The 129,982-nt window shown below is 42.6% G+C and overlaps 2 protein-coding genes and 2 long non-coding RNA genes across 27 annotated transcripts in view; 1 reads left to right on the plus strand and 3 right to left on the minus strand.

Moving 5' to 3' along the window:
- Window positions 1–29,900, minus strand: part of CAMK2D (calcium/calmodulin dependent protein kinase II delta) — a 115,978-nt gene extending 86,078 nt beyond the window's left edge. For 19 of the 22 annotated variants that reach the window (XM_064653876.1, XM_064653871.1, XM_064653858.1 and 16 more), the window contains exons 1-2: window positions 29,310–29,547; window positions 28,598–28,692 (exon numbers count right to left, since the gene is read on the minus strand). In XM_064653876.1, the coding sequence (XP_064509946.1) occupies window positions 28,598–28,692; window positions 29,310–29,374 (160 nt within the window). In that variant the 5' untranslated portion in view covers window positions 29,375–29,547. Of the gene's footprint in view, window positions 1–28,597; window positions 28,693–29,309; window positions 29,548–29,799 lie in introns of those variants that run through there. The other 3 variants (XM_064653862.1, XM_064653854.1, XM_064653864.1) reach the window with 3 other exon arrangements.
- Window positions 29,901–46,460: 16,560 nt separating this feature from the next.
- On the minus strand, window positions 46,461–57,347 carry LOC135413762 (uncharacterized). The gene is made up of 6 exons (XR_010430381.1): window positions 56,952–57,347; window positions 53,670–56,209; window positions 52,769–52,983; window positions 49,399–49,491; window positions 48,114–48,316; window positions 46,461–47,882 (listed from the first exon to the last, which is right to left on the minus strand). It is a non-coding gene; the product is annotated as an uncharacterized LOC135413762 (long non-coding RNA).
- A 1,291-nt stretch (window positions 57,348–58,638) lies between these two features.
- ARSJ (arylsulfatase family member J) lies at window positions 58,639–99,395 on the minus strand. 3 transcript variants are annotated; one of them, XM_064653847.1, is made up of 6 exons: window positions 98,752–99,395; window positions 63,732–69,436; window positions 61,381–62,791; window positions 60,598–60,797; window positions 60,300–60,393; window positions 58,639–58,815 (listed from the first exon to the last, which is right to left on the minus strand). In XM_064653847.1, the coding sequence occupies exons 1-2, from the start codon at window positions 99,108–99,110 to the stop codon at window positions 68,035–68,037; spliced, it is 1,761 nt and encodes a 586-aa protein (XP_064509917.1). In that variant the 5' UTR covers window positions 99,111–99,395; the 3' UTR covers window positions 58,639–58,815; window positions 60,300–60,393; window positions 60,598–60,797; window positions 61,381–62,791; window positions 63,732–68,034. The 3 variants fall into 3 exon arrangements, with proteins under 3 accessions (XP_064509917.1, XP_064509916.1, XP_064509920.1); XM_064653846.1 differs by having other exon boundaries at window positions 60,598–62,791; XM_064653850.1 differs by having other exon boundaries at window positions 60,300–60,396; window positions 60,598–62,791.
- A 7,490-nt stretch (window positions 99,396–106,885) lies between these two features.
- On the plus strand, window positions 106,886–109,805 carry LOC135412641 (uncharacterized). The gene is made up of 3 exons (XR_010429818.1): window positions 106,886–108,361; window positions 108,474–108,549; window positions 109,535–109,805. It is a non-coding gene; the product is annotated as an uncharacterized LOC135412641 (long non-coding RNA).
- Window positions 109,806–129,982: the final 20,177 nt, after the last annotated feature.

The following is a 129,982-nucleotide window of genomic DNA, read 5'->3' on the forward strand; positions in this document are numbered from 1 at the left end:
AAAATCAACTGAAATTATAACTTCTCTACAAAACAAAGTTCAGGAAAACAGCCCTCTCAAAAGGAGAAAGGTATTTCTTATGTGGATCCCAGCTTCTCAAGATAAACGTGAAAATATTTTATAATCAGCAACCAATGAGCTGAATAGCAAAAATGAGAGCTAGACAGATTTCAGCTGCAAGATTTGCATTTTCCTCTTAATTCTCAAGCTGAAACAGATTTACAAAAAGCAGAGCAAAATTATGGATCTCATTCCTAGGACTTCCCTTTCCCAGGTACAGGCTCTGGGCCTCTACGTTCACTTTTGAGCATTTAGAAATCCCCGTTTGACATTCACAAACAATCCTACACACAAGTTTAAATAAATATATAAATAAAAGTCAACCTTGAAAGTACTCTCCTGTTTAAGTGTGCTTTAGCACACCCCATTGATAGAGGTATAAAGCAGCTGGAGATGTGGAATTTGCAAATCTGCGATGACTGAGCGGGGCTGAAGTGCCAACTCGAGCATCAGAGGCCAAGAAGGCAAAAGCAAACCCCAGACGTGTTAAGAGCCCAGGGAATATGAACAAATCTAGAAAGTGCTTGACTGCAGTGCTTCCTCTTCACCTGTGCACCTCAGGCTACAGCTGCAGCAGCCCTGAAGAGCCAGGATTTGCAGGCACTGCCTGTGGGAGCTGAAACCCCCCAAGGCCTGTGGGGAAAGAGCCTCTCCAGCCACCCAGCACCGCTCTGACAACCTGCTGCTAAACCCATCCCACAACTTAAGAGCTCACTGATAGCAAATTCCACAAATCCACTTAGTTGGACTAAAGAACAACCTAAGTCTGTTGTGACCATCTGGTACAGCAAGTTTTCCAGTTCAGTAAAATGGGGTTTCCTCTTGTCCCAGCCAATTGTGCTGAACAACCCTTCAGTGCTAACGTGATACACGTGTAAGTACAACCAGGGAATGAGTCTCCTCCCCACATACTGCAGAGATTGGACCAGAATTAATTATTGATAATAAAATCCAGACTATTTCTTTAAACTTTAAAATGGCTTTAGACAAGCAGCTTTTGAGAAGCATTAAAAGGGAGCTGCAGGAAGCTACAAACACAGGCAATTACCACTCTCCTTAGAGGTACATTATACACTGAAATACCACAACATTTTTCAATTTTGCAAAGATCTGCGACAGCTTTTAACTCCATTCACTGCCAAATGTAAAAAGAATATCTAGATCATAATTTTTTTTTTTTTGGGGGGGGGAACCTGGGATTATACAGGTGTATAAAAAACAAAAAGGAGGGACACACCGACTAACACACCAACATTCTCCCCACCCTCACACCAGGGTTTTCACAGTGCAGTAGAGGCACATGGTAACACACAGTGAAAGGTCAGGCCATCGGGGATTTAAACAAGTCAGACCTGTCTCTCAGGGAAATTAATCCATAAAAACTCAGGGAAAAATTAAAACAGAAAGAACAATCCCAAAGTAAATTATTTCAGTGGCAAAAATCACTAAGACTGCACTAAGTGGTCCTTTAAAAAATACATGAATTCCTGGGCATTTTCAGCAGCTCTGGTATAAACATGATTTTGGTAGTACTGTGTCATCTCTTTCCTACTGTTTTAATTGTTTTACAATCAAATAAATGCCTTTGCTTAAGGAGTAACTTGGCATTTATTTGAAATAAGGCTGCACCATTCAACACTGGAGTTTCCATACTTAAAGCATCTGAGTGCAGTACTCAGGAACATGTAGATTCTGCAACAAAATACAAAATTTCCCAACTCCAGTGACTTATAAACCTGAATTCAGAAACAGTGCTCCTGAAAGGAGCTATTTTACACCCTCAGGTGTAAGCAAAAAACGTTTTAAGGAGCTGCCACCCACCACGTGCAGTTTTGGCAACCCATCTTTTAGGACTAAAGACACGTTTATTTTTATCAACTTGGTATTTTGGACAGATTAGGATAATTAGCAGCTTGGTGTGAGTAGCAAATTCCTTCAGTGTGCAATCGCTTTGTCAAAAAGCAAAACAAAAAGGTGCTAATGAGGTTGTGTTTTCGGGAGGGGCCCAGAGGGGCATTTTAATACATTAAAAGCCTGAAACAGAAGCACTGAAATACTTCAGGAGGACTCGTAAGGACTCACAGCTTGAAGAGTCAAGCAAATGAAACCAAAAGAGGACTCAGGGAGCCCCTCGCTGAGCCACAAACACGCCTGCTTTGGAGGGGCCAGGGCAGTGGCACTGACAGCAAGGAAGGCAAAGCATCCCTGGCAATGGAATCTCCTTCCAAAAACAAGTGAACCTTCACCCATTCGGGGGCTGATCATTTTTCCCTAGAACACTGTTATTTAGGCCATTGAGGTATTCTGCAAGCCATCTTTGAAACACAGCACCCACTGTTTTTGAAAAAAAATCAAGATTTCATGCCAGAAATAAGGCATTTAAACCACTAATTATCTGTGGTGAGTATAACCAGCGTAGCATTTCACTTGGTAGCAAAACAACACAGATCTTATGGTGCATTTTATTTTGTTGTTTTGATCCTACTTCTAGGAGAGCTTTATAAAAATAATGGAACAAAACAACTCGCATTCCCTTGGCTCTTATATCCACACAGACTCTGCAGCAGAATTAACATTTTTCTGAAAAGCCATCTCATCCTAGAACTCAAAAATCAAGTTCTATTATTACCAACTATCAAACTTCAGCAAGCAAAAATGTGCCTCCATTTATATTTCTGTCAGCAAAGAACATTCTTTGTGCAACTGCCTCCTTACAGTGCAAGGAATCAGGCCAGTGCTGATGCACAGAAGAAATCACAGAGAAGAAATTCGGGATGTAATTCCCTGCAGTAAAAAGCAGGAGCAAAAAGCAGCAGAGAGGCATTACTGCCCCTTGAAATAGCATTCTTGATTAACATGCCACATTCCAATCTGACTAATATTAATCACATTACCCTCGACTTCCAACGTGCTCAGAGTGAGTTATGAACCCCAAACTTCTTCTTTTTTAAATACTGAAAGGTGGGATTGGCTCCACAAAGATGTCATTTTAAACGCAACCTCCTTCAAACCCCCGCTTCGAGTCCTCCAGCTGGAAAAGAACCACTCAGAGCTGTCTACAACTACAAAATAACCCTTCTCACCCAGCTGCCCACGTTCAGTGACCCGAGTGTGACCTGCAGCACTTCCCAGACACGGTTGGTTGACTCATTGTACCAGCTGGGTCACGAGCGCTGAGCAAATATTACCAGGAAACCAAGCGCACCGCGTGTCTCCGCCCCATCCCACTTGTGCACCTTGCAGCTGCTCTTCCCTTCCCGAGAATTCCCGCTCCCCACACGTGCAGGGTAAACTTCCTGGTAAACCAACGACACCAGGACTTACCCAGCCCTAGTGACACGGACAAAGGGGAGGAGGATGCGAGGTCCTTCTCCTGAAGGTGGTTTATTCTACAAACACACGTGCAACCAGACACATTTTAGGAATTTCCGAAGCCAGGCTAAAGCAAAACATTTTTTTCCAATAAAACAAAAAGCTAATGACTAACTGCTAAGTTTGGTATGACTGGTGAGCTCAGGAAATAGTTGGCAAAAGGAAAAATTCATAGTGTTCCTCGGAGATTAATGATCAGCTCTGAGCAATCAAATCCAACAATTATTTATAGACTAATCCAAATGCCCGACAGCATTCCTCCAGCAGGATGTTGAATTACTTCAATGTCATGTGTCTGATTCCTTTCAGTAAATGTACAAGAAATAAAGTTTGTAATGCTGTGGTATCAAAACCAGTTACATTCTCAAGTACGTTCATTCCTCAAACATCCCCCTCTCCAAGGGTGCTGTCACACCTCTGAGTTATCACAGTGTGTAAAACAGGGTTTCTCAAGGATTTTTATTCCTGTTACAAGCTTCTAGGCATCAGTGTCTTTGTACAGTTCTTCTTCCTCTCTTCTCTTCCTTAAGATGAGAAATGGGAACAGGGAGGGAAAGGTAGTTTGCAGCACTTACAACTGGTTTGTCTCACAACCAAGAGGAACGTGGCTTTTTGCCAGCAGGCAAGAGGAAAGGATCCAATCTCCCTCAAATCCAACCTTCAAATCCCCCTGATACCATCACCCCTGGTGTCAGAACCCTGACCCTGACAGAGCCCACTGTGATGCCTCTGAGATGCACCCAACACCTCGGCTGTCAGCTGCCTCGCAAAGGAAAACACTATTACAAACCACAAACTTCCTGGGGCGTGTTTTCAACTGACAAGCGTTTTCTCGGAAGAAAATTAACACCCCCAGCAAATTTCTGACCAGGTGTGCCCTGAAGGTCTCCAGCTGAAAGATGAAACAAGCTTATTTAGGGTGTAAATCGCTGAGCACACCTCACATGCTGCCACTGCACTGAAGTGACACCATCTCTGTCAGTAATTATTAGGTTTAACTTGTGTCAAACTGCATCTTTTAAAAGGGCTTCTTAAGAGAAGCTATGAACCTCCAATATTTAGTAGTTGAATTACTGAAGTTTCAAGATACATCATCCCCGAGACAACCCAGAAGGGCTCTTTTCCCCCTCTCTTTCTTAACTGAAGTTATCTATCTATTGTGATGACCTTTCTAAGCATATTCTGCACATTTGAACTGATTTCCAGATTTCAGAGGTGTGAGAGAGAGATTAAACAGAAAACTGGCACAGCCATCAGCTATAAATTATGAACAGCAACTGTGCTATTTATACCTGGAAGAACTGGTATAGAAGATGAGCCTGTTTAATTTGATGCCATACAATATGTTATCACTAGAAAACAAACCTTAACTGCCACAAACTAATTTTAAACCATCATGGTGAAAAAATCATGTACAGCTGACCTCTGATAAGTACTTGAATCCAAATTTGGTTACCCCACATAAAATCATAAAGTTACTTGAACACTGATGTCCGTTTTCATTTTAAAAGTAACAAGACCAAAGCTGAACTGGAACAAAACATAATTCTTATTCATCTGTTTGTGGTACAATAATAGAAAAGCCACAAGGCCAGGCACTTCTAGCTCACAGTCAGGATGTCACTTGAGGTGTGCAGCACTAACACCAAAGTGAAAGACAAACCCTACCAGAGAGGCACAATCAGCTGATGTGACCAATTTAATAACAGATTTATTTTATACATCTGAGCAAGCAAACAAATGAATGAAATCACTTGACTGTGGCGGGAGATGAAAACGGGCTCCTGAACAGGGATGAGGAAGAACCACTTGTAGGAGCTGAAAAGACAAACAACCACAGATTCAGAAGCAGCTGACAGACCAAAATGCTGTGCAATGTTGGCAACAAACCCCTCTGCAGACAAGAGCCATGGAAGCAATACATGCAAAGGGGCAATTTTGACCAGAGCTGGGCCAAGAAGCCTTCAACGCTGACATTTCCCACACAAAAGCCACACAGTCATAAAAAGCTCTCATTTCTCACTGCATAAAAGAGATGTTGTTCTGCCTGCACGGCTCAATCCCTGCCCTGAAGCAGCCACTCTCCCACTGCTCTGCATTCATTTTATCCCTTAGGAAAAAGTCCAGGAAGTTTTGTTTGACATCTGGCAGAGAGGCTGAACAGAAGAGAAGTGTGTGGTTGCTACCTGGATTCACTGCAAAGGGCCCAAGGTCTGCCTTTCCTTTGGGAAGCCCTCTTAAATTCACACAGGAAAAAAGAACACTGCTGATCTGTTTTTATTACCTGAGCATGCTTTCAGGCTATTTGATAAATTAATCATTGCAATCACTAAGATAAACTAAAGGGAGAATTAAAAAAAATTGATTTACTTGGATGAAAATGCAGCAGTTTGTACAGGTTTAACCGATCAAGTCTGCTACAAAGGAACTTTGATAATTAGTTTGTTCAACACTTCTAATTTTAGAATAGATGTGGATAAATGCCATGATCAGTCCTACCATTCTATTGCTTTATAGACTTAACAGAGAGTAAAAAAGCATGCAAGTATAAGATCCAGAATTCCCAGCTGACGACCCACAGTAGAAAAATAACATAAAAAAACAGAAAGAAAAAAATCCAAAAAACACCCTGTCTGAAATGCAAACCAATTAACAACTGTTCACAAATTATACACCTCAACTGCAGGTAAACTGCTCCGGCTTTGAATCTCAGCCAACCTTCTTTTCTTGGACTATTTATTTTTGTAACTGTACTTTGGTATTAGCAGAATGAATAATATTCCCATCTGCTTTCAGGTAAGGAACCCTTGATTCAGAAGGAAAGAAACACCACATAACTTGGTAATTAAGCAATTTCCCATTTTTTTCTCCCTCCAGGCTGATGAATCCAAGAACAATCTGGTCCCAAGGTGAAGTTCTCCTGCTGTACAAGGCTGCTCAGCTCACCTGAACAATCCTACACAGTTCTGAATTTTCATTTTCACATGCAGCTTCTCCAAGTGACACACAACTAACCAGTCTTTGCTCACGTGCCTATTACCTTAAATACTCTTGTATGCACATAGAAACAAGATCTTAAATACTCTTGGTCAATATTTGATTCTCTGGGCTCATTTATTCCATCTAAACAAGAGAGTTTAAAAGCTGACGCCTTCCAAGGCCACAAAATTATTTTGCTTCGCTATTTTACGGTGTGATAAACATCAACATTTCTGGAAGTGCAAACAACAACTGGACCCTCCAGAGCTGCCTGCATGCCAAAACATGCCTGGAGCTCCTTCTGATGCACAACTGGGTGCAAGTTCCTGCCTGAAGGGCATCCAGCTGAAGGATAGGAACTGCACCACTTTTGCATGCAGCAGTTCAGAGATAAGGCAGAGAATCAACTACTGCACAGGAATTTCAATTCCTGTATAACCTTTCAGCCACACAGGTGCTAAACTTGTTTCTAAGATTAGAGTTTTTCCTTTATTTAAATAACAATGTCAAGGTTTTCCAGTGAGTTTGGCAAACCTCATGTAAAAATGTCTGTAATCCACTAATGCCACTGCATCCATCGGTGCCTTATTTACAGAATTAATACTCCTAATTCACGAAGCCAAATGATCTGTGGTTTGATTATACAATGTCAATTGACTCTAAAGTATTCACATAACTAAACATTTATTTTCATCATTCTCAACCTATCAGGAGACTGCCAAAAGCACAGAAGTTTGGGCACCTTTGGCACTGCACCAGTGCTTTAACTTCTGATCTGCTTTTTGCTGCACATAAACAGGAGCCCACCACAAAGAAACACAAGCTGACCTTTAGGTCCCAGTGTGAGTGAAACAGCTGCAAAAACTCCTGAGTAATAGGTTTACACAATGCAACATCATCCAATGAAACAAGCAGGTACTTAAAACTTAATTTAATTTAATTACACAAGTCATTTCTGCGGACAGCATTTTATTCATGTCCCCACTTGACATGTTCACGGCTATTTTAAATACAAACAACAGAGAAAACACATGGCAGCATTGTTTGCTTTGACGTTGTCAAGCAACTGGAAGTTTGTCAGGTTTCTACTGCCAATTAATTGCTCATTCTAACTTAGAAAGCGAGATCAATGGGTCAAATCCTCAAATAGCTTTAAGCTCTGCACATAAGGCTTTGCTTGCTACTACCAAAGAGAGCCTCGGTAACTCCCACAGGGAAAATGAAACAGAAAACCCCACAGTTTGAAGAGATTTCCCTCTGCATTTGCACTCCAGCTTTTTCAGTGGAGAAGATACACGGTCCACCGGGACAATCTAAGCTCTTGTGATGCAGGAATCCATCATCTCTCACAGGGGACTTAAAGTTCAGCCTTTCCCTTCTAAATTACGTCAGAAAAACCCCGTGTGTAACAAACATGCTTACCTTTTTCAAACCCATCTTCCACCCTCCTAATCCCCACCTCTATTTTCTTCACTACCTCAAGAACTTTAAGCACCAATTTCTCTCAGCAAGGAGAGGCTCCAGTGTGACAGTTTGCTTAATGGGCTGGATACTGTATAGACTGCACTTCTATTTAAAGATACATGTTTAATTGCCCACTCCTATCTCAATTTAACATATCTGCAGTCAAGGGTCATGTGTCAATATTTCTGCTTAGAGATCAAATTAGACAGTTCAAAAGGTTTAATGGGATGCAGAAGTGATTCCAGACTGAACAAAATTGTCCATTCATCAATAACAATGGAATTTTGCCCCTTTATCTCTCTTCTAACGATTCTAAAAATACAAATCAAAAATCCGATTTTTTTCAGGTAAAAATAAAATCTGTATTCTGTTGGCAATTAAACACTGCACATCCATGTATTTTAAAAATTCCTATGTACTCTCTAGTTGTTTGTGAACTCAGGCTTGAGCATTAGAGTGCTCCAAAGATGCTCACAAAAAGGCTACATTTGGCTTTCAGTGCCTAAGAAATATATTTTTTCAAATTAAGAAACAAGATCTCTGGTAGACAACCCGTAAAAAAAAGAAGCAAAGCCTACAAAGCTACATCAGTCATTCAGCTATAATGAATATAGTGGTAACTTTCTAGCCCTGGGTATGAGAATCACACAGTTCAATACTTGCCCTGAAAATTTAGAAGTATTTATGGTACTTTCAATATAAATACTGAAAAATGCATTACCCCTCTGCTCTGCTTAATGAGCCTGTTTTATATTTGGCTGGTGCTTCTTTATGACCTATAAACATCACCTGTCCAAGGGGAAGCAGGGGAAGGTAATCACCAGCTTGGAGTGAAGGACAGCCTAGGCAGAAATGTTATTCACTTCCTTCAGGCTGAGCAGAATTTCTTCTTTAATATTCACCAGAATGTTAATCCCAAAAATACAGCAGCTTCTCCTCCAAGCTTAAAAGGAGTCAAGAACTTCTGCCTGGACAGAGAAGGCTGTTCTTCCTCAGAAGCACCTTCAGTTCCTCCCTGGGATGTGAGAACCACAGCGTGTCCCGTTCACTTTCCCCCACCAGCGGTTCACAAAGGGCTCCTTTCACAGTTTGGGCAAAAGACATCGAAGTGTCCTGAGGAAGTTCCTCAATCGCCCATTTTTCTCTCTTTTTTTTTTTTGGTTACATTTTTGGTTTTGGTTTTTCCCCTCTCCACCGAAGGGGAACCCCCTCGTTCCCCTTTCGTAGCAGAAGAGCTTGTTCAGCATGTTTCATTGCACTTTCCAAATTTTTTACAACTTTTCAAACCTCTTGACCGGTTGACTTGCTCAGAAAGACGTTCTGCTTAATCTAATTATCCCCAAATAAGCTCTTCTCTCCGAACCATGTCAAAATTTATCAAGATAACAGAGTACTCATCCAGAGATCTCTATCTTCATTTACAAGTACAAACCACACAGAATTGTTTTATCCATTCTTTGAAATTATGCTGTTGCTCAGTGATGTCCTGCCACTCTAAGAGAAATAACTGAGCCCAAGGCTGCTTCTTGAACAGTCAAAAGCTCATGAACACTCTGCATACTGTGAAGTCTAAAATTATTTACCATGATTTACCTGCTTTTAAACCAATTTCAACAGCAGTGATGCTTTTGCTTCTGGCAAAAAGACAAGATGTATTGCCTAGTTTTGCCAGGAAGGTGAGAGCAGTTAGGATCCACTCCTTTGACACAGCCTAATATTAATAGCTTAGCAATTCCTTTAAGAACAGTTTATGCACAGAACTACCAGCTGAGGAACATCCTCCACAGATTAGTACAAGTATGCAGTAACTAATGATAGCTTACAGGCACACTTAAGTGTGGAAAGAAAAGTAGCCTGAATATTTAATGTGGAAATGACTGTAAGCTACACTTCTCAATGAAAAGTGATAATTTCTGCTTTGCAGTTAAGTAGCCTTTTCAGAAACTGTTGTTAAATTTTCCATGTGCTTTTCACTGACCATTCAAGAAGCATAATTTGATTTGAAGGCAAACAGTCATCTCTCCAAAGAGTTTCTTGTGAAGAGCTGGTATATATAAACATATACCAAGTAATTATAGCAGAACAACATCTTTTCCACATTACAATCTGCCTCCTGGAACGAACGGGTTCTTGTGAGTAATTCCGTGCAGCACAAGGACATTTTCTATCCATTGAAGGTTGATTCCATAGTGTCATGGCAAAGCATCACAAGGAAAGAGAAACAGCTATTATGCCTTCGCAGCTTTCCAATATTTAAGTGAAAAAACCACCCTCTCTTTCCACCCTCGCCTCCTCTATTTGCTCTTTTCTCCTCCTGCATGTTCACAAGCCACCTCTGTCTGATGTAGACCGTCGAAATGTAGGAAGAAGGGTGAAAAACACTAGTGGGGCCATTGCTCACAAGAAACAAATATTCCTCAGGAATGGAATTCTACACGAACACCTTGAAAAATTTAAAGAGCCAATAGTTGAGTTTCCTCAGCTGCTAAGCCCGAAAAAGCCTATATAAAAATCCATTTCAGGCCTGTAAGAAGGTATATGTTGTTAATGCTTTACCTATAAATATCCTGAGGGAAGAGTTGGGAAGAAAAAGGCCTGTGCAGAGCAGCCTAAGGAGCTTATCAGACAGAGATAATCCCTTTCAGGAACACGCACAGACACTGGGAAAGGTGAACGGGCATTACAAGATCTGTGTTTCACAGAGGACATGCAGATCTGAACACCAGGAACCATGACAAGCATCCTGGGTCAGACTTCCACGAGGAGGAGCTCAGTTGGGTAATCTCTGCTTGACACCTCCTTCACCAACAGCGACGGCGTCACGTCCAAATCTCCCTGCAGACAGGAACTCGTCATCCCAGGCAAAAGCACATCTTGTTTCTCCAACGAGGATTTTGCAGCAGTTGAGCTGCACGTTATTCCCCGACTCTTATGAAAAATTCTGTCAGAAATTGTATTGTTTAAAAGAACACTTCGTGTTCTTACAATCCAACAGTCGTTTTAGACACACTGTGCCAAACCCAGACCAAATGAGGACAAAAAGCTGAACAGCCTTTCACCTTTCATCACCATTACCCTTACCCTCACTTAGAAAAACCAGAATACTTAGTATTTTCAACATCAATTCTAGTTTTTCCACAGTTTTTAATATTCATCAAAGCATTTCGCCCTCTGAGTCTTAAGAAGTCAAACATTGCTCTAGGCTATTTTCAGTCAACTAATAGCATAAAAATTATTCCATTTAAATAATATTTTCTGGTGAAAATAAAGACCAATAAGTAATGCAGGTTAAACAGTACTGGACACCAGCAGTAGCTCATTTCTGAGGATAAAAATACTTTTTAATCTCTCAGTTTTGAAACGTCTCAGAGGAAAACAGAAGCCCACATTTCCCTCCAGATGCTAATCCAAAACAAGACATTGTGACCTCGGCCCTTTCAAATTTTTTGATGGCTTTTACATAACAGTGTTTCGAAGTGAAGTTTACAGGGACTGTCGTGTTCGTGCCATATCAGTACTGAGAGCAAACACCCCTCGGTGCATGGCTGTGCAAGAGCCTTAACGTGGTTCAACCTCAGGCTGCAGGAGCTGCAATGGGAACAAATCCCACCCTTCCCAAATTCCACGCTGGCTTTCCTTGCCTCTGGATTTCTACAGTAACATAAATAATACCCACTGGCTCTGAATTCCCCTGGTAGTTGTTATACAGTGCTATAGAGATATAAATATATAAAAGGTCACGTTTCAAATTAGCCCAACTACTAAGTGGCTTTATTTGCCAAATCTCTCATACACTAATCACCCTTGCCACTGGCACAGTGAGTTCATTAGGACCAGGCAATCACTGAGCAAAGCAAGATGATCCCTATCCCAGGTTTGAAATGCAATATCAAAAAAGTGCCATCACCAAAGACAGGGGTAAAATGACAGTGTCTATTTTTTTGTTGAAGTAACCCTTCTTTCCAAGCTACTACCAACTATCCCATGTAATTCAGATGTCTCTTCTGGAGACAAGAATACATTAGCTCTGGTTCTTCACTTCAAAATTAAAATTCCTCATTGGAACACTCTGTGCAGATCAATAATCAAATAGCCTGGCAGCAAATATTTCAAAAATCTAAACCTCAGCACAGTTCAAGAAGTAGCAAGTGGATTCTGTGGTCTGAGAATGACTGAATGGATACAGATCAGGTTTTTGTGGAGAACTGTCACTCAGGACAACTATTTTAAATTTCATTAAGTCATAAAATAAATCAGATGTTTCATTTCAAATCTGCCAACATGATCTCAGAAATTAAAAAACCTCAAAACATTAGCCCTCCACCTAACAGGGCAGCCTGATTTACACTAAAAAAGCAGACATCTGATATTTAATCAAAGAATACCCCTCACAAAAAGCGAGCTTACACTGGCAAAAACTTCTCTCCAAAGAAAAATCAACTGACTCATAAATAAATAAATAAATAAATAAACAAATAAATCTTTGTATTTAAGTGTCAACAAGATCTAAGCAAAACCTTCATTGCAACTACCGAGTCCCAGAAGCCTATTGCAGCCTCAGGTGCTATTTTAAATCTATCACTACAGTGGTTATGCACTAATCAAACAATTTTCTGACAGACCACTTGTTCTGCTAGCCCACGTCAGACACACACAACACCCTGTTCACAGGGGAGCAGTCAGACAAGCAGTGCTGGGGCATGAAGGAGAAGGAAAAGGGAGTTTTGGCCAGGCTGTTTGAGGATTCTCTCCACAGTCCATTTCCTGGAATCAGCACACGCTCCACTAAGCAGGACAGCTGAAGTTGCCTTGATTAGGCTCGACACTGCCTGGCTGAGTGGCAGCAGAGCTGTACGTACATCAAACGTTCATGACACGCTCTGCAATTTTCCTCTCAGCTCCAGTGCTCCCGGGATAACCCCTGACAGATCACTTCCAGGGTCACTTGCTGGGGAGCATCGCTCCACGTCGGAAAACGCGCGGCCAACTGGCAGAGTTACACGCACGGCTCCAGGAAGGAAGGGAAATGGCAATTTTACACGCTGTCACCTGTCAAAACTACAGTACAGATTTCACCCACACCTTCTGACCATTTTAATCCCTCCTAGGGTTCAGCTGAAGCTGGTGAAGGATCACCCTGAGGATGCTGTGCGTGCTCTGACACAGGAAGCAGTGTCACAAACACACAGCCACCATCTCAATCTTTTGGTTGCTTTTTAACACCCAAAAGACAACTCTGCAAACAGCCCTCTACACCATCAGTTTTTATCATCTTCCCAAGGGCAATTCCCTGGTTCCCAATTTACCTCCTGTTGTTCAACAGGAATCATTGGACAAGCATACAAATGAAAAATACAACATGCTATTTCCTAAAGGAAATATCAGAACCCAAAAGTTAAAGGAAACTCTTGGTCTTTTATTGCAATTTCTTTGGCAGAGGGTACAGGAGAGCCATCTGCCATTTTAATATCGTTGCCTCCCCATCTGTCCTTGGCACTGTGCAATTGTACAAATCCAACAGTTTCACAAGTTATTCTTTGAATTTAATTCTGTTGAGGTGACAAATCAGAAAAACTCCGTTCAGAGGAGGAGTTACACACCACGATCACATTATGATCACAGCAGAGTACAACAGCAGGGCAGTGCCCAGTGTTGGGCAGGGCACTGGTGACAAAGAGCTGTCACCACAGGACACAGCGACACTGCCCTACCTTTGGCTCCCACAGACACAGGGGATTAGGCTGAAGCTTAAAACAAAGATCAGATAAAGGAGGGTTCATCATGGATTCTTCTCAGATCCCCATTTGCTGTGCTCCCAGAGCTTCCCAGGGTTATGCTATGGATGATTATGAGGACATTAAAAGAAGCTCTTGCTAAGCTGTGCACGCTCCAGCTTTCTAACTGCCACCTCTGCAGCAGAGGAAAAAGAAATTGCAGTTCAATAAAACTACAGTTTCTGAATTCTTTTTAATTTTCAACCTGTTGTCTCCCAACTGCTAGCATGATTACTGTTTGTCATTTCTCAAAACACTAAAAGTTTCCATTTCAGACCTCCATAGCAGTGGGGTAGGGTTTTTTTTTTCCTTTAGCTGACAAAAAAAAAGCCAGTGACATTCAGGTGACGACAACAGACTCACACCCAACAAATGAAAAGATGATTTTTCACATTTTTTGTAGTTCAACCTCCAAATCCTCTCAGAGGGCTGTAGATTCTTCAGTAAGTTTTCATCCTGCTCCAAAAAAAAAGATAAAAACCCCCAAGCTGACGAAAGCAGGCAACTGAACTGCAGCTAATTATTTAGGCCTTCGCACAGTTAACTATAAAGCTAAATTTTCCCACCACCTTTAAAAGTTGCTTTTCCCCTTTTATAACCAACCTTTGGCAATTTCCAAGTCAATTAAAGGAGGAACATTACAAGTACTCAAAGCAGCTCGGAGGACTTGATGACAGGTTTGACAACATTGCTCACTCCGGCACAGCCGTTCATTTTTATATTAGGCAAGAAAGCTTAGTCATTAAGGGAAACTTCAGGCACATTTGCAATGCTTGTCACTCAACAATCCACCACAGAATATCAATGTGTTTAATGAGATCAGGCTCAAGTAGTGGCTGAGCATTTTATTCAGCTGTTCCACACAAAGTCCCATGAAAATATGAAGAATCTTCCCACACTAATAAGGTAAATGTTTCCTTGTAAATAGGCAATTAAAAGTTAACTACACTGCAAAGTCTTGTTCTAATTTATATTTTGATGCAAGATCAAGCTACACCTTTATAGTTTACTACTGATACTCAGCAGCAGACATTTCTTTCTTCATGCATTTTCTTTAGCTCTTGTGCTACAAGGACAGGACAATGGGACGCCAGGATAATACTTTCACTTCTTGGTCAGGCAAAATTATTAATAAAAAAACCAGGTTAAAAAACCATTACACTTCTCCCACAAGATAACCAGCTTTTTTCTTTCTTATTCACCAGTACCTGCCACAACTTCCTCACAAAACACCACAAACACAAACCAGCCCAGAAGAAAAAGCATAATTCACATAAGGAGAAGCTCATACATTTTCCCTCTTCAGGAAGTTTCTGCTGTCCTCTGTCAGAGCTTTATGAAACCCCAGTTGTCTATAAACTACAGTTTGAAAAACACTAAGGGAAGGGACCTCTAAGGAAAAAATTAAAAAAAGAAAAAAAATGGTCATGCAATTAGGGGAAAACCCTCAAAATCCCTGTTGAGCTAGTTGGGCTTTTTTACACAAGATTTAACATTCTAACTACGGGAATTCTTTTTACATTGAATATTCACATAACACAGCAAAGAAAAACAAGCACGTTTCAAGCAAAACAAACAATAGTAAAGAGGCAGCATTTCAAATAGATCACCTTGCAGTGAGGGTTTTAAGGACACTACCTCAGAGATGGGCCGGAACAATTTGAAAGGAAAACAAACACAAACCCCACCAAAACAAAGGCGAAAAACCATCACCAAACCTACACAGCCAAACTGGGCTGTCGATTGGATAAACATTCTCAAGCATCAGAGTGAGAAAAACAGTTCTCAAAGCAGGAATTATTTAATAAATTAACCAAACCGGTGGGGTAGGTGGGGTAAGTGGGCACGAGAAGGGGACGTGAACAGCACAGACTCGGACACCATCTATATCCCTCTATTATCCCACCAGGAGTTGCCAAGGATACAGGTACCAGACTAAACATGATCAAGTTACAGCAGTGGAAGAAAATTATTGCCCGCCAGTGGCATTTCCTGAGTGCACACAGTTAAGGCCACCACAGTTGCAAAATAAAGCACCCGAGCCTAAACATCCACCCCAGAGGCTCCCAGACCGAGTCTACAGGCTCAGCTTTTTGGTGGCTCCTTCATAGACTCATAACCCATGAGCTAAGAACACGGAGGGGCATGGGAATCCTCCAAAAAACATAGAACATCAACTGCAAATGCTGCTTTCTGTGCATCCCAGCAGGGAAGTGCAGGAGAGGATTTGCCTGCAAAGACTCCAAATTCGCAGTGATAATTTTATGTAGCTCCACATGGTGATGTCATAAAACCCTTCCGGGTAAAATCAGCAGGAAAATCCCCAAGGGAGCTGATAATCTCTGCTGAACAAGACAATCATTGGGGTTTTGATCTCTTATTTTGGAACCACTTTGACTAACTCAGGCCAGCGTTGTATATGTCATTCTCTCACTGAAAATGCATTTTTGTAACACAGCTAAAGATATTTTAAATTGGTTTTTTTCGAATCACAGCCAAGATTATTCATTAAGTCTGTGCTATGAAATACAGATTCAGGTGGGTCAACTTTGGGTACCTGAGCTTTGACATGCTACCAAGGTTTGAGAGGAATGCCATTGTAGCATTAGGTACACAGCTCTGTTCTCATTCCCATAATCCCATTTTCTATCTAGAACTTGCATGGTCTGCTGAATATCAGAGAAATGTCAAGAATATGCATTTGGTTCCACAGACTTTTGCTGTTTAAGTCTGATAATACCACTATTAATGTGGTATGATTGCAGAATTCTGTTATTTACTGATGGAGGCAGTAAATAAATCTCTGGCTCTGAATTACCAGAGATTTGCTTCGTACCTCCAGTTGGTATTTCAGTATCAGAAACAAGCTGTTCTCTTTTTTTCTCCCCTTTCTGTAAAACTAACTCTTCCAGCTTGCAAGATGTCCTGCAGGGGAGCATTATTCTCCTTGTAGAGATCTCCATCCCTTCTTCCCCCTAAATGAGGATGATCCAGGTCAGGGAGGGCACAGGGAGAATCTCAACCAAGACATTTTACTAAAACTAACGGGAGTTCTGTTTGTTCTTTTGGTCTCTAATCTGTGTAGCATCAGTTTTTCATCAGTCATTATTAAGTAAAAAACCCAACATCAATCACCTCATTTTCAAGATCAGATTGAAGAGACTTGATATTGTTATAATGAACTTTTCTGTTCCCTGCATTCAGGAGTTTAAACCCACCTATTTATCCACTTATTTCAAGGGACTCTAGAAGCACTTTTCCATGGAACTGCAGCTGGCATCAGGCACCAGCTCCCCTGAAAAGCTCAGGGAAGTGAGGTGCCTCACTCACCCCGTTCTCTGCCAGTCCCTCTCCCAGGGAAAGCTCCAACAGGGTCACTTGGGACAAGCAGCATCCAAGTCCTCTTACACATCTCCTTAGACCAACTTATTCACCAGCAACTGGCACAACTTCCTCCCAAACCACAAATAAAACCAGCCCAGAGGAAAAAAAAGCACAATTCACATCATCAGAAGCTCATGCATTTTCCTCTCTTCAGGAAGTTTCTGCTGTCCTCTGTCAGAGCTTTATGAAACCCCAGTTGTCTATAAACTACAGCTGGAGAAACACTAAGGAAAGGGATTTCTAAGGAAAAAAAAGTAGAAAAGAAATGTAATTTGGGAAAACTCCTCAAAATCCCTGTTAGGGAGGGGTTAGGTCGTTAGGCTTTTTTACACACTGTATCCTATTGACCAAAGGAGTCAACAACAATTAGCACCATTTTGAAAGTGTTTCAGTTTATACAGCCTGTGAATCATTACAGCTTTAAACAACCAGCCAACTGGGCTGCTCTAAGTGCATTTGCACAGTTTTCTTTTTCTTGAGCCGTTTTGCTGTCTGGATGAGCATCTGTGGCTGCAGAAACAAGTCAACACTCAACAGAAAGTATTCCTAATTTAGCTTCGTTTCACGGAGCTATTTTCACAGCAGTTTCCACTCGACCTTGCACAGAGGCCCCGGTAACAGCAGGCTGTAGAAGACACCGTGGCAGGAACTGCACAACAGCCTCAGATGGAAAGAAAGGGGTTTGGACTTCGGTCTCAATGTACAAGAGCTCGAGAAACTGCACAAAAAAACCTTGCAGCTACCTACATCTTTGCATATCTGTTACTGGGTGGGTACAGCAAGTCCTCTAAAATGTTACTATGGGGAACTTTTCCAGGCAGGAATCAAAGAGTCCTGCCAGGCTCCACTGTTCAGGATGCAGAAACCAAGACAAGGAGGCATCTGGGGGTTAGTAAAAATGGAGAGCACTTTGAAATTGGTGGGCAAGTGGTAAAAGAGGTGACAGGAAATGTGGTGGTGAGCGGGGAAAGCTGAAGCGAAATTACTAAACAAGTTCCTTCAGTATCAGCCTCAAAATCAGCCACATGAATCTGTAAATAAACACTGGAATTTACCAACAAGATCCTCCCATGCAGGCACAAGTGATTACTAAAGACACTCAGAAACCCTCACCTATTTTTTTTTTCTGGTGAATTCCAATTCTCCATTCCAAACATCCACATACATACAACCATATAAATCAGTTTAGGGCATACAAAAGGAAGGATGGCCATAATAATGGCAAGTCTGTCATACAGGAGGCAGCTAAAGGAAGATGGATGTTAAAGAAAATAATGCAAACAAGATTGTCCTTCATGAATATACTGATTAAAGATGAAGCATTCTCTGAAGGACAGCCCAGGCATAGGCAACCAACACTGTCCAGGACTATATTTGGGCTGTAAATCAGAAAAGTCTTTGAAGTAAAAGAGGGTAGTACTAATTCTCTCTTCATCAAAGCAAAAATAACAAACCTCCTCACCTCCCCAGTTAATTTTAAGATAGATCTTGACTACTGAATCAGATTATTTATTCTCTTGAAGGACTCAACCTTGGATACACTTTAATTTCTTTTCCTATTTTTTCACCTAAGGCCAAGCCCAGGTAATAGATGCTCAAACATTCTCTTATCCTATAGAAATTTGACAGTGGATAAATGTGATTTGGAAGTGGAAGTAAAACCAAGAGCAGACAAAAACATATCACTCGACTTTCACTTTGAGTGTTGGTAAATCCTTACTATTCACAACTGCTTAGGCAAGACAGTTGGGGACAGGGGGAAATCAATCCCATCTAAAGGGGATGGAAGGGAATCAATTCTATGTAAAGAAAATGTTTTATCCACATATTTCCTACTTTAAGGAGTATGAACTTTGTTGAGATGAAACAACTTCCTGTATCATTAGCACACAGCTCCTAAGGGAGGGGACGGACCACACATCAGCAATTTCTGCTCTGGGAAAATTAATCTCATTACATGTTGTGATTAACATGGCCTTGAAAGCAATTTATTACTTTAAAAAGATAAATCATGTTTAACACAAATAAACAAAAATTTAAAGACACCGATTCCTGCCCTCATTACAACTAAAACCACTTTAATTAATAGGCCTTTTAGCATGAATTATTTTCCTACAGCAAACGAGCTGGTTGGGTACACACAGGCTCTGCCAGATCTTTTTCTACATTTAACATGTGCACGTGCACACAGGCACAGAACACTGTACCAGTGGCCTTTTCTTCCTCTTCTTACCCCCAAAAATGCAATAGCTATGAAAGACCATCAAGTGCCACAGGTATAAAAAATGATCTGGGTTTTGGAAGCTCTTCCATCCCTTCCCCCCCTCTCCCCCTTTTGGAGTGGTGATTCTAAAAAGTCCTTAAAAAAGAAGGTTTTTATGCCATGATCAACAAGGTATTTAGTCCCAGGAGCACTTATCAGTGCCATCCTAACCACAATTTCCAGCTGTCCGTGCTGTGTAAAGCAAATAGAAAGCAATCTACTCAAGGTTTTTTGATTTTGAAAGCAATACACACAGTATAAAAAGCACCAAGATGACACCTTTATTTTCATAGCTACAGTGTTTCACAAATAATGGGAAAATATAGCTTTTGAAGGTTTCTGTACTGATATGTATTTGCATCTTGGAGACACTTAACTTTAGTGACATCTTTTTCTAAAAAAGGCTGTAATGCAGGTCTTTAAGTGAGTTTTCATAACCAAAGTTCAGCAGCACCTGGAGCTGCCCTGAGGGAAACCAAAGGTCATCTGCCCTACAGAACAAAATCCTCCCTGCAAGGCAGCACCACAGCAGCACTCTGTCCATGTTACACCCTGTTAAAACTCAATATACATCTTCACTTCCTGCATGATATGAGCAAAATCCACCAAATGAATAAGGTTCCAAGAGAAGCCTTTGAACTGGGCGAGCACTTATCCTCATGAGCAACAGCCTGTTCAAACCACTCCTACAGGAAGTCTCCCAGACCAAAATCACACCTCAGCACCAGCTCCAAATCTGCTATGCAATACAGATAACTTGAAGGCCTCCCTCGACTGATTAAATCACAAACCTATCTCTCCAAGAGGTTAAAATTTAAATGAAAGCGAATCCCATCAGATTGTCAAATATGGATGTTATTTAGGAACCCCATCTGTTCCTGCAGCAACATGAATATGCAACGTGACTGTTGCTGCAACACTTGCATTCCCATTGTGGAAAATTCACGAGTAGGCAGTTCCTGACCCCAGTTACATCAGGAACAAAGTTCTGGAAGCACATGCAGTAGATTGCTGCCCACAAATATGAGCTTTGACGCTCTGAGTTTATGTTTCCCTTCCTCTCACGTGCCAGAGATGATGAAACTTTACAGCAGAGGTGTGATGCCCTTTCCACCTGCACCAGGGCTTGTTAATCTTCCTGCTGGGCAAGGTGCAGTGCTCTCTGGAGCACAGGGAAGGAGTGTGTGTGGCAGCCTGCCCTGTGCCACGTGAGCCAGAGCCTGCCCAGAGTGCTGGACAAATTAATTACCAGCCTTTCAGGTGAGGAGCTGCCAGCTGGAGGCCACAGGGCTGGAGAGTAGTTCAGCAGGGCTGAAAACCTGCCTGCAGACCACACACATGCCAACTGTGTGTGACTGCCAGGGTCTGAGACATCCTTCAATAGACAGCTGTCAGAATTCATGCAGCTGCTTCTCGACCCAGCAAACACTCACTTCATGCCTTTTTTTGGTTGTAGATCAGATGCTGTGGTTTTTAATTGTGCACATCTGACCTCTGACTCAAGTGGATTTAGGGCAAACTCTCCATCCAGTGGAAGGTGACTGCAGCCATGCGTGCCATGGCACTGCCAACTGCGTGCTGGCAGAGTAAAAACTTGTGCATAATAAAAACAATCAACTCCCTACATAGCACATGGGAGAGACTGTCCAACTGACAACCCAAAATGACTGACTTGGCTGCAACTGAGCAGAAAAAGCCCCAGGAACAGTTGTGAACTTCTACAACAAGCACACTCCATATTCAAGGTGAAAGCGAGTGCCAGAACCTAAATTAATTCTGGTTTTATGGATGCCAGAGAGTTCTCTTGGAAAGCATCACCAGAATATTAACTTCATACCTTTAGCAGTGATACGTTCTTGGTTATTGGTAAAAATAAAAAAGCCTCCCATCACAAGATGAAATGTTTCATCTCAACTGACAAATATCCACGGCATCACAATTCCATTATTAAAATCTACTTTGTTACATTTGAGAGGTTTGGGGGGTTGTTTTTTTAAAGTAAGTCTGCATGTTTTGCTCTCCAGGCTTCCAGTGAAATACTTGCTGCCTACCAAAGGTCAGGAACCCACATAACAGAACTTACCTCAAACCCACCAGGTAGGCAAAGGTCCTTTCTACCAACTTAACCCAACAGTTGCACAGCCTTATCTGTAATAGCTTGCTCAGCACATTAACTATCACTCTCTAGACGTAAAAACCTAATTAGGAAAAACAAATATATGCTGCAGCACAATTTACACTTCTCAAATTTCCACTAAAGAGGCCCTGGATTAGAATAAAAGCTCAATCAGGGATAAGACATATTTGCAAATTTGCAGAAGTTGCTCCTTCCTGGATTTTCTGACTCTGCTATAGCTACTCCTTCTACCCAGTGGCATCCAGAAGCAACAGGTTGAAGAGAAATAAAGTAAAAACTCAGTTCAGCAGAATACATCCAGCAGCTTTACAGGAATTAACAGGGGTTGCACAGCCTTAAAACAAGTTCTCTGATTCAAACAACTGCAACTGGATGAATTTCAGACCAAGTTGACACCAGTCTAGAAAATGATGTCGGGTAACAGCACAATTGTCTGCCCTGGAAGAAAATACCAACCTCATGTCACACAAATTCTCCCCCCTCTCTGATGCCAAGCACAAGGCATTTCTCATGATACAGGGATTAAACAGAGGAGAAGTTTGCACAAACATGCTCTCAAAGATACACACAGAGCTCAATACATCCAAGGAATAAGCAGACAGATTGGATTCCTGTGCCTCTCCAAAACACAGCAGATGTTTCTTCAAATTCAAGGCATAATTATTTTTAATAAGGAATTAAACAAGATGAACTATCACCGTTAAGGTTATATTCTCTAGTAACCTGTTTCAATGCACAGAATAAGTTATGTTTGTCACACAACCTTCTAAAAATCCCCCCAATGTCCTTACAAAGCATTTCACATATGTGCAGTAAATGTGTATGAAGGAGGAAGCTGGACCCTGATATATGGAACACCCTGGCCTACATTTCTCAGGAGGTCAAATGAAGGACAGGTACACAAAAAGCACTATTTTGGCAGTACGTGCATTTGTAAAGCATAATATTTCACTGACTTCTATTTCAGTCTCTCAGATCAGACATTTCCAAATTAATTAACAAAAAAATTAAAAAAGAGAAAAAAAAAATCAACCCCCCCAACCTCTGAATCACAGAAATGTGAATAAATGTAACGAAAAAGTGTTCACATACCCCTAATCATAACCAGAGAAAGTGCATAAATAATGTGCAGCATTTGGATCAATACCATTTGCCTACATATGGCAGGACTTTCACACTTTAATACCACCCTTATTTTGTTGGGTTTTAAGACTATGAGAGGTTTTGAAACGAAGTGCAGAAACAACCCCCCAGGAATCCAGTCTCGGTCCTTCCAGGAACAAGTGTATTTCTGCCTTGCTGTCAGGGAGAGCAGATGCAAGTCTCAAACACCTGAGCTTTGGTTTCACATCAAACAATGTTTTCTATGTACCAACAGAGCCAATCTACAATAAAGGCAAAGTGTTCACCATTGTCCCCATTTCCCTCTTTTCATATTTGACCAAACATTTCACTTGGAAGTACAATATCCTGGACGTGGTAAAACATCAGCAGGGAACACAACTTCTCCCAGACTAGGAGGAACAGAACACATCCACATTTCAGTGGCAGGATGTGGGAGCTCAGTAAAGGTATCCAGTTTCTATTTTCCCCTGCATCTAGTTCTCCCTTCTCTCCCAACAGAAGCAATTCTGGAAGTGCAGCTGTTCAGATGTGCAGCTAAGTCTCCAGATTGCAGTAAGTGAACACACAAAACAGAGTCAGCGCCAAACTTTGCAACTTCTGACAGAAAATTGCAGAAAGCAGTAGCCAAACAAGTCCTCAAGAATCCTCTCTTATGTACATTTTCCTCCCCTCCCCTAATGAGCTGACAGATGATGCAAACACCTTTTTAATTCTCCAAGCCTCCCCAAGTTATTTTACATTCTGGATTTGGCTCATGTATCCATTGCCATCAATGGCTACACTTGCACAAACTTCCACTTTAAGAATAACCTGTAAGCCCTGTTTTCAGAGTATCACTCCAAGCTTTGTAGCTACACATCAAGGACATTTATTCACAATATTAACTTTTCCAACACCAGCAACAAGCCTTACTGGCAGCCAGAGCAATATTCCAATTCTGATGCAATGTAAGGCCCATCAGTGTATGAGCTATAAGGAGAATTTCCCTTTCTAAGAGAAACACCAGTCACAATGGAGAGAGAAAATAACTCCTCTGCAAAAAACCCAGAAGTGACATTATGAAAATCACATAGTATTTGCTATGAATAATTTAACTATGAACTGCCAGGACATTTCATTTCAAACCTATTTGGAACTGTTAGAATAAATTACTACCAACCAACACTCACCACAGAGATTTAAAGTCCTCATTCTCACTGCTATTTGAAGGCTCTTCAGATTTTCACTAAAACCAACAAAAGCCCCAAACCTTCACAAAACAGAACACCTAACCAAAAATCCCTTTTTTTTCAAATAATACTCTTACCTCTCTACTAGCCTGAGTTTTTGTGAATGAAGTTGATTTAAACAGAACCGGTAGCCTGCTAAATTACAGTAATTTGCAATTGAAAAGACTCGCAGGTAAAAACGCAAACAAACACGTTGTGTTACAACTATGTCGCACCGAAAAGAATGCCGTGACTAAGCTGAACGCAAACATCAAGCACAAACGTTAAAAGGGGCAGGTGAGCATTCTTACATACTGGGGAAAAAACAGTTTCAAAACATTCTTAACGACAGGTAATTAACAGAGAAACAGACTGCAGCTAAAATCCCAAGTTTAATTCTTGTCTTCACAAAGACAGCAACTGCCCCAGTGACAACTGGATGCCCTTAAGGAGGGTCCTCTCCGTGCGGGAATAACGTCACGCGTGCGTAAGAACAGAAACGAGCATTAAAAAGACGTGCGTTGTAATGAACTCGCCCAGGTAAATGTGCACTTCAGGGATTAACATCTTTAGCTAGATTAGAAAGAATTATTTTCTCCTCCCCTGGAGTACAGGAAGGCTTATTAGAGCTTGCCTTCCTGTCAAACATCTGGCACTGACTGACACAGGCTACCTGACTACAGGAAACGTTGCTCCAGTGACACATCAAAAACGTTTATCTCTGCGTCACCAAGAGCTGCGCTGAAAAACACTGCCCTGTGTGCTTCCCATTTCATTCATCTCCCTAATGTATTTTGAATCACTGTAGGGATCACGAGGTGCCCTACTTGGACAGCTTTAGACACTGAAAGGCTCTTCCCACAGCCTGATTGCTCCGTAGTGCCACCCAACTGTTCCCAAGGGGTGGGGTTTGCAGCCTCTGCGCCCGTCGCAGCTTGGTGCAGGTCAGTGAGATCGGGCTGGTCACCTCTGGCTATGCCTCACATCTGCAGGCACAAGCTCACAGCAAATACCCTCTCTTGGAAGAATTGGAAAGATGCTGAAAAAGATTTGGGAGCTTTCCTGCTAAGAAGGAAAGTAAATCCCCAAGGACACCTCCTAAGCTCCAAGCTGATGGATGGAATGGCTGGTCCCTGAAAGCTCACAAGCAGCAATAACCTCCAGCTGATTCTTACATTACTCTTATGCCCATAAACAAAGTGCTCCTAGTCCTGCTGCAGCAATCCAAGGGCTGGGAAAGGTGTGTCCAGTCTTTCTACAAAAGCTGCTTGGGAAAGGAAAAGGACTGGAACGTGATCCTCCTCACACGGATGCCATCAAACCGCCACCTAAGGCACCGGGCTTTTGGCCACCAGAGGAACTGTCACCGTGAGTTACTGGCAAGAATTACACCCAGTAAAAATATATCAGTAATTCACCTCTTCGAGCACAATCAGAGAAGCCAACACTTGAAACACTTGTCTAATTCCTTTTTTTTTTTTTTAAGACAAAACCTTTTAAGAAAATTGATCTGTTTATGTGAAATCAATTTGGATCAAAGCCAGAAGACTCTCAAAAGAGAAGATAAAAAATGTACAGATAATGACAAAAAGAAACAGGCTATTTACTCATTATTTGGTATTTGGAACAGAGAGGAGGAAAGTAAAGTCACCTCACAGAAGTTCACTTTTATCTGCATGGTTTTTAACTTGTTAGAACAATAAGGTGATCTGTTGAATTTCAACACTTGAAATAAAGCACAAAACAACCAAAACAACACAGAGAAGACCAAAACAGCACACGCTGAGTAGTAAGGAAATCCCAAGAACTTCATCAGATGACACAATACAGAACCCAGAATCCGCAAACACACGTTCTTCACTTTATTCTTAACTTTCTCTGTACTTGTTCACTGTTGCACTTAATTTTAGAGAACACCTTTTTTTCCCCTCCTTTTAAAATCAGCATCATAATCAACTTGTGCAAGCCTGTCTAGAACATACTCTACTGATACAAAACTAGCTGTTGATATTCTAGTATCAATTTAACACTCCAGCTGACTTAGAAAATGCCAAGTCAAAGCTCAGAACTTTGAAGTGCAGCTTAAGGGTACTTCAAGAGGAGAATATATGTTGTTCTAACAAGCAAAAGCGTTTTTGCTACACTGAAATAGATTTAAATTGCAAATATGTATTATTTCTATTGGTAAAATCAGAAAAGCACAGAACTAGAATTATATAAATACAACTATCAACCTGAAAAGCACAAAGGTTGCTCCTGTTAGAAAAGGGGACCCAGCCTCCTTTCCCCTCCAAACTCCAGCTCAATCCCATGCCTCTGCACACACGCAATTAGCCTGAAATTTCCCTGTAACTATACAAGGCAACAGATGAGGACACACCTTCACTGGCATTAGCCTGTGCCCAGATCAGTTCCTCAGTTTAGAAGGACTGCTAAAGCAAGGATTTGGATAAATCTTCAAGAACATTCATGGCTGAGGTGAAGGAGGGCTGAGGAGACAAGTATTGTTATGACTGGGCTGAATGCAGTAAATAACTTCTAATTTCAAAGCTACCTTAAGCTTTCATTTAGTGTTGAGAGGCTTGACTCTGCCATATCATACACTGACACTGCTCCTCCTCAATCTGACAAAAGAAGGCCCAGATTTGACATTTTGTTTAAAAGGCTTCCCGAGAGCCAGGCACTGTACAAGGGATACACACTTCCAAGCCAAGAACAACCTCTCAACTCTGCTCACAGATGAAGCTGACCCCCTGATTTACACTGGAACTGGTATTTCAACAGAAATGAACACAGAAGTGAACTGCTACCTCCTCACAGAGCAGTTGGGATGGAGCAAAACAAAACTCAGATTTGGAAAAACAGCGCCCTACTTATGAACTGCACCCCCATTATCAGCCAGGAGAAAGTATCACAGTTTGAGGCTTTTTAGTGTTTCGGTTTTGGCACCATAAGCATCATTCAAGGGCATCTTTCTGCAATTAAAGAACTGCCTAATAAGAATCAGAAGATTTTTCCAAGAATCTTGCTTTTTGGAAGCTGTTTAGTGGATGTCAAAGCACTGAAAACCAAAACAACCTCCCCAAAAACACCTCCAACGTTTCTGGGATGTCTGGAAACAGAGAGGGGAAGGTATTCCCTGCATTCATGGACGTGGCATCACACATGTTCTGATAAGAAAGGGTATTTCACAGCCCAGCTTTGAAGTGTAGCCCCTTCCTTTATGGGTTTTATGTCCTATAGAAAAAGTTGTGTGAAATTTGCCTCGTTCCATTTTATGAGCCAGCTTCTTCCAAGTATGTTCCCACTCTTTGCTGGACCACAGTAAGGACCAACCTGGCCCTGCATGAACAAAGTACAAAAATTAACTAATTTAGCCCAGCATTTCAGGATTTATCCCATCATACACATACCCCATGGCACTGGATCAGCTGGTAACTGGCACCTGGTGCTGATCTTGCTATGGAAAGTTACTTAGATCTATGAAATCACACAGGATGTCGTGCTTTATTTTAAGCATCAAAATTCAACAGATCGCCTTATTGTTCCAACAAATTAAAAAAAGTATTTGTTTTAAGCAAACTTGTGAAAATATTTTATCTCAAGTATGAATTTCTTAACCTCCCTCTCTTTAAGATCATAACTCTAAAAAAAAGTTTTAAATTTAAGTACCCTTTGAAAAATAAAGGAAAACAAACCTCATAGTGAGAGTGTGAAGACTAAAATTCAGCAAAAAGTAAATTTTCACACAACTTTCATCAGCTGCAAATAAGAGTGTTGACACGACGCTAAAAGATCTTTATCAGAGAGCAACATATTAACAGAACATGCCATTATGTTCTATGCAATATTTTATGTTTAAATTTAATTTACCTGCAGTGATTCCTTCGGGTCAGAAGCAAACCAGGCCATGAACAGACTCCCACTCTGACACTGTTTGCTTGTTCACTCCCATGTTCTTTAAAACACCACAAACTCGTATCAAAACACAGATAACCTTAAGGGCCAACGCTCCCTAATCCCGGACATCCGAACACAAGCACCGGGACTGGGAATTCACACTGGGAGTGGGAATTCCCGAGCAATTGCCACGGCACCACTCAGGCTTCCTTTCCACAACAACAACCCACGCCGTGGGGATATTTACCTACAATGTATCCTGACAACCCGGCCATTGATACTGACAAGCTCCCGGGAACACACACACACCCCCAGGAAGGCAGAAACAAGCTGTGCAGCAGCGTTGGAACAGTAACGCTGTTCAGTACTTCCTCAGAATTCCTTGGTTAGTTCAAAAATGATATTTTTCTTCCTCAGCATAGCTTTCATCTCACGAGAAAGTTTACTATGAGGTAAAAGTACACTTTTCCTCATGCATTCATAGTCAGATGGGCCTTAATGTTCGTGGTTAGGTGAAAATTCAGTAAAACTATAATATTTAAGATAAAATCTGTAATGGAAACTTATTATTTACCAACCTCTCCGCAAAAATATCAGCTTGCAAAAATGCCTGCTGACACTCAAAATTTTGCTGACACTCAAATTACTTGGATACAAAAATGAAGAGGCTGCATTATGTTTAACTGGTTTTGCACATCTTTTCTTGAAATGCTTTACAGCAACCTCCATGCAGTCAATCCACAGAATGTTCAATATAGAAAAAAAAAGCATCAAGCGAAAAAAAAAAAAATCCCAAAAGGGAAATAATAGTTAAAAACGTGTTAAGAAATCTATTAAATAATTCACCTATTTTTATCATTTTTAACGCTCAGCACATGAATGCAAGAAAAAGGGAGGAGGTATCATAAACACCAGGTTAAAATATACCCACCCCTAGCCGAGAGCTTTTTGGTGTTGATGATTTTGGCAGCGTACTCTTGTCCTGTGGTGATTTTCATGCACCTCCTCACGACGGAGAACGCCCCTCTGGAAACCAAGAAGCGGGCAAAGTGTCAGTCCCACTGAAACACTCCACTGCCATTTACCGGCTAACGGGCTGCACGGAGGGGCGTGATGTCGGCAGAATCAAAACCCCAAAAAAACCAGAAAGGGATTTTCTGATTTTTTTTCTGGCAGTGACGGTCGGCATTGATTTCATTCACCGGAACCCTGCGGGGTGGAAGCCGAGGGCAGGCGGGCGTTCGGAGCCCCGGGGCGGGGGGCGCAGGGCGGCGGTGGCGGTGGCCCCGTGTCCCCCTCGGCGGTGACACCGGAGGGGTGACACCCAACATGGCGATCGGGGCTGCGCCCCCCGCCCCGCCGCTGGGGGGAGCCCCCTCACGGACAGAGACCCCCCACCCCACCCGCAGCACCCTAATAGTTCACAATCATAAAAAAAAATAATAATAAAAATTAATATATAATACTGAAGACAGGTGAGAGCTCCCCCCCGCCCGCCCGGAGCCCCCCGCCGCCCCGGGGCCGTACGGCCGGAGCCCGGGCGCTCCCGCGGGGCTCTCGGCAGCGCTCGGGGAGCCCCGGGCGCGGCTCACGCACCGAACCCGCAGCCCCACGGTGCCTTCACCCCCCGGGCCGGTCCTTACTTCCCGAGCTCCTCGAAGAGCTGGTACTCGTCGGTGAAGCGGGTGCAGGGGGTCGAGGCCATCATGAGGACGGGCGGCCGCCGGTGTCTCCGGCGGCCGGGGACGGCGAGGCGGTGACGGCGGAGGGGCTGCGAGGCGAGGCGAGGCTCTGGCTTCTCCTCCTCCTCGCCGCCGCCTCCTCTGGTGACGGCGCTGCCTCCGCGCCCTCCTCCGGTCTTCCCTCTCCCCTCCCCTCGCCCTTTAGGGAAGCAAACAAACAAATAACTAAATAAATAAATAAACAAACGCGCGTCCTCCCCGCTTCCCCCCGCGCCCGCCGGGGAGAAAGGCAGCGGCAAAAGGGAAAGCAAAACCGGGGCGGGGGGCGCGGCGCTCCCTCCCCGCCCCGCCAGCGCCTAAGCCCGTCCGCCGGTGCCGTGCCTCCCCCTAGCGACCCCGGCCCGCGGCTCGCTCCCGTCGGGGACGGGGCTGGCACCGAGCGGGGACTCACGGTGGCTGCCGGAGCGGGCAGAGCCGGGGCGAAGCGGGCAGCGGGGACGGACCGGCCCTTCCTCTCTCCCTCCCTCCCTCGCGCGGCGCTGCCCCGAGGGGAGCGGGTGCACCTGCGCGACCCTGGGAGGCGCGAGGGGGGGCGCGCGGTGGCGGCGGCAAGCGCGTGCGGGAGCGCTCGCGGGCGAAGGGGCCGTGACGTCACGGCAGCCCCTGCCGCGTGCGGGGAGGGGGGACACACGCGCGCACACACACACACACCGGGCACCTCGTGACGTCACACCCCTCCGGGCTGCGGGGAGGCGCGAGCGGGGGGCGCGCACACACACACACACACACCGGGAGGGTCGTGACGTCACAGCGGCCCCGGCCGCGCGCGGGGAGGGGGGAGCGGGACACAGACACACACACCGGGAGTCTCGTGACGTCACAGTGGGCCCGGGAAGGCGGGGGGGGGGGGGGACACACACGGCGCGTGCGCTGGGTCGCGGCCGCGGCTGTCCCCGTGTCCGCGGCTGTCCCCGTGTCCGTGACTGTCCTCGTGTCCGTGACTGTCCCCGGGTCCCCGGGGCAGCACCGCCCGCCGGACCCCCGCCTCGCCGGGACACGGCACAGCGCTGTGATTGCATCCCGTGGGAATGACCCGCGGGTCCGGGAGGGGACCGCCGGGACACGGAGTAACGCCGCGCCTGCTGCGCAGAGCGCCGGGAAGGGCAGGGCACACGCGTGGAATGCCACGGCAAACAGCTGTCCCGGTCCTCTCACCTCGGGCCGGTTTGTGCCCCGAACCGGGGCGGGCTCCGCTCTTACAACCACACGCACCGCACCGTCCAAGGCCACAGGGAATCACAGAACAGCCTGAGCTGGAAGGACGCACAAGGATCATCGAGTCCACCTCCTGGCCCTGCACAGGACAGCCCCCCAAATCCCACCTGCCTGAGAGCGTTGTCCAAACGCTCCTTGAGCTCTGCAAGGCTTGAACACAGAATGGGGGGTTACCAGGCACCTGAAGTGCTTTCAGTCCTTTCTGATGAACTTGAATTGCTTTTGCTCCTTTCTGATAAACGCAGCGGGAGTGAGACGACTAAAGAGTTAATTTAACACCTGCACAGCACTCTGACCATTTAGAGCAGCTGGGAACAATTAGAGCAGTTGGGCACAATTAGAGCTCCACAACACAAAGCGTCTCCATCCCTGTTCTGAGGCGTGAGAAGACACCCAGACAAAATACATCCACAAATGTTTCCTGCACGTGAAATCTCTGGAGTTTCTAGAATCAGGACCCAGAGCTGCGGCCCTGTAGGAAGAGTTAGAACCTGTCAGCTCTTCACGAAAGGAACGCGAATGTACAACAGGAATGCTGAGGGTAGTTTTCCTTAGAGTGAGGCAGCCGTGCCTCGCACAAATACACTGAATTCCCGGCATAAAGGTGGCAGCAAAGGGAGCCTTTGGAACTCGTGAGCAAGTACAAAGCATTTACTCCATCAGTCCCTCTCCAGGGAAACGCTCTGTGCAGCACTGTCAGCACAGAGAAACTGGAGGATATTTCAATTTAGACCAGCAAGAATGGATCTATTCCCACAGCCGTGAGGGAATGTGCATTAAAAAGTATCCAGAACAGTAGCATATTTCTGAGTCCCCTCTAACAAAAGTATAACATGCAAGTTGTGCATCGTTTTGCATATAATCTGCATGAATAACACAATCAGCAGTGCTGAAACCCCAGGGTGGGCTGATGACTGTATTTGTGGGGACTTACCTGCCAGGTTCCTTATCCAGATATAATAGGCATGAAGAAATTAAGCATATTCCCCTGGCCTATGTAATTTTTTTCCCTAATAGTGTATTCTGACAGCAAGCATTTGCCCAAAGTGTCTGCTATTACCGTGCCATAGTTATTACTTAATAAAAAGATGTTCCAAAGAAATTATTAAAATCAATTTCAAAATTTCGATTCACTTTCGTTTCTTGTTGATGTTTTTTAAAAGGCATTATGAGAACGAGTGATCCAAGCTGAGATTTAAAAAAAAAAAAAAAAAAAGAAAATTCCTCTTTTTTTCCCCCATTTCCCAATCTGAAAAACAACCCAAACCAAGTCTAAGAAGGGGATAAGGAGTTCCTACAGAGATATCAAGTGTGAATTTCATCATAGCAGCTAAGGAACGAAAATAGTTGTTTACAAGATCAGGTATTACAGGATTTTGATTTCCACAAGAAGAGATACTAAGGAAGTGATGAGTAGCTTGGAAACACTTCAGTTCAGAGGGTTTTTTCTCTTTACAACAATTGTCTCTTAAGTGTAGCCCACTCTTGAGCTGAAAGAAAACCTTACTTTGTAGCTGCCTTTAAGCACTCCTTACTTTACTCAAATTCTTCCTGAGCAGACCAAAGCAGGCAGGATGGAAGCCAAGGATCTGGCTCTCGAAGTGAAGTTCTAAAAGCTGGTTAGAGCTTCAGGTTTCTGCTAAGGCCACAGAAACAATGAATCTGTGGCTGAAGGAAGTCAGATCTTAATAATGAACGAAAAAAAAATGCTTAAAAACCATCACAGAGCACATTTCTCTTCTCCAGGTTTTCAAGAGAGCGCTTCAAGCCTGAAAGAAACTGAAGAGCTGTTCCCCTGAAGTTCCTGCAGTTCAATAAAATGTTACAGATCAGTGGAACGAATTATATATTCCACTTTACACTGAAACATTTATTGTGGCAAAAGGAAATTGTATTTATTTCAAGAGTTTGCTATTCAGCCAGGTCTTTTGCTTTGCATGGCTTTATTTTTAGACAGCCAAAGCGAGGTTTTCATTTTATTACTGACCTTGCAAATACAGATTTTCGATGTGCTTATGTTTTGAAGGAGTCAGAGAGCTTTCAAAAGGTCATTCGTGTAGATTGCTCCTTATGAGGGCTGCTAGGAATATTGTATGTTTAGTTCATGAACAAATGCAACAGCCATTTACAGCAGAGGTCTACACAGAAAATGCCCTGAAAACCTGAGTGCTCTGGGGTTTAGATAAATACAGGCTTTATGACCAGATGGTATGAACAGAAATCCTTGGTCCTTCCCAAGGTTGCACATATTCTTGTGGCAAAGCACTTACTGCCTCGGGGCAACTGGGTGGGAAACACTGGAGCAGTTACAGGGACGTCACCTCAGGAAAGCAAGGAAAACATCCAACAGGTATGTGCAAACCAGGAAAGATGCAGGAACAGTGGAAAAAGAAAAGGATCAACTGGGAAAAAATCACACAGAAAATACATGAGATTGCAGTTCATTGAGCAGTTTGAACTGGAGGCACCAGATGTCAGGTCAGTATGGAATCCTCTGTTGCACCACTGGAGCTGCTGGACTCTCTTAAGTGAAGTTTTGGGGGGCAGAAGGACTGGTGACATCCCCTGGCCAGTGTGCCAGAGTCTCCCTGTTTCCTTTCCTGGAGATGATGGTGGCCCAAGGCCTGTCCCAGTGTCTTCTGCTGGAGCAGCTCCCTCACCAACACGTTCCGACCAGTGCCCACTCCGGGGAACTGGTGCCAGTCCCAGACATGCCAGGTCTCTGCTGGATTGTCAAGTAGATCCGTGAAGGTTCCTCAAGGAAGATGAATTATTTCTCCATGACTTACACTCCTGGCAGCCCCTTCCTGCCCGGCCAGGGCAGTGTGAGTGCTGCCTCTCCCTGCTGCTGGAGCACTCCTAGGGAACATTAATTCACTCCTCAGTGAACCACAAAGATGTTGGCAGAATAACTGATTTGATAGCTCAGTGCTTCTGTCACACTCTTGCTGTGCAGGAGACCAAAGGTTCTCTCTGGCCTAAAAAGCTCCTGACAGGCTGGGAGGCATTGCTGGCCACTTAACTCCTACTTCTGGAAGCAACACAGGGAGAAATAGGTGAAAAATTAATGCCCTCTTTTTTTAGCTTTCTGCATGGGGCAAGGACAAAAACACAGGCTGAGCCCAACAGAGATGTTTTAATTTGTTTGCATTGGAAAGGAGACGGGAGTGCTCTAACAGGATTCAAGTTTCATCTCAGAATTGTAAAGAATGTATTTTTCTTGACTTTTTGGTTTTATTTGAAGAATTTTTAATCAACAATTCTCCTTTAAAATAATGTTTTTGAAGAGAGCGATTTCTTTTTAATCCACTTGTCCTGGTTATTTTGAGCTGAGTAATTTTTAATGAATTCTTAGCAAACAAAATATTCCATTATTTACACAGTTCCTCTTACAAGCAATTATAAGTGTCAGTAACACTGTGAGAACCAGACCTTTTGCCACTGGCTTGCATGACATGGATTTGAAAGACAGGTACTATTAGAAAAACAGATCCCTCAAGCTGTGAATGAATTCTTCCCTGTTAGAGTGGTGAGGCACTGGCACAGCAATCAATTCAATTGTGCTGAATCTTCATTCTCAATGCTTTTGGTGATTGATTGGGAAATATTTCCAGGCATTTGCTGTAACAAACGAAGGACTTGAAGTAATTTAATCTACCACATGTTTTAGATTCAGAGCATCCTTTCAATGAAGAAGTTGAAGAAGGAAATTAAGACCAACATCCCCTGCTTGCCATGCACAGGCATTCCCAGCACTGGAGATGAGAAGGCTTTCCAAGAGGAGGGGAGTCAGAACCAAGCAGTAACAGAGTTAACCAGAGCTGGCTTGAATTTTATGGGGGAAATAAGTCAATGCTGAGGTTTTAGAAGGAGGGGAACATGCTCAGAGCAGTGAGAAAAGGGAAATATTTTGGTGGCAACAGTTTGGACAAACTGAACCGAAGAGGAGAGAAAAGATTTGGTCAGAAAAGATCTTGAAGGAACCAGCACTTAGGAGACACTGTTGACTGGGAAGAAGCTGGATTTTGAGGAAAACACAGTTGTAAGACCTGTGGAGGTTTTACATGGAAGTAGAGGAGAAATGCAGTGGCTGGTTTCATCCCCCTGACAGCAGGGAGTGCTCACAGTAAGGATAAAATGAAAGGACATAAGGATATGGACAACTTCCAAACCATGTCCCTAAGCACAGGTCCCTTAATTACCTCCAGGGTGGTGACTCCCCTGCTTCCCTGGGCAGCCTGTGCCATGGGTGGATGACCCTTTACAGGAAAACATTTTTCCTAATATTCAACCTACACCTCTCCTGGTGCACCTTGAGGCTGTTTCCTCTTGTCCTATCTCATGTTCTCCCTGATTTTATGGTACAGAGGGGCTACCTGGGTACAGTCACTTATGATATGTGAACATTCAACACCATCTCCCCAGCTGGCAGAACCTATAGGGAAGCTCCTTCCCCATCCTGACTTCTAATTCAGAATTACAGGGAGGTCTTCCCTGGTAACATCCAGAGGAAAAAAAAATGGTATTTCCCACATGACATCCCACAGAGAAGCAGCTCCTCAGCTTGTCCATTAGAAAACCATTTGCCAGAAATCAATTAAAATAATGTGGACACATGAAATAAAATAGATATAACTCCAGCAGGAAATGGTAATTCACAAATATTAATAGACAATAGACACATTAATTACAAGCACTCACCAGTGAGAAAGGTTGGGTTGCCTTATCCTGGGAAAAACAAGGATCAGCAGGATACACAGAGAGTTGTAGCAGATGTATTATCACTGGAGCCAGGCAATGCAAAGGGTGGAAAAAACACTATTACAGAGGAAAAAAATTATATCAGACACAGGAAAAAAAATACTCCCACATTTAAACATCATTTAAAGGTAACTTTTTGATCTTTTTAAGGTATTTAAAATGTAAACAGCATTTAAGAATTAGACAGTACAAAAGTGTTTGAGAAGTTTTTGAAGTATTGTAAAAATATAAATTTGTACCAGTAGGAATTCAGAGTCATTGAGAATTAAGAAATCATAGTACTGTGAATGAATTTTGAACTCTGTCCTATAGTGAAATGGGTGACAGATCCTGTACCCTATTGGAACCCTTTGGTCCCACCACAACAGAAACATGAAATAGCTGCCACCTATGAAATATGAAATCACTACTCAGAGGAGCTGCTTGATCCCTCTTCCTTCTCACACAAGTGAGGTGACAGAAAGAGCAGCAACAAGACAGACAACTTATACCATTAGTGAAAAGATGCATCTAAGAGAAAACTCCTTTCATCTGATGTGTAGGAGTAGGAAAGCTTGCCTATATTTTATTTTAGGAGAAGATTCTTCTATTATTTGTCACATGGTAATTCCAAAATATCCTAATGAAGTGAATAGTCTGAATATATATGTGTATATATATATATATTTCTGCGTACTAATAGAGATGTTTTCACACATAAAGGGTAAGAGATTCTAGATCTTGATAATTAACTGGGTACATGTGGAAGCCATCTGGACCACCCAACTTCCAGCTTGGTTTCCATAGTGTCTTACTCCTTCCAACACTTGCTGAACCCTAAATTATCACAGCTTTTGAGGCATGCTGGCTGTAATTAGTGTGGTGCTGGGACATTGTGCATCAAATCTCTGCAAGCCCTTTGGCTGCCTCCTCTGGGTGTTTTAATAATGAAGGGACGAAGTAGAGTTTTCCTTTATTAGAATAAACCCTTCAGTGCTGAATAAATCAGGGGTTCTGTCATCACCTAGACAATTTAAAACGACAAGGAATGGAAAATAACACAGAGCCAGCCATTGGTATCTCTGGCCAGTTTCCTGAAATTTATATATTTATGATATTTATATATCATTATATATATACAGCTACAAACCTCCATAGGGATTCTTTTTCTTCCAGGCTCTCTATACTGCAGAGTTTGATGCATCCAAAGGAAAAGAGCCCCACAAGGAGAGGGTTTCATCAGGAGGAGAAGCTCCCAGTGCTGCACATTGCATCAGTGATGTCCAGCCTCTGGAATACTCAGGAATAATCACTGCAAAGGGCCACCTTGCATAAAAGCTTCTCTCCTAATGGAATGCAATTTTCTCTCCTTCTGTGTGGCAGGGAACAAAATGTCATCCCTACCTGTTTATCTGTCTTTTTTTTTTTTTTTAAAGTTACTTTAAAAATGTCAAACTGCCCGGGCTGTCTGTTATCATTTACAAGAGCAGAGATTAGTGCCTCATCCTAGTGCAGGATTTGTATCAGTGTGTCTCACACAGACATTTTCTGGTCCTTCTTCCTCCTTAAACTATGTTCTGTTCATTCAAAGCCCATTTTTTAAAATGAAAAAAAGCACTTTCTGAGACTTCACAAGTCACAAAAACAGGCTGCTTGGAGTTCTTTTTTTTTCTTTTTTCCTTTTTTTTTTGCCAGTAGTTGTAGGGCAGGTAATTAAGAAAGTTACTTTAAAGTAACTTTGAATAGCAGATCTGTGGAATGATTCCCTTCCAGCTCACTCCTGTTGGGATTCAGAGCAACGAATTGATCTTTTCCCCCTTCTTTTTAATTCTATTTCAGTTCTGAAACACCGGCGACTATTGAGCCTTTATTTCACGTCACACGCCGCTACCCCTGGGTTTGTTTGGGGTTGTTACTGTTGTTTTTAGCAAACAGAAGGTGTCAAACCCAAACCAGGTTTCATAACAAAGCCATTACATAACTGCCCAATTAGTAGCTCGTTCGCTGCTATAAATAGCAGCCTCCACATCCAACCCGCTTGCTTCGGTGCTACAATAACTGGCAAGGAGAGGCTTCACATTATTCATCCTCAGAGGAGAATAAATGAACTTCGTGGAGATTTATGAGAGTCAGAGTAACGTGCTGTTTATTAGCTGCTGCCTCTTCCAGAGCTCTTTGCTTTTCCCGACTCCCAGGAGATGTTCAACTCCCGTGGACTGTTCCTGAAAACCTGCATGTAAATAGATATCTATGTGCATCTCTCACAGAGACAGAGGTGCTCTCAAGCCAGGAACTCTCTCTCTTTGGAACAGTATCTATAGTTTGCTGTTATCTCTCATGTTCACACTGACTGACACGATGGAATTAATTCTCCAGAGACAGTGATGTTTTACTGTGCTTCCACTGGAGTTTCACCCCAAAGTTGGTTGTTGCTGCCCTCCATTCCAGCTATTTTGGGCTGGATGTTTGTCTTGCTGTGACCACTCGAGCACAGACACGCACCCAGAGGAATCTGAACAGTGTTCTGGAAGAATTCAACTGGAGTTTTGGTCATTTCAAGCCACTTGAGCTGCTGACCACAGATTCTGATCCAGAACTCCTTGTGCCTTTCTCTACAACACTTCTTTTATTCCCAAAGGAGAGATCAGATCTGATTTCTATTTTTAAAGTAAGCCACTTTAAAGGCTGTAGCGAGTGAGCTAGTTAGATCTTACATTCCTCTGTTGCTGAATTCCAACGTGGAAATAAAGAATTTTGTGAAGAGGTTTTTCCATGGCCTGATGACAACCTTCCACTCTTCATCACAGAAACTTCCTTTCATACCAAGTCTTTCATCTGACATAAAGATGGGTCAAATCCAGTTGTATATATATATAGATATACATGCTTCTAAAATAATTTCTTCTCCTGAGGTCCATACTCTCCCCTCCCTGGGTATCTCCACAACTCCTGAATGTCAGTCTGGCTGAGGTTTTACATGCTTCCCCATCAGCTGCTGTGTGCAGGGACACCACAGTCTCTTCCACTCCTTTTCCCTAGGCACAGGTTGCTTCAGAATTAAGGATCTACTTACATCAGTACAAAATGAGCTGCATAATTAAAGGGCTTGACTGAATATTGATTCAAGTTTCTGTTTGGGCGTTGTTTCCTTGTTGATGTAGTTGTTCTTCAGATCCCTGGGCTTGACCTACAGATATATGTCCTCCCTGGGGAAAAGGAATGGGAGAACACAAGGAGAGAGATTTCCAGAGTCACCTACATGGGTTAGTTAGAACACAAGAAGAACAGGCACATTCTTTCACAGCCTTATTGAACTCATACAGTGTAAATCCCCAGCAATGTCTTCTCTTTGGTTTATCATTTCCTTTCTTCCTTTTATCCATGTTCTCACTTCTCTCTGTCTTCCCATAAACTATTTAAAAGTTAATAATCAATGTAAAGCTGGAATGCAAAAATGTGAAATGTACCTGGCCAAGATAGAAAACAGCAATCAAATTTTCTTTCTGAAAATGCTTTAAAAGACATAACCTTGATTTTGACAAATTCCATGTAAAAAGGGGGAAAAAAACTAAGGTAGAAGAAAAGAAAGATTTGAATAACAGTTTTTCAGAACTCAGTAAGCCATTCAGAACTGGAACAGGCTGAACATCTCTGAATCCTGTCTGAGCTTCAAAAGAGACATTGCAGGGATTGCAATAAATTAGGCTGCTATTCTCCCATTTTGCTGACAAAATGAGTGTCATTTCTGTGTAGAAGAACTGGGTAGGATAAGCCTTAAGAATGGCTGGCAAAAGAACTTGGCAGAGAGAAACAGGCTTCCCCCTCAAACCCAGCCAACCAGCTCACCTTTGGTATAGACCTGTCAAGTGAAAACCTTACACAAAAACGCCTGTGACCCACTTTGTTTCGTAGAAAACGTGGGTGTGACGCTCTCAGATAAAGAATCATATATTGCCTGAGTGCTCAAAGCTACTTACACGAGAGAAGATTGCTTTGTAAGTAAGGATTTGTAGGATCCAACGAGCATAAGAGCATAAGGAACGCCCGGCTGCGTCAAACCAGCGGCCTCTCCGGCCCCTCTGTGTTTCTTGGAGCAGCAGGAGGAAGTGCCAGGCAGGAAGAAATCCTTCCCTGGGAGGGTGGGGAGGCCCTGGCACAGGTTGCCCAGAGAAGCTGTGGCTGCCCCATCCCTGGAAGCATCCAAGGCCAGGCTGGATGAAGCTCTGAGCGACTCGGTCCGGTGGAAGGTGTCCCTGCTTTTTTGGAAGCTTTCTGTGATTTGTACACAGCTCCAAAAGTATTTTACCCACAATTTAAAAAAAAAAAAATATCAAACCATCCAAGCTGTTTTTCATCTGACAAACCTATAGAAGTGAAGGATTAATCTGCCCTGAGTGACTGAGAGAGATAAAAGCTTTGTGTTGAGTTCAGCAGCCCTGCCAAAGGGTTCAGAAAGCTGCTTCCCAAGTGTTAAAATAGTGCCCTCATCTGCATTTGTATTTAGCATCTCTGCAAGTAGCTTATGCACAGTCCCACCCATCACCTGCAGAAGAAGGGTTATGTATCCATGACATAAGATTTCTTCTTTATTTCAGGATGTGGAGACAGGGCTGTGGTTGTGTCGTTTCTTCTCATCACCTTCCAATCTCAGCTGAAAAATAGGATCTATATGACCTTGAATGAGGAAAAGATATTTTCTAGATGATTAAAGCAAAGTAGTTCTGTGTAGCTCTCTGCCCTCCCTGCAGTGATTATCAAGGTTTACTTATTTCTTTTCAAAGCAAAAAAGAAAGATTCAGACCATCAAGTACCAGTAATGCACTGGCTTTACCAATTAGGCCCATTTTGGAAAGCTCATAGAAAAATTACAAGTTTTCAGTGTCAAAAAGACACATGATAATAACAAGAGGGAGAAGCCTTTGGTCAAGACACTTTCCCACAGTGTGTTCTTCTTAACAGGTGGGGTTGAACATCAGCCCCTAATATTTTTCCCAGCACATTTGCTTTGCCTTTCAGACTTTTTTTTTTTTTAAGGTGGATGAATGTGTTTAATAACTGAACCACTGGTAATGGAATTATCTCCCGTGTCTCTATAAAAGGAAAGCATATGCTTTTATATAAATTAGTTATAAGCAAATGCCACAGTTGAAGTTATGGGCGTTATAAATAATGCCTGTCAGCTGAAATCTTCATCAAGTAGAAAATTTAGGTTAAGTGAACAGAATAACAAGGAACCAGGGAGATTCAAGGTAGAAGTTACCTCCCAGTTTTCATACTGATGGGCACGGTGATGTATTGATCTCTCTGGCTGCAATAACTGTGAGCAGGGGATTTAAATGCTGCCAGCAGGTAAGGAGTTCATCACTGAGAAAGGTGGTGTTTTAGGGGAGCCTGAGCCCAGTCCTGCCTGGGATTAACTGCTGACTTGAAACTACCCAGTGATCATTAAAACTGAAGAGGTCATTTAGAAAGACAGCGGTAGGGAATGAAAGGGCTCCTGTAGGAGATAGCCTGGATCACAGAAAATGTCTTTGCTCCCTGTCCCACCTTTAATTAATTTAGAAATATGCTTGCCTAACTGAGTAGTTGCTAGTTCACTTCTTTTCAATCAGATCCATAAGAACAGAGTGGGTTGAATCTGTGAAATTGCAACGGGGATTACAACATTTGAGGCAACAGGAAACCTCAGCAAGGAATTAAGGAGCTCCTTGGTTTTCTTTCCAGTTTTTCTTCCCTGACTCCTCTGCAGGTCAGCCTGCCTGTGGGCCTTGTCTTTGCTCCAGGCATGAAGGAATTGAACATATAGGACCAGAAGGATGCTTCTGGGCCATATATACGGGCAGGATTCACCTCTCATCTTCCTCTGCTAATCAGATTAAAATTCTGCTCCAAGCCAATACAACATTATCAGTTAGAAAACGTCCCTTAATAGCCAGCCCACGCATCTCCATTTTCAGCATGGAGCCATTTGTTCTGCTCCAGTGCTGCCCTTTAATTTCCATTATGCCTGTCCCCAAATGCTGTTAATGCCATTTCTGTGTTCAGAGAGCAGTTGCATCCTCTCTCAGTCTTTGGTTTCAGTCTCTGCTCAGAAGACAGGTTTTCCTTTTCCCTGTCATCCTTGAATGGCTGTTCAGAGCTGTTCAGAGCACGCTGTTCCATCCCCTGGCAGCTGTTCACATTGGATTTGCTCTTTCTCAAATATGGCAAAGGCAAACTCTACATATTATTTATAATTACATGTCCAAATCTCATTAGAATTATTGTTTGGGGTGGAGGGGGATATCTCACCAGCCCTTCTCTATTTCTGCTTAAAATACAACAATATATTTATATCTACTCTGATAAATTCTGGCACCACAAATCCCATATAACCATCATCTGAATAAGGCAAAGCCAAGCCTATCTCCAAGTAGCTGTTTCCAAGTGATGCTCACACACTCAACTAGAGACAGCCAAAATTCCACAGGGATTTGGTCCAAGAGAGGAGACTCCCTCCCTCTCCACGAGAGGAGAGAAAGTTTGGACTCAGGCACGAGCAGAGTACACCAGATTCCTGATTCATCAACATTTTTCCTCTTACCTGTGTTCTCCTTTCATTTATAAGGAGTGCTAGAAAGAAATTGTTTCTGTGGGGAACAGCTGTGTTTCTGTCCCCATTTTGTTTAAAAAGCCACAATCTACATAGTGTTTTTCCATGAGTGAACTAGTAGACCACTGCACTGTGTACATATAGCATATATATCATACTGATGCATTTCCTAACTAATCATTTCTTGAAAACAGACTCAAGTTTCTCTGTACAATTCAGAATGAAACAGCATGGCCCCAAATCCCATTTTTTCCTGACTTCAGCAGCGCATTACTGTAGTTCCAGGGGAGATATATATGAGTTACCAAGTCTGATTGTGCAGTAATTGCTGTGCAGGGATTTACAACCTTTGCTATCTCGTTGTTAACAAAGGAACCTGCCAAACATGAGCTTTCCTTTCAGGAAAAACAATTAGCCATGCACAATGAAATCATGGATTATTGCTATTTTGGAACTTTTCCGAACTTTTGGCAGGTTTGCTCTGGAGACTCATATAACCTCTTGCTGCAGGATGGTTGGGACCCCATAAATATCAAGGTCAAGAGCAATCTCTGCTTATAATTGTCCAAAGAAATAAGTTTCTGGCTCCTTTCATGATGTCATTGACATTGAGAAAAATAATTGCTGAGGTTAAAATGTCTCTTGGTGACCTGTCTTGCAGTAAAATTGCTGTAAAATTGCTTACTCACAGTCCCAACCCCCCCAGGGCTGGTGTTTGTGACCTGCCAGCTGCCTGATTGTGACTATTAGTTTGGGAGGCTGGATGGTTTAGGAAGATTAGGATAAATTCCCTGCATTGATCTCCGATTGAGACAAGAAATGGCCCTTTTTCATTTGGAGATGGATCAGTGGAAATCATTTCCAAATACTACTGACTATTCATGAGCTGAAAACAATCGTTAATTCCTTGCAGCAGCAGAGTTTTCTTATTTAAAAGGACCATCACTGGTTCAGAAATGACTCCTAAATTACCATCCCATTTTCCTCCCTGTCCCACAGGGAAAGAGAAAGGCCATAAGTGCCTCACTGGTTGTGTAAAAAGCTTTAAAAACTATCTTGAATAGTTCTCACCTGGTGTTGAGCCAAGGGTACACTGCTCAGGAGACCCTTAAACCAGCACAGAAGGGAAAAGCTGAAACAGGACAGAGTGAGCAAAATCATTGAGCAGTCAAGATGACAAGAAAAAAACCAAGGAGCTGCTAAGGAAAAGGGAAGATGCAATTTAAATCTATTGCAGGGGATAAATAAAAACAATTGGAATTTTTTATCAGTTAGCATGAATCCATTTTAGCTACCAGCACTTGCTTCTGGTGGAGTTTTGGGGGCTGGTTTGTTTGGGTTTTTTCTTTATAAATTAACTGTTAAATCACTGCTTGGAGCCAGAATCAAGTAGGTAGAAGAGAAGTAATATCAGTAAATATAAAAAATGCAGGTAACCATGATGACAACAAACTGGACACTCGGTGTCTGGAACAGAGTTCTACAAACTGATGCACAAAGAGGAATCCACTATGAGTTTCTTCAACAAGAACATCCTTGAACACTAAGAGCAGGAGTAAGTACCTACCTGTAGTTTGATGGCAGGCTCAGGCCTCCTCTGCTGCAACAGCCTCAGGATTTCTGCAAATTACAGAACAGTCCCCAAACTCAAGAAGCCATTTCCAACCCTGAATAACAGTATATTTTAGTTGGTGTTTAAGAGATGGTTTTTCACAAGCCAAAACCAATTTTAAGCCACACGAGGTGTGAGAGAAAACAGAATTAAACTGAAGAAAGTGACAATTGAGGACTTAATAAAAATACTTGGAATAGATGCCCCCAAAACCACAAGTTTGGGCTAAAAAAAACCCCTGCAGGTTAGAAAAGCAGCCTGGCTGTGAAGGAAATGAAAGTCACAATAAAGCAGGATAAATATTGCTGTTTTCATTTCCTTGCTCTGTTCAACAGCATTCCCTTCATTCCCAGGCATGGGCTGAGCCATGGAACAAAAGAAGGAAAAGGTGAGAGCAGCGAATACAAATGAAAACTTGCACTTAAAGAAAGAGAAACAAAGGGCATGAAAATATGAATATGGAAGGAGAGCTGAAATACTGAGAGTTTTTAAAAAGTACCTTTGCTTCCTGTGCTGGCCGTGGCGGTTTCGGACCAGCTTGGGAAGCAGGACCAGGAGCATCACTCCCACCTCCCCAAAAGCACTTTTCCAGATGTGAAGCCGTGAGATGCCAAGGGCAGGTTGTACAGCAGAGAGCAAAGGACAGCAGCTGAAAAGTAAAATTGAAAATGACATTTTGAGGATAGAGAAGTATAGAAAATTTCGGTAAATGCAGCTGTCTGGGAAAAAGGCCCAGGGCCTGTTTTGAGCTTGTTAATGCCAATGGCAGGTTTTTGAGCCTGGCAACGGGTAAAGACACTCCTTTTCTGGGTAAAATATCACAGTGATGCTGTGAGGTGACCTTCAAAGCTGTCCTTTGCAGAAGGAGCTCTGAAGGAACCCTCTGATCTGCCGATCTCAAAGACAAGGTCAGCAGGAACACAGCCCACGCAGGGCTTGGCCCAAGCTCCTTGCCTGAGTCAATCACACACAAATTAACTTGGGCTTCTATGTTCTCCTCATCTCCTCTCACAGCCTTTCACCAACCAGGTATTTAAAATAAGTATTTCCTTCCTCCATCACTTGCTAATATCTGTTGTCAGCCCAAGGTGAGAGAGAAAGAAATTCACGGAGAAGGATCCCAAGGCTGCCCATTCCTTTGGAACCTGATGCTTTATTTCAGCAGCTCTGCTGGGTCCCACTCTTTCAAAGCTTTCCATTTCTTGCCAGCTCAGGGGCTCCAGTTTCAAGGTTTTCTTTACTGTAACTCCTGGCTGTCCCAAGCCAAATGTACATATTTTTCGGCATAGATAAATCCCTTTCTCTCACATCTGAGAATAAGACAAATATATGGGCATTCAGTATGTCTTACTATTAACAGGGACAGAAACAAGGCGGCCAAGGCAATAAATTCCAGGAGAGAGGCTTCTCCCAGAGGACCAGAAGAAAGTAAATGAATAAAGGTACATATGTGAGGCAAGTCCCAAACAAGACATCTGTGGAAGGGAGGGAGAGAATAAATCTCTCCCTTACTCTCAGAGGAACTGCATTAATCTTGCCTCAATTAGGCTTTTCTTAACTATTGCTGTCTCCCCATGAGCAAGCAAATAAAAATCCATAGGAAGGGTGGAAAGAGGAGAGCCACAGCCAAGGCAGAATGTTCCCTTTGGATGCCTGGAGAAGAAACACCTTCCATTTTCACTCCAGTGGGGTACAGAGTGTACCTCCTGTTCAGTAACAGAAAGGCACAGTCACTTCTCATGGCCATGGTTCACTCCCACACACACAGCAATTCCCGTGGTCTGTGCAAGGCAAACGTTCCTTCCCTGGGGAATTCTCTTTATAAGGTGCTGACAACCAGTGATCTGCTAATCTGACAATCCCAGAAGATGTGTTTGTACCCCCACAGCAGAGCAGGCAAGAACACCAAGATGCACCCATATGTGCCTTAGGTGTGTGCGAAGTGGGAATTTGGAGGGGACCTTTGCAGGCTTCCACATGTAACCTCCAGACGTGCCAGTGTTGAGGTGTTTAATCATCTCCTGTGGGCAAACGACACAGAACACAGAAACAGGCACCAAAATTATTCACAGCTTTCTTATCCAAGTGCTGTTTACATTTGTTGAAAGCCCAATCTGCTGCAGTCAGCGAGATCTACCTTCTCTATTTCTGCCAAAAAAAAAAAAAAGAGTATATATCTCTTCATCTGCCCATCCATCCACCCATCATCATCTCCTGTATCACAGCACCACAATTCCCTATAGCCAGCATTGGATTAACACAAGGTAGTGGTTCCCCACCCAACTTCTACTCAGAGCTTGAACTCTTGGAGTCTGGGGCCATCCCATATTCCATGTTTTCTCAGTGCCCAGCACAACAGCAGCCCTCGAGTGACCTCCACATGGTCCTTTTTCCCTGTCCTTTCCTTATATAATGCAGATGATTTATTAATATGAAGTCGCCCAGAACATGGAACATCTGGGTCTGCTTTTTATTTTTTCCCTTATCCTGTGAAGTTGTCAAGTCAGCTCTGGGATATTTTGTCTGAAGTTGATCCTCAGAAGGTTCATGTAATTAGGATGGGAAATCCTTTCCTATTTCATCTTTTGGGGGATAATCCCATGTTGGTTTATGCTATTTCCTGATGGGTGTTTGTGTCAGGAGAACATCTTTCTTCCTAGCTGTGTCCTTCAACTAGTTTTGGAAAAGATAATCCTTGAGTCATTAACACTTTCTGTGGCCCTGTTGAGCTTGGCAGAGTTTTCTTGTCCCATACTTCCCAGCCATTTTTTTCCCTATGCATATTCCCAGGAAAGGCTCCTCCATCTGTTTGGCATTTTAATGCTGGGATGAGGCTCTGTTTATTGGGAGATGCGGCTGTTTCCACACAGGGTATTATCAGTTTTGCCTGTAAAAACATATCAGCTTTGTAAATTTGAGGGCAATGATTTATGGCCCAAATGTTGCTAATTCTCTCATTACTGGTCAAACAAGGACTTTTTTTCAAATGTCAGATAACAGATGGTGAGGAGAAATTTTACCTCCACTTCTTCCCAGACTACCATTTGAGCTAGCAGGGGAAAAGTGAGGAGAGGGGAGAGCTGGACATAGATTTTAAACATATTTGGTTTTAATCAGCATTTAAAATCTGACCAGTTCTATAGTTAATTGCAATTTTTTTCCCTATTTTGGTCAAAATTTCATACTTTGAAATCTGATCCAAAATTGACAAACTAGTTAGTACTTTATAAAGTTCATCTGGGGGCTTTTTTTAGATGTAGCGATGTAACAACACAATTAGTCAGTTACTCTAGGTTTTAATAACAAAAAAAAAAAAACAAAAAAACAAAAAAACCAACAAATTAAGCTACATTGTAACAAATGTGTTTGTATTTTTCTTAGCAAGGAGTTACTGTTGCTACAATTGTAGCAAAGTGGAGATAAACAGCTGGAAAAATGCCTATGGGACACACTTCATAGCCCAGAACCTGATGTAAAATCTAGAAACATGAATTAATATTAAACATTCCATCGTGTAAGAGGCAATTATTACTTCTATTACAACTATCTAGAAGGACACAACAGTTTAGTCTGGCTATATTAGATTATGGCATGGCTGGTGATTCTCACCCATTGTGAAATCCTTCTAACCCACTTCACAGTTTTCAGTCTTTAACCAAGATCTCTGTTGAGACTCAATTTTAACTGCATACATATTAAGTAATTGTTAAATATTGGACATTTATAAATTTTCTTGACCTTGAACCTAATTATATATTTTACAGGGAGGCAAAGTAATTGATTATGATAATAAAACCATAACCAGCATACAGTTGATTACACACTGGATGACATCTTGATGTATGCATCTTGCTATCACAAAAAAAATTTGTATGTAGACAAAAAGAAGAAGAAAACCCTAAAAAAGCCCAATCTAAGAACTTCACGTTATTGCCATGCCATGAGCCACAAGATTCCAAGAGTACCTAAGATTCCAAGAGTACCTGAAATTCCCTGGAGAGCTGAGAACCAAGAGTGACTCGATTATTCACCTGCCTTTGCCGATGCATTTGCTGAGTTGTTTCGTTGGGAGAACGAGGAAAATGTTTGGTTTACTCTTATATTTAGTTAGTGCTGGAGATTTTATGCTGTATGTTCTCATTTTATAGCAAAACCTTCTTGTGATTTGGATGCACCCACCTTTTGCCTGTTCCCCATGTACATCCCTCAGGAGTAAGGAAGAAGTTCTGTCTCACTTTTAGCCCAACCACGGCAATATCTTCTGTCTGCTTCTGTTCCAAAACTTCCCGCTCCTGGAATCTAAGTGCCTTCTTTGCTCCCTTGATGGAAAAGATTTAAAATTTGTTTAAGTAACTGAAGTAAGAGCAGCAAATTTGTCATTTGCCTCGGCCAAAGCTGCTCCTAATGCTGTTCCAAGCCCTAGTGCTCCCCCTGCATCCCTATCCGAGGCTGGCAGATGCTGAGCCTGCGTGTCTGCCCTCCGGGGACGGAGCCATAAATGTCTTCCTCAAACCCTCATCCAGCCCCGTTCCCCCCACAGCAAAACTTAATGACTTCACACAGGAGTCCAAAAACAAACGAGGCCCCTCACTAAGAGCAATTCCAGTCGGAGTTTACTTGTCCTTGCTTGACCTCAGCCTCCTCAGCTTTTGCTCTTTAAAACCCGTGTATTCCGTGGGTGGTGCTCATGGCATCTCCCTGACAGGGATGAAAGGCAGCCCCGAACAACCAGTTTATTACAGAGTAGATCTGTGACCAAAAAGGGAATGATTTCCCATTAAACAGAAATAGGATTGAAGAAAATGAGTCCAGCTGATGTGAAATGCATGGCCTGAATGGTCTGGGCTCACCAGTCTTGGTGACAGTGGGGAATGAAGTTTATAGCATTTGGCACAGAACTGAGGCAGATTCGTGGTGTTAAGTGTTTTGTCAGTGTTTATGGGCTGGGGCAAAGCTTAATATGTGCTAGAAAGCAGAGGGTAAATAAAAAGATATGAGTCAGTTCTGTTGGTTTGGTTTGTTGGTTTTTTCCCCCCTGAAAACTCACGTTTCAGAGCTGATGCTGTGCTTGGTGAGAACCCAGCTCACGATTTCTGCCTGTCTGGGTTGGCAGGACTCAGTGTTTGTTACCAGCATGGTGTTGCTGTGAACACTTCTACAACAAAAATCACAGAATCATGGAACCACTAAAGCTGGAAAAGACCTCCAGGATCATCATCAAGTGCAACCACGGCCACTGAACCCACTGAATGAACGATATGTTCTGAAGACTGAAATTTTACTTGAGGAAAACATAGGAACATATTTTCTGTTCATTTTGGTGATGCAGGCCAACATAAAACTCAGGGGGGGAAAAAAAAGTTTGTTCTGTGAGGTTGGATACTGCTAATAAATAAAAAATGAAATCAGATTACAAACACCAGATCCTCACGCAACGTAATTCACTTCCCTTCCACTGATTTAAGCAAGTATTAAATTGATTTAAAGGCAGCTCTGTCAACTTTTATCGCCAAGGGGTTTGGTTCTGAATATCTAAGAACTTCATTTCTTCAAGTCTTTTATATTTATCATTCCAGTGGTGCACAGAGAGGCTGAGCATGTCTCTGCCAGACAGCTGAACAAAACCCAGATCCCTCACCACGTGACCTTGGTTTAGATCACTCCATGTAGGGACACATATGGATATAGAAGTATGGGGTTTTTTATATATATTAAAAACATATAAATAAATATATGTTCTATATATACATGAAAATAAGCAAAACTACACAGATGACACGGATAACTTATTAAATTATACATATTTATAAAAATATTAACAAAAAAATTACCAATTCCTTATGGCTTGATCCCACACCTTGTCTTTGCTCCCTCACGTACATTCATTCTCCCTTCACATTGCCTTGCCCCTGAAGCATCGAGATCTGTAACCAGAGAGAGAATAACTTCTGTAAATCTCAAATTACAATAATCCAGGATTTAAGAAGTAAAATGGTACCATTACAGCAGATAATTGTAACTCTGGAGAAATAGGTCAGAGCAGCAGTTCATCTCGGCGCTGCTACCAACAAATGAGGTCAGGTTTTGCTTTCTTTATGTGCTGTTGCTTTAAAAGAAAAGAGCTTTTTTTTTTTATTCTGTATTGATGGGGAGTGAATTCCCAGGCAGCAACACTAGAAGAGATAAAGAGTAGGAATTAAATCTCTGGTCTGTGTGGCCTTGGGTATCCAGTCCCACCCAACACAGGATTTTCCAAACGTCCTGAAAACATAAAAGCATTTTCCAAATACCCTCAGTGTAAAGGATAAACGTGCAGGCTCCTCTCCACCATAGCATGTGCTCCTTCTTAGAGAGAAATTGTCTCTGTAGCACAGCTAGAAGAAATGAAAATAAGAACCCCAGCACTTTCTGTAATTGCTTTTGTGGAATGTAGTCATCCAAGGAAGAATTTGGTGCAGCTGGTAAAGGCGGTGTGACTACAAAAAAAATACAGTCTTCCTATAAATTCCCCGGGATCCCTGAGGAAACCTCAGGAAACAGGCTATTGCAATGCAGATTTGCATGGTTCCCTGAGGAATACTGCACTTCCACAAATCCTTCCCTGAAGAGATTTAGCTTTTCAACAGTTTGTGCTCAAGTACAATTAATTTTGATGGCCCCTGCACGATTACAAGTCTAATGTTTAGGTTTGCTATCAATTACCACACCAGACTCTTCCTGGGTCACTACTCCATGAGCTACTATGGCTTTACTTATGTTGTAGCCATCTCCATCCTCTCTGGAAATAAAAAGCTTGGGGCACATGGGTCTATCTGAACCAGCTGAAGTGTAAAGGAACAGTAATCACAATAAATAAATAAATAGCCACTCAAGGGTTTTGCTGTCAAGTATTAAGAAGCGTGGAAAAAATTAATGGACACCTCCTTTACTCTACATCCTGAGGCACAAGTTCAGTTTTGATTCAAACAATAGATGTTGATGTGAATAATAAGACCTGTGTGCAGGTCTTGTGTGCAAGCATTTGCTAATTAATGTAGTTAATGGCAAGTATTGGGACAGATGTTATAAAAACCCAATCAGCCTGTGCTAGGAGTGAGCTGTTAGTCCTTTTCTGACTAGAAAAGTTGATCAGGAACCCCGAGAGTTTGCAGTCAAGGCTTCTTTAAGTTTTCTGCTTCAATATTCATCTATATACATCATCTATGAAATATTTACAGAGGAAACCACTTAAAACAATGAAATATGAATGAGTCCTTTGGTGGAGGCGATGCAATTTCTCTGCCAGGTTTTACCCAGAGCGGTATTTCGGGGGGGAGGTTTATACAGGGATGGGATCCTCTAATGAATCAGGCCAAGGGGAATCAATAAGACAGTAATTAATTTAGCTCCTTCTCCATATTTTTCAAAGTGACAGATTTATGATGGGCCATGAAAAAAACATTAAGCATTATCTTTTTCCCTCTACTGGAGGTAGGGTGGGTAGATGAAGATAACGGGGGCTGTGGCCGTTCCCTATCTGACACAGGGATCTGCTGGGGACAGAGGGAAGTTCTGACCTAAAGGAAAAGGCACAAGGGAACAAGGAAGAGCTGGGAATAGCAGGAGAGCAGGCTTGGTTATGTGACTGCCTGAAGCCATTCTGGAGGAACCACCACCAAATGACAGCTGTCACTAGGAATAACCACGGCATATGGGGACTTCCCAGGAAAAGACAGCGAGATTAAACCATAAAATCACAGAACAACAAGCACACATTGCATTTGGTGGGGTTCTTTGCATTTATCTTTATTTGACCCCATTTATGAGCCATTTGAATTGCTGTACTTAGAAAGAAAAATTACTTTCCCTACAGCTTCAATTTGGTTTTTTCTTTTATTATTTTTCCCCAGATATCCTCCTCTTCCTTTTCTTTCAATGTAAATAATAGAAGGATTCTAACAGCCATACCAGCTGCTGAAACTGAGAAATCAAAGCAATAAAAGAGCATTTAAGCCACCACTTGTATATTCATTCTCCCTCCCTTTCTATAAAGTCAGCAAGTTTCTTACATTCTTGATATTATATAATATCTTTTTATTCTCGACTATAAGTATTTTTCAACATTGTCTCTATTGCCACATGTGAAAATTCCCTTTATCTTTAGGCTTCTACCACTCAGTCACCAATACAATGAAACCCAGAAAGCCTAAGAACCCCTGACAGTTCACATAAACTCAAAAGCTGTTCCACTGAAATTTGATAGAAATAGTTGCAGTTGCAATATTCGGATCACCACGGGAATTAAACAAGGGCTTGACTCGCTTTTTATGGATAAAATGTACAATAACCACTTTCCTACAAGAGTACAAAGACAGTAAACTGTGTGTGTGTGTTACACTTTTCTTTGTTAGTACTAATTTCCCCTCTCCTTGATCAAACCAAAGGAACTACTAAAGCTCGTGAAAAACCACCACAGTTCCAATTCAGACCACTTCAAGTTTAGTGAGCACTTTCAATTTAAAACACACACTCCAGCAATTCCTCTCGACCAAATACAAAATACTTTCCTTTGCAGCTGCCCAGAATAATACAGGATTTGAGCTCTCTTAACTCTTACTCTCCAAACTCCAAGGGGAAAATATTATTGCATGCTGAGAGTCATTACAGCCATTCCAGCCAAGTTATTAAAAAAACCTGTAGTTTCACCAGTCTGTGCTGGTACTTTCTGAGCAATAGTGGAGATTCTGGAAGTTTTTGTAGGTAAGTGTTTTCAGCATCTGTGTGACCAGGTTGTACCCACTGCAGAACTTATTGGTGGCTCTGCTTATCCCAAAGGTGTTCGTGTTTGTAGGAGGTAAAATGGTTTTCCAAGCCAGCAGAAAGAGCCTGCTCCCAGGGAGTGCTGAGGGATTGCTGGAGGGAAGTGGAGTGGAATCTTTCAAAGATGGAGAGCTGCACTTTGAGCACGTGCAGGTATTAAACAGAAGTCTTGTCACGGTTTAGTAAAGCAGAATCAGAGTTTACAGCCTGCTGAGTGCCTCTGCATCTCACCTGCCTGGACATTTCCCTGTGTTTAGACTGGACAGGCCAACTTTCTCCAGGCATTTCACCTCCTAAGGATGAGGAACACATCACCACTCCCAGCTTACAACTCCCACAGCTTCCCAGGAAAAACCACTTGATTATATGCAATACATGAAAATGATATAAGAATACACTTACCACACACTGTGGGTGCAAATCCTGGGCAACTTTAGCCTCTTCCAACTCCTTCCCTTGGCTATTGCACTCCATAATGCCAAATCCTGCCAGGCTGGGGGGCTTTTGCTGCACTAAGGTGCTGCTTCCACTTTGAACCTGAATTCTCTTTATTCCTTCCACTTATATGATTTAAGGTCTTCAGTCCTTACACAATTACTTCCCATTTTCTGTATGGACTATTTATTTTACATCCAAAAAGGAAAACGAGGGAAAAAGGAAAAAAAAAGTAATACCTTAGCAAAAGATGAAAGCATATGTTCCTTCTTTGTGGTGCTATATCCACTCTGGGAGCAGAAAAGGTTATCAAGTCTCTTCTATCTTGAATATATTTAGTAAATTAAATCTCTGTCTAATCATTTAACTGATTTTCATACTTCACTGACACTTCACAAGGAAGATAATATAACAACTTGAAAAAATGTGTACTCCTTCTTCCCAGTGTTTTCTCCTATAGCTTGCTATGTATTATTTCCAGGATAATGGATACCAGTGCAGAGCTATCTTCTAACTGTCATCTGGTTTTACTTTAGTCATCCTGAAAGACTTGGGAGTTGTTTTTCAATTGTTTTTACACCCAATTCAACTAGAAACTCATAACATGCAGATCAGCTAAGTGAGGAAAAGAAAAGGTCAGGACAATCAGGAAAATTTTTAGAGGAGTATTTAGTGTAATCAAGTATTTGTTAATGCTTTGCCCTTCTACATGATTACTATTTTCTGGTTTAAAGTCATTTGTTGCAAGAAAAGGATCTCTGTTATTCGTGAAATACCTCAAGAATGCATTTAGATATTTCCTTAAGTTTAATATATTTGGGAAAGTTGTCTCAGAAGCCTATTAGTTGACTTTTACTCTGTCACTTACCTGCACTGTTTGACAGAAGCCTCTGCTGTGGCTGTAATTAAATGCTGTTGGTTAACTTCTGTCTGAATCCAGCTGGGGCTGAGGCATCCCAAAATAACAACAGGCCCCAGGATGCCTTTTGGGAGTTGGTGTATCCTCAAAAGCTGGAACAGAACTGTGCCGAAATTATATTTCTATATGTGATTTATTCTTAATGCTGAGGCCAACTTTTAATTCCTGACCCCTGTGCCAGTCAGACTTTGCATCTCATCACTCCCCATCAACACTCATTCTTACTTAGAGATTACACTTCACTTACAATAAATCCACCAACCTGGTGCACTTTTTTTACTGCAGTTTTCTGGCTAGCAGTAAAGCATTCTAATTTATTGAGCCAAATCTTTGCATTTTCACAGAAGCTTTACTCACTCCTTAAATTTGCCTCGTGAAATCCAAATAATTCCAATATTATGTGTTAGAAAATAGTAAGTCAGACTTCTGCATAAGAATTACTGATAAATTATTTGCTGACCCAGCTCACTGTGCACACACAACCACAGTCACACTGCTATACAGGTATTTTTTTAACCTGTACAAGACCTCTCTGATAGTTTTTCCTAAATCAGCCTCAGTGGGTTAAATATTAAGGTCAGGGTTACGTGGTTATTACAGTTGCCAGGATCAGGAAAAAATATCTATCAATGAGAAAATTCAGTAATACCAATAAATAAATAACACCTCTACTGCCTAAAAGCAAAATAATTCTGAAAGGACGGAATTAAAAAATGTTAGTTGTACTGCAAACTTGAAGGAATACTGATATTAAAACCAAACTGAAGAGGAATTATGCCAGCACACCCTCCCTTATTCCTCTGGAGGAATAATCCATTGTCCCAGGTTGCTCCAAGCCCAGTCCAGCCAGGCCTTGCACACTTCCAGGGATTGATCCCGGGCAGTTGTACCTCAGCAAAGGCTCTGTTGAAGGGAAAAGCTGGTGTTTGGATTTGCTCTGGATGTCCCTGCAGCTGTGAAACGTGGATGGCAGTGTTGCTGGAACAACCTCTCTTGGGAGGTTTCCTGTACTTTCTGCTTGCAGCATCGCCAAGAATATTCCTAAGGCAGCTTTTTCACAGTGACTTGGAATTTCACACTCTAGATGAAAGCAATTCAAAAGCAACCAGAGTTTAAAAGAAACAGAGTATTTCAGGTTGGTTGTGTTAAACTGAAGAAATGAGCAGGCTTAAAGGGAAAGATTCCTTCCTTTGGAATCCAGAGTGGATCTTTCGGATCCAGGATGTCTCTGGATCTCTGCCTGTAGTTGGAAACAACTGAAATGGCACAGCAGCATAGCTGGCTTATCCATGTTTTTAAAAAGTACTGTCCTCTCTTAGCCTGGGGAAGTATATTCCTGTAGGATTTTATCCTCTGGGTGCTTAAGAATTCCACCTCAAGCACTGTGTCGTGTTTTACCCACCAAATTCCAGGCAGGAAAAAGCTCTGCTCCCCACGACCTGCGGGAAAGGTCTCTGGTCTCTGGAGAAACCTCCCAAAGCAGCCTCCAGTCCGTGTGTGTGCGATGGCTCACACGAGAAATATTTCCATCTCCAGCTTCCCCAAGGACATCTGTTTCATTTTGGACTTTTTTTAAAAAACCACCTCTATGTCAGCAGCTGAAAAACAAGGAGACATGTTGGAGTCAGCTCTGGAACTGCTCCTGAGCTCTCACATGGGCTGTGCTCGATGCCAAAGAGTTCCAGCGCTTGGGTCTCACTGGAATGTTGTCTGTGGTGTCACCACGGGCACAGCTTCCAAGTCCTGCAGATTTAATGAGCCTGAGCACGCTTCTCACATCCCCCAGCACAGCAGCTGGAACCTGAAACAGATATCCCAAGCTTCCTTTCCTAAGGATGGTATGTAGAGAGGGCCTAAGGCGAGCCATCAACACCCAGAAACCATCGATTTAGGAGGATTTATGGATGGAAAAGTAGAGGTGCTCAAATTCCAGGGTCAGGATGCTTAATAAACTATTTGTCTTCCTGTGAGAGTAAGTTTGCTAACATCACATGATAACACAAGTCTCTTGGCTTATCTTTGTTTGCATAAACATGGTTTTGTACTAAATATACACATAGACAGTGATTGAGAATACATGTTTTAGACAGTCATCTGCTGGTGTGAAAACCCAGATGAATGCTTTTGTTGTCTGGGTTTTTTTTCTTTCAAAACTGGATGAAGAACCAACATGTTTTCTGCTTTACAAGCCAATTCTGCCTGTATTTTTTCCCAGAGGCCAAGTATGTAAAGCCAGAGTCTTCATTTGCAGGGAACTCTTAGTAGTTATCTTAGTAGTTATCTTCCATGCTTCTCTAATCCCACATTTTCTCTAATTCTACATTTCACAGCCCAAAAACTTTTAGGTCCAGCTGAACAATCCTCAGAGCATTGTCCCTTACTCCAAGAGCTGGTTGTTATTCTCCCAGAGCAGCAGAGAGCTCGTTCCAGATACAGTCTCAGCTTTTCTCTCATGCTCCTCAGGTGCCTGTTCTTCACAGGAGCTGCTGCTAAACATGAGAAACATGGAGAAAGAAGTCACAGCCACAGCATTCACGGAGAACATGAAAAGATATATTGTACTTTTCAGGGAAGAACGCAGCTTGGGAGGCAATGAGAATGAATCACAGTGAATCATTTTCACTCACTGAACTTAGTACAGAAATGGGGGGAGAAGGGCTGAGCGTGAAAATATTCCCTCTCTCATTCTATAAAGTAACAGCTAAACCTTCTCAGGACTCCTTTGAAAGCTGTATGAAACATTTGGTGTAGATACACTTTCTGTACAAGCCCTTGGCAGAGTGAAATCACACAGGAAGAAAACCCACGGGCTGATTTAACAGTGGCAGCAAGTGCTACGACGGCAGGATTTGGGATTTAGAGAGTTTTGTAGAATTATAGAATCATTCAGGTTGGAAAAGCCCTCTAGGATCATCCGTTTCCCTGTTTCCAACCATTTCCCTGGCACTGCCAAGGCCACCAAGGGCCACATCTACATGTCTTTTCAATCCCTCCAGCGATGGTGACTCAAACGAAGCCATGGGTTATGAAAACATTGCAATAAACTGTATTTTGATCAAAGTTACTCTGGTCATTCTGGAGAGAAAACACCTTCAAGAAGATCAAAAGGCAGTCTGGCACAGTTCTAAGCTGGAAATCCTTTGAAGAGAATGAGCTAAATCGATGAGGAGCCGAGGGATGGGAACTGAAACTCGCAGGGGTAAAAGTTACAAGGAGAAGACCAGCACATACCCCAGGATTCCAGTGAGGAGTGTTCAATCCCTCCCCCCCTCAGTGGTTCTTGGATGAAGCAATAAGTGCAGCTGTCTCTGGAGAAGGAGGGTAAAAGTGTTTACCAAGTCCATTTTGCACTGACTCATCTCCACACCGCGTTACTACAAGTTGACCTCTGCTGGGGAAGAAAGCTTGGCAGGAGGAGATTCTTCTCTTGCTCAAGGTCTTCTTGATGACTAGCAAGGGCCAAGTTCTCCAGAGGAGCTGGAAAAGGTGCCAGGAAGCGTAACTCGGTGTGTTTTTCTTCTCTTTCTTGGTCACAAAAAGGAGTTGCTGCCCAGTACCACAGAAGATACAAGTACTCCCTTCCCAATCCTTACTATGTAAAAGAGAAGAGCTCCAGAATACTGAGAATTCCCCTGATACCCCAACCCAGAGCTCTCTGTGCCCTCCTCCCCACCACCCCCCCTTTAATTTAAAATAAAAAGAATGACCTCACCCTTTCTTTGGAAAAAATTAATAAACTACAAGGCATCTTAATGACAAATCCTTACTGGGATGAGTAATTCCTTGTTGGAGAACAGCACCTGGAGTAGGAGGTTTTTGTGTTTGGTTTCAATCTACACACACTTTCATGGGGAACATAAAGAATTATAAGATGATCAGAGGGTTAGACCAGGAAATTAGAATGGAAAAAACAATTTGAAAGAGGGTGCACATTTCTAATGATCTGGGTAATTAAACATTGGAACAATTTAGCAAGATTGGGGTGGATTTTCCATATGGTTTAACATGTTTGTACTTAGACTGCTTCATAACATGGTATCTGTAGCAAATTTATAAACACAGTTTGCTAACACAGATTTTTGCTTCAACTTGCAGCAAGTGCATAAATAGATTTGAAATCATTCAGAGGAAGGCTAATTAAAAAAATGAATCACTGTATCAGCCATGCTGGTGATCCCATCCACGCTTCAGACAGCACAGGGAGAGTTCAACTCATCTCCAAAAGGGTAGATTGGGTTAGAAAAGAAAAATAATATTCATAAGAGATTTATAATTAAAGCCAAAGATGCATTTCCGTTGGAAACAGATGGTCAGGCAAAGGGATAATTTAGCTAAAGCCTGTGCTTCAACTTGCTAACAAAAGCATGGATTTAATCTTCCATCCAGTTGCACGGGGTAACCTGTTTATCGTGCATTATGGATCAGGGAATATCCACACCACTTAAAAACCAGCACTGCTGCTTTCAGTGAGAAGAAATTAAAACTGCAAGTGAGGAGAAAAACGAACAAGACTTGTAAAACTCCAGGGGAGAATGAAAGACTGAGGGCTGGGTGAATCGGGAGGAACCTGATGTGGTGATAATGGGGGGTAGATACTGAAGATATCGCTGAGATGTTGTGCTGGGTAAGTGGAGGGCATTGGATAGACAACAAAGGGGTTGTTTTTCTTTGTTCCTTCAAGGTGAACTAAGGAACCAGTTGCAGTATTTTATGGACAAATCTCAGTGACAGCACTGGAAACACACCTTCATACCTTGGGAAGTCTTCTATCTCAGGAGACAGTGTGGAAGAGAGTCACTGCCAGGTCTTTTTTTCTGGGAATAAAGGAAAAGTGTTGGTAACATCACATCTAAACTGGTTTTCCTTCTACCAACCCTCTCCATAATGAACAATTTTGGTTCTCTGCTGTCACACCTACCTTAGTAATTCTCCAAATGCCCATTTAAGCCAGCGTACATCTCACCTGGACCTGTGCAGAGCAGGAACTACAAACCCTCAAACCTGCCCTGCTTTCCTCATTAAAGCTGTTAATGCTTCCAGCAGTACTGACTCCCTTGCAGAGCAACTCTGCTTCTGTTCATATTTTCTGAAGGTACTTGGTGAAAAAAAAAACAAACATGAAATAAATGATCTTTGGGGAAATCATATCAGTAGGTAATTACAGACTGAATAATTCTGGAATCAGAAGACAGATGGAGTGAATTTCCTCATTCACCAGTGATAGAGCAGCACATGGCACTGAGAATGAGGATCTGTCCACAGCCATGGAAATGGAGCAGCTATTTTATGGCACCGATTACTCACCTACAAGATCTTCAACATGTTCTGTTGGGAAATGCAACCACTAAAACACTTCAGTTATGCAAGAGACCCTGAGGGCTATATCTGAATAAATGCAATATCTCTGATTTAAATAAGTGGGAATTAAACAGATCCTACTCTCTGGGATTGGGAAATAAGAAAAAGTGACTTGAAAATTTACTCCATAGAGAAGGACATCCGTGTTTTCCTTGAATTGGACATTATAGGCATGGTTGGTATTAGTATATTTTGGGATATAAAACACAGTAAGAGAGTTTATTCTGTATCCTTTCTCTTGTCTAGATTTTCATCTCATGTTTAGCACTGGGACTTTTAGAAAATGACTGTAGGAGATGAGACAAAGAATAGAAATGCTGTGAGAAAACATCAAAAACTTTTTCTGGGACAGTTTCCAACTTGAGGTTTTTCAGGTTTTTTTATAAGAATAAACAACACCTAAGGAGTAAAATGTTGCCTGACATGGACCAACAGAAATAAACACAAACTGCACAGGCAGTTCCCTGCCTGGGAGTGCCATCCCAAGCCCGGAGCAGCAGGGGATGCTCTAGGCTCAGTGCAGCCCACAGGGCAGAGTCTGAGGAGCGCTCCTTTCTCCTCAGAAGGGAATATTCCTCTATATGGTTTGAGTGACACTAATATTGGAATATTTTATTCACTTTTAATGTCCGCATAGTCTACTGAAAATCTGGAGAAGGTGTGCAAAAAAGCCTCAACTTGTATTTGGGAACTGGAGAAAGTACCATACAATGATTAGACTCCATGGAGCCAATATGTTCAGCTTCTAAAAAAACTGAAATGTTGGGATACAGATGTACAATCATAAGAGGAAAACACCAGGTGCCGAAGGACTCTTTGTCCTGGGGATAAAAATAACATAAGGCTGGAATCTGTAGTCAGACAAAAAATCTAATTAGAAAGAAGGCATATTAACTCAGTATTAACTCAGATATTAACAACTGCAAGAGATTTTCAATGGGAAGTAATAGATTCCTAACATTTTTCTGATGTAGATCACAACTGGGTGTTTTTCTTCGTGTTAGTTCAAGAAACAGTTACCTTCTAGTTAAATAGAATTTACTGGGTCTGAGTAATGAAGTGGGAATTAAAGACAAAGATAGGAAATGGCAACCTGAATCCTGTGTCTTTAGCAAGACACTGTGTATGTCACAAGGCTACTGTGTAAACAGGGCAATGTAAACTGTTATTATCTGCTTATGAATTCAGCTGAATTTAGGATTATGTTGTAGGAAATGTTACCTGTGTGGCTCTGAGGAATGACCATGACTAAGAGGAAAAAGATTTTAGCTGGACTTCAAGGACTATCTCCCAGTACAAGGCCTCATGCTGGTCTCTGCTGGCATGGAAGGAAAAAGATGTCAGTAAGATCTCAGCCTGCTGAGAATCTTCCACTGATTTCAGTACAAGCATCCCATCAGTTCAGTCAGTGCGTGGGAGTAAGAGAGCGATGGGAGAGAAGGACAGGAGCCACAAAGGGCACCACTTCATCTCAGCCTGCTCATTAGCTGGGATAACCACGGGCTCTTGGCATACTCACACGTTAGGAAGTTTAATGACTGCTGTTAAGGACTCTGTGGCTGTGGGAGGCTGAGGAGAGCACTGGAAACAGCACAGCCTGTTCCTCCTGACACAAACCAGGCACTTCTTGTTCTTCTCTGCTGCCATTCCACGCAGGGGGTTCCTATGCAGGCTTTCACATCCCATGCTGAAAGCAGAATTAATCATGTAGCCTTTTTACTTGCAAAGAGAAAAGAAAAAAAAATATCTAGTGGCAGTAAAAATCTCAAAGAAATCACGTCTAAAGACAAAAGGCTGTGAGTTGCTGAAGTCATCAGGGCGGAAGGCCAGGGCTCTGTGCTCTCTCTGTACTTTTGCAAATCCTTCTTTGTGGATTTCTTTCAAATCCTCCACTCCATAGCCACATAGTAATAGGAGATCAATTATTTAAGTGTATTAGAAAAGGCTCTGGCTAAGAGATTGCTTAGGGATCGCTTGAGAGCCCAAATGATTTGCTAAAGATAAACTGCACTGACCCAAAAGCTCCGATATGCTCTTTATCAGCACTAACTGTATTCCCTCCATCCAGAGTGACAAAATGTAATGGAATCTGCTAAAGAAAACCCAAATAAAACTGGAACCAATTACTATCAATAAGGTAGGCTGTCACAGAGAAAGACTTTTAAAAGGGTTGCCCAGAGGTAAGAAATTACTAGTTACGCCCTTGACCTTCAAGTTTTGCCAGTATTCAGAGCTTTGAAGGTTGGGTTTTGTAAGAAGAAAATCAGATTATGATAGATGAAATACTTCTTTAATGACATACAGTTCACTTTCCCAAAATGTTCCTTTTAAGCAACTTGCAATTTCTTCATTCAAAGTATGCCGGCAGTCACAGCTTGGTACTCTTCATCTTCTCACAGGGCCACCTTTCCTCTCATTCTCCAGTCATCTTAAAAAATACACATTCATCTCGGTTTTCTGAAAGGAATTAATTAGTCTAATGCATTAGACTTTGGCAAACCTCTCCAGATGTGCTGGATTCTCTGATTCTAGTGATGTCCTTTTCCAAAATGCCCACTATATACCAATAATAAAGACCCATTCCCACTCATCAAGTCCCTCTTCCTCCTGCTGCAGTTCTGAGCTGCGTAGGCTTAAGAAGCAAAACCACATTTAAAGGAAGAATAAACATGCCCTTGCCACATAATGCTGAAAAGTGATCTTTTTAAGCAAATCTAGAGAACAACAACAGACATCACAGCCTGCACTAATTTCACGTGATTAAATACTTGACTTTTACTGAGACTCAGATGTTTATAAGGAATTAAAAAAATGTATCTTTCAGGCAATGTTGGTATGACATTTCAGGACCCTGTTCTCCCCTTGCTATGGAAATTCATAATAACAGCCATTAATCAATTCTGTTACTTCAGTCACAAGTAAACTTCAGCAACACTGCCCTGATTATAGTTGAAACAAATGGAATTTATGAAATAACTTTTAACCATATCATGGATTATACCTTGATTGCAACATTAATTCAAATTCAGGCACTTAATTATATCTTTCCTGCTGTTATCTATATTTATATTTATTGTTATCAACTTGCTTGGCAGAGGTGAAAACAAGCATAACTCAGGGAAAGAGAACATTTTTGTATTTTCACACTGGCCTGCCTTTGACACAAATCCTCCACTTCATCAAGACCTTGACTTATGTTCCACAGAAAGGAAATCAAGTATATTACTGAGTACTCCTCTGAACAGGAATGGGGTGCTGAAGTGCAGCTTGTGTAATATAACTGCTAAATTAAATCTCATGCTCTTTTTTCCCCTTGGGAATACACATTCTTTGCCTGTTCTAGGAAAGGAGAAAATAAAAGACTGAGAGCAGCCACAGAATAGTTACTGCTGCCCTGAGAGCACAGTTAATTGAGTAGTCAACAGGCACATTGCATGTTCCAGTGTCTTTCTCTGAGCTAACATTTTTTGGACAAGTGGACCTAACACTGAGAATGTATTTTACAGCGTCTGTGGTACAAAGCAAACTAGATCTTACTCACTTTACTTGAACATGATGATGAATATTCACTGGGTTTAAAGCCAGTGAAGGAACCTGTTGTTAGTCTGGGAATGGTACACACTGAAAATCAACAAGTATTTTTTTCAGGACTTCTGTATAATGTACATTAATAGTTGGTGAAGGTACAGTCCTTCGCTCATACATCTCCTTATCTGAAAAAAAAATTCCTTTAAAACATAATAAAAGCTGTTTTCTTCCTTTCTTTCTTCAGAGATTTCCTGAACCATCTTTGGAGCAGAAGCTGGTAGATCCAGCATCCCCATTTGCACCAAAGAATTCCACTGTGAGGAATTCAGTATCTCCCCATAGTTTAAGGAGAATTCAGACATATTTCTTTTGTCTAATTGCATTGTGGAAACCACCTTCATTCTTTGTCATCACCCAAATCTGAAGCTCCTTCAATTAAAAGAAATGTCACCAGCAAGTCCTTTCCTAGTTTATTCCATGAATGCTGTTCTTTATAAGAGGTAAATGCGTGTAGGAGACCAGAGGAATGGCTGAGTGGCTCGAAACAACCAGGTGGGAAGTGTGAGGGGGAACAGGGAGAGATCTGCATAGATAGGACTGCTACTGCTCCACCCCATCCCCTTGAGCCTTAGTCAGCCTTTGGTCCACACTGGAACGGCAGCAGCCAACCCTATGGCCTGCCCCAAAATGGCAGAGGGACCCCATGGCCTGTCACAAAATGGCGGACTGACCCATGGCCTGTCACAAAATGGTGGACTGACCCATGGCCTGCCCCAAAATGGCAGAGGGACCCCATGGCCTGTCACAAAATGGTGGACTGACCCACAGCCTGTCCCAAAATGGCAGTGAGCCCATGTCCTGCCCCAAAATGGCAGACCGACCTATGGCCTGCCCCAAAATGGCGTAGTGAGCCCATAGCCTGTCACGAAATGTTGTACGGACCCATGACCTGTCACAAAATGGTGTACTGACCCATGACCTGTCACAAAATGGTGGACTGAGCCCATGGCCTGCCCCAAAATGGCAGAGTGAGCCCATGGCCTGTCACAAAATGGTGGACTGTTCCATGACCTGCCCCAAAATAGTGGAGTGAGCCCATGGCCTGCCCCAAAACGGCGGACTGACCTGTAGCCTGTCACAAAATGGTGGAGTGAGCCCATGGCCTGTCACAAAATGGCAGAGTGACCCGAGGTCTGCCCTAAAATGGCAGAGTGAGCCCACGGCCTGCTGCAAAATGGCAGACTGCCCCCACGGCCTGTCACAAAATGGCGGAGGAACCCATGGCCTCTCACAAAATGGCGGACGAACCCATGGGCTGTCACAAAATGGTGGACTCAGCCCATGATCTGTCAACAAATGGCGAAGTGATCCCACGAATGACCCTAAATGGCAGCTTGATCCATGGCCTGCCCCAAAATGGCAGATATATAAATATATTGTAAGCCAGAGTAAAAATTCCAGTCAATGCCTTAGTGCGTGCCTTGTTGTATCCAGACAAGTTAAATTTTGCTAAGTTAAAGTTTGTGAAGTGTAAAGTTGTGAAGTTTGTGAATACTTGGTCTGGACGTTGTTTTAAAGTTTGCCAAGTACCTTATTCTACCGTAACGTTCTGAAGTTTGCAAGTAAAAGTTCGGTGTTGAACCCCCTGAGAATTTTGTGGTTTCTCCCACCCAGTGTGAATCAACCAACCTTCCCCTAAACCCCCCGGGGCACCGCAGCGCGGGGGGCTGGGTAAGAGTGTCAGTGGTCGTTGCTGAACGTGGAGCACGTGAAACAGAGAGAATGAAAAAGCAGCTTATTCTGTGCAGTGTGATCACAAAAAACCCCAAGTTTCAATGTTGTCTAGACAGTATCATGGATAATCCATTATGTAGAATCCTGCATGGATAGAAATGTGAGTCCCCTGCCATTGGCTTGAAATCCAATCAGTGCCCATTACTTCCAGCAGGAAACAGAAAGTTGCTGGATTTAATGGCCTAGCTCTCTTTCCAAAAAGCCTCATGTCCCCAGCAAGTAGAGGAACCTTTGGGATGTCTCAGCTAATAATTCCATCAGTTAGGGTAACTCGTATTCCATGACTGAGCTTCACAACTACATGGACATTCCCTCATATCTCACAGCATGGTCCACACAAAATCTGCCAGTTCTGATTTACTCACCACTCCAGGCACTGCATTCCGCTGGTCTTTAGTCAGGAGAGTGCTTTGCCTCCAACTTTATGTCAAACTAAATAATAACAACCACATGACAATAATAATAATAATAATAATAATAACAATAATAGTAACAATAATAATTAAGTTGTTGATAACAAAATTTTAAAAGTAGCTGGTGATGACAAAACTATCTTACCATTAGAAAATTAATTCACAAGAGCTTTAAAATAAAACTAAGAAAAAACAAGGAAAAAATATTGTCTTCCTGCTCAGGCTGGTCCTCCCGAAGGTGTGGCTGTCACTAAGACAGGATCAGAGTTAGTATCTGACCATGCCCAGAGGGCATGTGGAGAAGGTTTGACACAACCTAAAAATCATCAGTAAATCCTCCTCGCTTTGCTCCCGCCTCCAGTCTTTTTTGAGCTCTCTTTTTCAGTGTTTACCTATCGAACCTTCCCTCAGGTTGGGCATGTAACACATCTGCAGACATAAATAACCCGTGGAATCCTGCCGTGAGAGCGCAGGAGCTACTTACAGCTCTGTCAAACAAAAAGCCAGGCTCGAGAGCTACACAGCATCACCAAAAACTGGAGACCTCTGTATTGCTGCAGTGAAAAAAAACCAAGAGCAGACACAGCATTTTTTACATCAGGAGCTTTTCAGCAAAATATTCAGGAAAACTTCCAAATCATGGGTATTTTCTAACCCCCTCTAAACCCAGCTTTTGCCCTATACTGCATCAAAGTATCAAATTCAAGGGGAATGTACTCCTCTTATGTACTCTACAAACACTTACTCTGGTGGCACATTTATTAAACATACAGAGAACTGATCCACTGTTCTGCCTTGCACCGCTTACTTTCAAGGACTCCCATTTTGCCTGAGAGAGAACAGATATAAATAATTATAGAATAAAATACTGTCAGAGAATAATGCTCTCTGGTTGCTTTGGTCCAATAAGAGCCACCATAAAACTTTCATGGGAAAGGGCAATAATTGATTCTATGAGGGTAACACTTTATCACGCTGCCTTGTTGCTATTATGCCAAAGTAAATTAAAATATCTTAGTCCACCTCTATATATAGCTTAGTTTACACACCTAATTCTGGTCTTTTTAAAATGACCTTGGAAAATGAAGTGCATTTTCTCACAGGCACGAATTTTATACATCACATTTTCCAGTATAATATCTGAAGACATTGTTCTCATTTCTTTTAAGGACATCACTGGCACATTAAAAAAGAAAAAAAAGTGAGAAATTAGAGAACATCTGAGTTCCTGATTACTCATTGAATAGTCTGGATCTGAAGTAAAGCTAGACAGATTTCTAAGAAATTAATTTGTCTTCTGAAGGGCCACACAGTATGAAAAATAAGTGACAATATTAAACACTTAGGCAGATAGACATCATCCCTTTATAATCATTATTTATATGTAACTATTCAAGAAGTTAATTTCTGTGTTCTCCTGGGTATATTCAATACAGAAGTAACTCCAAAATCTGACTTGCTTGTTTCAGTGTTTTTGTTAATGACAGTTTTATGCTGCTTTATAGCTGAAAATATGCAATTTGCTGGGGTTTGGCAGAACATACCTGCAGTCAGTTCCCTTTTAAAAAGGTCAGGAGGTGTTGGAGCATTGGACATCATTCAGATTTCTGCATGCACTGATTTTAGGAATGTTTTAACAGTAATCCATCAATATAAATGTGATTTCTGAGTCAAGTGAGGCATCGTTGAAAAGCAGCTTATTTGAAATTCTACCAAAATATGTTACAGCTATGCAACAAATGAACCATCAATTTTACTTAACATAATTCATCTTGAAACTCATATGTGTGTATGTATTGTATCAATTACCCCAGATCACCAAGAATGTGCAGCCAGTCCGTGCATCCATCATCCGTGCAGACACCTTGGAAAAGGGCAAAGTTTGAAGCATGTCTCAAATGATAAACATACTGAAGGAAGAAATTCTGTTTCAGAAGCAAAATGTCATAAAACATTCCTGCACCAAAAGTAATGGTAATAAAAAAAATCTCACTTGAATTTGTTTAAAATAAATTAGGCCAGAATTGCCATCTTGGATGCAAAAAAGAGGCAGACTACTTTTATGAATGCCATAAAAATAAACTATTTTAATAGGTACATAAATAAAAGGTTTAAAGTAGAATTTTCCCCCCGAACAGCAAGATGGCCTAGCTTCTGTACAGCAACTGAACAGCGTTCACATGACTCCTAAATTAAATAAACCCTTTGTTACATTCAAAAACCACTGGAGGCAAATACACAATGCAATGACGCACCTGAATTGTTCTCCTTCCTCATCCTAGCAGTGTATACAGTATTTCCTTGGTTTACAGTACTCTGAGGATATGGATCTGTTAAATAAAACTCTGAATGACAGGGTGGAAATCAAAGTAAAAAAGCAAAGTTAAAAACCCCCGCAGAACCCTGGCACCCAAAGGGGTACTTTGCATCAGCCAGGAAGTTTTAACGGGAGAAAAATAAGGATTGTGCTGTAAAATAAATTATGCCTTTTACATATTGCTGTATAGTTATGTTAAAGTGTTTAAATAGTTACATTCACTTTGGCAATGTGTTTTTGTCTATGCCTATAATAAATTATATGTGGTGTGTGCTAGCTGGTCATGTGTTTTACTGCAAATGGGGGGAGCTTAGCACATCTAGGAAATGTTAAAAATGTTTCAGATTTATTTAAGACAGACAAAATCTAATTCAAAGCAGCTTTCCTCCTATCATGCCCCCCTTCCCAGCACCTCTAAGAAGTTACCCTGATGGCTTCATATTTTTGCTGTGTTGTATCAAAAAGCATCATAGGTTGCTGACTAACACTTACTGACCCACAGAGGTTCTCAGGTTTTGTTTTTCCTTTCTCTTTCTGAATCACCTCTCATTTTGAGGACATCTGCCATTAACATCTCCATCCTCTCCAAAGATTCCTACTAGTTAAGGCAAGGAAGCACCATTTGGTCCATCAAAGCTGAGTTTCCTGAAATGAGGTGTTATCGCTGCTGTTTTCTGGAATGTGGTGGTGGTGGGTGAGGACCATTCATCCTGTGGAGGACGAAGTCTGTCATATGGACACTCAGAGTGTTGAGATACCTTGTGCTGGTGAAATCAGAATAAAAAATTCAAAGACGACAACTTCCATCCATAGTGCAGAACTAGCATTTCTAGTCTATTCCGTCAGAAGTTCAAGTCTGTTGGTCCAAGCCGACTCAGACTCAGCCAAAGAGGGTGCTCAGAGTCTACCCACCAGCAAGACGTGACCGGCAAGGCAATGACTGCCCCTTTTTCCTGTTTGCTTTCTTCTTGTTCTTGTTCTTCTTCTGCTTATTTGCACCTTTGCTTTTATCCGACTTCTTTTTCTTTTCGTCCTCCTTAAACCACGGCCCCCAGACTCCTCCGTTCAGCTTGGGGTTACTCCGGGGGTCCTTCGGTGGGTAGCGGACGGGAACCGCGGTCTTATTGAACTGCGAGAGCCTCCGCAAGAGCTGCTTCACCACGTCTGGGTACCTGGCAGAGAGGTCCACCCGCTCGTAGGGGTCGGCGGTGATGTTGAAGAGCCACACGGTTTTGCCAGCGGACCAGGAGACGCGCTCGTTGTGCCAGCGGTTGGGGCCCGCGTTGCTGAAGGCCTGCGGAGGCACCCAGTCGCTGTATCCCGGGTTTCCCGTCAGTAGTTTCCAGTGGTTCACTCTGATGGCGGACTGGATGGCGGTGTTCCAGATCCCGTAGCCGGCGGCCCAGGAGCCGTTTTTGGCTTTGGTGTAAATGGGGTCGATGTTGTGCAGGATGTCCACGCGCGGAGAGCGCCTGCCTTCGCTGATGGTTTCCCAGATGTCATACCCGTCCAGCTGGATGTCTTCATCGATCTGCCCTTCCGCCAGCGTGATCAAGGTGGGGAACCAGTCCGTGATGTGCACCAGCTCCTTACACACAGACCCTTTGTTTTTCAGAAGGGGGCTATGGACAAACCCAACGGCGCGGATACCTCCTTCCCAATAGGTCCCTTTGCTCCCTCGGAGAGGCCAGTTGCTTCCTCCGGCCATAGGCTGCCCACCATTATCCGAGGAATATATGATAATGCTATTCTCATAGTACCCATACTTCTTTAGAGCAAGGGTCACGTTGTTGATGGCTTCATCCAGACAGGCCAGCATCGCCGCGTACCTCCGCCTGTTGATGTTATTTATCGACCGGTAATGTTCAAAATACCTGCCCGGCGCCTGAAGGGGCGAATGGACAGCCTGGTAAGCGATGTAGAGGAAGATGGGCTTCCCGGGGTTGTGAGAGGCCAAGATCTGCTGCACTTTCTGCGTGTACATCTGCGTTGAGTAGATGCCGGTGTCGTGGTCCCACGCGGCGTTGTCGTTCTCGTAGAGGTCGTAGCCGCAGATGCCCGGGCTGTCGCACTTGAAGTGCGTGTAATAGTCGCCGCTGCCCAGGAGGGAGCCGAAGAAGGAGTCGAAGCCCCTCTGCGTGGGCATGCACTCCCGGCGGTAAAAGCCCAGGTGCCACTTGCCCACCATGTGCGTTGAGTACCCAACCTCCTTCAGCTTCTGAGGTAGCGTGACGTTATCCAGAGGTAAGCAGTTGGGCTGGGTCGGCCGGATGATGGAGTGCTGGAGGCCCGTGTGGATCTGGTACCTGGAGGCAGGAAGAGACAGGCATCAGGTGGGGAGGTGGAGGAAATGCTCAGGTGTGTGGACACCCATGTGCACAACTGTAACAAGATATTCCTATGCATGCAGCAACCTTCTCTGGGAATATTTCAGAGCATGTACATCAAAAACCAGCTCAGTCATACTGTCAAATCTGCTGAAATGGGACAATGGCATATGGTTTGCTTCACCCCACCTCCTTTGGCCAGTGGGCAACACCACCAAATGAGAAATGTGACTCTCCCTGCCAGCCTCATTTTTAATGCCTTTATTTCCTGGTAGCTGTGGGCAATGTCAAAAGACCTCAGAGGCGACACGCTGCCTCTGAACTATTATTTGGGCACAATTGTCTTAAAGCCACCAGTCAAACTCCCAGACCTCCACGGCATCCCTTATGTCGATCCCAGCCCTGGGAAGCAGACCAAGCACTACAGCACCAACTCAGGACCAGCTCTCACAGCACATGTGGTACTGAGCCCAAGGGCCTGACCTCTGCTCATCCATCATGCACTACGCCCATGGGCTATGACTTAGCATTTATTTCCTGAGTAACACCCTGGCCAAAACTCAAGGAAAGAGGCTTCTGAGTGATCACTCAAAAGGAAGTGACAATTCAAGCACTGCATCTCTTCTTCAGCAGTCATCTTCTGTCCTTGCCTCACTGCTGGGTGAAACATTTCCTTCCGTGAACTGAGATAGTCAAAATACCTACAAATACAGGAGCACGGGTATTTACAGGTACTCTGCTTTTCCTCCACAGAAAGCTTTCACATGTCTCCATTTAGCAATGATTATAGAAAATTATGTGGATAAATACAGTTTTTACAATGCCTCGTAACTCGCCAGCGGTAAACGCATCCACAGCATATAAAAATGCTGGACTTTGAGCATGTAAGAGCAGTATATTTAAAGGATGGGATAATCAATTCTGCAGTGCAGCACAGCCTATGTGTAAAGAATACATATGGCCTCCATATGATTAGAAAATAAACCCAGCACGGGCAGCAGTAAGTATCAAAAATCAAGGACAAATAGGTTTCTATCAGTTCAACACTAAAAAATAGAATGTAACAGCAGATTGTAAACCAAAGGCAACTTCTCCCTGAGTGTGAAAATAGATTAAATTCTCAGGCACAAATAGAACAGCCAGGTCCCCCAGTACTGCGAAGCTTCCCCAAAACCACTTTTAATTCATTTCTGGTAGCAGGAGTTGGGCCTTCCTGACACATTCTGCTGGAGTTGCCAATCTGATTGGCCTCCTGAGCTATCTAGAAAATTAAAAACATTAGGCTCTGCCTGTCCATAAATAACCTAAATCCTGCTTTTATATGATGGCTTCCTGGCCAAGATCTTAGAAGGCGCCATAGCTGTCTTTAGTGGCTGGCAATCTGTAGGAATTGTGTAACTCCCACTTAATTCTTGAACTAATTTCCGTGGAACCAGAAGCTCTGGCCTAACTAATTCGTTGCAGAAGCTTTGGGTGTTGCACTGGACTAAACGTGCTGCAGAGCTGCTGCTTTGCTTTGCCTCCCTGGCCCCTTTTCAGAGCATTGTCTCTGGGACCAGTTTGGGGACCTGGAGCCCAGCCACCCAATTGTCCCCAAACTCACAACTGGTGCAGACACAGGAGATACTGCAGTGGAGTTAAAGCACACTCTCAACATGATGGGTTTCTGGCACCTACACTTTGCTTTTTTAAAAGAAATATCACGCACACACAAATACCCACGTCCTTCCCATGATTCAGCTGTAACATTCTTCTCTTAAAAACAGGTAAACTACCATCAGGAAACCATGCAGTTCAGTTCATTCCATGTTTGAGAGTCCTCAGGGAACTTTGTCCACAAGGCATTTCATTTCCTTCCCCTTCTCTTTCGTCCGCCTTGTTAAATCCTTTCAGTAAATTCCCATTTTTTGATCCAGCTGAAAAAGTCCTTGCCCCCACCCTGCTCTTTTAGTAAGGAGCTTCTGTTTTCTTAACACTGACATCCTCCCCGATCTCGAGATCAGCCCCTAATTCCAGTTGAGCAGTTTCTCCCCTGATAAGCTAATTTTGCTGGAAGTCAGGATTTTCTCTAAGGGGATGTTGTAGTGACACTTCTCCTCTACACAGCAGCTGAGCCTGGGGGGAACAGGCAACAGAATTTGTGACACATTGCAAACCAATTTGTCTCTTGACAACGCCTACACAGAAAGCATGATAGTCACACAAAGTTAATTCCCATAAAGAATTCCTAAACCACCACACGGATTCCCCAACGAGGGCTTTTCAATTAGAGATCCAAGCATGAAATTCCTACTCTGTTAATCTGGGAAATACTGAACCAAAAAATATCAAGAGTTAGCCTCGGTCACACAGGCATTCAGCACTGCATCTTGTTTTAGTGGTGCCCTCAATTCTTCAATCTGCTGGCAACAATGCACATATAACATACAAATATAAATATATATGCACATATATTCTCTGCTGCTGCCTTCTTGCATGAGACTTCGGTGTGTTTCCCATATGTGTGTGTGCCTGTGTGCTATTTTTGGCACAGCTATGCTTCTGAATGTACCTATAGGCACACAGACAAATAGATATGCAATTTTTTATACTCACACATGCAAAAAGGGAGCTGCAAAACAATCAATTTGAAGTCAAAATATTTCAGGCGTAGAAACGCTTCAAAGAAATATCAACCTGGTTATCAGAATGTTTTTCACTACTACAAACATGGCTAAGATTTGTTCACTTTCTTTGCCACATGCCTTCCTAATTGATCCATTATGTGCCAATATTACTTTTTCAGTGAAAGTATTTCATTTTCAAAGGACTTGCAGAGCACTCATGGGAAAGCAAAGTAATCTGAGCAGAAGACAGTGATGATGTGGAAGCAAATGGCATTAATAGCAACAGGAAAAGTGTCTCAACACAACTATTTTGAAACTGTATTTAGACTCTGCAAGAGGGAATAAAACTGAACAAGGCGAAACATAAAGGGAATAAGAGGCAGATGCTGATTTTGGGGAAGTTCCCTGGAAGATAAAGTCACAACCTCACAACTGCCATAAAATGTCTGTGAGATACATCCTATAGATTTCATCACTTTCTACCACAAGTTTAGCTAATTCTTTAAAATAAATCGGTTGAATTTAATGCCAAACACAAAAAGCAACTTAGGGCTATGAATAGCCTGGAATTCATTATTACAATTTCAACACTAGCAACCAGTCAAATATAAGTAAATGCTCACGGGCCACAGAATCTAATTTCATCAGTTTTTAGACTTCAACCTTTGTGGACACTATTTGCATACAGGTAATAAAGTGATAACAGTCTTTATAAAGAGCAGGGGTTCAAGACTTGGGAATACTTCATATGCACGTGTCATGCTCTCCTTTTCTCCCCCCCTCCAAGTCTCCATTAGACGCCTTGAAATCTGAAATCTGCTGAACGAGGAATGAAGTAAAACCTGTGCAAATTGTTCAGCTGATACGATGCACGTTGAAAATTAATTTCTCCTCACTGTGTCTCAGTGCAGTTTCCACTCCTGTTTTCATTTTGCTGGTGTGGTTGCTCAGATGTTTGCAGTAAAACCCCTGCCAGGGCAGCTGCTGATGGACACACTGCCCTGTTTATTTGTTTGTAGTGGAAACTTTAAAGCAACAGCCTCCCAGGAGGGAGCATCCTGATGACTTCATAGGTCCTCTGCCTCTTGGATGCCAAGAGGAACGTTTCAGAGGTTTCTTAAATAAATAAATAAGCAAATAAATCCTCCATCCTGAGTGTGAGCTCACGATACCCCTTTCCAACAGGAGCTTTCTAGTGAGTGTTTTCCCCCTTTACTTCGGGGTGGGTTCTGCACTGAGGAAGAAGCTGGGATGTTTCTAATTGTGTAATGTGCCTGTACAACACTACTGATTTCAAGCTTTCACAATGTTCAAATACTGCATTAATTGTCTTCAAACTGAGATTCTTCTAAGGCTCACTGAAGACTAACAAAGAAGCTCAGTTGGAAGTTTCTAATTTCAATAGCTTTTGCTAGCACTGCTCTAGCTAGGGCATATGGAAAACGTATTTTTCTTATGCTTGCATAGCTCAGGATATGTTAAAAAAAAATCTCAGTGTTTAAAACAATAAACTCTAGCCCAGGATTCAGAAAAGAATACTTTAAATAAAAAAAGGGCTCACTCTTGTCCATCTCAAAGCTGTTTTGAGCTCTGCAAGGTGTTTGTGAGGGAAGTAGAAGCTGTTGAGGAGCTCTTCTGCTTTCAGCCTTCCAACCAGGCTGGTGAAGAGCAGGGCAGAGGGATGCAAAGCTCCTGATCATGGACATGTTGGACATGGATCGACATGGCAGGATCACAGGAAAATGATTCTGCATTAGAAATATCTGCCATAAAAACTAAATGTTTTACACAGAATATGCTAAGGATTTTAAAACTAAAACTAGAACAAAGCTGCCCAATGTTAAATGTATGCCAGAGAAATATAATTTTCTATATTTAATCTATCATTTAACTATATTTATCCTCTGGCTTGTAACTCTAAGATTTTGGGGAGAAGGCAGGTTATGAGAGTAGATGGATCAGAGAAGCAAATGCAATATTAAAGAATAAATGTAAACTCCAAACCTTCACAGACTTTCACTGTGTCGTCTCACATAAATCAAACCCGAGGTGTTCACTCAGACATACACACACATTCATTTCATCCTCAGCTGTATTCCTTGAATTTTTATGGGCTTATAAATCAGAGTGGAAAAATATCCACTTCTAAACCGAGTATTTACAGAAAAACTCTAACTCAGGTTATTCACTGTTTTATCACTCTGGCATTGCTATCGCAAACATGTCATTTGGAACGTTCTGCAGCTTGCCCTACCTTCAGGGGTTTGGGTAGTGGTGGTGGGTTTTTTTTGGTGTTTTTAAATCAGTTAAGGCTCTTCCATCAAATTCAGGACAAGAAAAATAAAGTAGCAATTTACTTGTGGACTAATAACGTCACCAGTTTTGTTCCAACGACCTTTTCCCAAGGACCTGGAGGAGCTGGAGGTATCCTTGTTTAACCAGATGCCACTTGGATTTCGATACATTAACTCAACCTCAAAATCATTTGGAAATTCTGATCTCTCACCAGCCCTGACATTTGGTCATTCAAATAAGGTCCTTACACCCCAATATCGCTTATTCTGCCAAAGGGATTTTTATCATCTGCCACCTGGAAATGCTTGGAAACCGGTAAACTGAGAGAGAAAATGTTGTTCTTCCTGGCTCTATATTCCAACCAGTTTTGCATCTCAAGGATATACACCAGGTCTCCTCTCTCTTACCTTCCCAGCTCCTGTGGACACCACTGGTACCCCAGGAGCGAGGCAGAGCTTGGTGAATAGCGGGAAAGAAACTGTTGTGTCCAGAGTTGTGAAATCTAAAGGAAAAATATGTGACCATGGGACCAAGCTGGGAGGGAAGAAGAACAGAAACTTCATCTGTGTGTCCCTGAGGTTACTCTCCCGGGTTCCAAGGGGTGTTCAGTGCCAGGAAAGAGAAAAATCACATAACGAAACTCAAGCGGAAGTTTCAACTTTGAATAACCCCTCTAATTAAGCTGCAATTAGTATTTTGATACTCTAACTCTGATTTTCTACAAAACATTATTAAACTGGCAGCTTATACGCTACCAACCTTTGCTGTCACCGAGGCAATTTATCTGCTGGAATGGGAGGACTGAAAGGATAAGGAGAATGTGGGAGCCGGCAGCAGCTGGAAGGCACATGTGGATGTGCAGCTATTGTTTTCTCTGCTCCCAGTTCTCTGCAGCTGTGGCAACAGAGCACAGCTTCCAGCTTTATCACTGGGTGTTACTCGTTTAGAAACAGGGGGGTAAATGTGTGATTGCATAATCAGGATTGTGGTTCCGTGTCTACACGTGAGGGACACGCAAAGGAAACAACGTGACGAAACGCTTCGCGTGCCGACCGCGAATCCAGAGCTCGCCACCAAATTCTGGGCTCTCTGCAATGACAGATCCCGTGGGATATCACACCTAATCACCACGTTACAAGGGAAAGAAATGCACTATCCCTGAAGCTGAGGAAAAGCTGCTGGGACAGGGGCATGGTGCAGCCTGGTTTGTAAAGGGCAGGCAGGGCAAACCTCAACCTACCTCATTCTGCCTAAAAGAATACATTCACTGGTAATGACACAGGCATTTTTACATGACCAAAAAAACCCCAAACCCTGTCATGCATGTGTGGAATATTTTTCAGCTGAAACTCCTAATTCTGTGACAGTTTTTAGGAAAATTATTTCTCCTTTCCCTAGGAAGAATTTATTCAGCGACTGCACCCAAGGGACGTGAAAGATATCCATTATAGGACTGCCTTTCATAGGAAGACATCTCTCATAAAAATGACATAGTCCTTGAGGTAGCAGCCAAACAGTTATTGTCTTATCTTATCCTTTAATTAAAGTACTCACTTTGGCCATTTAGTACCATTTCTGAATTAGTGCTGCCCTTATGCATTATTCATACATCCAGCACTTGGAGAGCCTGTATCAATCTAAAAGCTGCAAAATGACCTTGAATTGACAACAAGGATGACTGAGGACAAAATGGTAAGATTGTAAAAGACAGGTTAACAACTACCACATTGTGGGTTTATATGGCATCATTTGAGAGAGTTAATTGCTTTATAATTAAAGAACGTTATGACATTGAAAAAGAGAGGATTATGCTGTGCTTCAGAGACACCTCAGGTGTTTCAGACACCTTCACACAACATCCAAACTTTGTGGCAGCTGTAACTTCTTATTAACCATTGAACAACTACATAAACTCACCATTTCTGAGGGTGACATTGGAGAACGTCATGGTTCCATGGCTTTACTGAGCTGAAGTGTATCATAGGCCATTAAGTCTCTTTGGAAATCTTAGATTAGCCTTAAAGGCACCAATTTAAAATTAGAGATACGTTATTATTGCAAGAGTATGATAATCAAGTGGCAACGGCCATAATCCCTCTTTAGCATTTATAATATTCCTATTATCCTGCTCTATGAGATGTCTCAGGCTCAGCTGTCTCCCAGAATCTATTACAGAACAGATTCTGGCCCCCTTAATCAATATGTAGCTATTTAAATAAAAGGATAATTCCATCAGTTTCAATTGAATACTCTTCTGGATAAATTTTTGCTCAGTGTCAAAATCAATTCTATTAATTAATTCTATGAATTAATGCATGAAACTCCTTTTCTAGCGTGGAGGTTCATTGGGAATGCTGATTAATTAAGAAATATGCTTGGATTATTATTTCTGTTCATCTCAGCTTTGCTATTCCATTTGTTCTACTTATTGCAGCTTATCATACAACATTACTGTAAAACATGTACATGTGCATCAACAGGAAATGATTATCTCTTCCTTCAACCCCTGTGTATCACACAGCAATCCAAGAGAGCAGGATACCCACTGGAGCACTGGCATAGAGCTTTGCCAAGAAAATCTGCAGCCCAGATAACATGAAGGACAGCTTTATCCAGACTGATGAAAAAAATGCATTTTGACTTTTCAACAACATCTCTGGGTTTTCTGGGCTGACATTTCCTGGCACCAGCAGTGGCACTGAATCATCAGCAACAGGAATAACCTTGACTGGAAAGCGAGGGAGGGCTGGGAGCCAAGAGACACCGTCTCCCCCGTTCAGCAGAGTTTTTAGCCTGAGCATCCCAACTGACTTCTAATTCTTTCGTCCCTCTGACCCTTTGGTATTAGTTTCTTAGCCTTTCGTGTTGCTCACCCCTTCCAGCAGGGATGGCACTATGTCTGCTGCACAACACAGCTCAAAGTGGGCTTTTTAGTCCTGACAAAAAACGTGGGCAGGATGCAAAGGAGCCTCACCTTGACGCTAAAACTGGTTTGTAACTGGATTTGTTCAAACACAGTGCTTACAGGCACCTACTTATTTACAATGATGACCAGCAGTTAGGTGCTAATTCTGTCACATATTGTTGGCTACTGGATTTTCTTTTCCACTTCCCAATTCACCTGAGAAATACTGCATCCAAATCCCTCTTTCAGAACTGACCAGAACACGCAAGTCCATTTTTGATCAGACAAAAGCACTGTGTGCAGCTCCCAGAGAAATAACAAATTAAGGTAATGAAGTATTGTATTAACTCGGGCCCCAGATGACAGGTTCCTGATTGACAACATGGGGAAATGGAACATCTTTGTTTATTCACAGGGGAGATCCCACATGGCAATGAACTGCTTTCACTGCTACTATGTGAGTGGATGTAGGTGTGCTGTTGTAGCACAGGGAGAAGGAGTGGGGAGCAGTGTTTCAGGGCTGTCAGTCAGTTCTGTGACAATTTTTAACTACCACATCAGAGATATCACATGCTGTATAGTAAGGCATTAAAAAGGAAAGTAAAATGTCTGTATTCAAAGCATGATGTTCCTCTTGCTTTAGGGATTTTCTGTAAAGCAGTAAAAGTATGAAGACAAATAAAACCCGTTCCCTGCGTATTCTTAAATGCTGAGGTTGTCAGTTAGTTTCTTTCTCAAAAGCTCCATATGTTGGAACTCAAAAGGAACAAAACACCTTCAGCTCTCTGCAACCCATGGCTGGAAAAGACCTTTAAGATCGAGTCCTGCCATTGACCTAATGATGCCAATTCCACATGAGTGTCACATCTACAAGTCTTTTAGATCCCTCAGGGGTGGTGACTTGAGCTTCAGGTGTTCCAGAGCTTGACAGCCCTCTTTTGGTGAAGAAATTTTCCCTAATATCCAACCTAAACCTCCCCTGGTGCAACTTGAGGCCTCTCCCTCTTGTCATGTCGCTAACGGCACTTCATGAAGCTCTGTGGGACCTCCTGGGGAGGTTTCTGCCCCTGCACCAAACAGGTTTGAGCTGCTCTCTTTGCACCCTGCTCAAATTAGGCAAAGGCTGGGAGAAATGTAAGGCTGCTCTGTGGAGGAGGAGTGTGACGAAACTGGAAAAGCCTCCGTGTCACATTTGGTGGTTGTGAGATGCCGTGGCACGGGCACCATCCTGCTACACTTCTCCCTTGCCCTCAGCCTCCTACCCCACAGAAGGCACCAACTGGAGCTACCACAGGACAGAGGTTAAGAGCACAGCTGTTCCCAGGCCACCCTGCAACGAATAATAAAGTGATTTGGAGAAATGCTTCTTTATTTCCCTCCTAAATCCGGCTTAGCAAAGCAAGCAGTGCTCTCTTGGATGTTGCTGCTGCACTCCCTAATCCCTCCTAACGACCAGTAATTTCTCATTTATATTGCTCCTCACTCACATCTTGCTCTACTGTTTGCACTGCAGGAGTGCCCAAAAGCCTAACAGGAACTGAGGCCACAGTGCAATAGCCCTGGAAATAAAATGGAGCATAACAAAGGAGGGGAATGGAAACGGGTGCATTATCCTTGTTGGTCCAACAAAAATCTGGAAACCACATCTCTCACACGTCTAGCAATTATGCCTAAAAGCTGACAAAGCACATGTAAAATATTCGCTATAAATGTTAATATATTAATGAAGCTGTGCCTTATTTAAGATGTTAGCAGGTGATTTTGATCCCAGGCAAAATACCAGGGAAATGACTCACGTAATGGAGCGAGCTGGGTAAGAGTAAGCGAGGCGTAAACGGGACGCACGCAAAGTTTTGGCAGTGTGCATCCAATATATCCAACAATTAATTCCTAGTACATTTATGGGACCTACATACAGATGCCATCAGCATTAAATGCCTGCCCTGCCCTCTGTGGGGCTTTCTCCTCCCTGTCTGAAAACATTTATTTACTAGAGTGATATTAGTATCACGTACCCTGTGATAAGTGATTTAAGGACAGACACCCCCTTAAAAATGCAGATCACTCACTAAAAATTAAAAATAAAAGGTAGAAGTAGTGATTCTTTAAGAAACATTAGTTGTTCAGGAGAAAGGGAAACATATTTAGCATTTAGCAAAGCGTTTGTTTCATTAAATAGATGAAACAAGATTCCCTGAGAACATCCCTTTGTATGGACAGACCTTCCACACCTGCTTAAATTGCTTGGAGACAGAAGAGCTTTCTGGAATGGGATGGATTTAAACAACTGCCTGCTCTTGAACTGATGCTTAAGTGCATTTCCACAAGAATTTTAGAAACCAGTCTATATTTTTTTCACATAAAGACACAAATAAGGATTCCCAAAAACATGTCCCTAAATCTCCATGAAATTGATACAAGTCACAGCAACTAACAAAAGGCCACTGAATCCCAAACTGCAATATGAAACTTCCTCTGAAAAAAAAAACAAACCCTGATGCTTCAAGATGAAAAGGGCATACTCTGTTTTCTCACAGGTGCCAAACCAAAATTATCATCATCACAGAAGAGCAGCTCCTACACATTTGCTCTCCACCCTCAGGGTTTCTGGTGGGAGTCAAGCATTAGTTGGAAAAGACAACAGAGGGATCATAACCCATCTATTCTTCTGAAGGGCAATTATCTCTGTGAAATGTTACTCAATCAGTGGCAAATACTTTCTGGCTCCCAAACCACTTATGTCCTGGCAGGATTGTGCAATTATGCATTTCAGTGGTTAATAATTGTGGCAATAACATCGAAATGAGGAAAATGCTGTTACGCCAAACAAAGAAGCATCATCATTTAGAGTCTTGTTATTTTCAGTGTCATCTGTGCGTGGGAAGGGAAGTTTGGGAATTGTGGGGATTGTAAAGGGAGAAGAGGGAAGGAGAAGAGATAAGAATCAGGCATGCTTCGCATCTGCCATGAACGAGAAGAATAAATATTTCTTCCCTCTTTAGGAGCCAGGAGGGTTAAAGGAGGAGAAAATCAGCAGCACAGCAGTTTGCTGATGTTGTGAAGCAGTGCCTGGGCTGTGACTGCACCACAGCCCAGAGCTGACGAGTGGTGACAACACCACAGAGCTGCCTGCATTTGGGGGGACGGGAACATGTGATGGAACCGCTGAATATCAACCCCACATCTGCTCAGCTCCATCTGCACGAGACTTCGCCGCTCCCCGCACAAATCTGGCTCCTCGGCGTAGCCCTAACGGGTCACACAGGAGGGAGGGAGCCCAGAGGAAGCTGTGAACCCACCAGGGAGCCTGTCAGCTAACTCAGTAACAAACCCCTCCTCTCTAGTTCCCTATTAGCAACAGCGCTGTATAACTTGTTTGCACAGCTCTTCCCTCTCAGTCTGACAAATCAACGTCCCTGTGTGCAGTTTTAAGTCATGGCCAACTTTACAAACACTGTCAGAGCACGGGCCTTACCCGGCATCACTTCCCCACAGGTTTCTCACAGGAGTGGGTGCACACTATAAAACACATTTTCAACTCGTTCTGCCAATGTGCCCCTGCAACTGAACCAGTTCTCCACTAACTGTCCCAGTTGGCCTGTTCAATACTCAGCACCTAATATACTTGGAATTCTGGTAATCTGGCTGCGTGGCTGCAAAATTCCTCAGCAGTCCATTGCACGGCCAGCTTTTCACGAGCAGTGCTCGATAAACTGCAGGGCCAACTTCTTTGCTTTTATTTGTGTTAAAGTCAAGCATGTGCTTCTCAAAGCCAGGCTTATGTACACGTGTTCAAAACCCAAACACAGGGGAGCTGACCAGGGAGTCAGCAACAGAATGGGAGAGCAGAGAAAGATCCATAAAGCCTCAGCTCGCATTCCTTGGGAGCCGAGAGTCTTGGGCTAAAAATGCATTTTGGCTCTGATTTGGGAAAATGAAGTTTCTCCCATCTTTCTCATGTAATGTATTTAACCAAGAGAGAAGCAGCACTGATGGTCACCTAGAGAAACTGCAGCCATCCCTCCTGGTAAGAATGGCAACTGTTGCCCTGTATTCAGAATAAAGGAGATATAGGAAGGGAAAGATGAAAAATCCACAAAACCCACATTAGAATCAGAGGGGAACTTCATGATCTCATTAGGGCTTGATCCAGTTATTAACATCACCCAAAGCCTTAAAAGAAGCCTCTCATTATTTTTTGTACGTTTTCCTTTAGAACTTTCAGTACATAATATTTTAGACACAGAGCCAGCAGTGGGTATTTTAAAACAAATAGATACTTATCTAAAAATCCAAATAAATTTGAAACCCATCCAATCTAGACATGAAAAGAGTGTAAAGGACACCATAAAGGACAACATAATTTCCTCCCAGATTTCCAATGCTTGCAAGTTCCAATTTTTTTCTGCTTTTGGGGGTGGTAGTGGTTTTGTTTGGAACGCCATTCAAACTTAAACCATCCAGCAAGTTCGCTCATGTTGCTCCCCTCCTCTCCCTTTTTCCCTTGCAGATTGCATTATTACAGCCAAGAGGGAAATAAAAATCTTGTGGCCAACTAGTTTTCTGCACTTGGTGTCAGCGAGCATAGCTCGGACGTGATGCATCCGGGCAGGAACAATGGAATGGCAAAGAACTGAACTGGATGTGGCAATGGCAAACACCCCGGGAGAGCTGTGGAAAAGCCACGGCTGGACACACTTTCTCTGGAAATACAGAAGTTTGGTTTGGTTGTGGGATGCGAGAGGAAGTTTTCTGCTGGCTCTTCATTTTTTTTTTGGTGTGTTACATAAGCTCCCTTTCCACTTTATTTTTATAACAGCACATAAATATTTTATGGACTATGGGCCTTTGAACTGCATTCCTCTGACCCATTGACTGATTCCCATTTGTGTCTCTGAAACTGTATCCCCTGTGCTGTGAGAAATGCATCCTCCTGGCCTGCCAGATAAACCCCAACAAAAACCCACAACAGTGATTCTGTTTGTTGCCAGTGCTACAAGTCAATAAATTTCTACTTAATATTGAGGTTGCCTGGAGACATTTGTATCCTGATGTATTAAAAGCATAAAGTTCAAACAGCTTTGAATTCATTCTTTATATACTTTTTGTTAGCCACAACTAAACAAAATTTAAAAAAGGAATAAGAGTAACTCTTCTTTCAGTGAGGATTAATGAAAATCCCTGATTTTCACAGAAAAATAAAACTAGAGCTGTGTATAGGTATGGATCTTATTGCATATCTGGAATTAGAGCTGCCAGTGATACCCAGGCTGTTCCAAGGCAATCCCAGGCTAACATTTGGTGCTTCCTAAAGTGCATAAGATTTTCTAGTATTATGGAAAAATAAGTATCTAATGTAAGGCCTTTAACCCAGCCCATGGAAGTATCCCAGTCCAACATAACCAAATAGCTCTGCACTAATGATGCTTTCTAGAATCCTCCAAACTTTTCCAGTTCAGGAAAAGTGTCTTTGTTGGTTTTTCTTTTTTTTTTTTTTCCCCTTCACTTCTTCCCATCTGTCTTCATTCTCATTCCTGTGAGATGAAGGAAGAAACCTTAAGCCTGAAAACACAGCCAACTGCAATTCTAGGATCTAAGCTGGAAGGATTGGTTTGACAAGGAAATACCTACTTTTCTGCTGAGATTACCTGCATTTCCTGCACAGGATCTGAAAGAGCTGCTCCAACTCTTTCCCAGTTGGACTCACAATTAAGACATTAGCTTCACTATGATTTAGAGCATGAACAAACCTCCTTTTTATTTCATTCGCTCCGGAAAAATCTCTCATCTCTATTCCTTCGGAGCACATAAATATCCTTTGCATCAGCTACATTGCAGGATTTTATGTGCTGGAATAAAAGCCTCTCTGGGTCACTGGGGTTCCTTACTGAAGCCATAGAATGGGTTGGGTTGGAAGGGACCTTAAAGCTCATCCAGTTCCAACTCCCTGCCATGGGCAGGGAACCTTCCACTGGACCAGGTTGCTCCAAGACCATCCATCCCTATTATTAGCCATATTTACACAACCCCTAATACAGCTGCAGATATTCTGCTGGTAAGAAACAGAATGCTGGAGCCAACAAAATAAAAAGCTCTGTACTTTGCTCATCCACCTGTTTTTCTTTTGCTTTTCTTAGCTGAAAAAAATACTGGTTTTTGCTGTCTGCTCTTGGGATGGAAAAAAAAAAAAGAAGAAAATTCTCATTCTCTCCTTGAATCTGCAATTTCCAAGGTGTGTTACTGAGACAGGAAAATGAAACAAAACCACAATCTGACAATATTTAAGTGCCTGACTACTATGGAGCTCTTGATTAGCCTACAGATGGAAAAGATGGGTTTAAATTAGCTTGCTGAACAAATGGAATCACACAAAGCACAGTTTGCCTTTGCATAACCCCTCCAAATGCACAGAGACTCTGCCGTGCTCTCACCAGACAGAAGGATTTCTCCCACTCACTCCCTCAGGAGTGTGCTTACAGAATTCCACTTCTCCTTCAAAATCCTCCTCAGTTGTGCCCTTCAACTGCTTGTTTAAAAAAGCATTAAAACTGCAGGCAGTTTACTTTCTTGAAGAGAAATCAAGCAAAAATATAAATAACCACCATGCCTGCACACTGCAGTTTTCCATCCTCAAGCAAACTGGCAGCTCAAGCAGCAAAACACAGGTTCAGGAAAAGTGGAATTTCTCTACTGAGTTGCCTCAAACAATTATAGAATCACGTTCTCCCTGCCAGGAGGAGTTTTGCTCTGGGCTCTTGCTCCCCTGGCTTTGGTGTTATCATCCACCTACACAAATTAGGACGTGGTTTCTTTCTTTCCTCACTTTTTAAATCCCGAATTGATGAGGTGCAGACTCAGAATGAGTGGTATCAGCAAACACACACTGTGGGAACACTTGTTTCTTCAAAGGCTAATACTTGTGTGCCATAAATAGATTAAATTTCAGCAAAGGGAAGCAATCTGTTCTCTCCCTGTCATGTTTTCCAGCGTGGCAATCTCTACTTACCTAAGTGGACTGTCTGGGTTTATTGAGACTTATTTAACTAAGCTACTCATTTAAGAAAATCCACACTTTATCAAATTATAGCTTTAAGGGAATTACATGTTATGTTTAACAAGTTATTTCTGTTTTAATAAGTCATATCTTTTTCATTAACTGTGGAAAAAAAGTGTAAGTGTATTAAATAAAATTAAATTAAACTGTAAATAGGGGCTTCACTGGCTCCTAAATTTAGATTCATCTAGACAACAAAACAAAGATATATCAATGTAAAAATACACTAATTAAAAAAAAAAACCAAAAAACCAGAATCATGGGAATACAGAATGGTTTGGGACCTTAAAAGGGACCTTAAAAGGGACCTTAAAGATCACACAGTTCCAACCCCCTGCCATGGGCAGGGACACTATGGGAGTGTTGCATTCCTAGTTCCTGATGCTGACTGAGCATCCCTTGCTGGTCAGACTGGGAAGGCAGAGGAAAACATGGAGCATGCTTTTGTTCCCACATGAGTTATATAGGTTGACACAGTGGGTTGACAGCCCTTGGCTGTCTTTGGCAAAAAGCAAAAAAAAAAAAGTAATAAAAAACCCATAAAAGAACAAAATAACCCCCCCATAAAATAAATTTCCAAAATTGCATTTTTGAACTGCAAGAACCACTGAAGTAAGTCTCTGTTTATGCTGAGTTACATTTACAGTAAACTTTTCTACAGTTCATTTCCAAGTAATCTCTTTCCTTTGCTAAGGTTTCCTAAAACAAATTATTGAGATTTATGACACGAGGCCTGCAGTGCTCAGGCCATTTGCATAAAATACTTGACTATACTTTTAAAGGACGTGAAGTTAAATTTATGCTCTGTGTCTAGTTCATTTAAGACTCAGAAGTTGAATACTTTCCAATACAAAGTCACTACCCCAAGTCTGGACCGCTGCAGACCCGGAGTATTTCCCCTCGTGCCAACGCCATCGATCTGATGTTATTAATTACCAAGGCCAGCAGAGCTGGGTGCATTTGAGGTTTTGGGGCTGACTGCAACTGAAAGATTTCTTTGAAAACTCTTTATGCAGGGAAACCTTTTCAGTTTGGATGGAGGTAGTGCAGGCAGACTGAGTTTCTGTGTGGCATTAGCAGCTGATAAGCCTCGAGCAGACGGCGGAGAGGAAACATTTTAATTCCATTCCTGCCTGGCCGGTGTTGTACCAGCACCAACTGTTTCAGACACTTCTGCAGCGTGGTAATGTTTGCAAGTGTTTTCCTTCAAAAATGGGCAGGATTTAATTCCAAGTACTCAGGACTGTTTTGACACAATTTATCAGCTGCTCCCAAACAGAGTGGGCTGGGACCACACTTGTTCCATTTGCTGAATTCAAAATTTCCCCCGTGCGAGCCAAGGGAATTAGGCTAGACAAGGGTGTGGGGGGGTTGTACACTTTTGTTGTGTTTTGTTTTGTTTTTTTAAAGCCAAATACTCTGGCCATGCACACTGATTGCCAGAAGACTGAGAGTTCAAGTGAGACAGCAGATTTACCTTCCATAGAGGAATGTCTGAGCGACAGAGCTTGCCCTCTCCAGTAATGTCAGTTTATAAGAAAAAAAAGGCAATTTTTTTTATATAACCTTGATGTTTCACTCTAGCAAGGGATTTTTTTTCCTACCCTCTTTGTCATAATCCCTGCTCTTTGAAGAGGAAGACAAGAAACTCTTAAGCACAACTAAGACCATGCATGGTTTGTTCCCAAAACCAAAATCCAATTCACTGATAACAAGTGACAATTCCATTTTGCTGGACACGATTCAAAAGCAAATAAAGGTCATATTTCTAATAAAACTCAGTATTAGCTACAGCAGAGGAAACACCTGGAGCGTGCCTGATTGGTCATCTCTAATCTTTAAAACCTAATGAGGCCCCAACAGTAATTTTGTGGGAATTGTCCTTGCTGTTAAACTTCAAAAGACCCAAAAGCTTCAAATGGTCTTTTAAGAAAACACCTTCATATGTCAATGCCCATTAAATCATGAAATTGGTCTTTCCTCAGCAGAGAAATGGAGGAATGAGAATTTTAAAGAGTACAAGTGTACTCGTATTTTTTAACACAGAAGCTGCAACACAGACCAATTACTGTGATGAAACACACCCACGCAACTTCATCTTGAATGTCTGTGAAAACAAGGCTCAGCCCCACCTACAGAGAAATTACAACCTGTAAAAGACAAACCCTCCCTTTCTCTCTATCAGAATGCCACAAACAAGATTCAAATCGGAGCAGCCTGGGTTCCCAGCTTGTTCCAGCCTTGCCCCCTTCCAGCACAACACCACGGCTACAGAGGAGGTGCTGCCTGCTCCTTTGGGGCATTTCTCGCCTCGTTTCTCCACAGAAATATCCAAACAAATGAAGATGGAACAATTGACCCGTTCTTATCTTTATTTAATACCTGCAGATGACATCCACTAACACTCCAGCTCCGCAGGATGCATTGACAACAGCACAGGCCATTTGACGTTGGAATGCCAAAACCCAGGATCATTCTTTTGTTTGATGGACCAGAAACACAGAGAAGGGAGGGCAGAGACACCTCAAACCCAAAACCAAACCGAGACTCCAAAAGCCCAAAGTTGAAAAAGACATCACAAAAAAGACATAATTTACTTTGAGGGTGGGGAGGCCCTGGCACAGGTTGCCCAGAGGAGCTGTGGCTGCCCCATCCCTGGAAGTGTCCAGGGCCAGGCTGGGCAGGGCTTGGAGCAACCTGGGATAGTGGAAGCTGTCCCTGCCTGTGGTAAGGGGTGGGACTGCATGGGCTTCAAGCTCCCTTCCAACTAAAACCATTCCATGATATGCCTATATAATTTCTTCAACTAATACTGAAAATATATTTGGTAAATTCAAGTTGTAATATGATGAGTTCGGAATAAATATATTTAAGCTACAGGTTTTTTCGTTCTTAAAATACATCTGTGAGGAATTAGTAAAAGCAATTGGGTTAATTACATTTTTCGTGATTATTTTCATAGGGGTTATGAATGTATTTTTCAGGTGAAATTTATACAGGTTCAATTCCATTACTTGGTCAGACTGTGAATTTGCACTCATTGAGCTGCTGCACTGTCTTTTGGAGAGCTGAAATCCAAAAGGAAATTGAATTACAGAAATAACCTGAACTAATAAACAGGAGGCCATTCACTTACAATAACCACAGAGTAGTGCTTTTGGGGAGCAATAATCAATGGCAAAAACTTATTTTCTCACAGAAAAAAAGGTCTGGAGCTTACTGATAGTCCAGCCTGAGGATGAGTCAGCAGCAACTCAATGCTGGGGGCAAAAGCAGCATCTTACTGGGACCTGTACAAATGCTTGAGTCAAACATATGACATCCTGTTTAAAGTGTGGGAATTAAACAGCTGACAAAGGTCTTTCAGGTCTGTTAGAGGGAAAGGAAATGCATTTGCTTCATAGCCAAACATCCAGAGAGGGGACATGGCTCCACCTTGGCCGTTATCCTATTACGGATCGGCGCTGCACCAGAACGTGGGTGTTCTCACAGGAACAGACCCAGAAGGATGATCATCTCGGTTTCATTTGCAGATCACAGCTGAGCAGGTAAAAATAGCACGAGACCTGTTGTTTCTTGTGACATTTCCTACCCATCAGCAGCGGAAAAGCCTCAAACACACTCTCTGATAAACAGATTTTCTGCTGAGGTAAATTCCTGCCAGTAAAGGAGATGATGTACTGCCTTCCAATTACTCAACCGTGAAAATATTTTAGGAACTTTGGGATTTAGAAGAAAATATTGAAGGGGACTGGTCAAACTTTAACTGGAACACTGTGTCACCTTCCAATAAAAAACAGGTCCAGATATAAAAAGTCCAGAGGAGAACATTAAGAGCCATCAGAGTTGTATGAACCAGATCTGTGCAGAAAGATGGAAAGAACTGATCTCTCTCAGGCTGGAGAAGGTAAAGGCAGAGATGTGATAACAGATGGACAGGAGATTTATCACCTTTTTCAGCAAAGTTAGTTCTTCACTTGAAAACTGCCAAGAGATCAGAGGCTTAAACTACAGCAAGAAAGATGGAATTTAGACAATTTAAAAGCTCTATAACCAAAATCATAGCTAAGACCGCCTGGGCAAAGCGTGCAAATCTTTGTTGAAAGTTTTTAGGAACAAGTTATTATGGCATATTTTAATAATACTTTTTAATGATTTCCTGAAGAAGGAGGGACTAGGTAATTTATTAAGATTTCTAGAACCACTGTTTTCTAGATCCAAAGCAGACACAAAGCAGCAAGTGCCAGTTTGTTCCCTGCACTCCCGCCTGGCCGGAAAGCAGCCAACAGCAATTCAGGGAAGTAAAGGGAACGGTGTGGAGAGCACCAGCCACTCATCCAGCTGGGATTCTCTTCCCCACGGCCCCCTGTGCCGTGCACAGGAAGGACTGGATGCCCAGGGATCAGCTGAGACACCAGCCTGAGCAGCACAGAGGGTAATTTGTTCCCCCAGCACAAAGCCTCGTGCAGGAGCCGTCGCGGAGCCCGGGACGCCCGCAGTCGGACAGAGAAACATCTGCTTCCCCAAAACCACCTTGTTCCCATCTCAGCTGGCAAACCCCAGCCTAACCAAACTTCCCTGCACTGCTAGGACAAGCTGGCAGTAGCAGAGAACTACATTCCAGGGCTGGTAGTAAATCAGTGAAGCACCGTTTGGTTTGAATAAAGGGTGAACTTAAAAGGAGAATAATCTTGCCTATACATCATATCACGTCACATATCATATCCTCTCATATCTAATTAGAAATCCCTGAACTCTGTCCAACTGCCTTGGCTTTGTTTTCTTTTCCAAACACTCTTAGGAGTAATGCAAACTTCGTAAAGTTCCTTCTTCTCCTGTTAGCATCACTTTTTTCTCTTCCAGTTTTAAAATAAAATACTGATGAAAGCTACAGGGTACAAATCAAGTATTTATTAGAAAATCTTCTTTGACAACAGGTTTTTAAACTGTCTTAAAATATTGCCAGAACTGTGAATGTAGTATTATCTATGAAACCCTGCAAAGTGTATTTACTACTGTGATCAACTCTAATTAATCCAGCCTTAAAATACACTGATAAGGCAAGTATAAACTTTCCTTATGGATACAAAAGCTTTGTGCACACCAGTAACTGATTAACAGGAACATAAATTTTCATGGCATCTGAAAGATACATCAAGGCTGCTCAGCCAAAAATTACCTGAAGAATTAGAGAACTAAAGGACAGGGTGAGACAATTCTTTCTCAAGGAAAAGACTTGGTTTGGCTCTTCCTCTGCTTGATGCCAGAAGCAAATAAAAGGAAAATGAAGAGAATGGATTTAGGTCTGGGCAGCCCAAACTGATTGGCCTTGAAAGCAGAGAGAGGACTCTGAAAGGACATCCTGGTGGGCTGGTGTCCAGGAAGAGGTTTGGGAGGCTCCAAGGGTTTAAAACTAATTCTGGAACGACCTGAAAGGCTTGAATGTTTTCTGTGGATCATATGAGAGAGGTCAAAGAGGCATCGTGAAGGATGGGAGGGAAGTGTTGCACAGAGAACCAGTATTACCATGGATATAATAATTTCCAGTGGTTTTCCAGAGAAGGATGGGACATTGTGAAGGAACTGGCGACCGGGCCAGGTTAATAAATGGTCTCATCTTCTAAATCACAGGCCTACCTGCCTCTGACCACAAACACATTTATTATGAAGATCAGTACTTTGTTGAGCAGCAGAAATGCCCCAAAAGCCTCCCCCCAAACTGAAATGACATGAAATAATTTCATACAGAAATGTGTCACTCTGATTTTTTCTTTTAAGATGTCTCAGGCTGCATCTTGTTTATTAAGAAAAACAAAGCAGAATAGCCCACCAACTTAATTTTGCCTTACCTAAGCTGAGTCACCACAGATAATGGTAGCAAAATACATGCTTTTGCTCCTGAAGTGAGAGGGTATGACTCAGTTACAAAGCTGAGTAACAAGAGTAATCTTGACATTACAGCTTTTCAGATTCAAAAGCACTTTAAAGACTCAAAAAGAAAAGCTACATCTACAGATACATTAAAAAAAAAGCTATTAAATCAGTTTACTGGTGAAGATAATGCAGTGTGGGAGATAACAGCTGGAATTCAGGCTGTTAAACTCCAGTGCACTTCCAGGTCACGTTTGGTAGGAGTAGGCAGAGCACCAGAAGGATGCTGAAGGAACTCACTTGGCTCCTGGATCAAACATGGATCAGAGCCCTGAGGTCAGAACAGAAGACATTAAATACACTACTGAGCCACTTGTTCCCAGTGGGAAAGAGCCAGCTGTTTCACATGATAGAAATGTCATGTGCCATTAGGAAAGCTCAGAGCAAGCAGAAGCATTTCTACAGCCAGATGAAGCACTCCCAAATTTCAAATGGATACAGAAACGTGGAAACAGAAGCTGGTAAGAATGGAGAGGGCCATGAGCCAAGCACCAACACTCCAAACACTTTATTTTTTGCCTGGAGTACTTCTTCAAGGGGAGAAACAACACCGAAGTAAGTTGTTCCTTCCTTCCCCACCTCCACCTGGAATTTTATTGTTGCACATCAGAACCATAAAATAAGTTAAGATTTAAGACTTAAGCAGAGTGCAAATCAGAATTGTCTTGGAATGATGGTAGTAAAGCACATACAAAAGTCAAAACTTTCAGCTTTAAGAGAAATCAGCCAGAAAACTAGAAGAGCTTCCTCTGAAGGCTCCTGAAAACAGGCCCATGGAACACTTAAGGAAGGGGCTGCTATTATGCTGTGGTCATTAACAAACTCACTAATTACATCACTTGGCCCTTAAAAAGAAAGAAAATTTCAATATTAAATATAAAGAAGTTCATGAAACACGTTTCTTTACTAAAATTCACGATCTGGTACAGTTAGGGAATTCCCTAATAGTCAAGATTCCAATTTCTTGAATACTTGGCAATACTTTTTCATTTCCAGGAGGAAACAAACAATAAGAGAGAGTTTATAAAGTCAGCACATCCCTGCTGTGTAATATAAGTTGGCAGGAATTCAGGAAGCTCCAGGGGTCCCCTGGAACCCGGTTTTCTATGACTTTATCAACTGTGATACATGACAACTGAAACTAAGCAGATAAAATGTGATGGTAAATATTGTTTTGACAAAGTTTATTGGATTCAGAGAGGCACAATTTGTGAGGCACCAGTGTGTCTATTAAAGTATATTTAGTCTAAAAGATACTACACTGCTTCTCCCTACCCTGAGACTAATTTTCTCCACTCCCTCCAGCTTCACATTTTCCTCAAATTATAGCGTTTCTTCATATTTGTAATTTTCTCCCTCTTCAAACGGAAGGGAACTCATTTCTCATGAGAGCTTATGTCACAGAGCTTGCCTCCACAGCAGTACCCTTGGTACCCACTTGTGTTCTATAAATGCTAAGAAAAATTACATAATGTTATCTCGTAATGGTGCAAAATTCTCTTTCAGGGAAGAAATGTTTTAAAATGCATAAATGAAGATAAAAGCAGGGCGAGTGGGAAAACGGACACGAGAGATTTATCTAGAAAACAGCTAATATTCTGATAAATGGATGTATTGGAATTAAAATGTGCTCCAAAAAGCTGAATTAATATTTCAATTAAAAAAAAAACAAAAAAGTAAAAAGGAAAACTAAAATAAAAGCCAGAGTAATGTAGTTAGAATGTTGCATTTACACAATATTGAGAAAGCTGCCATGGGACAAATGTCCTCACATTAATCAGGTGTTTAAGTGCAAGCAAAGTAAGGAATAAGTTTGGTTTCTATATAGGAATTTTCTGCCCCAGTGTTGAAAAGAAACATTGTGGGGCTGCAACATACCTATAATATTAATAATGTCTACTTTAATGCTTATCTAATGCAGTCTCTGCAGACATGCATTTAGGAAGATAATTTTGTATTTGAAGCGTATTAAAATGTATATAATTATCCCAGATTTGTTTTCCAGCTCTGGCAACATCCTGTCCCTCCAACCTAGAGCTTGCTAACACGTTGATAAGAGCCTGAATTAATAAGCAGGTGATAGCTGACACCACTAATTAACATATTACAGCTGCAGTTGAGCTAGAACAGTGAAACATGCTTAATTTCCTTCTTATTATGAGCCAGCAGGCACAAAGAAGTTCCCTATTGAAAATTTTTCGATTTCATCACAGACCACAAAGCCATTTTAGTCCAACCTCAATGGTTAAAACACCTTTTATATTAATCCTTTAAATTTGTTACCCATTAGGCTTGTCTAGGTTTCTTTCTGAACTCTTCATCTTTCACTCCAGCCTCCCCATTTACATTGAATTCACCAGCCTGGTGTTTTAAGTAAGAAAACCAATAAATTGGGCAGCTTTGATAAAAAGACTACTCATGCAGAGAAAGCAAACACATCCTACACAGATCACTCACACAGGAACAATGTTCCCTTGCCTTGTGCTGTTTATATTAATGGAATAAAGGAAGGCTGGTGAAATTACCCCCTTCATTCTAAACCAGACATTCTAGAACTGAGCAAACTCTCTCCAAGAGAGAAAATCTGACTGGGAATCAAGGCAAAACAAGGCAACAAATGCAGGGAAAATAAGAAATCTCACGGATTGATTTAAAACCCAAGGTGCAGAAAACTCAAACCCAGAAGTCAGATACACAAAAATTATGAAAACAACCCCCTGGGTCTGGTATTATCACCCACAAAGGTATCATAGAAAGAAAGTAGACAGATTATTCCCTTCTTCTAACCTTTAGGTCATAAATCTGGAAAATCTTCCTGTGAAATGTATAGCATTTAAATGAAAAACATTGATTTAATTTGTTCCTTTTAATTTGGTCTAAATGAAAGCAAAGCCCATCTTTTTATTTCCCGTTTTATTTTCAGACACCCATCTCAGTTTCCCCATCTTGATTCACTTACAGGGCCTCACGAAGGAAGAGCAGCAGTGAAAAGGGAGAGTTGAATAGGAGTCCAGAGCTACCACTCGTCCAAATATTCAAATTATTGTTACAGGTAGCAAGGTGCATCAAGTACAAAACAAACATATTAGGAACAATGCTGAACGAACTAAATTCCTTAATTACTTTAAGCCTAACTTTTCCACGGAATATAATTTCTCTTTTACAGTTTAAAACCCACAACAAAACCAAACCACGGGATAAAAGCCTGTACCTTCAACTCCTCAGAGTTCATTTACAATCACAGATTTTCTAAATTTATTTCCAAATGCTGCTTTAACTTCCTGCACTGTGTATAATTCGGACACGGAAAACCAAAAGTCAGATTCCCCAACAGAGTTAATTTTAGCTGTCAGCTCACAGTATGGTTGTCCTATGCAACGGACCTAAACCATCAAACAAGGTTCTTAAATGCTGCCAGAAAGTGATGCAAGAAAAAGTCACCACAACCTGTGCTACACTTTGCTACTTTCACCACCTTGTATTTGTTTGCAAGGAGTTTCCTTTCCAGCTCTCTCCTCCACGTGCTCCTTTGCACATTAATAATTACAGAGATGTGCACAGACTTCTCACAGAGCAGCTCACTACCTGGGCCTAATTTTCTGTTGGATGCGAGCACAGAGGCAGAACAGAACAAAACAAGGAAAGGAAGTTCTTGCATCTAATTATTTGTTGTCTGTGCATGCAGCACGTAGATGTATGTATGGACAGTGTCATCCTAAGTGAAAGACAGAAGATGAACATGGAAAAAGATACCTCAACATCTTTGGCAGCAGTCCCACCCACGGTCCTGAAAGAAGTCAGCAGAAATAAACAATGACATACTGCAAGAGTTATGAGGCCTGGGGGAGGAAATCTTGAAAAATTCCAGAGAAAAGAGGATATGGAAACCAGGAATTTCTAGAAGGAAACTAAAGCACAACTTTCACACGGTGCTTTCTCAGAGTGAACGCTGAAATCACTCCTAGCATTTAACACTCCTTCATGCACACTGTCCCTCAGAATGCCTTCTGTAGTTAATCTGTACTTCAAATGAGCCACAGATGGATCCGAGCTGGAAGAGACACCATCCAGTCCAACCCTTTTCCCCAAGACAGATCCAACTACATTATGTCATTCCTGACATATTTGTCTTGCCTGTTCTTAATGACTGCTGATGAGGAAACAGCAATTTCCCAAATCCGGCTATTCCAGCGTTTCACAACCTTTAGGCTTGCAAGTTTTCCCTGTTACCTAACGTGGAGTTTTCCCTACTCCAGAAAGCCCCTCATTTCTGGTGCCACCCATCACGACACTGCACACACAGCTTTTAAAATACTGGAGATTTACCCCGTGCCTTCTCATTATTCTCTTCTTTAGACTAAACAACTCCCTTTCTTCTGATCTTTACCCCACAGTTATCTCCCCGAGATATCAGATCACCCTTCTCTGGACACTCTCCAACGTTGCTCTTGGAGAATGATGCCCAAGTTTGGGCATAAGTGCTCCAGCTGTGGAGCAGAAGGGCTGCCTCACAAACCTACCAGGCTCCCCCGTTCTCACAAACTCATCTGATGTTTGCCTTTTTTGTAGCTGCGTGACATGTTGACCTCATATTCAGTGCATGATTCACTACAATTCCAGCTACTTTCCTAAAGAAACGCTGTGTAAGGAGGTGCTCACCATCCTCAGCTTGTAAAGGTTCAGCAGAGTATCTTCTGTTTATCACTGCTGGCTTTAATTCTGCTTTTTTTCCCCAGGCTATTTCTCTAATTTGCCAAGATGATGCTTGATATCACCACGGTCCCTTCATGCTGGCAGGCCCTCCCACATTTCTGGTGTATTTAATCCCAACGTTTTATTTCATCATCCCGGTTCTTAATGGAAACACTGATCGGAGTTAAACTCGGGACCAATGACTGCCAGGACTCTTTACTCCAGAGCAGATAAAGTATCAGATCACCTCCAGGTACTTGGGGCTGATATTGTGCAGCCCTCATATTTCCCTAACTGCAGAAGAGGGAATACATATAATGGAGTGTTACATACATTTCCCAGCATCCCGTCAAGGCTCCGAGAGCCTTCATTGCAGCTCGGAGCACAGCAGGTAACTTCCCAGTCATGCACCACTGTGCTGGATCCTTCCCAGAGCAACGGCAGGATGGACCACTGTGCACCCAGGAGGCAGGGGAAGAGGAGGCTTACCAAGAACTCTGATCCCCCAGAGTAACACACAGGACTATTTATACTAAATTAACACTCAGATTATGCTTACTGATTATACAATCTGTCTGCTTTGGATGAGCAAATTCTCCATATCTCACTTTATTCCAGGGGAAAAAAGGATTTATTTCCCCAGACTTTCAACATTTCCTCAACACCTTCCGTCTCCACATTCCATCCATTGTGCAAAGCTCGTTCCTGAGATTCGTGTAGGGCTTCCATGACTTGTAAAAGGGAGTTCAGATTCCTCAGTGCCCTGGAACTCCAACTGTCCATGGGTCCCTACAAAGAGTGATCCCTATTCCTGAGGAACCTTCCTGTGGCCCACAGGGATTCCAGTGCCTGTAATTGTCCTAAGGTTACACGTCTGATGGTCAGCAGAAAACTGGGAGCTTAGAGGAGAAAGGAGGTGTCTGCTGCCTACAAAATGCCAAAAACATTTATGGCATATTATCTCTAGATTCTTTCTTATCAGTCAGGGTTAATTCTCAAATTCCTTTGCTAAATTAAGTATTGCTCCAGCAAATACCACTGCACTGCATAATGCCCTCTGTGGAATTGGGGTACCTACCCCAACAGATGTTCATCATAGTCTTTGTCTCACAGGAATACTTGTCCTGTTGGTTGTAAACCTACAGAATTTCTTAAAACTGTCTGACTATGCTTCAATAGTTCTTCACTTAAAAAGGAGATGGCTCTCTGTGTGGGTATCCTTGGATATCTATCCCCTCCCTTTTCCTAGCAGGGAGAACTTGAAGATTTGAAGTCTCAGGCATTATTTTTATGTTCTTCTATGTAAATGACAGTAACATAAACAACGAAAATGTGTTTATTTTTACATTTCTTTCATGGATGAGCTCAAAGGTAGTCTTAGAGTTAAGCTGTGTTCTGCTTAAATTTAGTTTCTGAGGCACACCTGTTACTTACAAGGGGAAAAAAACCACAAAAAATACTGTATCACACAATTCCTCTGGAGGACAATTTATGTTCAATCATACCCTCTGGGAGAAATGAAAAAGAAAAAAAGCCAAACATGCCTAGAGCCTTTCTACAATGAATCAGTAACCTCCTGAGTACACACAGGCCACTGCCCTGCTCAAACCAGCACGAGGGATGAGAAGGCAAACAGAGGGAAGAAGAAGTGATCAGGATGACAAGTTCACCCACTGTGGTCCAGCACAGACAGGAAAAGGAGCTAATTCTGCCTCTTCCTTTAACTCCCAGCCTCCTTCCCTGTGCTCATTCACACACAGGACAACCACCAAAGGAAGAGTCTCTTTACCTACACAAGCCTCAGAGGAACTGCCTGGACACCTAACAGCACTTGTCCTGGATTAGAAGTTTCCAAGTCCTAGCATTTTAAATAAGGTACCTCTACTGAGAAAGCACTAAAAGCAGTTATCACAAGCATTTATCTTCAGCCAGAATGGAAACAGTATTCTCTGAGTCTGCCTTGTGAATACTCTCCCCAGCCTATTAACCCCTCGCCAATCCCTCCCTGATTTCTCAGTCATGCGAGGCAGTTCTTTCTCTCTGCCGCTCCTTTTTCCCTGGAGTAGAACAACATAAAAAACACCAAAACGCTCTAAGGGTTTTAGAACAGCAGACTAAGAAAATAAAACCCAAGTATAAGCAAATTTCTTTTTTCCTATAAAAGGTTCCAAACCCAAAGTAGGCAGATTTGCAGAACCGTTTCCGCCCGGCGAGCCGATGGAAAGAACGGGGTTCCTCAGGACTCGCTTACCTTTTACCATATTTAGAGAAGGATCAAAATAGTTAAACTGACTGACTGCTACTCTTGACTTTCATTCTTTTTCGTGTTAGACAACCTCTGCAGCCTCCAAGAGCCAGAACAGCACCCTGGTTCCCCTGGAACCCGGTCATCCCATCGCTCCAGCTGCTGCGTGAGTCATTCCAGTGCAGCATGACATTCCCTTTGTAAAGCCCTGGTTCCCAAACCACGCTCCTCAGAAAGCTGGCTGGCTACGTGCTGCTGGCGGAGCTCCTGGCTCCCAGCGGCTGCACGCCTTTGAAGACAACAGCTAAACGCTGTCCTCTTACACGTTTCCCTTGTAAGCTGCTGCTCTAAGTTGCCGCGGGGCAACTGTGCTCCTGTGAATGACTGAGGAGGTGTCTCGAAATAACTTCGGAGACACGGTCTGCCCAAGGAAAAAAAACAGCCCAAACAAAAACCCGTGTGGAATTCTTGCATTCTTGCTCTAGATAACACTGTCAGCTCTTCATGCAAATCTCCCTGGTCCAGCAAGTCTGGGAACTAGACCGAGACTGGGAATTATCTCCAGCTCTACCATATGGAGATGCAAGAGAGCAGGCCAGTTGCTTGTTTTATTTAACATGTGTTTCTTTTACCAGTAATATTAACATTGCCTTGTTCCTGTTTATGCTCTAGGAAAGGAGAAAATAAACTTTTTTTTCCTCTCATTATGTTTTGCTCTTTTAAGAGTTCCCTGCTCCTGTCAAAAGGAGTTAAGCTAAACAGAAACAAGGCAGTTTTGTTCCAGAGTAAATGGGTCCACACTTGGAGCTATCTGGAAATTGTTCCTGCGGTTCAAATGCATACACTCCCCCCGTTAATCCTCATTAACCTTCTAATGTAAGAAGGCCTTGAGGTTGGGTAGTTGATTATTTAGTTAACAGACCACAATAAACACCATTTGACGGATACCAATCCACGGCTTTCACCATTTGGGTCAGGCACCTATTTCAGTGGCTTAAGAGAAAGGTTTCTAATGGTTCGCAAAGTGACAAGAGGGATGCTGCGGCTATGAGGATGCTGACAGGGAGCCCGGGTTCCCTGCGCTCCTCCACACGTGACACACTGGGGAACCACCTCATAAATTCAGGACAACCCTTGGAGAGAGACCCGTGATGTAACTGCAGCGAACACAGAGGAGAAAAGGCAAGGCTGGCAGATCCCTGAGACGACTCCTCCTCTAAGTGCCTCGGAAATCACCCAGCCAAGCGAAGCCGATCGCTCCCCAGCCATAGCAACGTTAACTTGACAAGTAGCACGTATGTTAGTGATGCTGTAACCATGAACGTGCTCCAGCGCTCTGCGGGGCAGCTCGCAGTGCTGAACCCTCCTGCCTCGCTGAGACAGCTTAATTTGGCTATTTCAAACCTATTAGAAGTCCGTTTCATTGAAGGTTTTTAAGCGAACCAGAGGGGCTCCTCTCTGCCCACAGGTATCCCAAAGGTGAACCGCCCGGGGTCACCCATTCTCCTTCCAACAGGGACAGCGTTTAGGCTGGAGAGGTGAATGATGAAGTAGTAGCAAACTTACTTTCCAGTGATCAATTGGCTTCTGGATGGCGTGCACATGGGCTGGACATAGTAGTTCTCCAGTTTGACCCCTTCGGCAGCCAGCTTGTCCAGCGTGGGCGTCCTGATCTCGGACCCGTGGTACCCCACGTCCCTGAACCCCTGATCATCCGCCAGGATGAAGATGATGTGCGGCTGCGAGCGGGGGGCGCCGGCCCCGGGCTCCTCTGCCAGCGGGGTCCCGGCGGGGCCGGCGCGGCGGCTGCCCCAGGCCAGGTAGCCGCAGGTGAGGAGGCTGAGCAGGGACAGCCCGGCCAGCACCGCCGCCACCATCCTGCCCGGGCAGGGGCGGCGCGGCCAGCGGCGCCCACCGCGGGCCATCCACCGCGGCGGGACGGGAGGAAAACAGCAGCGAGAAGGAAACAAACCAACAAAATCCCAACAAAGCCGGGCGGCCTCGGGGGCGGGCAGCGCCCGTCAGGGGTCCCGCCGCCCGGGGGACATCGCAGTCACCCCGACTTGGGCAACTTCAGCCGCTGGAGCCGGTGCCGGAGCCGGGCGGGTGGGCAGGGCCCCGCCGGGGGTCACAGCACCCTCGGCCCGCCCCCGGCCCCGCGCCGGGGCGCCGCTGCCAGCCCGTCCCGGGGCCGGTGCCCATGGCGGGGCGAGCCGGGGCGCCCCGGGACGGGACGGCACCGGGATGGGATGGGACGGGTCGGGACGTGCCGCCCCCCGCCCGCCCCCGCCGGCGCTGCCGGCCCCAGCCGCTCCCTCCGCCCTCCTCGTCCTCCTCCTCCTCCCTCTCCTCGCCCCCGCCCCCGGGGACTCCCGGCCCCGCCGGAGGACAGGGACACCCCGGGCCCGGAGCGCCCACAGCCCCTGCCCGCCCCCTCCGAAACCCCGGCTCCTGCCCCTGCCCGCCCCGTCCGCAACTTCTTTCTCCCCTTCCCTCTCTCCTCCCCTGTCCCCGCACCTCCTCCTCTTCCCTCGCCCGCCCCCCGCATCCCAGAGGAGAGCCCCCCTACCCCGCCCCGCCAGCCGCCCCCCAGAGCGAGGTGGTCCTACACCCTCTCCCCCCCCAACAAATATTGATCGGTTTAAGTGTCTCTGACATGGCCACAAACATCTGGAAGGTATGAACGTACCGGATTTGTTTGCAGCCACAAAACGGCCCCAAATCCCAAACTCTCCAATTCTGGCGGGGCTGTGGCAAACGCCAGGAATGCGCCTTTGCAGAATACAACAATTTTTAAGAATTTGGGTTAAAGTACGAATGTGCTGCAGTTGCAAAATGCAACTTCACCCCGTCCTGGAAGACACTGAGTCAAGCACAAACTTACATTCACGCACGATTAGGCTGAACTAAAGTAAATCTGCAGGTCTGACTTGTCTAGCGTGAGTCAGCATGACAGGAACAACTTTCACTCAAACTGGGTTTTACAAAGCATTAACTCTTAAACAGCCGCTTGGACCGAATCCTCCAGTTCCTGCACCTCCGTGCTAAACTCCAGCTGGTCCCTGCCAAGGGACTGCCTGCATCCCTCTGGGATCCCTCCTGCATTAAAATCAAGTCGTGCTGCCTAGAGGAAACTTTAATTTGGGTTGAATCTATGTAAGGGCTTGTCCACCCTGAAAAGTAACACAATAAGATGACATCTGCACTGGAAAACCTACAGAGTTTAACCCCTGAGGAAGAACATCTCCTGAAATCAGAGCAACTGTACAGCACATAAATTCAAGCTCTTTAAAAAAAAGAAAAAAAAAATCCAAAATCTTAAACTGAAGAAACCCCGAAATTTTCATATACTTTGAATTAATGTATTCAGTGCACTTGAGTTTAAATACCTATGGATGTCAGGGGCACTGGAATTAGAAGTCTCTTCCAACCCAAACCATTCTATCCTTTCTTGAAATTACATCCCCTTTAAAAGAATTCTCTGTTCTGTTTTTTCTCCAGCCTTTTCCCCACGTTTACAAGACCAAACGAATACATGTAGAAACCTAAACCTATAAAAGGTAAAGTGCAAATCAGATTAGTGATGCTATTTTGCTTTTAGCAGAACAAACTATGATGCTCTTTTAACATAACCTGTAGTAGCACCATGAATCCAGTCAAACATCAGAGCATTTTACTAAATATCTGATCACATTATATATATATTTTCTAGTAATTAAATGTATTTTTCATTAATTGTTCTGTTTGCTTTTAAAATATCAGCTATCGTGGTATAGTTATTATATAGTCCAATGCATTATGGTATCTATATATAGTTATCTTTAACTAGTCATATATGATTTTGCTTAGAGAATCAAAATATTTCCAACACATCCAAAGTATTCAGCTTGGCAGGAGGCTGGCTAGAGGGGATCATTCCCCAGGAGGAGAGCAAGGTCAGTGAGCAGAACAACAGAATCATTTAAAACAGAAATTTGGAATTCAGACAGTTTGAAAAGTAAGAAAAAAACCCATATTATTAAGCAGATGCAAAAGAGCACAGCTATTGGGGCACAGGAGGAAAAGAGAGCCTGAAGCTTCCCAGTGCCCCGTTAGCCACACAGAGCCCTGTTAGTCACCACCCAGCTGCAAATGAAAACACCCCAGGGCAATCTCTGCCAGACATCTATAAACTTGACCTTCTCCCTTTAGGGGTTTGACAAAGCTTCCCTTTTTTTTTTCTCCCCCTCCACTTTTGAAAAAAAAAAAAAAAAACAACAAAAAACAAAAGTAGGCTTATGTCAGCAAAATACTCTGCTGACCTTCATGTAGAGAGGCCTTGGAAGATAACGTGCTATTAATAATCCACTTAAGAAAATATTTGTGGATGCTGAGGAATTGCAGCCAAGGTTTATACAGCCCCGTCAGGATGCTCAGTGAAAGGAACAGAAGAGTTGTGAAAGCTGGAGGAAGTATTTTTTTCCCCTCAGGGAAAAAAAAAAAATCCAGATCATCCATAGGTATTTAAACTCGAGTGCACTGAATACATTAATTCAAATATACACTGGTTGAAATTGAATTTAGCACACCATTAGGAAAGGAGGTATTTTTAGTGCTTGTTATGCAGCCTCTGCGTGTATTGAGGCCATCAAATTAATTTAATTAAATGTGTGCAGAGAGTATGGCTGCAGTTGGAGGCTCCTCTGCAGTTACCTGCCATCGAGGTGGGGCTGTTAAAGGTGCCCTTTTCGGGTTGTTTTGGGTCTAACCTGGCTCTTTCCAAGCCATCCATCTTTGAAATACACCCCAGCAAGATAGCAACTTTGGAAGTGCAGATAAAAATGTTTTCCCCAAATGTTAACATGTGTTCTACTTCCTTTCCCTGCCCTGAGTGGCCCTTTGTGCAGATGCCTGGCAAAGGTGACAGCCTTGTGGTGTAGGAGGAGACTGGGCACGGCTCCAGTGTGCCAAGGATGGAAGATGCCAACTCTCATTCCTTGTGCCACTACTCATCCTGAGAGGGAATCTGGCTCCCAGTTCCAGAGAACCACGAATAATAATGGTAAATGACATCTTGGGAAGAGTTAGCAGGAAAAAGTAGATCAAAGTGCTAACACAAAGTGCTAACACATTATAACTGTTCTTCTAACTCTTAGGTCAGCTAAGTGTTAAAAGGGTAATTCTTCCTAGCTGGGCAAAAGTATTTCTTCCTAGTTGGAGGCTACATTTCTGCTTACCCTTGACTCAGAGCTCTCAGTAACCAGGAAGGTTGCAGTTTAAGGTGTCCAATTCAGTGCTCTTCCTAGTTAGGCCCAAGGCCAGAAAACCTTTGCCTGCCTAAAGAAGGGCTTTGGGAACTCCTATTTTTAGCTTAATAGCTGCAACGACAGTAGGAACAAAGCAGGCTTTGGCCTACACACAGAGTCAATATTCCACGTATTTCCAAGAACTGTAACCGCATTTCCTTTCCCCCTCAGTTCAGTTCTGAATGCCCCTGTCCTCAACACACCTTCCCCTCAGGGAAAGGAAAAGGCAGAACATCCCTGCATTCTGCTTCCCAGGTGGATGCTGCACTCTTGCCAGGCCACTCATCACTGGAAACAGCATCCTAAAACACGAATAAAAGCCTGGTGAGTCATGGGACTTACATCATTCCCTTTGCCTCCTTTGGTGGACCCTGGTAATTAATTTACAGATGTGCTGCTTGGGAATGCTCAGATTCCACCCGTGGCTTACTCCCTGCTTTCTGATGACATAAACAGAGCTTTGCAGCTCGCTTAGTCTATATTTAACACAGACTTTCCTCAACTCCCTCCCGAATTTCATCGGCAAAGGGCCAGATCCTGATCTCAGCTCCCGCAGTGATGTAAATGTGCAGTCGCTCAACCGATGCCGATAAAGTCACTCTGGAAATCTGGGACGTGACCTTACATATCCCTCTCCTGTCAGTCCCTGTGATGACTGAAACAGCACAGCTTTAGGGCTGGTGGTTGCCTTCCTGGAGGAGTCTCCCGTTTCCCAGCTACACGAGGTTTATGGTCCCAAACGAAACAGAAGCCAGTCTTTAAAGGTGTGTAGTCCTACTGAAACAACTGCTTCTGGAAACAGCAACTGGATGTGCTTCCATAAGGAAAGGGGACATTTTAGCAGCAGATGCTGGGGGAAGTCATAAAGTCACAGACCACTTTGGGTTGGAAGGGCCCTTAAAGATCACCCAGTTCCAACCCCCTGCCACAGGCAGGGACACCCCCCACCAGAGCAGGTCTCTGAACACGGGTCACTGCTCCCTGGCTGTCCATGAGTGAGGGGTGTGCACGTTTTTCTGGCTTTCCTGACTTTCTGAAGAGCCAAATAACCTGAAGAGTTTACAGCACACATTTTGAGGCTGCCACAGCCATCAGCTTTGAAGTTTAGGCGTGCTATTGTTTAAATCTCTTTCTCAGCTACAATCTCCAGCGTTGCCACAAATTGTACAGAAGGAACAGTTTGATTTGTTCCTAAACCAAAGGTTTTATAAACAAGGTCACCTTGTTTAAAACTTGTCTTTATATTAGTGCAGTTAAGGCCAGAGCAAGAGAACTGGGGCAGAGCATGAGCTTATAATGCAACATAAATCCAGAAAGTTTAAAACAAGGTGGAAAATTTGTTACCTTTTCAGAATCGCTGAAGTTTTACAATGGAAGAGAAATCTTTCTCTTCATCCAGAACAAAACTTTCCTGGGTTATGAGGGATGTAACATGGCCTGCTGCAAGCGTTTTACCAACTGCCTGGCTTTCACACAACAGGACGTGCCTTTTTCCATACAACAGTGTGGAACTTTACAACGGCAAAGCTGAAAATACAGATTGGTCAAAAGGGTGTAAGTGTAGCAAAATATAACTCTAAGTATTTCTTTTGGCCCGGTGAAGTATTTGATGTCAAGGTTACGGGTGCACAGCTGACACAAGGCTGTCCCTTTCCAAAGGAGCTTGAAGGGGAGGGATGCTTTTAACTGGGAATGGTGCATGGACTGCAGAAGGAAGAATGCTAATGAAGTGCTCGTAAGGCTCAGGATGTTTTAAATAGTTGTTAAATACTAGAAATGGCATTTAGATGACTCACTGCTACAACAAATACAAGCTTCAGGTCATGCCAATAGAACTTTACAGATTGTAATTTCAGAGATTACTTTGATAATAAGTTTTAATTCTACTTTATCATGATTGATTTAAAAAAAAAAAGAGAAACCCCCAACAGTAACAAACCCCAAACACTGAGTCTCTCCCTCCACAAAAAAACAAATCAACCCAAACCTACCCTGACACCTTGCTCCTTCACCTTTGCCTGGGCCATTTCATTGAGCTCATTTCTAGCTCAGAATTATGAACTGCTAGAATGTCACTGCTGCAGCAAAGTGTTAGGTAATGGATCATAAATGTCATCTCCATGCTCAGGAATCGGAGCCATGCACAAACCAAACAGGAGGCCTAAGCTCAAAAGCAGAACTAACCGGTCAAATCAGCCCCACACCGACCACATTCCTCCTGGAAAAAGCAATAAAGCCTGATCCGGAGTATTCCTTATCTGCCTGGAGCCGGAACAAATGCCTCTTGTCTGCGAAATGGGTCCCTTCCAGCAACCAGCAGGTTGGGGATTTCCTGAGTTTATTGTGTCACAGTCAATAACTGAAAGGGAAATTACATGGTTTTCTCTCAAGCCTGTACCTATTTTTCATCTTGCGCCAATTTGGCTGATGCGCTGCGAGAAACAGCACCTCCAGTTTGTTTTGAGCCCACTACCTGCTGGATTGCTCTGCATCCCTTTTTTTTATTGCTTTGGCATGACAGTTCAGCACACATCTTTCTCCCAAGAACTGGGAATTTCTGAATAACCATGATGCTCTCCTGGTCTTAAAGAAAAGAACACTGAAGAAGAGCACACTGAAAAGTTAAAGTATATTCAGTGTCTCCTCATCCAGAAATTGTTTCATATCCTAATTAAATTGTCAAAAAGCATATTAAAAGAAAGATTAAAAACATTTCAGGACACATTTCCCCTTGCTAGATTGCTCATATGCACAGATACTATTAATGCTATTTATTTGATAGCACAAGAGAAGTATTACATTTTCATTTTCCAACTCCATGCTGCAAGGACCTTCGTTTGCTTTTTTTACTGTTAGTTTAATAGTGAGATTTTTGCAGCAGTGACAGCAGCACTTAGGGAAGACAGTAAGAATTAGATTTAGTTACAGTTTTTAAAGCTGGAAGAGCCCACCACAATCATCTCATGTCATAGGGAGTACAGAAATTCCCTGAATTAATGCTCTTGTGAACATGTGAGCAAATGTTTTAGAAATGAACACAGATTTCATTTAGAAGTTATGATTACAGAGCTTGATTCACTGTTCCAGTTGTTAACCACTATCACTGAAAGCTCTATATTTTATTTCTAGTCTGGATTTGATACTGTCTAGTCCATGAGGCAACTACTGGTATTCCTCACCCGTTTCTAAACTCTCTGCTGACACACGTGACCAAAACACACATTAAGAGATAGAATATGATACAAGAGGAAAAGAAACAACCTAACAAAAACAACCCACAAGGCTTTAAAGGAGACATGTGCTATCAATCTCTTTTTGATTTTGAAATCAAGCAGCACTTCATGAAAGCTTGGTAAACCATCTGAGCACGTGTGAACACAGTACATTTCAAAAGAAATGCTATTTATTATGAACATGCAAATGTATGTTTTTGAGGGACATGAGTGTCCTCACTTTATTATTCCCATTTTTATGAATTAGGCTCTATTGCCCCTTAGAAAGGTCTTCAGTAGAAATGACCTCTTCATCTACAGATAAACTTCATTAAAGCTGCTGTGCAGACATAGACTTGTGATCCCCCAATTTACAGCCCACTGGAAAGATATTCCTTGATGGACAAGAGTTACTGCCTTATAAAGCTTTTCTCTTGCCCTGCCAAGTCTACTGCTTCACGTGGGTGATGGTTGTATGTGCCTTTTTTTGCTGCGGGCACATTTTTCTAGGATCTAGGATGAAAACATCAATTTTTCCAAAATTAATAGAGCAGCTACACAGATCAATGACATTTTAACCACTTCTACATTCTTTAAAAAAACACCTTAATACACTAAAATCACTTACAGTGTTCAAACACACAGTGTTCAGCGCATATTTTGTGTCATAGAGCAGTGGGGAAAGGGATAACTAATTTGGCAAAAAATAAGTGTTGCTAAGGAACCAAAAGGTAAGGCAGAAAAAAAAAATGCATTTATCAAATTATACTGCAAAAGCTGGCCAGAATGGAATTCAGTGGAACACTGAACCACGCAGAACTGTAAAAGCTGCAGGCAGCAGCACGTTCTGAATACTAAGACAATCAAAAACTGCTGATTAAGTTCAATTAGTAATTAAAAAGCATAAACCGTAACCTCCCAGGTTCTGCAGACGGCAATAAGTCCCAGCCCAAACACTCTGCAGGAGGAATGCCATGCAAATTAGAGCCTGAGGGCACTGTTACAGTGTAAGCAATAACAACAAGCCGAAATTCTGCAGGTAGAGGGTTTCTCTCGGTTCCCCTGGGAATTTGAGAGCATTCTCAAAGTCGGCAGCTCCGCACATCAGACAGGGTTTCAGCTGGGCCTGGAGGACTGCCAGGATTTGGGAAAACATACCATCCCCTGCTTGCCCAAACTGAAAACGTAAGGACTGAAGAATTTTGTGAGAGCCCAGTGCAGCGTTCTGCTCTGGTGATATCACACACACAGCGCTGCTCGGATTAAGAGCCCCAGCACCGTCCCAGGCTTGTGGATGAAGCCGCTCCGATTCCCCCTTCCGAATTCCTGTCAGGCATGTTCAACGGCTCGCATCGGGCTGTCTTTTCAATTACACACAAACCTTGTGAAACATCTCCACCAGTAGCCAAACACTGTGGGGGAAAAAGGAAACTCGAATCCTTTCCCGGGCAGATCAGCGAAGTAAAGCTTTGCTTTACCATAACAACAAAGTTGAGGTTCCTCAACACGCTCCCTTATCCTGCTCTCTCACCTCAGCACCCGCCAGTTCTCATCATTCCTCACTCCTCCATCCCCTTCCCGAGCAGGCAGCACCGGGCAAGACTCAGCTCCTGCAGGAGGACTTGAGACAGACACAGCCCCGCAATAAAACCGAGCTGCTCTCCCAGGTGGGTTCGCGTTTCCCTCCCCACGACGAAATGAAAACCTCCTGTCTCCTCGCCTTCCCGTTCGGGATGAATTACCCGCGCGGGTCCTTCGCTGCCAGCCCTGGACTACTGACAGTATCATTAAGCTGAGCCCCACCAGGGACAAATCTCTTTAGACGCTGAACAGTAATACTTTTATGCTGCCTAATGAGTTTTGCGGCGTTGCACGTTACGTAGGGAAGCGAATACCTATCCCGGGGCAGGGAAAGGCACGGGCAGAGCGTTCAAAGGACGCGTTGTTAGAGGTCTGGGTGTGCTCCTAGAGAGCCAACGTTTCCTTTTCTTCTACAAGTGCTCAAGAGAGAACAGGCTGCTGTGAACTCAGAGTTCACAGTAAATAAATACCCAAGTCTGCGCAGGAGAGTTGAAATGCCGTGAGAACACCCTGAGCAAGCAGGTGTAGGTGTGCCAACAACTCCAGCGACCTTCCCAGAGCCAATCCAGGAAAAAACACCTTGCTTGGCAGTGTGCAACTACAGACACAACAGCACACAGTGCCTACAAACAGGAGGGACACATTTTGACCAAGGAATGGCTGATTAGCCCAGAAAAAGCTTGAAGTGAGATCCACTGACATCCATGGAGCATCACGGATGCGTAGCCATGGAGCTCCGGTGAGCTCCGGATAAAGCCCTTGGAATGACACAAGCCACTGTTGCATCACGATTCTGCAGTTCCTAAAATAACTGCCCTGACTTAAAGGGAATTTTACTACTTCAGTTTTCTCTGCTCCCCGGTGATAGGCCTTATAAACGCTGTGGAAATAGAAACTATCACCACATGCAGCAGTGGAAAAAAAAAAAAAAAGAGGAAAAAGCCCTGAGAAACTCATTTCCTCAACTGGGTGTCAGAAGTTTCAGTATCAGGCTCAAGTTATTAGATCTCCAAGTTATGTTTCTCCCCTGGGAATGGACTTTAACTGCATATATTTGGCAAAATCTCCTCTTAAAGCTGAAATAATTTGCAGCTGCTGGTAGGTCAATATTTGTGTATATATATATACACACACATTTTTATACATATATACATAAGATGGATAAAACAATAGCTGTTTCTGTTAATTTTTGATGCTCTTTATCCCACAGGTTCTTTCACTCACACTATATGGGTAGGAACTCCTCCTACCATAAACCCTCCAGATTTTGGACACAGTGACAGCATGTAAGGTCTAAACTTCCTCTACTGCAGTTGTCATAAATTAAAAACATAGACTGTATTCTGTGCAATAGAACTGTGTGAAGGAACAAGAACTGAGAAGGAATATGTTGCCCTTTTTTCTGACATGCAGCAATGACTATTTATGATTCCAGTAAAGCTGTATCCATCTTTTGGTTTTTGGAAAAGAGATATTAAAATACAAGCTCTCTTTCTACCATCATGGAAAATTCCTTCTAATATTGTCTCTAAAGTAAACAGTTATAAATATATTTATGGACATTTATAACATTGCCAAAGCTCCATGCCTTGAGATCATGGGTCAAGCACCTAATTTTCATGGGATTTCTAGAGAATATTTTTGTTTAATACATTTGAGTTCTATATCTCTTCTGAATTCTGAGGCTTTAATGCATTGCATTTTCAATTCTGTAAGAAAAGAAAGTAAGAACACAACCATATATTTGCCACAAATAATCTCAAGTCATGTTTCATTTGTCTCCCACACTCAGGTTTGAGCCCATAAGTAAATTTTCAGATGGTGATAAAATTGTTAAAGCCAGCAGCCCAGCTGCTGCATTACATGTATTTAGCTGTATTTCACTCTCTGTTTGTATTTCTCTCTGTGGAGTTTTCTAATAGAAATATTTAGAGGCAAAATCCAACTAGGGCAGCCAACATTAATGATAAAAATGGACCCACCTGTTTTACAGAGAAGGAAAATATCAGGTTTAGAACAATCATGGAAGAAGTAGAAATGCTGTAGTTCGTTAAGTGACATGTGACTGAGCTAAACAAGGTAAACTATAAACCTGGATTAATTGAACATAATTAATGTATTTTGATTTTACTAGCAGAAAGCATGGATTACAAGCAGTTCTCAAAGTCATCCTTTGGATGCTTGAGTTGATCTGTAAAAATCCTGGTCTGTGTAGAGGCAAACCACACAAGTTGCTCTCTGAAAATCAAAGGGGCCTATGTTTGCTTAAAGCACAGGCTGTCGCTGATTAAAGATGGGCTTGGCAACTGGAGCAAGGGGACTTGAGGAGGCAATTCCCTGCTGTGGCAGAAACCTGGAGCCAAAAACCTAGGAGGTCTCTTCCAGAGCTGCCTTGCTTGCAACCAGCTCCCGTTTCTCTCTCATCTGGGTTCAGCTGGACTGAAGAAGACACGAACTTCTGTTTTTTGGTGCACAGCAAACAGACTAACCTTTGGTTAGAGCACAGCTTTCACAGTTATTAACAGTAAATATCAAATCCTCAGCTCTGTTCCTAGATGGCTCATTTCAAATACACCAAACAAACATCCCATGGTCCTCATTCCAGAGATCCAGTAACTTGGATATGCTCGGAGGCATGGAACGGGAAACTTGGGTCCTTTCCATGCTTTATGACTAAGACTGTGGATGCATTAACTCTCAAGTGGAAGGTATTGTGCTGATCAGACTTTGATCTGTGGCCTTGATCCTGGTCTACTCTTTCCAATGTACAGCATAATAGTGAGGAAAAGGGTCCCCTGGGCAAAATTTCAAGGGTAGAAAGATTTAAGTGTGCGAGGTTGGATCTAACTCACAGAAACAAGTAATATACAGTCGGTGGAGACTCCTATATCACTTTAAATACAGTTGCTGAGGGTTTGCATGTGTCACTCCAATGATTTCCAAACTACAGCACTTTCTCTTCACCTGTTGGTTGCCACAGACCAGACAGAATTCCAATACATCTCACACAGAGAGCTGTCTGCTTAGGGATGCACAAGGAAACGCATTCTGAGGCAGCTCCAAACATTAAAATGGATTCAACTCCCCGTGAGGTCACTTTTTAATTGCAAGTGACAGGACCCCAAATATTGCATTGCCTGCCACGAGTTCTCTTTGAGTCACTTCTATACCTTGCAAAGAGACATAAGTCACCAATTAGGCTCCTGGCACTCTGTAATTTGCCTCATACAACCAAGATCCAATCCAAAAAGGCTCTGGTCCAGAAAGCAGCGTAGCAGGGACACAGAGTGCCTGGCTGTGGGTTGGAAGGGACCTTTGGCAGTTTTCTCTGGCAGCAGCGTAAAACTGAGATCCCCAAATGTTTTATCCCCCATTGTTTATCTGGCAGCCAATTCCACCTTGGGAGTAGTTCTGTCCTGATGCACAGGAAAAGCAGTGAGGATGCCTGTTGTGGAGGGACCTCCCTCCAGCCCAGTTTAGCGTTGGCTCTAGAACAGGATCAGCTACAAGGATGATTTTCCCAGCGGGATTTCACAGAGACCGAGGTTATTCCATTGACTTTCATAACACTCAGGGGAGCCTCAGAGATTCAGATTATTTTGCATTTTGGAGAACCCAGCGAGGTCATTACCACGGATTTAAGAAAACCAATATTTCGGTTTTATATTTATGATCTTCTTTCCACTTTTTGTGTTCTAAGCGTTGGCATTTAAATGATTTTTCTTTTTGCCAGCTGTTCCCCCGTAAGAAGGGCGAACTATAAAACCAGTTCCAAACTGTAGATGGTTTAGTAATCACATGAAGTTAAGGGCAGCAGCTAAGGACAGTAGCACTCAATAAAACTTTACTGGTTAAAGTAAAACTGGCACCAGCATTTTCTCTGTTAATATGATTAGCCCGTTGGAAATGGCTGCATGACACACCGTGCACGGAGAAATCTGTCTCCTTTCTTTGCTGCTGCACCGATCGTGGAGATTTCCTTGGGGACACATTTATATGGTTTAGAAATTCTCCAGGAAGCAAATGTAACAGAGCACTGATGCAAACTGCTGTAATATCATGTACTGAACCGATTTTAGGATGTGTATGAATATTGCTGTTTCTATGGCAATGGAGCACCAGTTTATGGATACGAAATCCAAATCCACACAGGCAAAACCCAAGCACAAACACACTCACTTGCTGAACGCTTCTGGAATCAGTTCAGGGTGATTTATTTTCCAACAGTAAATTTCCTACACGTGTAACGTTCACCAAACACTGTGAGCACTATGTGCAACACTTCACAGGCTGAACTACACCCTGGGAAGTTTTTAATGCCAGGACAGAAGAACGTCAGACAGAAGGTAAAACTGTGAGGGAAAAACCCCACCCATATTCCTGCTCTTAAGCATCGATATTCCTCTCTGTAAAGGGAGGGAAAACAAAACAAGCATGCATATAAATCACTGCTTCTTAGCAACCAATAACCAATTTGGAGGGAAAAACTAGGACTTAAGCTAGGAGGGAAGAAAAGCAACACAAGAGGCTTTGAGAACAGGATTTGAGCTGGCTCCTCACTGAACTTGAGCAATTTGGTTTCTGGTGTTGCATTTCCGAAGCAGCTGCCGTGTTTTATGTCCTTACCCTGGTTTATGACTGGGACACATCACACATCCATTACCTAGTCTGACTAATTATTTGGGAATTACTGCGGTGAGCAATGCCAGCAGAACTTGCTTTATTGCCTCAGCATAGTTGAGCTGGAAAATGCCTTATGGATACATCTAATTCCACGAAGACAAACAACTTTATAGTCATCATTAACACAGGCTGTAAATGATACACAAGCAATTCTGTAGGAATTTTTACAGAAACCCAGTATAGCTCATATGGAATAGAATCCACCAAAGCAACCTCTTTGGTGTGCCATCCACAGAGAGGGAAGCAGAAACAGTGCTGCCGTCAGAAAACACACTTCTGATCTGCAGAAATGTAGAGAGTTCCTGTAATTCGGTACAGATGTAACCCCGGGGTAAGTCTGTCAGTGTAATCAGGATTTTCACAGTATGTGAGTGCTGCCCTCCAGGCATTTGGAAACACCTTCTCCCTGCTGGCTCCTCACGGTACCTGGGAGTGCAATGAAACCGGAGCCGTGTTCTGCACGATCCTGCTTTACCCCACGCTGACTGTGGCCCTGATCCTGCACATGCTGACATTCCCACTCAAAATTCCCAGCATAAACAGCCCCACTGCTCCTGTGAGGCAAGTAAAACACGCACAGAGTTTTTGGCAGAGGTGGAAATCGTGCCTCTCTGGCGTCACCACCAAATTACCGACAGGTTGGGAACGGGTCCCCAGCTGTTGTTTCACAATACAGAGGAATATGAGGTAACAACACATTGCAGAATCCGTGTTTGAATCACCAAAATTAGTGCCAGCCACAGTGCCCTCACTAAGCAATAAAGACCTCTCAGAAAATGGCCCCATAAAAAGGAGAGTGAGTAATTGGAGAGAAGATCCAGCTAGGAAAGATCCAACTAGCGCTGCCTAATTAAAACAGGCCAGGTCACACTTTCCTCTGCTGCTTTATGGATGCAAAGTTGTAGAACACAGGCAGAAGTAAATATTGGATATCATCAGCCTTGCCCTTGTAATCCTCTTTCCTGGCAGATCCAAACTCTTTCAGCATGATCTCTCCCTGCTTTTCCAAACACAGCCATGGGCTCAGAGACCATATTTGGCAAAGGTGAGGAGGCAAGGAATGTAAAAAAAAGTGCAAAGGGAGGGGTTTACTTTGTAAAGCAGACATGTTTCTCCTTTTCTTTATCCTTTTACAGTTTCTCCAGCCTGTGCTACCGAAGGAAAGGATGTGGTTGATCAAACCTGGGCTGGGGTTTAGCTCTGTACAGATGCCTTGTATGGTGGAGAGCCATTAGATACTACAACACTACAAGGAAGTGGCACCATGTGACTCATTTTACTCACACACATACTGTTAAAAAAAACCCAAAAAAAACCAAAAAACAAACCCAGACATATGGAAGAAATCTCAGTTATTTCCTAGTTTTAAAATATTTTAAGCATGAAATAATGATTGGAAATGATTAGTTGCACCAGGGGAGAAGGAAAAGCAAATTTGGCAGCTCGTTGTGATGCTCAAACGTGACACAAGGCAAACAGGTGTGCAAACCAAAAAGAAGGGGTGGAAAAAAGGCAGAGTTTTTCTGGTAAGAAATTATATTCATGGACTAAAAGAATAAGTTGGCAACCAGATAACATATATGGAAAATAAATGGCTAATGAGAGAAAAGAGCCATAAGAGCGTTCAGATACTGAGACTATAACGTACAGATAAGAAAAATAACAGGTTTAATGACTATGTAAGGATCAATTATAATGGAAAGGAAGTTTTGAGTTGATCCAAATTCAATTTCTGAAAACAACAAGAGCTTTTTAGTTTGCCAGATGAGTTAGTAAAGGAATCTAGAATTGGAGAGGTTTCTGGGCCTCTACAGAAGAAAAATTAGTGGCCCTGGTTGGTACTGCCATTGGTTAAAAACTGTCCAGGGATTCTGCTGGAAACACAAGGAACAGCTTTCCATGTTCAAGGGTAAGCAAAAAAAGTGGAATAGAATAAATTTACTCGTGTGGAGCATTACCTCCACTATGTCACAATTCTGATGTATATTTAACATGCTGTGTGAGACCCAGAGGGTTACAGTGACCCTAAATCCTGCAGTTTGTCAAGGATGGGCTGCAACACGGGGATCCCTGACCTAGAGAAGATTTTTTGAAGGAGGATCATCTCTTTTTTTTTTCCCCTAATACTTTGACAGAGTCATCATTCTGACTGTACAAGGTACTTCTGAGCAGTGCTTTCTGAACCCTCACTCCCCTTTGGGAAAAGGGCTCTTGGCCTCTTAGCACCCGACAGCCCTTTCCTTTTAACAAATTTACTACTTATCACATCTTTATGAGGGGGAAAGAGATGGAAAAAGACCGGGGGGTTCTGCCAGTCACATTCTGTGTGTGTGAAACTACAACTGGGCTCCAATGGAAGTCTCAAAGCACATGTATGGAAGGAAACTGCTGGAATGGGAGCCTTGGAACAGAGACTCTTTACAGCAGTCACTTCATATCAGCACAGCGAATTTCCCCATGAACTGGGAGGAAGTTTGGGCCTCTACCTGTTGATACATGATGGTTTGCAAGGCAGAGAAACTGCTAAATATGTGCCACAAAGGACATGCATCAACACCACACGTGCTCTGTCACGGAAAACCTGATTTAGGCTGAATATGTGAAGGCTCTTATTTTGCAAATAAGCAGCATTTGGGGAGCTCCTCCCTGGATTTCTTTCATTCCAGACCGCCTGGAACATGGGTGTGAGAAGTGCAAGGGTGAGAACACATATGCAGATACTGGATTACTACACTGCTTTAACATAACCTGGAATTGCTCAGGAAAGACAGCAGTATTTTTTACTGGGAACTGAGAAGAGAACTGACAGCAAGAAGAGAACCCAAAGGACAGATCTGGTTGCTTATCCAAATTGTTATAGTGCTTCAGAGGAATCTTTTATGCAATAAATGACAAGAATTTTTATTTGTTTTACTCTCTAAGGGAAAAAGGAATGAATTTAGAAATCCTATTAAAAATAACCAGAGGTGCTATTATTTCTTTAAATGTATGAATTAGGTTTTCATTGCAACTTTCCTATGCCCAAAACAATTTTCAAAACAAGACAAACTCCATATATTATGAATTCCTTTTTTTCCAGTGAAATACCAAAATCATTCAAAAAAATGAAGGTCAACTACATCCCAAAATGAGAATACATAGATTTTAACGTGGAGGGAGAAGGAGGGGAAAAAAAATAAAAAGATAAAGAAGTGGTAAGGAGCAAAGGAAACGAAGCAGTAAATTCAAACATTCTGTTACTGCACTAGGGCAAGCCTTGGCACATCCTAAACCAGAGAACAGTGTTTATATTGTGGGCTGGTTTTTCTGAAAGGAACAAGGACAGCTAAGTTCAGTGACAGAACTTAGACAGCGATAGAATCCAAGCTGCCCTGATGAACTGGCACAATCCCATTTACAGCGTGCGTGGCCCCGGGCTGGAATTCCCTGTTACAAAGGGTTTGGCAGCACCTCCCGGCTTCCCTCCTGGCACTTGCTCTCGCCCCGAGGTTCCAGGGCACCTTTCCTGGGACAGTTCCAAAGGCTGCGCTGTGACTTGTCTCTGGGAAGTGTTTGAGGGGAGGGAGCCCAGCTGTGCAGCCCCCCAGCGCAGCTGTATGGCACGGGAAGAGCCCGCAGACAAATGGGATCGCGCTGGCACAAGCTGGCAGCGCTGAGCTGCGCTGCCCGGGGGCACCGTGCCAGGAAATGCGAGCGCTGCCAGCCCCTGGGCATTGGGAAACCCGGAGCAACCTGTGTGTGTAAATCCAGCTGTCGGCCGCTGGAATTGCTGCACCTCCTTCCTCAGATAGCACCGTAATTTAATTAAGTGTTGATGTGTTCTGGGTGGAAGCCCCTCAGCAGCACTGCTGCTGAATAAGCCATTTCATTTTAAATAGGGAACGGGAACAGAGGCCTTTCCCATATTAGAGGAATATTTTGGAACAGAGTTTACATTCCACTTATCATTGTTTTCATAGTAGTTGGATTTAAACTCAAAGGGAAAAAAAAAATGACATCACGAATTATATTCCTGTAACTCATTAAGGGTGATGGCAAAATCAGTGGAACAACTTTAACCAAATCTCCCAATATTGTGGGGTCATTAATTTGTTTTGCCACTGTTTTCCAGGCTTATAAAAGGGCAAATCTTTGCTTGCTTTGTATTAGATGGTCTGTGGTTTGCAGGGAGGGAGCAGTAAGCTGTGGCTAGAGGATATGTCCATTTTTTCCACCTAAAATTACGTTTTACATCTCAGGAAACCTCTGGAGCAGATTAAAACTGGTGTGAACAAATCAAGACACAGATTTACAGCTACTTCATTATATGTTTCTTCCCCTAAAATAGAAAAGCCACCCCCCTTCTCCTCCTTGCATGTATCTTAACAGTCTTTATGGTACCAAAGGCAGGCCAAAGGAACATATGGCACTCGGATTTCTCCTGGATGAGGTCATTCCGAAGCGAGGTCTTTTTTCCTCCCTCCACAGACATTTACATGCCCTCAGAATCTGGCCATGACATTCCAGATTAAATTATCACTTTCCCAGTCCTTAGGATCCTCTCGATTTTTTGTTTTAAGTCAGTGCCAGGAAGACAGAAGAGCTGACAAATTCCTTGGGTTCCACCCAAAATGCTGCTTTGGAAGCGGTTCTTGCAATGTTTTGGATTCATTTCACCCCCTGAGCTGCCAACGTGCTTGGAATTTCGGGGGTGTTTTCAGGAATCGTTTTTATAGGAGCATAAAGTGACCTCTGTAGTACAGTTATTCTTAGTTTTGAGAAAACTCAAGCAGCTCTTTTTGGAAAGAGGCACTAAGGTATTACGGCAGGAATTCGGTTTAAAAATTAAACTGACAAGAGCAAAATCTCTGACAATAGCAAAAAATAACATCAACACAGGTTTCTCAGTTGTGTACCATGTGAGCCTGGCTTTGGATAAGCTGTTCTCAAATAAGATAGGTTGGTCTATATGATCTTCAGCAAAGGGAGATGGAATTGCATTTTAGCAGGGATTGTGCTGCCACATGTGTTGTGATGCACCCTAGCTGTCCCAAAAATATCAGGCATTGCAACAGGGAATGGAGAACTGTAGGGAACAGGGGGTTGTGCAAGCACTAATTACATATATTGGATTAGAACTGGTCAGCAAAAGGAAACTTACCAACACAGATGAAGTTATTCCGAGTAAGAGAAGGGTCAGAGGACAACAGCAATCCAATAATAACATACCTTAAAGGATTTCTCTTCTCTCATTAGAAGACTTGCTCTGTTTTCACATTTCTGTAAACAGAAATGAATAGTCAATGCAGACAAAAAACCACATTGAACTTTATTGTTATTATTACTCTTACTTTTAGAAAAAAAAAAAGTGAACAGCAGTAAAAGGCATTATTAGTTAGATGCAGCTCATCTTTTTAGCTGGGAAATCTCCCGCTGAATTGCAATCAGCTCACATTCCTGGGGAAAAGGTGCTCACAAGGGCAGTTTCATCAGCCCGTGCTCCAAGGGGAGTGTTTCCGGGGATTTAGGGAAGTCATTTATCCCTCGCTGTGCCCTCTCTCTCTCCCCCTTGTGGAGCCCTGACCTGCCCCGCAGGTGCCGCGAGGCTCCGGCAGCCTCATTAAAAACACGGAGATTTTCGGCTGAAAGGCCCTACTAAAAATATTCCCGTTGCCACAGCAATAGACCCTGCGATACAATAGCGTGGCTCTCGGCAGGATATTGCCAAAGGAGCAGGGATGAGAAACCTGGACTTCAACTGCCAACAGAGCAAAGGACCCCCAAAAGCCTCACTATTTATATAACCACCTCTGGCTCCAGGTTTGTGCCTCTGTGCAGATCTATCGATTCTTGCGGTGCAGAATTCCAGAGGCAAACTTTCCTTGCAGCAGCACCTAACGGAGCACACAAAGGTCTCCTCCTTCCACAGGTTCCATACCAGTTGCCAGAAGGCTCAATCATTTCTTTTGATATGACCCCAAGCACCTTCAGAGCCGTGTCAATATTTAAAATTGAACTACACCAATACAGTGAGGTTGCCCTGACTTACTTCACCAACAGAATCATGACTGCTCGAGGTAAAAGATTTCATAACTATGCACCCACAGATAGTCTGCCAAATTCATAACCTGCCTCCTGAAAGTTTAATTTCGTTGAAGTGCTGAATATTCTTTAGCCCTTAGGGTTGTAGAGTGGGATTTAGTGGAAATGACCGGGAGTAAAGGCATTATTAGGACCAGAGCATCATCATTTGACAGCCTGAATGCATGTTACACCAAACTTTCAATCCCATTCTTCAAACTGGTTGCATAAGAACTAGAAATAAAGCAGGAAATCAATCATCTTGGCCTTCATGAGAGCTGCACTCGCTCATTATCTCTGTCTAACTTGAACAAACACAGTTTTTGATATATTGTTGCTGAGTGAGTAGCTGGAAGAGAATTTAAGCAAACTGGCTTCCCGTCCTGTGCTCTAAGTTATCCAGTTTTCATCTCGAAAATTGGTCAATCTGCCAAGACTTCACATAAAAACAAAGGCAAAACACATCTAAATGAGGACATTTCTTGGGAGTTCATCCTTTTTAGTGATTGCAACAAGAGGCCATTTGAATTAAAGCGCATCCACTGTTTATTCCCTGTGTGGAGTGGCTGCAGGAAGGGATTCAGTTTACATTATCGTCAGTCTGCCAAGAGCTGAGTTGTCCAGCTACTCAAGAAATAGCATCCAGCCAAATCCTTCTCCAAATATCTAATTGGCATCTCATGCTAATGTAATTAAATCAGCTTCAAACGCTCGTTCTGTTGCCAAATTGTTTGAAGTACAGTGGAGCACAGGGGTACTGCCAGGGAGAAGATGCAGATTAGCACAAGGAAGAAATATAAAACTTCAAGGATTAAAAATAGCATTGTACTGTAGAAAAAAAAAAAAGAAGGATTTTCAATTAAGAAGTGAGGTTTTATCACTGATATTTATAACAACATGAAAGCCCTATGGCTGCACTGACACAGAGAGAGGTTCATGTTAGTTGTTCCCTGCGAAGAATCTAAATCCAATTATTTTGGGTACTTTGTCAGGTCAAAAGTTCTGGAATTCAGTACCCAAAGTTCCGAGCCAAGTGAGTTCTCAGATAAAAACTGGTGCATTATCAAAACCGTCTTGCAATTCTGTGATTTCAGGAAAAGTTTTCCTTAAAAAAAAAAATCCAAACAAACTGTCCAGTTCTGAAACAGCAAAGCAGATGGGGAAAGACCTGAAATGGAGGGGAGCATGAAGAAGGTCAGATTTTGTCATTAAGTTATAGTATGAAGGTGAATATACACCAAAGAAGAATTCTATGGGGACAGCAGGTACACACCTGTATTAATATAGATGACACTCCTGTCATCTCTATTAATATATATTTACTGCTCTTGCAAAATACAACCTCTACCAGTTGTGCCACTGTGGTTTTAAGTAACACACACTCACCAAAGCACTTCACCGGGGGATTTCAATGGGATGTGAGCACATACTTAAAGTTAAGCCCATGTGAGTCCTTTGGTGGAAAAGGATAAACTTCATTGTGTGCCTAAATGCTCCCTGAATTGCAACCTCCACTGCTCTGGCATTTGGCCCATTTGCAGGGGTCATTTCACGCTTTCTTTCCTTCATCTACAAGTGATTCCTCATCTTTCTGTGTAAAATAATATCTCATGGAAATACCAACTTTGGGTATAGAAAAAAAAAAAGTAAAATAAAGGTCTCATTTTAAGAACTTTTTTCAGCCTTGACATCACTAACCAGGGCAGAAATCCAATAGAGAAGAATGCACATACATATATTTTAATCAGTGGTTACAATTCATCTGGAAGTTCCCCTTTCTTCCACATTAATCCCCAGCAATTTTTCTGCCTGACAACAGAGTAAAACCTCCCTCAACATCCGACCTACACTGATTTTTGATCTCCCAGAACAACAAGCTCAGCACCTTGAGGCCTTATCCCTCCTGTCCTTCACATTTTACTGGGGAAGGAATTACTGGGTAAAATGTGGCAGTAGACAAGGTTGCAGTAAGAGCTCTTCACCAGAAAAATAAATGAGTCAGGTAAATTATTCCTGCCCCACTTCCCTGTAGGAATTAATGGCCACAGTTAGAACAGCATAACACAAAGAATCTCGAACTTTTTTATCCAAAAACAGCATAGGAAGAGAAGTTTATAAGAAGTTAATGTACATTGTTAATGTAAATATGCTATCAAGAGGAAGAAAGCATTGTAAGAGAACAAACACCATAAAAGCAAAAACCTGAAGAACAGAATATTGTAGAAAAACACTGAAAATCTAAAGTTGAGCAATTACAGCAAACTGAGAAATAAAAGCACACAGCATCTCTGAAAATTGATCTTGGAAGCATACAAAGAGCATTCTAAGTGGAGCCTGACAGGTTTTTCAAGGACTTAAAAAGCATAAAGGCAACTGAACTGATTTTTTTTTTAATTTTTATTGAAAGAAACATTCCATGCAAAGCCTTAATTTGCCTGTTTCCAGTGTGGACTGAATTTTTACAGCTGAATTTGAAACTCTTCAAAATAAGGGTTTATATAATGGAAAGGCTGACACAAGCCTGACTTCAGGGATGAGAAGCACAGCATCAGATTTTCCTCTCTTGCAGGAGAAATTACAAATGACTTCAAGCAAAACCATGGTAAAGAAAAGATAAAAATGATCAGTAGCTCTTTAGATCCATCTTGAAGAAAGTGCTTTTGAGTGGCAAATAAGATCAGATTATGAAGCAGGTTATAGAGCAGCACATAAAACAGATGTTTGCCAGCATCATGGGAAAAAAAGCAGGGAAGAATTTGCTTTTTTCCTGAGGCAGAACTTCCTCAGACACGCACTGGGAAGGAAATGGAAGTCGAAGCCAGCAAAGCTGCTCTGAAGAAAAGTAGTAACAGGTGCTGGTAATGCCAGAGAATGAGGAAAAGCCACTTTCCAGCATCTTTGGGGCAAGATGGTGTGTGATATCAACCAGCAGTCCATTCCCTGGGAATTCCAGAACATAATGGGCACTCTCAGGATGTCAGCAAACATCTCTTGGCTTCCTTGCAGAAACAGGAGCACTGCAACACTCCAGCAGCTGCAGGTCTGCAGTGATGGAGGAAAGGGGGGTGTTACCTCTGAGCTTCTATTTTTTGGTGTGTGCAAGGGAGAGACTTGTGTATAAACTATCCTTGTTTCTCCTGAGTGTATATTTGGGATTGTATTATAATTGAAATAATTTCTATTTTTATTTTTAACAAAGCTTTTTGATTTTGGGCTCTGAACCCATCTGTGTCTCCTTTTAGGCAATCCACTACAGCAGGAAGTATGGGATGTTCCACTGCAAAATTCCAGCTGAGTTTGGATACTCAGTCTCGGTCTGAGAGATGACTTGTCACAGTGACTTGAGATGAAAACAAGGACTAAAAGAAATCCCTGCAAACATGGAGATTTTCACTGATACCATATTCCCCTAATCCCCAGTGGTGCTGGTTTTCAGAAAAGCAACCGAATGACTGAATGGAAATTGGTGGTTTCTTTGGGGAGTTTAGGACAAGAGTTAAGCAAATAAACAAGTGCTGTAGACCAGAACGTTCAAACTGGTGCCAAAATAAACCCAGACAAATGCTGTAGTGATTCAGGCCCTGGAATTGGATATCTAAGAGTGTTCACAAATGTTCTCACTCCTAAAACAATAACAACAACAACAGAAAGTTACCGCAAGCACGGAGTGACTTTATCTCGGTTAATTCCTTAAAGGACCAGTGTAAACCTTGGCTGTGTTATGTTGATGGCATTACATGACACAATCCAAGCAGAGCACATTCCCTAAGTGCATCAGTCACACAGATAAACTGGAATTCTCTATAAAACTACCTTGGCATCCCTTTTCTTCAAGGACCAGAACTCCTTTCTCCATTAGGAGTGATGCTCTTCCACCCCTCCCGGTGAGGCAACTCCCTCCTTTCTCCCCCAAACCCCAAATGCCCAGCAACTGTTTCACATTCTGCACATCCCTACTCTGAATTTTCCCAAGGAATGACACTTAAGTGATCATTGTGAAAGCCTCTCTTTTCTTTTTCAAAACCAGGCTAAAGGTCTATGTCATATTATCCTTTTTCTACTTTTGTGGAAGAACAAACTGCTTGGGAATCACATTAAGAGCGAGTTGTGGGAGATTGCTAGACCTTATTACAAATTAAAAAAAATACTCACACTGGGACAAGGTGAAATACAAACCAATCTAAGATATCTCAAAAGGCAGCAAGCAGATTTTTTTTTCAGATTCAAAACCTATCTTGACTTTTTTTCTGCTCGTTTTTTTTTCATTTTTTCTGCACCTCTGCGCTTTTTAGGGCTGGTCATGTCTGAAAGCAAAAATCCTGACTTCTGCCAAAAAACTTGTCATCACAGAACCCCAGCAGATTTTGGCAGGTGTAAAAGATAGTTTCCTGTGTGTCTATATCTGCTTATCCAGTTAAAGGGAAAACTCTAAGCCTGCAGAGGTTCCTCCAGTGCAAGTCAGAATATGAGCCGAAAGCAATTTCCTCCTCTCTTTTATGTAAGTCAGAGTCACCTCTGAGTTAAACAGAATCCAGAAGGATTTCAGCATGAGTTTATTTCTTCTAATTTCTGTTTCCTTAGTTCCCTTTCTGTGATTCAGGAACCCCCAAAGGAGCTGTAGTTTACCACAGCAGGAGGGTGCAGATAAATATAAGTACCAATGTTAATAATAAGATTATCTGATCTTGCTTTTTGTTTGAAGTTTTGTGAGAAAAATCTCTCCAAAATCCGAGGATATTAACTACAGCAATGCTTATTTTTCTAAAGACTAAACAGCTCATACTCCTTTGAAATATCTGCCCCAATTCCTTAAGAATAGCAAAATGCACCCAGTTTTCTGGGCTGTGGGGTTGCTATAGGCTGGGTTAGCACCTGCACACAGAAATACTCTTGAAAAATGCCAAGCTGAGTGAAAAAAAAACAAAACAAAACAAAACAAAACAACTTGCAAAAGACATAAGTTTCCAGGAGACCCACCAAACCTACAGATCTCACTTCACTTTACATCAGTTATAAAACATCTTTCTAAAGGGGATTCTCCAGGTCATTGTTTACTGCGGGGGTTTTAAAATTTTATTTCCAGTGGCACAAAACTCCTTCAGAAACGTCCTATAAAGTTAAAGTCGTGCTGAAAAAGAAAAAGTTGTACGTGTTTTTTCAAGTTCCAGTATCTTTCTCCCACTTCAAAGGGCTTTAGTATCCTTTCAAAATAGAAAAGTAATCAATTTGTTGACATGATCTTCCACTGAAAAATAAATGACTCAACGTTGCTGTTCCTGTTTTCAGTTCCTAAGAAGCCGGATTTTAGATATAATTTCTGGTTTTAGGTTTCATGCTTTGCTGACTCCTTAAGTTAAATATATTACTGAGGAAAGAGGTGAAGCATAGTAGGATTTTATCTAGTTTATATCATCTGCTTTGTTATTCAATGAACGTGAAATGCTTTTCCTGACCTTTGTGGGTGGCACCCAGTTATGGCTGTTGCCTGTAATGTGACATTATTTCAGTACAACTTCCAGTCTATGTAAAAATCACTTGAGAGGATGTAAATGTAATTCTGGAGGGAGCATGACAAAGAATAAGTGTTATGCTTGCCATTCAAAGCACAGAAGTTACACAAGGAGTGAAATTGGGAACAATATTAGGTGCTGCCTGGGAATCAGGACTGGAGTGCAGCAAGTAAATAGGAAGGCCCGCACTGGTTATTACATTGATTTTGTTCCATGAATAAAGATAGCCCTTTAGTCTCCAGGGACTGCAGCTGCCTCAAACCCACAGATTGCTTGGGATAACTTACATGGAACTATATCACAGGGCAAACAGAATCACTTCCCAGCAGTGGTTAGGGCAAGAAACAGCTTGTGTACATCAGGAGTGTGCCCAAAGCGATGACAAGTTCAGCTGCAGAGCTAAGTGACCCTTTCAAAGCAGTCCTGAAAGGAGCCTGCACTTTCCAAGTGTCAGGAATCTCTGGGGGTCCTGGAGCTTGGCATGTTGGACTGCTCAAGGTTCCAGTCACCAAATCTGACTTGAGAATGTGACTGAGCTTAAGAACCTGATGGTTCTCTGCACACTGGTAACAACTGATTTTTTTCCCTACCTTGATGGGAAGCACATCCCTTACAACACAAGTTAAAAAATGGTGTCTTGAAAATTATTAGGGAAGCTTTTAAGCACCCTGGCAATTAAATGACTGGGTTAATGAACTAATGAAAAGAACTGCTGTGAGTTGAAGCAGACTGTCAGCCCAGCATCATCTTTAGAAAATTACAGGGAACCTGCAGTAAGTCCAAGGCCACCCTTCCCTTCTGGCCTCAGCTGGGTGGAGGTTCTTTCTATTCAGACCTGAGCTCTGCCACTGTGCACCCAGCAGAGTTTTTGTTAAAAGACAAAAAGAGGGGAAGAAAACAACTGGGTGTAACTTCTTTGGGATTTGCATCTGTCTGGGTGGTAAAAAGCTGAGGGCAAAGTTGGGGAAGCAAAGAGGAAGCTAAGCCAAGCTGTTCCTCTGTTGGAAAAAGGGGAAATGAAGAAAGAAAAGAGGAGTTTATGCTACTGATATGAAGCCAAATTGAAGTTTTTAGATGCTCTGCTTCAAGAGGTTTAGGGAAGGGCTCTCAAATGGCCAAGGCAGGCTGAACTCCTGGCACCAAAAATGATGGCTTTCCCACTGCCACCCTCTCCTAGATCAGGTGGGATGAAGGTGATGGTGCAAGGTAAAGAGGAAGGGTACATGTGGTGGTGAAGAAAGAGAATTTCCCTTTCAGCCACAATGAATGGTGAGATGAGCTCACCATCCACCTACAGAATTCCTGCCCAAGCTGCAATAATTCAGAGAAATGCCTGTGCGCCTCTGAGAACCCAGACCAAGAGCTTTGGGCCTCTCTTGTTTCCTGAAGAGCCATTTAAGAAAGTGTTAAGCACAGCTGAAATCAGGAGATTTAAAACCTGCCTTAAAAACAGAGCAAACTGATCCACACACAGCCACGGAAAACACACATAAAGAAGTGAAGTGACTTAACTGACCAGTTGAATAAAACATCTCTGGCTCCGGTGTCCAACTCAAACTTTTAATCTTTGAAAAGAAACACTTAACATTTAATTAGCAGAGTGCATGCTCACCACACAGTAAATCCACAGGCACTTAGATTCTTGCAGTGGCAGGAATGGGATGTGCTTTGGAGAGAGAGAGAGCCAGACCTTAATGACAGGAATGTTTCTGGAATGGTCACAGTGGCAAGATGGTCAAGAAAAAACAAACCACACTTCTCACAAGTTCTTCAGTTTTTTACTTTGTTGTAGCAAATTGGACTTGTTTGGATTTGGAGCAATTGGGCCAAACCACTAGGTGAGTAAATAATACATTGGATTCAAAATCAACAGCAGGAGCACAGGAAAGTGATTTTGGCTCAAATACTGAATTCATGAGGTAGAAGCGTTTCACCACAAGCTCATCATTTGCATTAGAAAATGTGACACACTTCACGTTTCTCCTGTTCTGACCAGCAAGTTAAAACACAGAAATGTCAGATCCATAGATCCTAGTTTGTTTTACCAACTATATATTCATGAGCACAGTACAACTCTGGGTAGAAATATGTCAGAAGATTAGCACAAGGTAGTATTTTGCTTGGATCACCAGTACCAAAAAATATCATTTCTGGTTTTGTTACTCAGACTAAGAGATTCTTCTGCAACTATTTGAAAGGTTTTGAAACCTAAAAATATTAATAACGTTTTTAAAGAGTCTCTTTTTTCTTTCAGCTGATCCCTGTTATATACTCATTCTTTAATATTTCCAACAAAAATAGGCTGTTTACACCTACCTATTGCCCACGAATGTCTGACAGTCAGACAGTTATTTGAACTGAAAGTTGATAATTTTGAGAAAGGCATCGCTGGAAGCAATGAACAATGCAAGACAAATGTCTGGTTTTATTGTAATGAATATTTATGAAATCTTTCTCATTGGACTTTCCCCGTTCTTCACTGCACAGCCTTGCTCGTATTTTTAAATATGATGGTTTTTGCTGAGATGTTGTTGCTCATATCATGGAACTCGGGTGAAATCATGCTCCTTACAGCCCTAGCTGTTTTCTAAGCAGCTGAATTATTATTATTAAAAGGCAGCTATTTGAGACATAATCCAACTTGGGTATTTCTGTAGAGGGCACATTTCACTAGGAAGGTTTTACTGTCCTTTCTGAGCCAGAATTCAGTTAAAAGCAGTCCTATAGCAGTGATATTAACCTGCTGCTTCTTTATTACCAGTGGCAAGAAGCAGCAGAATCTTATATAGATCAAAATGCACTGTGAGGCAGCAGGAAGAAAAACTACCATTTGTGATGGTGGCAGGGAGAGAAAAATGAAGAATTAACAAAATAAACAGTGCAGGGAAAAAACTGGTAAGAAAGATTATAAAGTTTTCTGAGACCTTGCAGGGCCAGTGACATTAAGAGAACTGCCTTACATTCAAATCTTTCATTAACTTTAGATGACAGAATATGTGATATCAGGGGAAGTTTTTCGTGCCAGAAAATGGTTACAAATAGTCTTCCATCTGAGTCCAGTGTGGCCTCACACAGGTAGTCCCACAGGGGGAGCAGTAAAGAGAAAGATTCCCTGGGAACGAGCCAGTTCTGGGAATTTCTGCATCAGAAAGGCAGGTAAAAACACTTGGACAAAATCTCACATGTCTGCTAGAACCCACTGAACATTGACCCTTTGTGATTTATAATGAAAACATACAGCCTGTGGCAGCTGAATCAGACTTAGAATAATTCATCTCAGACTCACAGAATGGTTTGGGTCAGAAGGATGTTAAGGCTCACCTCATCCCACCCCCTGTCATGTGTGGGGACACCTTCCACTAGACCAGGTTGCTCCAAATCCTGTCCAACTTGGCCTTGGACACTTCCAGGGATGGGGCAGCCACAGTCTCTCTGGGTGACAAAACTGAACAGGCAAGTAGAATTATAGACTAAAAACTTTGGCTTCGACCAGCAATCCTCACCAGGCTCCTCTCAGAATCGATTTACAGAGCTGAGCAGGGACGTGTGTCTGTCACCTCATCTCCTGAGCTGGAAGACTCAGGTATATAATTTCCAGGTGGATGAAAACAGTCCTGATCCCTGGACTATGTACACAGTGGAATGGCAAGAAGGAGAAACCTTTGCCAAGGCTGCTGAGGAAGTCGGTCTTGGCCCATCAGAATTAAGGATATGGGCAAACCACTGGCAGGAAGTTCATGGTTGTGGCTGCCCACACGTGGCTGAAGTGCTGGGGAGCTTTTGGGATCCCTCCTCCAGCCTTTCCATGGCTTTGCTGAACTGTGTCAGGTCTGTGACTGCTGGGAGAGTTCCCACATGCCTGTGCTCCCAAGGCCACAGGCAGCACAAGGTAAATCCACCCAGCACTGATTCACACTTATCTCTTATGGGGAATCTTAAACATACGGGCAGTGTTGTTCCACTTTTAGGGATGGAGAACCTAAGACACAGACTGGGCCCAGTGAACTCTCAGGGAAGCTTAACCTTCATGCTCCTTTTCTTTAATGGCATTACCACTAAAATATGCCACCTGCTCTATGAAACTCTTGTATTTAGTCTCCTTGATAGCAGGAACGACACAGAATCAGACATTTTCTATTAGGAGCTATTTAGCTCATTTCTGAAAACTACTGGAAGCATTTGTGTTCTTTAGTGACTTCATCTGGTTCAGATAATAAATTACAGAAAATTGATTGCAAATTTACAATCTCATTACTAAACTCTAAACCACAGAATACCAAAGAACATTTCTCTTTTACTGAGTTAACTCTAAACACATATTCATGGCTTAATGTGATCTGCTAATTAATTAGGACTGGGTCCTCTGCCACCCACTGATTACAGCCTGACATACAACAGTAAGTCATTAAAAATCTTTAAGGGAAGTTCTATAAATCATTCAGCAGCAGATCTTAACCAGTTTGTAATTTATTTACTCTGTTCCCTGTGCCTCTGCATAAACAATTTGCATACTGTGTTCCTACATATGGAACCTGCAAAAAAGTAGATTTTATTTAAAGACCAGTCTACTGCAAGGACTCAAACTTACAGCTTCAGGTTTTCCAGCAAAAAAAAAATAAAATTTAGACATAAGCATGTCAGGTATATTGTGTCTGAGGTGTATTAGGAACTGCCAGACATGGAGCAGGACACATGGACCATCAGAAGCTCTTTGCTGCCCGTGTATCTGTTTATTAGGACCAGGTTTCATTAGCATCTCTGTAAGACTCAAGACTGCAGCAACAGATTTCAAAGCTGCCAAACCCCATAAAACCCTATCAAGAAAACAAACCTGAAGAGATAAAATGATTGAGTGCCTCGAAAGGTACCAAGTTCTGTTACCCAGCTGGATTTTTTTTTATGGAACTCTGCTCTATCAAGCCACTTATGGTGCAATTCTGGCACCACTGGGTGAGACCTCATTATCTGGGAGACAAGGGGACTGTTTACAAGGAGAGGGAGAACTCAAGGCCACTGGGTACATTAGAAGAGTGTTTCATTTGAGAACTGTCGGGTCAAATTGCTTCCACTTCTTCTGTTATCCAACTGTGAAAAATACAAGTATGCATGCTAGGTAGAAAAACAGACTAAATAAATAACAATAAAAGAACAATTCTCTTTCAAGCTCAGGGTTTTTAATGCAGTATTTGTGATTAGTAGTTACAAGGGGCAAGATGCCTCCTAGGAGAACCTTCCTCATTAAGAGCCAGAGCTGAAAGCAAAGCTTGAGTGAGTGGAGTGAACAAAGTGTTCAACTGTGGCCAGTCACACTGTGTAACACTGTGTTTGCAGGGCTGAGACAAATGGGGGGGAAAACCAAAATGTAGTTGATAGTATTGTAAATATTTATATTGTGCCAAAGTACCCTCGGCAGTGCAGGCAGAGGTTCACAAGATATGAAGGTAGAAAAGTCCAACCTCCTGCCAGATGGGGTTTGGCAGAACGTGACCAAATAATTTACAGATTATATAAAGAGATTACCTGACTCATCCTCAAACACAGCAACCTCTGGACTGAATAAAGGCAGCCCTATAGAGGCTGCAGTTTCTTCAGAAGGAAGTTAATTAAAAGCGTTAAGAGGAAAAGAAAAGGCTTCTCAGTCAAAAATCCCCTTTGGAAAGACCACTTCTATGAATAAAACTATTTCTGTAACTGAATGTTTACCTGCTGCCTTTGCTCATTTGGCCTGACTGTTCAAAACTGATCTACAAACTTACTTGATAAAACAATGAAAGTCCCATTATTGAGAATACATAAACTTCAGTATCTTGTTTCTGGTTCCTCATAAGAGCATTAAATATTTCAGAAAGTTCTGATTTCTCATTATTATCATCATCTCCTTGATGGATGGATTGAATCCTTTTTGTTTTGGAATAAGTGTGAGAAGCTGTCAAAAGGATGAATTTTGACAGCGTTGGTTTTTTTTTATTGTTTGTATTTATGAAAACCAGCTGGGGAGAACAGAATTTTTTTTTTTTTGTTTTGTAGATTCTAATGAATATCTAGGAATATAAATGAGCCCGTGGGTATTGGAACAAGATGTTCTGTCATCTAGAACTGAGGAGGAAGTGCCTACCTGGCAACAGGAATCAGCACATAAACAAATCAGCAGGTTCCTGTGCGATTACAGAGACCATACAGGAAGGTTTTATGCATCCAAAACTAAGCTCACATTGCTGGAACAACACAACCACAATGAGGATGGGGTAGTTTCCCTTCAGATATGGGTCAGGAGAGGGAAACTGCTGTTCAGGATCAATGTGCCAGTTATTTTCTTCTTTAAAAAGCCTCTGTGTCATATCAGACTCAATTCTTAATTCTACCCCTCTTCCGTTTAAAAGGCCACCCAGCACTTTTGTCAGGGCACATACAGAGGTCTAAGTTTTCTTTCTCCTCTACACTGATGCAAACAAACAGCAGTGCTATT

The sequence above is a fragment of the Pseudopipra pipra genome, chromosome 4, assembly GCF_036250125.1.
Source record: "Pseudopipra pipra isolate bDixPip1 chromosome 4, bDixPip1.hap1, whole genome shotgun sequence".
NCBI classification, from domain to species: domain Eukaryota; kingdom Metazoa; phylum Chordata; class Aves; order Passeriformes; family Pipridae; genus Pseudopipra; species Pseudopipra pipra.

Excerpts from the sequence above, each read along its gene's own strand:
- ARSJ (XM_064653847.1), bottom strand. The coding sequence starts at position 99,110 with ATGGCCCGCGGTGGGCGCCGCTGGCCGCGCCGCCCCTGCCCGGGCAGG. Across the intron at positions 69,437-98,751 it reads AGCCAATTGATCACTGGAAA|GTACCAGATCCACACGGGCC; the intron begins GTAAGTTTGCTA and ends TCCTGCCTCCAG.